Genomic DNA, 144179 nt, shown 5'->3' on the forward strand with positions numbered 1-144179 from the left:
CTAAAAATTTCATTATATAATCTTAGTTAATTGGGCGGCCGACAGCAGTAATGTCTTACTTTGTGTCCCCATGGACACATAACTTACCTGCAAAGTTGGTTTTCATGTTTTTCCTAGGGCTGAATTTTAATGCAACCATAAAGCACAATCCTGAATGTGTCAATGCTGCTTCCTTAGCTTTGTATTTTGTCTTTTCAAAATCTATTGAGTGAGCGGCTCTCTCGACTCGTGTGTCATGTTTTAATTCATATCTTATATGCAGTTATCGTTTTTAAAATTGAACTTTCAATTTTGTGATAAGGCAGTAGTGCATCAATTCACTATTTTATTTTCACCTTAATATTCACCGTACATTTTATAATATTTTTTTTCATCAGTCAATTTTTTTATTTTATTTATACAAGTACCTGCAGCGCCATGAGGGCATTATTGCAAGCGGAACTGCAATAATGCTTTTCTAATCATACATATTCCATTGTCTTCCGGAAATTCATTTCCTAAGTGCAATCATGTGATGTCCTGCTGTGATGCCTAATCATATTTAACTTTGTTAATGATAACTTACAGAAGGCATTCTGAAATATTGAAATGTAAGTCTCGGCATTGGGAGATGAATGGTGGCGACATTTTTTAAACTACACTGTTTTGTCTGCTTGTTTTAGTTGTGTGAAGTATAGTAATAATAAGTGCTTGGATTTAACCACAATATGATTATGAGGGACGTCGCAGTGGAGGGCTCCTGAAATTTCGACCACCTGGGTTCTATAAGGTGCACCTAAATCTAAGTAGATGGGCCTCAAGCATTTCTTCCTCGGTCGAAAATGTGGCCACCACGGCCGGGATTTGATCGCGTGACCTTCGGTTCAGCAGTCAAGGGCGACTTACAGTGTACTACTTTTGTGTGGGCTATAGTTTGCTTTAAATTATGCATGCTAAGTATGGCATTTTGGTGCCAACCACGCATCTCTGGTAGTGCACTGATGTTGTGTTTGCCACATTCCTAATTTATTGCAGTATTTAATTTTAGCATGCATTTATTGTGAGCAGCTCTGGGTAGCGCACTGACGTTTGTCACATTCCTCATTTATTGCAGTATTTTTTATTTGTGTATTTTTTCTGAGTTTGTTGTGAAGTTATGATTGTTCCACTTCTTCCACTCTAGAAGGTTGCATACATTTGTAATTAACCCATGAAGCCCAACAAGTCACTCTGATACACTTAGGTGTGCAAAGCTTATCTAAGAAGCCCATAGTGTTTATAATGCCTTGGGAAGTGCCTCTTGGTCATAAATTGCTGTCATGATGAGTTTCTTAAAACATTTGTTTTTGCGTTTTTCAGAAATGAATGTACTCTTCATTACCAAAAAAGATGCAGAACAAGTTAAACCTTTTAAAATGTTAATGATGTGTTGAGGCGTTATGGGGTTAAGGCTGATCTGTTAATCTTATTTTTCTTCAACCGCCGACATATGTACGTTGCCAGTTTGAATATTGTCTATGAAGTGCTCTAAACTGTACAGTGTAAATGATAATAAATGAGTAATATTGCAGAGTTTTGTATGCGTGTACATCCAAATTATACCAGCCGTAATATGCTGCATCATACAGGCAATGCAATGGCCTAATTTCTGGTCTGCGTAAAAGGTGGCTACTTATAGGACACATACAGGATGGACACTCTGAGGAGACAGAAAGTCAGCGGCCAAATCGCGACATCTGGGAGACATAAAGGACGGTTACATATGGGATACATACAGGACGGTCACAAATGGGACACATACAGGACGGACACTTGGAGGACACAGAAAGTAAGCGGCCAAATCGCGACATCCGGGAGACATACAGGTTGTGTCCTCATGCTGCCTCGGGGAACCATACAGTACACTTCCAGGACATCACCATTTTCATAAGGGATAACGATCTATCGGTTATAACGACCATATTTGTGTGCACTTACGATTTTCCTATGCTAACCACTGAAGCTGCGTCCAGATATAGCGAACATTTTTCAAGGCCTCCTACTTTTACAACGAACACTTCAGACACGGTCGCGGTAAAAGTACGGCGCATACGAAGCGAAAAAAGAAAGTTAAATCATGCCTTCTAAAGCGTGACAGGAGCGCGCGCTCGCGCGTGCCCCGCTGCAGTTTACTCGCGACTGAGATACCCGGATCGGCGAGCACCGCACGCAGATTTCTGCGAGCGAGGTCGCTCACTTTCCAGCCTTTTCTTCAGTGGTAGAATGGCAGGGAGGGAAAAAAAAATAGTAGGCAGCATGAAGCCTTGCGGTCAGCTTTCGCACGGTAACCTTTCCTGACGCCGTTCTCTGCAGCTACGACCGCTTGCGATGAACCAAACAATGCGTTGGAACGCAAGAAGGCATAAATGCAAGAAGTGATAATCGCGATAACTTTCCACCGCAAAAAGTTCACTGCGTCCCTAAACTCGTCGACGCCACAATGTGCCGCAAATAGTCGTCCGTCTTTTCGGTAACGGCAGAGACCGGTCGATCGGTGATTACGACTCCCGTGCGATTGCGGCGATGCCTTCGCGGATAAGCATCAGAAATGAGCGAAGGCGAGGTGGCGGCCGTCGAGGAACGTGCCATTATGCCTTATAGCCGACAACCTTATCACAGTCATCTGTAGATATCTGCTCGGCTGCGCGTGTGGCGTACGCCGTACACTGCGGATTGACGGCGGTACGAGCGCGCCATGCTTAGCCATGCTGCCGTTCGCAAGTTCGCCGCCGCCGCGTCGTGCGAGACCGCTTTAAAGTGCGCGTCGCTTTGTAGAAACGAAAGTACCTCGCTCTTGTTAAGCGGCGCGGGCACCGAGAAACGTCGATGCACTGACAGCGAGCGTATACTGCGTGTTTGACTAGGTGACAACAGAAGTGCGCCGCGCGTCGTCGTGCAGGGCCGCGAGAGCATCGCGGAGACGTAGAGTGCGCGTTGCTTGGAAAATGCTTGTTTTTGCCGCGTTGAGCGAAGAGGCTAGTCGCCGCACCCTTCCGTGCACGGTTCGGAGTGAAGCAAGCACGAAGAACGTACAAACGCGCATACGGCATACAGCAAGCGGCCCGGCAGTGACTCCGCGACCCGAGTAGGCGACGCGCTGCACGCAACTAGTAGCCAGGGATGATCGGCTCCACGTCGCGGTACCGCGCTTCGGTGAAACGGTGTCAGCTCATTGCAAAGCCGGTTAATTCACTCGTGAGCACGCAGCGGGCGTCGCTTGTCACCGAAGGGGTTGTGCACTTTAATAAAAGTGCACAAAGAAAAAAAAACGGCTTGGCCGCTAAGCGCACGTTTTTAAGGGCGATTCCTATACAATGAACAACTGATATAACGACCACTTTTCGCGACACTTTCGAGTTCGTTATAAACGGGTTCGACTGTATATATATATGTGCAGTTTAACGTCCCAAAACCACGATATGACTATGAGAGACGCCGTAGTGGAGGGCTCCGGAAATTTCGACCACCTGGGGTTCTTCATCATCATCATCATCAGCATGTCTACGCCCACTGCAGGGCAAAGGCCTCTCCCATGTTCCGCCAATCAACCCGGTCCTGTGCTTTCTGCTGCCACGTAATACCTGCAAACTTCTTAATCTCATCTACCCACCTAATTTTCTGTCTCCCCCTCACGCGTTTGCCATCTCTTGGAATCCAGTCAGTTACCCTTAATGACCACCGGTTATCCTGCCGACGTGCTACGTGCCCGGCCCATATCCATTTCTTCTTGATTTCAACTATGATGTCCTTAACCCCCGTTTGTTCCCTCACCCACTCTGCTCTCTTCCTGTCCCTTAAGGTTACACCTATCATTTTCCTTTCCATCGCTCGCTGCGTCGTCCTCAATTTAAGTTGAACCCTCTTTGTAAGTCTCCAGGTTTCTGCTCCGTAGGTAAGTACCGGTAAGATGCAGCTGTTATATACCTTCCTCTTGAGGGATAGTGGTAGGGTTCTTCAACGTGCACCTCAATCTAAGTAATATAAGTACATGGGCCTCAGGCATTTTCGCCTCCATCGAAAATTTATATATATATATATAATATATATATATATATTGTGGGTTCTGGGCTTGCTGCGTCCCGTCCGTAGTTAAAGCAAGGGAGACGGAGGCTTCAACTCGTAACAGACAACAATTTATTTAACTCTACGCTGCATACGGCGGGGTCGGTCCAGGCACACGAGACGACGAGGCGACGACCATGATCGGCGGCAGCAGCAATCGGCAAGCGCGGGTGGCAGCATCCGTCCTTCCTGGCGTCCCAGGCACGTCTCTCCTGGGCGGCGCGCAGGCTGCCCCTTTTAAGCCGCGCAGCTGGGCCACGCGCACCGCCTCTGCGCAGCACGTGGCGCTATCTCGCGATAGCCGGTGGGCGTGGTTCCCACACATCCCCCCCCTCAAAATGACGTGGTGGGGACCGGAGGATGGTCCGGAAAGGCCGGCTGCAGGGACCCTAAAGCATAGCGAGGACAATGAAAACCAGTAAACATTTCCTTCTCGCCACCAACAAAATTATGTGCATTCAACGCATAACAAGGCGAACGGGACATTAAAGTACTTTGGGAAGGCCTACGAATGTTTCCTCCTCCCTCCAAAATTCGTGGAAAAACGGAACTGGAAGAAAGTACAAGTAAAGGGAATGAGTCATTTTCGCAAACCCCTTTTGTCCGTCACCGGGGACGCAGGTTGTACCACTTGCTTGGTGGTGTGGGTGACTGGGTGGCCAAGCCCTGGTGAGGCATATCTGGATCATCAGCTGCTGAGTCTTGCCGTGCATCAAATGGTTTCAGATCTGAGACATGAATAGGGCCACACGCTTGATTAGTTAAGCAATCTTTCAGCATGTACGAGAACCTGGATTTCTGGGTGATTCTATACGGTCCGTCCCACCTGTTAGCTAAGGAAGCGGCAAAACCTTTCGAGGCGTCGCTGAGCGGGTGTGTCCGCTTCAACACCAAGTCCCCAACCTCAAAGCTAACGTTTTGTCGACGCTTGTCATACTGTCCTGCCTTTTCCATTCGGGACACATCGAGGTGCTGTCTGGCTTGTTGTACCGCGTCGGTCAGCCGCTGTCTCAGGTCCCCTGCAAACTTTGAATAAGGCCTTGAAGAAGCGGTTGCACATGTCAAAGCACTGTCCTGCGGAAAGCTCAATTCTTTGCCCAGGTTAAGTTGAGCAGGAGTGAAACCTGTTGAGCGATTAACTGTCGTCCTAGTTGCGAACGCTATTTCTGCCAGTTTCAGATCCCAGTCATTATGACGCTCAGTTTGCGCGACAAGCATAGATTTCAGATTTCGGTTTACCCGTTCCGTGATGTTGGCTTGCGGGTGATACACAGACGTGCGCTTGTGACGGATTCCCAAGGCGTCACAGGAATCCGTGAACACCTTGCTGGTGAAGTACGTCGCGTTGTCCGTGATCAGCTGCGCAGGGAATCCGAACCTCGTGAAGGTTTCGAGAAGGCAGTCCCATACTTTCTGCGAAGTGAGCTTGCGCAAAGGAAACAATTCAACCCATTTCGTGAAATGGTCAGTCACAACAAGCAGATATTGGTTTCGCCGCGGACTCATGGGAAACGGGCCCATTACGTCACATGCAACAATCTGCCATGGCGATGTACTCTCAACTGAATGCATTGTTCCTAACGGTAAACCCCCACGTGGTTTCGCCTTTTGACACACTGAACAGGAACGCGCGTAGCGTAATACATCCTGTTTCAACCCTGGCCAGGTTACCGTACGACACAGCTTCTCGTAAGTGTTCTGCCCTGAAGAGTGACCAGCTAAAGCACTGTCATGGTAGTACTTTATGAACAATTTGCGAAGTTTGCGAGGAATGACAACTCGAAACGGTGACTCCACACTACCATCGTCAACCTGAGGAAAGTACCGGAACAAGAGGCCTCCTTCTCCGAGCAGGTAGCAGTCGGTCTCCTCGTCGCTTCCGGTGTCAGTTGGATCACGAGCCGCTAGCTCTTCCGACACCTTACGACAAAGGCCATCGCCCTGCTGTGCTGCAAGGAGCTCCTGTTTACTCACCAAAGTACCCCAACGTGACTGCATTGTCACAGCTGGTGTCGTAACCGCGCACACTGTTTCCGGCTCGACCTGGGGTTCAATAGACAAAGGTGCACGTGAAAGTGCGTCAGCAACTGTGTTAGTGCTACCCTTCTTGTACTCGATGACATAGTCGTAGCGCTGCAAGGTAAGCGCCCATCGGGCCAATCGTCCCGAGGGATTAGGCAATCGTTTCAGCCAAGAGAGCGCTTGGTGATCAGTCTGAATGACAAACTGAGCCCCGTCCAAAAACATGTCAAACTTCTGTAATGCGAAAATGTTAGCCAGGCACTCTTTTTCTGTTACCGAGTAGTTGCGTTCCGCACCGGTTAGAGTGTGGCTTGCGAAAAAAAGTCACAGTTTCGCCGCAAGGGCGAAGCAATGAATGCGATAGCAAGGAACTAATGCTATACGAAGTGAGGCTCGCCAATGAATACTCTCAGTTTGAACAGCGCTTCTGTTGCAAAGGCGGCCGAATCAGCGAAGGAAACTAGCGTGCTTCAAGTGCCGAGCTGTGACACTTGATAGTTCGCGCTCATCTTCTGTTTGTTCGTTTAGCGGCATCCCTGAGCTCGAGTGACATTCGTACGCGCCGTAACATGAGCGCGGACATCAAGGTGAGAGCGTGAAACATTCCTCTACTCCTCGCCACGAGAAAACCGCGCGAGCAGACAGCGGAAGGGCAAGCTTCTCCCACGCGCAAATATAAGAAGAAGCGAGCGAGCTCGCCGACGACTTTTAAATGCGCCCGTCGGGCTCCTAGCGCCACCTCGCTGGTAATGAAGAAACGCCTATTATCGCCCGCTGTCTCTGAGTCCGTCCAGCGCTAAATGGTGTGTATATAACGCTCGCCGTTAGCTACGTGGAGGATCTGCGTTTCGTGGCGTAGTGGATAGCGCCGCTCGCTGCGGAACAAGAGGTCCCTGGTTCGATTCCGCGCTTCGGAAGCATTTTCTGAATTGTTTTTCTTTGGGGCCTTTATATATATATACATACTTATACATATACGGTGCATGACTGCGGCGACGGCGACGGCGACGGCAAAATCCAGCCGAGAGTGTCCATATAATTGCTATCGCAATAAAAGCAACAGGCCTCAAATCACCTGCGCATTCCTGTAAAAGTACTGCGCCAAGTCCGTAATCGCTGGCGTCTGTCTGTAACACAAAAGGTTTGTTAAGATCTGGCAGCTGAAGGGAGGCGTTACTGGTGATTGCTTTCAGAAGCGTGTCGAAAGCTGCTTGTTGCTCACAGCTCCAGAGCCATTTCGCGCCTTTCGTCAGAAACTGAGTTATTGGTCGGGAGATGTCTGCGCATTGCGAAATGAAGTCACGATAAAAAGCAATCGTTCCGAGAAACCTTTGCAAGCTCTTAGTATTCTGGGGCGGGGGGTAATCCGCAATTGCCTTTAGTTTATCTGGGTTCGGTTTTAGTACGCCGTTGTCGACAACAAACCCAAGAAGGTTGATTTTGTTAGTAGCTAGCTGCAGTTTTCCGGGATGAACAGTTAGACCGGCTGCTGACATGCGCTGTAGCACCGTATGCACGTGTTCAAGATGGTCTTCAAACGTGCGCGAAAACACCGTCACATCATCAAGATACCAAAGTGCATAATTAAACTTTGCATCACCCAAGACCATATCCATCATGTGCTGATAGGAACTCGGGCTATTGGAAAGACCAAAGGGCATGCGCACAAACTCAAACAAGCCTCTATGACATGCGAATGCCGTTTTCGGGATATCGTCAGGGTGAACCTCGATTTGCAGATACCCACGAGAACAGTCGATAGTGGTGAAGAACTTTGCGTTTCCCAGCGCGTAAGTTATGCTGGATATTGCTGGCAAAGGGTAAGAATCTCTAACCGTGACTGCGTTGAGCCTGCGGTAGTCCACACAAAGACGTGCCGTACCATCTTTCTTTGGGGCCAATACCACAGGGAAGGCCCACGGACTGTCCGAGGGTCGTACGGCTCCTGTATCGATCATTTCGTCCAGGGCATTATCGAGAACGGCTCGCTTGTGCTGGCTCAGCGGTCTCGGGTTGCAACGCCATGGTCGGGCGTCGCTGGTATTGATGCGATGCACTAGGACGTCGGTCTTCCCAGGACGTTCCGTAAACATTCCCGAGAACGGTGTCAGCACGGCCTCTAGCTGCTTCCGTTGGTGGTTCGTTCCCGGGAAGTCGCTGAGGGACTGCATGACTGCTGACGGCAGGGTGGTGTGCGTGGCTGCTACGCCTTCCGCGTGTCTTGATACAGGCACGAAGTCTTTCTTCTCCGCAAAGGGTGTTGTCTCGGACTGTCCGTGAAGGCGGTAGCCTCTTGCAGGAAAGTCGAGTGTGAGCCCCTCGTCTGCAAGAAAATCTCGACCGAGAGGCATTGACACTGATAGACCAGGCAAACAAACAAACCGCTGGCGCTTCGTTTTTCCATTAAAGCTTATCCGTAAACGAACACAACCTTCAGCGTTTGATACGTGGCTTGATGCCATTCGCAACTGAACATTTGAGTTACGAAACTTCATCTTTTTAGCTTTACAATTCTCAAGCAACACGTCACCGATTAACGAGATTCCTGAACCGGTATCAAGAAGAGCAGGTACGGTAATGCCCAGCGCTTTAACTTTCATCGTTGGTTCTGGAGACTGCGCCTGCGTTACGCGGCAAACAGAGGGAACGATGACTGACTCACCAGCTTGATGTTCGTCCATTACACGCTCCGGACAGCTTTGCACGCTCCTGGCATTTACGGCCGTGGGCTGCGACACACCGCCAGTGGTTAGTGTCGCCGGGCGAAGCAGTTTCCCGAACCTGCATTCGCGCTACGGCGCGCAAAGCATTGCCGCCTCACATGACCAGTTTGACCGCACTGGTAGCATACGACATGCGTATGTCTGCGTTGGCCAGTTAACCTATCACTGCAATCACGCCTTTCGGCGGAGTGGCTCCCGGAATACCCATAACAGGAGCGCCTGTCGCAGTCGGCTCGCGCAGGACTTGTGAACCCGGCGTATCGGGACTGGGGGTCCGACCGATTATGCTCTTGTATGGCTCGAGTAAGGAGCGAGCGCTCTTGACTATGACGCTGCTCCGCGGACACTTGCTCCCAGGGACAGCTTACCCCTGATACGGTATGCAAAGGGGCCCCGCGCCGCCCTTGCTCACGTGCGAAGGGGTCCAGGGCGCGGGAGGAGATAGCCGTGAATGCGCCTGGGCTCGTCAGGTCGCATGAGGGACTGGCTACGGGGGCGCGCCAAGCTAGTGACGGCTCAAGAGCAGATTGCGGCGCTGGCGGTGGCACGTAAGTGCTCTCAGCTAACAGGGCGTCTTGTACACCGCGGGCCTCCCGTGCGAGGTGCTCAAGGGTTTCGAATGTGCGCCCATAAAGAAATGGCCTGAATCTGGGATGACTCTGTCGAATGACCCGAGCTACTTGGTCCCTTTCCGAGGCAGTCGGTGCTGCTCGGCGATGCAGTTCCTGCATCGTCCGGACGTACTCGAGCAAACTTTCGTCCGGATGCTGGGTTCTTAGTTCGAGCTCACGCTGGACTCGCAGCTCGTACCCAGGGGGCAGAAATTCCTCTCGGAAGCGCTGTTCAAATTCTGCCCTTGTGGTGAAAGGCGTTTGTAGCCTCCACCACCGTCCTGCGGCAGCCCGTAAAGCCAACGGCCGGATTCGAGCCATCACGTGCGCTTCCGAGGCACCGGTCGCTCTGACATACCTGTCTATTTCCTCTAGGAAGTCCGCCACAGATTTCGGTTCGTCGTAACCCGTGTACGTGGGTAGCGTGGCCGGAGGTAGGAGCTGTGCTTCGCCGGCCCGAGTGCCCATGCGGTCCATGACCGTGTTGCACAACTCAGCGACACGCTGAAATGTGTTCAGCTGCTGTGCCAGCAGCTGGTCAGCCTGCTCGTGCGAAGAATCCTGCTCGCCACCGGTAGGCACGATCGTCCCGGACCGGAGGTGCTTTCCGTCGGCCTGCGCCATAAAGAGAAAAAAAAAAAAAAAAAACCCGCGCCACAAAACCACACGCATGAGAGTGCGCTACCCAGAGACTCAAGGAACAAGACGAGGGACTGGACCTACGTCCACCGTGCTATTCCTACGGGCGGGAGCAAAGACCACGTTGGGCGCCAACTGTGGGTTCTGGGCTTGCTGCATCCCGTCCGTAGTTAAAGCAAGGGAGACGGAGGCTTCAACTCGTAACAAACAACAATTTATTTAACTCTACGCTGCATACGGCGGGGTCGGTCCAGGCACACGAGACGACGAGGCGACGACCATAATCGGCGGCAGCAGCAATCGGCAAGCGCGGGTGGCAGCATCCGTCCTTCCTGGCGTCCCAGGCACGTCTCTCCTGGGCGGCGCGCAGGCTGCCCCTTTTAAGCCGCGCAGCTGGGCCACGCGCACCGCCTCTGCGCAGCACGTGGCGCTATCTCGCGATAGCCGGTGGGCGTGGTTCCCACAATATATATATATATATATATATATATATATATATATATATATATATATATATATATATATATATATATATATATATATATATATATATATATATAAGCGCACATCTACTCAAAGATCGCTACGGCAACCAGCCCTTTAATATGATTACTAAGAAAAAACCCTACTTTTGGGTGATAACGACATATCGCTCCAGTAAATTAACCGGAACAAACGTGAACAGTAATACTTAACAAGGAGACAAGCGTCAATGTTATTGCAACATGTTCAAAATGGAAAGGAAATGTGCGAATTAAAATGTCTAGGAAACATACAAAGAGATGACGTACTTATAACACACACACAAACAAAGAAAACAAAATGAAACCACGTTATTTAGAATGGCAGAATAGTCAGAACACGTCAACAAGAGACACTTTGTCGGTGAGGACGAAATATACAAACGCATTGACACACACACACAAAAAAGGGAAGTAAATGCACATATAACATCACCAGTAAACTAACACACACGCATAAATACGGGCAGGAAGCAATATACAGCGTGTGTCAGCGTCACTACAATGTGGCATTACTTATAAGCATTGGATTGCGGTCAACTTGTGCTACGAGAGAGAGAGAGAGAAAACGTTATTCCTGTCCTTGCTGGGGTCAAGGGAGGCGGGGGCCGGGAGACTAGCCCTGCCGGAGCGCCTCTTCCTCAGGCGGCGGCCAGAAAATTAGTGGAACACGCGGGTGATTGACAGCCTCAATCTCAGATGGGTTCAAGCAACGATGCTTGACAGGATTCTGATGAGAGGCTTCAAGATTCTTTACAAAGACAGTGCATGTAGTTTAGAGAATGGCTATTTTATTCTATCAAAGCTAAAGTGGCATATGGTTGTGTACTTATGCCACTTCACACACACGCACACAACGAAAGAAAGAAAGAAAGAAAGAAAGAAAGAAAGAAAGAAAGAAAGAAAGAAAGAAAGGAAGAAGCGGATTTAGGCCATTTAGTACAAAGCAGAATACAGTCAGGACACGCATACAAACAGAACACCCAACGGTACAGACGAAGTATGCAAATGCGGGTTGAATTACAGAAAATGAAATACACATATAACGTCACCAGAGCACACTTAGTAATGTTGCGCATGCTCGCGTGTGCGCTTCTATATTCACACTCGCCCTTAGGTAACCAGGTCAGTTTTATTTATTCTTAACCTAAGGACTTACTACTACTATGTTTTCAACAGACGGGTCGTTGTGTGCACGGTAAAACAGAACAAGGACATAAAAAAATCTTTGTTCGGGCGCTGTTTCCTGTGATGTCCTTCATGTTGTGTTATGTCCTATATGACACGTCTAAGAAGCTGTGTTTATGATGGGTGATTTCAAGGGTGATCTGGCTCTTTGCCATTATCAGTGACATGACTGAAAAAAAAAAGCTCTGCACGTAAACGAGTTTTTAATTAAATTTGGTCGTGTAGACCTTTCTGAATTTTTCTTCTTCTTCCTCACTTTTCTCCTAATCGAAGAAGGTTCCATTCTCCGTGAAAACTAGTTCACGTGCTCCCGTACAACATTTTGTTCATGCAATATATCAGATAACTCATTAAAGATAGCCATGTAAGTTGCAAGCATGCCAGTTTTTCTGACTGCTCAGCTTATGTTTAGAATTTTTTTTAAGTGTGACGTGACTGAAGCCCAGAGCGGATCACCGGGTGTAATCTCACGTCTTCATTCGGGACAATACTTGAAACAGACATTATACTAGCACGATAAATCTCAATGTGCAATTTCCCCGCAGGGGCGTCTGCGCGAGCAGGTGTTTGGTGTGTAGCGACACCACGGACCCGAGCTAATGGGGGGTTTCGACCCCTCCCACGCCTAGCCGTGCGTGGCTTTGCCGTGTCCGGGGAAAAGGGGATCCTGGGGGTTGAGTCGGCGCCGGGTGTTTGGACCTTTGAGGCCCCCCGGCAGAGGCAACACACCCCTTTGGCCCCGGCTTCACGTAGACGGCACCCCTGGGCTGACCCACCCAGGGGAAATCGGCGGTCGCCTTTTCCTATCCCCTTCTCTCATCTTTCACTTTCCTATCCTCTTTCCTTGCTGTCCTGTCTCCTATTCGCTTCAGTTACTTCCCAGTTTTCGTAGGCGGCCTGGGTTAACCTTGTGTACTATATCCAGCCTTGGATATATTATATTGGGTTATAGCAGCTATGTATAGCTGGCGTCTGCATGTGTTGACCAAGCATTGTAGCGTCCCCTTGTTGGGCTCGATGGTGGGTGGCTACCATAGCTGCTGAATAATGAAGCATTTAATGGGTACTCATTTCCCCCCACTTTCTGATCGCCCTCTCAAAAGAGGGCGCACCGAAGTGACAGCAAGTTTCCTGACGAACCACAAAGACAACTTTCCTCGGTATCACGTGATACACAGTGAGCAAACCGACATGCCAGCGAGAGGTGTTTCACCTTTTCTTGTCGCTAAATACCTTGAACAAAGGCTAGGACCAGGATATAAGATCACTAAAATGTCAAGTGGAGATCTACTTCTTGAGAATTCTTGCAAAGCCCAATATGAGAAACTCCCCAGCCTTGAGAGATTCGGAGACATTCCTATAACTGTGACTGCACACAAATCAATGAATACGGTCCGTGGTGTAGTGACAGATGATGACTTAATTACACTAAGTGAGGCCGAACTACTGGACGGATGGAAAGAACAAAATGTGCTTGATGTTAAAAGGATCAAGATACGTAGAGATGACAGAGAAATACCAACCAAGCACCTGATCCTCACATTTGACTCAAGTAAGCTGCCAGAACACATTGAAACAGGGTACATGAAAATCCGTGTCAGGGCATACATACCTAATCCGAGACGGTGTTTCCGGTGCCAGAGATATGGCCACGGATCTCTGAGCTGCCGAGGACGACCAACGTGTGCAAAGTGTGCTGAGCACGATCACTCCTCTGACGACTGCAACAACACGCCTCACTGTGCGAACTGCGATGGTGAGCACCCTTCTTACTCTCGATCATGCCCTGCATAGAAAAAGTAAAAGGATATAATAACGTTCAAAGTCAAAGAAAATGTATCGTTCAAGGAAGCACGGAAACGGTTTTCAATAGTTCACTACACTACATACGCCGATGTGACACGCGAGGGGGCAGTGTCACAACGGACAGTGGCTCCCGCCCAGGCCTCACGCAGGGTTGCAGCGGCGAAGCAGCCCCCCACGTGGATGCAGCAGCTGCCGCTCTGCCACCAACAAAGGGCCAGCAGCCTAGCGGCTCGGTGGCCTCAACGGCCTCCTCTCGCGAGTCGAGGCCTAAACCACAACAGTCTGCGCGCATAATGCGCTCATCCAGCGCCTCCAGGGAGGCGATGGATACAACACCAGTCACCTCGACGCCTTTGGTGTCGAACGAGCGGCACCGCTCCCTTGAGCGTGCCGCAACAAGCAAACAACGCATAACCGCTCCTCCAAAAGAAAGTCTTACATAAGATAAATCCTAGTATGCAGAGTACTTTCCCCTCTAGCTCATAATGGCTACACAGATACTGCAGTGGAATGCTAGAGGCCTTCTACGCAACCTAGATGATGTTAGAGAACTAATGAGCAAGTTTAATCCTAAAGTACTCTGTATACAGGAGACACATCTCAAGCCTGAAAACACAAACTTTTTAAATCAACATATCATTTTTCGTAAGGACCGCACTGACAGCCTTGCCTCGTCAGGTGGGGTAGCTATTATCGCAGTAAAGTCAGTTGCAAGCCAGAAGTTACAACTTCAAACTTCTCTAGAGGCAGTGGCCATTCGCGCCATCTTGCTTAATAGGATCACAACTATCTGCTCTCTATATATCCCTCCTGATCAAATGGTACACAAGGCAGATTTTGAAGGCCTAATTAATCAGCTCCCGGAGCCGTTTATGTTGACAGGCGATTTTAATGCACACAACTGGCTCTTGGGAGACTGTCGGTGTGATGCGAGGGGCCGCCTGATAGAGCGGTATCTCTTGAACTCTGGTACATGCCTTCTAAATAAAAAACAACCGTCATACTACAGCACAACACACAATACCTACTGTTCTATAGATCTAGCGATCTGCTCAGCCACTCTTTTACCCTGCTTAGATTGGGAGGTGATTCAGAACCCCTACGGTAGCGATCACTTCCCTATCTGCCTCAAAACCACGGACCAAGACTCCATACCACATAACCCTCAATGGAAAGTAGCATGTGCAGATTGGGAAAAGTTTTTTCGTATAACTCACCTGCGTAGAAATGCTTTTAATGATTCTAACATAAACAATGATATTGCTCATTTTACCGCTTTTATAGTTGATGCTGCATTAGAGTGTATTCCCCTTACAAATGGTGGCACAAGAAAAAAGCGCGTGCCATGGTGGAATGACGAGTGCAGAAATGCGCGCAAAAAGCAAACTAAGGCGTGGAGCTTGCTCCGTGACCATCCAACGGCGGAAAATCTTGAAAACTTTAAACAAGTAAAATCCCAGGGTAGGCGCACTCGCCGTAATGCTAAAAGAGAGAGCTGGGTAAAATATATCTCGAGTATAAACTCATACACACAAGAAGTGAAAGTGTGGAATAGACTGAGAAAATTATCAGATAAGCAGTTCCGCGCTTTGCCCTTTGTTGACGCCGAAGGCAACAGCCTTGAAGACCAGGCAAATGCGCTCGGTGAACCTTTCGAGCGCGTGTCTAGCTCATCAAACTACTCAGCAAGTTTCCGTAAACACAAAGAAATAGCAGAAAAGAAAGCACTGAACCGTAAGCCTAGTAGAGACGAACCGTACAATCGTCCCTTTGGCATGGCTGAGTTTAGAGCTTCCTTGAACAGTTGTCACAAGTCTTCGCCGGGAGCTGACAGAGTCATGTACGTAATGATACAACATCTCCATCCCGACGCGCAGATGGTGCTCTTGAGTATCTATAACAAGATCTGGACCGCAGGATATATTCCTTTAGCATGTAAAGAGGCTATCGTAATCCCCGTCCTGAAAGAAGGTAAAGATCCATCTTGTGCAGCAAGCTATCGGTCAATAGCTCTGACAAGTTGCCTTTGCAAGCTATTTGAAAAGATGATAAATCGCCGGTTGTTGTACTTTCTTGAAACTAATATGCTGCTCGATATGTATCAGTGCGGTTTTAGGGAAGGTCGTTCAACAACGGATCATCTCGTGCGTATTGAGGCCTACATTCGGGATGCCTTTATCCACAAACAGTTTTTCCTCTCCGTGTTCCTTGATATGGAGAAGGCGTATGACACTACCTGGCGATTCGGAATCTTGAAAGACCTCTCCGAAATTGGTATTCGAGGTAACATGCTAAACGTGATAGAAAGTTACCTAAGTGACCGTACCTTCCGCGTCAGAGTAGGAAATGCTCTGTCCTGGCCATTTATCCAAGAGACTGGTGTACCGCAGGGTGGTGTGCTAAGCTGTACCCTTTTCATAGTAAAAATGACCTCTCTGCGGTCATTCATTCCGCGAAACATGTTTTATTCAGTCTACGTAGATGATGTTCAGATTGGGCTTAAGTCCTGTAATCTTGCAATATGTGAGCGGCAGGTACAGTTAGGCCTCAATAAAGTGTCAGCCTGGGCAAATGAGAATGGGTTCAAATTAAACCCCCAGAAAAGCTCCTGCGTTCTTTTTTTCAAGAAAGAGAGGCCCAACCCCTCAGCCCGATATACATCTACAAGGGCACCGCATACCTTTGAGCGCAGAACATAAATTTTTAGGTGTGATGCTAGACTCAAAACTGACCTTTGTATCTCACATTAAAAACCTGAAAAATAAATGTCTTAAAACCATGAACATACTAAAAATTCTCTCACACACAGCATGGGGTAGTGATAGAGAATGTCTCATGAAACTTTACAAAAGCCTCATACGCACACGCTTGGACTATGGTTCTGTAATTTATCATTCTGCTGCCCCGAGTGCATTGACGATGCTAGATCCTGTGCATCATCTGGGCATCCGGCTGGCTACTGGTGCATTCAGAACAAGTCCAGTGGAGAGCCTTTATGTGGAATCTAATGAATGGTCGCTCCATCTGCAAAGGTCATATTTAAGCTTTACGTATTTCCTTAATGTACACTTGGACCAACGGCATCCCACTTACACAACTATAAATGATATGACCACAGCCACATTGTATAATAACCGACCTGAGCGAGACGTCCCTTCTCGCTGCGGGTGAGGAACCTAAGTGATGAAATGGATGTCCCTTTTGAGCATGTGTTAATGCGCCCTGCAAGGTCGGCGCCACCGTGGCAGTGGCAGGTATTAGAGTGTGACATATCTTTTGTGGAGGTAACTAAGCACGCTCCAGAAATACACATTCAAATGCACTACCTAAAGTTACAGTCAAAATACTCGTGTCCTGCATTTTTTACGGACGCATCAAAATCTAAGGTAGGCGTGTCCTACGCTGCTGTGGGTCCATCATTCTCTGAATGCGAGAGGCTGCAACCAGAGACGAGTATTTTTACAGCTGAGGCTTACGCACTCCTTTCTGCTGTTAAATACATCCATAGTACAAGACTCCAAAAGGCGGTTATCTATACATACTCGCTAAGTGTTGTTAAAGCCCTGAAGTCACTAAAAACAAATAAAAATCCAGTTCTTGTCGAACTGTTTTCAATCCTGTGCAAAGCATATTTGTCAGAACAACGTGTGATAATATGGTGGGTCCCCGGGCACAGGGGCATTGAAGGCAATGTACTCGCTGACAGCATGGCGACTTCCATAGGAACGAAACCTGTGAATCCCTCTATAGGTCTTCCTGCCTTAGATCTTAAACCATTCGTGCGTAGGAAGGTGAGGGACTACTGGCAGCGATTATGGGATACCAGGACTTCTAACAAGCTCCACCTAATTAAACCACAGATAGGAAAATGGCCTCCTCGTAGTAAAGTACGACGCACTGAGGTCACTCTCTGCCGACTAAGAATAGGCCATACATATGGTACGCACGCTTACCTGCTCCTTGGAAATGATCCCCCCGTCTGTGGTGAATGTGGTGAGACACTAACGGTCCTCCACGCATTACTGGAATGCCGCAAACTTGACGTACTAAGAAAAAAGCATTTTCCCCTGGCATTTAGACAAAGGATACCACTACACCCAGCTTTATTCCTCGGCACAGATCCTTTATTCAGCACAGGTCCTGTTTTAAGTTTTTTAAGAGAATGCCAAGCATTGCATGTTATTGCTCCATTTGTACCGTAGAGCAGCCTCTCAGGAGAGGCTGCTGCTGCGGCAGTTTTAAGAGGCACGTGTCTCCACGCCCTTGTTGGTTAAGGGTCTTGTTGAGCCATTAGTGCCGCGTTTACAAAATGCCAGTGAAACTTATAATCTATTGCGATATACGTTTAATCTACTTTAATCTTTCACCTCTACCAACTGTAGCCCATAGCCCACCGCACTACATTCATCATGTCTGCGTTGATTGTATATATCTCTTTTAGGCCGTTTTACAGCCATGACATCACACACACATCATAAATCATGGCTCATCTACATCCCAGCATAAATTGACATGGCGCTCTTTGGCCTGATTTGGCCCTTGCGCCACAAAACACCAATACATCGATCTCAATATGCAATTTGTCACCTATAGCGGAAAATTAACCTGCTCGAATTATTCACGGTGTAACAGCGTAACTATACGAAACAGAAGCTTGCCAGTGCTCAGTGCGCGTCCAATTCGTGGAATACAAGAGGGTAGATACCAGTCGTGCGGTAGTCCCCTAACCGCACGGCAGTTAACACACCGGCTGCTTTTTTTTCTGTAAAACTGTACGCGTATCCTGGGACGTGGAATGCCAATAAATTTTTTAGTTCAATTTGAGTACGCATGTTTTTATGACGTGGTGTTGGATCGCGGCACGTGCCCTAATAAATTTAGGCATTATCAGTTCAAAGCAGCCGATTGTTCCTTTACAACTCTTAATATATTGAACGGAATGAGGCAAACCCCTACAGGGAAAAATGTAGCTCGGGCTTTTCAAGTTTCACGACAGAACCGCGGGGCCGTTGACGTCCGCACGGCATCGTTTTCACTAATACATGTATAATAACCTTTTTTTCCTTGTATTTTGATTTGTGTATTCCGGCTGATTTTGTACCCGCAGAAAAAGTTCGCAAAAGTGGACAGGTTGAATGCTTACGCACTTTCTAACATGATAGAATTCTTTATTGACACACAATTAATTAGAAACCACCAGACGATGCCAAAATCCAATGACCCCATAGGATCTGGTACAGAAATTGAAAGCGGCAACATCGAAATCATATTCTTGTTTGTTGATTGCCAAGCCTCTGTTTGTGGCTTTACTGATTATTTCAGTGGTGTAATCCGTCAGTGCACGTGAATTTCTCATTAGTGTCCATTTAATTGTAAGCTAGCGAAATCTTAATGATAGCCGACCGCACGTAGTACTATGTAACGCGAGTAATGTCTGCCTCTTCAGGTTATTGAGTTGAAGTGACAAGATTGCTCTATCTTCGAAGTATTTCCGTGACAGCATGAGAAACAAGTGGCACTTTCGTTCGTATGCATATTACACAATACCTATGCACAAATAGAGAAAAAAACAGCGCGAAAACCACGGGACACACAGGAAGGGAACGCACGCAGCGCTGATCAGCGCTGTGCGTTATCTTCCTGTGTGTCCTGGGTTTTTTGCGCTGTTTTTTAATCATGCACAACCAACAAGCCCAGCTCTCCGCACTTACGCATAATTTATAATCAAACGTATGAAAAGATGTGGCCGCGAATTCACAAGGCTTTTCTTTCGCAAGTGCTGTTTTCCATTGGCCGGCTGCCTTCGCTAATACAACTATGTCCGCCACTGCAATTGGCTCGCCTTTGATTGTGACATTTTTTAGCGTAAGAACTTTTCTGTGTGTGTATGTGAGTGCGCACCCTGATTTGTTTTTTCATCGCAACCTTGAACCTTACGCTGAAAGGTAAAGCTGAGGAACAGAGGAGTTGATAGCTAGTAAACAATTCAATTTGAGTGAAGAGAAAGGACATCTTACTTGTACTATTTGTTAAGCGAAATACAACACAAAAAGCATAAGTTAAAACAACGCTGATGGCTTTTATAAGCGTAAAAGATCACCTTCATGGATGAATTGAAAATCCGTATTAGCCACATCAGCATATCATGCAATGCGTTCTACAAATGACAAATATTACAATTTTTTTAGCAGGAGGAAAAATATTTTTAATAGTATACAGCGTCACATAAATGAGTCAGTATCACGGTAAATTCACGCTGTTTCAGGCTGTCTTAAAAACGTTCTGCTTAAGATTTACGAATTTCCTCTTCGTGTTGCAAATATTTCCTATACGAAAATAAATGCGTGCCTTTTTACGCCCGTTGATTTCTTTGCAAGTCGTTTAAGCGTCCGTTATAAGCCATATGCTGCCGCGATCTTGGGTCCGTATTCACAGAAAAGTTATTACCTTAAACTTTTTCGTAAGATAAGCTTTATTCCAGCCAATCGTGGTGGTAGAGATATATTAGCGAAAGCGACCAGCCAATGGCAAACATCATACATGAACGAAAGGCTTTGTGAATCCGGCCCTCTTTTTTCCTCTCTTACTGTCTCTCTTTGTTATGGAAATGTCGCACTACCGCGCATACATGCCACGCGAGTCCATACCAAGCAGAAGGCCCATGGTACGATGCTACAGTACACAATTTCACTACGAGACACCAAGAGGCTCCGCGCGTCAAAAAGCTGACAGCTCCAACATTCGGTTATTTGTTGACAGCCTTGGGTACAGCAAGTCGTGCATTACATCACACGCGGAATCGTACCGTGTGAAGCCGTCTAGTTGCATTACCGGCTGTCTTCCGTAGAACCTCATAGCTAAACGGCAAAGGCACGTTCTAATCGCAACCAGACGAAGACGGCATTGCGGGCGCGCACCGTGGCACGGGCAAGAAGAGCGTCCACGGATTCTGCAGGAGAAGCGTGCTCCATAGTGGCGCTTCCACAGCCTAGGATGCACGAGAAGCACACGTGGTTCAGTGGCACAAATACTTCGTCGCGTTGCCGTAACAAATTTCACACTTGACGGTGCAGCACCAGTGGAATTGGCAGTTGCACTTGTGCGGGGTGATCAACGTAACCTTCCGGACGTTATGACCGCAGCTGTGGCAAAAGTTGTAGCAGCTGTCGCGTTCCGTCCGGGACACACCCCTACCGGTCCTCCTGCGAGAGATAAATTGGTGATAAATTAACGCGAGTAACGAACGCGTTAGCGGCCATGCAAAGCTTTGTTACGCCCACTTCGAGCTGTTTCCGTCACATGAGCATCTGCGAAGCGCGCAGCATCACGCGACAGATTTTGATCCGCCTTCTCTGATATGGTGAGCCCAAGGGCCGTGCTATTTTATTGGGATAGCAATTATATGGACAGTGTCGACGGGTTTTTGCCGTCGCCGTCATGTCCCGTATGAAGACCAAATTGATCTTACTCAATGCCCTTCAATGGGCCTGTAAGGCATTTTGAATAAATAAATAAATAAAGATCCCCCGCGCATCGTATGTTCTAAAGCCCCTCCATGCGTTTTCCGCCGGCTAGGTTAAGAGCGCCAACTCGTCCTCCTCCTCGCCCTTTACGCAGGCTCCCCACCTAGCGGAAGCCGAAGTGCCGCCATGATGTTTCTACTGCTTTTCCGGTTGATGCACCCGCCCCATGCCCGCTCATGCCCTCGCGACGCAGAAACACTGAACGAAAACACGCTCGGCGGCAGGCAGTTTACGACGAACCTCAAAACAACAACACTTGCGAAACGGAGAATGAAATACCTGCTTTCTCGCGTGTGCACATGCGTGCGCAGAACCAAGATGGAAGGAAAAAGCGGAAGGAAGTGGCTCAAGAACTTCCTTCCGGAAGCTCCGGAACCGGAAGTGGGCGTAGTCGTCGAAACAATAGATGGCGGTACTTAAGAAAGCGGCAGCAGACGCGATGGAGGGGCTTTAGTATGTTCTACCGCGGGTAAACGCGCGTGAGCGGGGGCGACGAATGTGGCCGAAGCAGAGATCAAACGAGCCGGCCCGTTTCCGTCGCTAGGAGGGTGCATGCGATAACATCACCCTCGGGAGGACTGCCGTCAAAGCAGACAGGAAAGGCCCCGCCCGTCTTTAACGAGCATGAAAAGACGAGGGGGGGGGGGTCGCGCGAGCAGCAACTTTGAACTTTGAATCTAGGGGTGCGGTCGCGATCGCTGGCGCGCGCGCTACTTCGACAGCCATCACAGCGGGCGGCTCGTATACCCTTCTACGTGCTGCGCTCTCAACCTGAAGTGACTATGCGGAGAGCGTCTCTCCCTGGAGAGGTCGTATTCTCTTACACCAGCGTTTTGTAGTTACGCGAGATCAGATACAAAACAGTTAGCTGCCAGCCTCATTTGTATAACACTACAATTTGTTGCTATCGCATTCATTGCTTCGCCCTTGCGGTGAAACTGTGACTTTTTTCACTACCGCGGCAACGGTGACTTGTGTTGCGTCAGTCGTTCAGTCCTCAGGTGTGCGGGCTCTTTAGGGCTGTAAAAAAATGGGCGAAGCTCGCACTAAGCACTAAGCCGCGCAAGCCTTGAAACAGCGAAGCTGCACGATTCTGAAGACTAATCTGGTTGCTTCTAGGTTGTTTCTAGGCCTTAGCTAGGTGATGAGGGTTGTTTCTATGTTGCTTCTAGGTCGTTGCTAGGCTTTAGCTAGGTGATGCTAGGTTGTTGCTATGTTGATTCTCAGCTCAGAGAGGTTCGAGTTAAACCACACACAGTCACTGTGGGGAGACGTCTGTTCGGTGTCCAACGATACGGCATTACTATAGTCGGATACAACTTAAGAAGACAGGAGAGGCCCCGCCCAGACGACCGAAGCGCGGCAACCGATCGCCTCCGCAACTAAAGAAATAGTCCCGCTCATGCACGCGCCGATGTTCTCCGAAGGCGGAGCCACCGGCCGTCCCGCTCATGACGTCAGTCCCGAGTGCGCGCCCATTGGTGCTGGCTCGTGTTCGTCCGCCTTTGAGGAGGAAATGCCGCTGCCTTCTAAAGTTGTATTCGACTATAGCATCTAACGGCTTTGGGCATGCATGGAGCAAAACGATGCGAGTGAAGCCAGGGCGCTATAGATGGGAACAGCAAGCTCGGGGAAGTGCATAGCTCTCCCCGCGAGCAAGTATGCGGCGAGACAGCGCTCACAGCTCGGTTCATATGTTTATTCACCTTTGTGACAGCAAAGCTTCAGAAGATGCATTGATCCATCATCAGCTTAATTTAACGAACTAATGTTTTCAATGGCAACTGGTATAGTCCACGCACAGGCAGAAAATGCTCGAGTGTGCATGCAGCCGCGCGTAAGTGCACTACCATCGCGTCGGTCTTGGATGCACAAGTGTTATGGCCTATAACACGTATGCAGCCGCTGACCGCATCTGGCAGGCACTGAATTCGGCGTGTCACGCACACAGTACGTATACGACGGGACTACAGTGAGACAGCATGCTATCTACGTCGTCCACGTAGATAGCAACGAGCGCAGAGAAGCGCATGTTCGCGGTGACGCGTAGAGGCGAGCCAACCTAATTTGAGCAGCAACGAGCTCCATACATATCTCTGCAGAACACTGCCGGACACTGGTCGGCGCAAGCTGAGGATTTTCCCGACACGCACACGCGAGGTTCTTTCAGAAAAAAAACACAAAAAAACGCATATGCTGCACGCACCTGCGTATAGGGAGTCGGCCCACCTGTGTGTGAGCATACTGACCCCTGGAACAGCCCTCTCACTCCGCCCCGTGTTAGAAACTAAGACAATGCACCAAGTTTTGATCTATATAACAATATAGCAAGAAACAAACGTGACGGCACAATACATGGGAAAAATATTGCCCAGAAACAGCCCAAGGACAACTGCGAATAAAGAATATTCATTCGTTGTGAATGTCAACGGAAACCTAGAAAATATGATCAGATGTCTAATAAGGTTAAGTGCTGATTTGGCAGCCACGCAAGGTTTTCACGGTTTGCTGCGAAGTGTCCACGACAAATCAGAAGTCTGTAACAGGGCAAGACGCATCGCATAAAAAAATATCGAAGAGTGCAAAGGCATGCAGTGATGCACACATGTCCTCGCTTGCTGGCTTTTTCTTTTCTTTTTCTTACCGTTTCATCTTAATTTACACGACAATACAGCAGACCTAGATATCGTGTGTCTGCCACCTTGTCTGAAATGCAAAGCACAAGAAACTTGGTTACTGCTGCGGAGACACTTTCGAAGGGGAATATACAGGGTCATTGAATAAAGGGGACAAATATGGGGCAATGGGCGGCCGTTGGATGGAGCTCACAGAAAATGGAAGCCTGCCTTATAAGTGTTTGAGGACTGCTTTATGTCTGCGCGCCTCTAACTAGGTTCACTAGATCGTGTAAACATATTAACCAGCTTCCTCTGTTTTAGTTCTCCGTGTTTATTCAGCAGCTACAGCGTTCCGAATATGCCTAGACCCACTGTACGACACTGGAAGTAATGCATAAATCAAGCGACCTATCACCAAACCGGTGCCTACCGTGAGCACTCTCGGCCGTAGGTGCCACCGACGTCGAGGCTGCGATTGGGCCGGCAGTAGTCGCTTGAAGGCACGGCGTAAACCAGCACTTTCTTCACCTCGGGCCATTTAGGTGCGCCGCGGTTAGAGTGGACAAGGTGGGCCCGGTCGTACGCTTTCCGTAGCCTCCGTCCGACGGCCGACATTTCGCCCAGCTTCATCCAGCAAGTCTTCATGGTGCACGTGCCCGAGGGGCCGTGGCATTTGCATGTGCGCTGCGTCGTCTTGCGCACAGCCTGAAAAGATAAGCGCATCTGTCAGGTGCGGGTGTCGCGTTCTGCGGCAACGCCGGCAAGGTATATTTTGCATAAGGCTTTCAGTTCTGTGAACTTAGAAGACATTTTGCGAAACATCAAAAAAAAAAAAACAAACAATGTGGCTGGCCTTTGCGTTCTTAACGCCCAAAAATTTGTTGACCCCCACCCCCCGAGAAAATCTTTCGGTCAACTTTCTTTTCTGTTCTCGTGGTAGTGCGATGCACTACCATTTGAGACGCCATGTTTTCATGAGCCATGCACCAATGAAATGTGGCGTATATTATATTCTTTTTCCGCATGGCAAATCGACTGAAAGTGTAATAAGCGTAATCATGGACCTCCTCCATTTGGTGAAGCCCTATGTTCGGTCTCTGTATTCACTCGTTTGTTTATTTATTTTTTACATTTATTTTTTTACAGCAATTTTTATTGTCTGATAAGAGCTTTTTATGCTTCACACCTAGAAGCGGGCTTCTCCTCACAAGGACTCTTATTGTAGAGAAGCCCGCCGTTGGACGCCGTTCGGTACGTTGGACGGGCTGTGTTGGACTTGCAAATATATACTCACTGAATACATGTGTTGCGGGAAGACTAAGCGAACCTAATCGCACTGGCGGTTGTGATAAGAATAGGGGAGGTTGTTCTCATTAGAGCGCGCGAATAAAATTTAAAATTCACTTTGCGTCACTCGTGTAATCCGATCAGTGCTAAACGCATGTCTACTTGATGGGTATAGCTTGAATACTAACAGCTTCGAGGCATTCTATAAAGCATGCTGGTGCATCAAGTAGTTCTTTTCCCGCAATAGCATGGGAAAGTCTTTGTGGGAAGATAATATGAGTAGCGCACGTACAATTTGTCGACACGTTTGCGTACTCAGCATGTTCATACATACTTGATGCATTGACTGTCTTTAGCTACGCTGTTGCAATCAGCTAGCGCAAGTGATCTCAGCTCCTAACCGCAGCTGCGCAAGTATGACTAACTCATCACACCAACGCAAGCCCACTGCGTAAGATATGCGACTAGTTTTCATTCTTTACACTTTACCTTGTTTGAAGAACTGGTTTATGTTTTCTACCTTAACTTGACAAGAGAGTGGCACGGATTAAATTTAGGCTCTCAATGAAACATACACCACAAAGAAGTTTCCTGAACACGAGCAATAATTATCGATAAGGTGCATAGCATGGTTAATTCTTATCAGACAGCGCGCTACTATGCAGCGTCGGTTCTGTCGACTGCCGTCACTTTCGTCGTCTCGCTGGCATCTCGCGTGTAAGGCGCGCCTCACATCTTCGACTCGGTCGACAGAGAATCGCCAATAGACAGTTGCGGAGGCTTCTCCTTGACCCTTTCATATTAGAGTAATTTCAAAACAGCTTGCTTTCTCGTAAATAAGCTTTCTCGTCTTAGTGTGACCTCGGGCGCCTTGTGTATCCTTCGCACCAATCATCGGCCACCTTCGTTGTGCCTGCTGGATAGCAACTCCAAATACCATGACTTGTGTCTACTCGAACGTTTGCGTGTACCTTGACTAAAGAAAACGGAGCGAACGATCCCGGAAGAGGGAAATAACTCAGCAGTGATGCCGTGCCTTGAGGGTGCTACTTGAGGGTCCATTTGGGGGTGCTATTAAAGCTTTCCGGCACCGTCCAACAGCGAGGCCACCGGAAAGCCATGATATATTAACGATACCAAACGTGCACTTTTATAGCGTGTCCAACGCAGCTCTGTCCGTCACCATGCCGCGTTGCAAGTAGCGTATGCCCTTCTACACTGTAGCACGCCTCTGCCCGGTCAGGCATAGAACAGGACACATATACCTTAATACGAGCTGTCAGTTTACTGATGTGAAATCGGAGCATTCATCTGATCGCTAATCTGTACGTTGCGATATTGCTGTATGACATGCCAAGTTTCAGCAGTGGTGCCAGTACAATAGTGCGATATGCAACCAACGAATTATTCTGTGCTAAGTCGAATAACAAAAAACTCGGCTCTTATATTTCTTCGTGCACTGATCAGTCGGTACAGTAACATAGTGAAAATACGCGTGCCCCGGAACTGACGCGTGCCTCAATATACAAATAAAACTGCATGGTGTTGATGTTTAATAATTAAGGCCAAAACAATGCAAAACAAATCAGCTGCTTTGACATCAATGCATAACCACGTAGTGCAAGTTGCGTCCAAGTCGCGACCGTGTCTCATTCAGGGTCGAGCACTTACCGCTGTGCCAACTTTGTTGTTGTGCGTATGCATTGCGTCGTTTAGGTCTTTGTTGGCTCCAAACTTCTCGAGAAGGACGTGGCGCGAAAAATTTCCTGCGTGTTTGATATCCACGCTGCAGCCACCCCAGGACCATGCTGCACCTGCACAGAAGGCATGGAAACGCTACGATCACTTTAAGTCACTCAGTAAACCTCACAGTGTCTTTCTATAGGGCTGACGCGCTGGAGTTTTGAGTACTGTGGCGGAGCCTGGTGGCGTGCGCCGAAGTTGCTTGGGTAGTCAAAAATGGACGCCGATCGGTGAGTTACACAGTTCTCACTTGCTTTGAGCGTTTTACTTAATTTTGTGCGTAGTTTTCAGACTCAAAAAGTGCTAAAACGTACGCAGGAACTTGTCCGCTATGCCTGCGAAGCCTGACATGTTGGACGAGCGATCTCTACTTCAAGAAACCGTGCCGAAAGCAGGCGGACCGGGCGAGGGCTCTGAGCAGCGGGCGGTCCCGAAGTGCGGTCGCCGCCGTTATTGTTGCGTTGTTAATTGCCATGAACATGAGGGCAAGGATTCTAATGTGCGGTTCTACCGGTTCCCTGGAAAGCCGTACGAAGTGGAGCGACGGAACCGCTGGATACGTGCCGTGCGACGCGTGAAGTGAGTACGCGAGAAAAACGCGGTCTGCTACGTAACGTGCTGATTACTTTTCGATATATTCCCTGTGTGCAGTCCTGACGGCACGCCGTGGCTGCCGACGGCGAACACGAGGATATGCAGCCGGCACTTCGTGGGAAACGAGAAAAACGATGCCATGAGTCACCCTGCATACGTGCCTACGATGTTTCCGGCAGCTTACAACCGGCCGCTTCCAGCTGACCCCTCAACTGGGCTTGAGAGGTTTGGTAGGTGAGTGCCGTGTTTCCGAAGCACAGTTTTCAGCTGCCTTAAGGCTGCTGTCAGATATATCGTTACAACAGTGCGCATGTTCTCGTACACTGCTTGTTTTCTTCTGCTATGCCTGGCTTTCTAATGTGCTGTCTGTAATACTTAGATGGAAGAAAAGGGGACAAGAGACCTCATCACACCATCAGCAACAAATTAGCGAGGCGCCAAGCTTTGGCACTGCAGCTGGCATTGCTTCACAAGTGTCTGGGCAGAATGTGGAAGCACAAGCTGAAGATGTAGGTTGCACATTCCTTTTACAGTGAAACCTCGGTGATACGATCACAGCTCATACGAATTTCGGGGTGATACGAATTTTTCGTTGGTCCCGGCCAAGGCCCATTGGCCTGCAGTGTAATGGAGTACGGTTGTTGCGAACCGATTTTATCCAGCGACGTTTGATACGAACGTACGCTACCGCCCAGGCACGAATAGCCCAGGTCCGCGCTGTCGCGGAAGACGCGCCAAGCACATGCGAGCGCGGGAACGCAAGCGCAGGCATGCGCGCCGCACCGCCAAATCGTCAGAATAACGTAGTAAGAAAAACACTTTTCTTACGGTCAGAATAAACCTTCAGAGGCGCGTCACGGCCTCCGAGATTGTGTGCGCGAATCTTTGAGGCTCTTATGTGCCTCCGTGTGCCTTCGCGCTTTGCTTATAGAGGACATTAGCGCCATGCTTTTTTTTTTCTAACGCGTCGACGCGGGCTGCTGTCGTTGTACTGTGTTTACACGTGCCTGCCTCGCGCATCAGACATCCTATGAAACGTGGACGAGGACCTAAAGAAGGCGAGGACGGTCTTGGCGAAGAAGTCAGGCCGTCAACGTCAACATGCGCGACTGTTGAGGTCGCACTTGTGCGGGCACAGCCGTAAATCTCCCAAAAAACATCCCGAACACCTCTGCCATAACAAAATGATTACACAGGACCATGGTTTTGTAATTTTGTGGCCTTGATCCATAACGTCAAAGCGCTTCTTTTGTTACTTTCGGTGCAGTACTCCGGTGTCGTGCAAAAAAGCATACTAAAATTTGAAAGGTGCTACTGCTGTCGCGGGTCACAACTCACCTGGTTCATTAATTAAATACGCGCGTACGTGCCGTATATTTCGGGTGCTGGTATGATTGCCGACATCTAAAAACATAATTGACAATCGTTCAGGGTTCTTCCTGACGTTGCTGCGGCCCTGAAAAATAATAAATGAAAATGCACGCCAGCTTTCTTTTGTCGCATGCTAATTTTCCATGCTTTCTGGTGATACGAATTTCGGATGATGCGAATGTTTTTGGTGGTCCCGTGAGATTCGTATCACCGAGGTTTCACTGTATATTGTGATATATTACTCAAGATATTGCAGCTAGATGCTCAAATTTTTCTATGCGTTGAAATACTCATCACCAAAGGAGTTATATTTTGCGACCTCGATATTTTTTCAGCCTGTAGACCCGGAAGAAAGCGACTTACCTGTAGATGACCAAGGGTGCCTCAATCCTTGTTCTGAATCAAGCAGAGACATTTCGGCAGACACTCGCATGCATGAATCATCTGTACAAACTGATCAGCAACTTGTACGGACAGCTGCTGTTGGACCATCCTCAAGAACATGCTTCTTTATGGGCTACAGCAGTATAACAGGCAACGCAGGTGCACTTCGTAGTTTGTGTCGTGTGGAAGAAAATGTTTTTGCATTATTGCTCAGCATGCTTCCGACAGTTAGGGACAGAACCACAGACATAACGATTGAGAATAAGTTGCTGATGTTTCTCATGAAGATGAAACTTGGTATTTCATTCAGTGCTCTATCTGTCATTTTTGGTACACATACGAGCACTGCAAGTCGCGCATTTTTTTCTGTTTTGTACACCTTGGCTGAAGCAACCGGAGATTGGATCTATAAGCCACCCATTGACGACATAAAGATTGCACAGCCAGCTTGCTTCAGGAAAAATTATCCTGAATGCACATTAATAATTGATTGCACCGAGATGAAGACTGAGGCACCTTCTGAGGTTAGGCAGCAGCATATGCTTTTTTCTCAATACAAAGGGTGCTACACGCTTAAATTTTTGGTAGGTATCATACCTAATGGCATGGTTGTGTTTGCATCAAAGCCGTACAGTGGACGCTGTTCCGACACTCGTATCACATTGGAGTCTGGCTTCTTAAACATTGTTGAGGAAGGCAACATGATTTTGGTGGACAAACGATTTCCTGGCATACGCATACATCTTGCCAGCAAAGGAGTTGTTATGATCATGCCTCCTTTCTCAGTTGGAGGCAATGTTCCATTCACTCCTCAAGAAATGGAGCAAACTTACACAATTGCTTCTGTACGTATCCATGTAGAGAGAGCGATTCGGAGAATTAAGTTGTACAACATACTAAAACATGTACCCATTAAGCTCATTCCATCAATGAAGGAAATTTTTCACATGTACTGTGTCTTGGCGAACCTTCAACCCCCTATAATCAGTTCGTGAAGTGTGAGCTTGCTTAGAATATTGGCAGACTTGAATATATTTGACATCTACTTAATGTGATGCATTGCACAAACTAGTCTTTTGCACCTCAAGACACATATGAAGTGTCAAATCAGCAGGGCTCGTGCACTTGTTGCGAAATGAAAGTGCGTTGTGGATCTCAGCAATTAAGAAAATTCAGATTAGGTACACGCATGCATGTCCTAGTGCCTTCTATACTGAAGGTCCTGTGCTCGAATCTTAGAGAATATCACATATTTTGTTGCTTGCTTCTCCCTTGTATTTTTTCATTTATGCTTTGGTGGGGAGTGTTTTGAGTTATCACCCAGGGCTCACTGCATTCACTAGATACATTACACTATGTCCTCCATTAAACCTATGTGTTATTTTGCAAATTAAGTGTAACTGTCGTTATTATTAACTGTAATAGTCATCCCATGTGCATTTTGCGTGGCACCTTTAAGAAATTTTCATTCAATTGTTTATATACCTACATTACTAATTTACTAAATAGTAATAAAAGGATATTAGGCAAATGGCAAGGTAATCTCAAAGGTACTTTTTGTATTCACTAAAATTGTGAAGGCCAGCAGAGCTTTTTAACATTTCATAGTGATTACAAGTGGTGAAATTAAAGAACGCTCAAGTAATAGTGATGCTAGATGCTGTACTTTTATGTAAGGACTCCAACTGTAATTCATACACCACTTATCTACAGAGAAAAAGGCTGGCAAGCAAAGCAGCGGGCATGCATGTGTTTTCAAACACATTAACTGTGAAAATGTTTGCGCGTTATTTTTGAATCAAGCTGTTTGCATTTACTAGCTATGTCATGACAATTCTCAGATGCACTAAACCACTGGTGTTGTGAACAACACTGCTGCTGGAAGAAAAAGGAACATCTGTCTAAGCAATAAACTTTATTTACATGTGTACAAAATTGGTACCTGAAGCCATAACTACACAAGGTGCTTAAGGTAATAGTTGAAGTAGAAATACTCCATCTTTGGAACAGCCTCGGAGAGGAACCCATCGTCCCTGGGAACTACTGTGGTTACACTGTGCTTATTTGTGTATACAAAAAAGAAGCACTCGTGCGTGTTTGTCACATACATAGAAAGCTGTATCTGTGTGTAATACGGGTGCCGCTTCCTCAGCTTGAGCTGACCTCCTTCGTACACAATGTACTTCACAAAACTGATTTCCCTTTCTGCGTCGATGATTATGTCATCCTTTCTTGAATATGGGCACTTTATTTCTAGCAGTGCCGTGTTGTCACCAACTTTGAAAAGGCCATCTGGGCTGGCGCAGAGCCACGGTTGTGTCAGGTGCACGATGAGTCCAACCTGCATATCAAAGTGGACAGTTATGTGATTTAGTAAAACAATGCGATGACACTACACGCCTGTACTTAGGCAAGATCCGTCATGCACCATTTCAGAGCTGTAGTGAATCATGCATTGCATAAATACATCAGGACAATTCGCTTGCAATTGCAAGGCAACCTTTTTTCACTTATGGGGACACACACATGTTGCAGCCTTAGTTTTAAATGCGAAGCATTTCTCTGCGAACCTAGCGCACTTTGAGCGTTTCTATCTACCTAGCCGCCTACGTCTGGGCGCTCTCGTGATCGCCTCCTTAACTTAGTGTAGACCAAAATTGGTATGGGGAGGGTAAGAGGGTTTGACGAATACGACTGTCTGGTCATGACATGAATAACGTGAAAATCCTGTCGCATACATCATCAAACCCTTTCCTCCAGACACGTGTGGCACATACAGAGATTCCACGGGCCGTGGTATACAGGTATGAGCCACAGGTGATAGTTTATATCTGCCCAGCAACGGCGAGAAAAGGCATTGGTAATTTAAATGCGACAGCGGTAAGAAAAACTGACACCGGCAGCGTTGACTAAACGAATGCAAAGAATAAAAATTAGGATCCCAGCAGGAATAGAACCCAATACTTCTGCAAGGTAGCCAGGTATTCTACCACATAGCCACGCCACATCTACAAACTGCTTTGGAAGAAGACCATCTGAAAGCATAATGTTGGTTGTAGTGCTGGCTATCTAATTTTATTACAAAGCAATAAGCACTACTTATGTACTGATATGATGCAGGTGTCATGTTGGGAAAACGTCAATTGTGGTTCCAGTGTTGGCTTCGCTTTTATAGCAGTCTAATAAACAAACATTACATTTGTATTCCTATGGTTCAGAAAGCTATGTTCAAGCGTTGCTCGACCTCGGAGGAATACGCTAACGAAAGTTACGTATCGTTATCGCACCATAGCGTAATATCGTGGCTAACACCATGTATGATATCGCGGTTAGTACCGTAGCGCGCACTCCGTTTTGGTAACACAGACGTCTGTGCTCTAAAGTTAATGCTTACGTTACGTGAGACCATAAGTTACCATTTAAACGTCAGTGTAGTCGGCATGCCTGTAAGCCCACGATGTGCACATAACTCCTCCATTAAAAAAAAAAAAAAACGTCGATCCACCTCATAACACTTGGCTCAAAGCCAAATAATGCAGCATAGAACAACTGGCTGCCTGCTTCGCATGAAACAGATTCCCACAAGGCATGGGATTGGCCGAATTTTTCTCTCTTCATTTTTATGCGGTGACTGTCTGCATGTATGTATACTAATTTGCAGTTATAGCGATTTGCTGTTTATAATAGACAGCAGCGTTGCACTGCTGATGAGTTATTAAATTTTTCATAGCAGAAGTGGCACTCAATCCTGAGCTTTCAGTGAGGATTATCACTCACCTGTAAAACTGACTGTCCAATCTTTTGCTCGAAGGATGCCCGGGCTATGGCCTCTGTCTTCCGTCCTGAAAGGAAAAAATTGTTTTTTTTTTACTGATCCAAACTTGTGTCATCATAACTTCAACCTAAAATAGATATTTTTCTGCCTATCCATGGCTTAAACTTTTGAATTGAGCAGGCTTCTTAGAAAAATAATTTTGAAGAAAAACTTATTTTTTCCAGGAAGTGTCATACTGTAGGTTTCAAGCATTCACTACTTGAACGCAATAACTCAGCTCACAGTGTGCTCAGCTTACCATGCATGACAGCCTTGCCAAAAAACTGCCTTCGTTGAAGAAGTTGCTGACTGAGCGTGTCCAATGGCAGCCTTCGGGCTACCACGGCATGGGCAGTGGAAGTTGGCGGCCGCACTCTTCGCTCATTGTGCCACCTGGATATTGATTGACACTTGAGATATTGGAGATTATGCACTGTACTTATTTATCACATACCAGGAATTTCAATGGATGTAACATGGGCCAAAGCACATGCAACTTCATGAAATTAGACATGTACCTTTGACAGCCTGCTTGCAAAACTGTGTTCAGTGCGATTGAGTGTGCCTCCTCCTCAGAGCACACTATTTTTGACGAGAAGAATTCCTTTTCTGCTTCCGTCATCCCCGCAGAAAAGTCCCATCGGGATAACCTCAGCTTCATTGCTGAATGTTCTGCAGCAGTTATTACATTGTATACTGGCATAGTGGGGCTCCGTATTCTCATTTTCTGCAGGTAACTGAGTTGCATTTCATGAGATGCCTTTTTTTTCAGTTTCAATCATTTCTTGTTTTTCTGCGTTTTGCACAGAATTCAGTGCAGTAATTTTTTGAATTTCATTGTGTGGGCAGTCAATTTCACTGAAATTCAATGAGTGTGATGGTGGGATCCGATCAGGTTTTCTGCCTCCGATGAAAACCTCTGTGCTGCCTGCAGTATACGAGCAGTTGAGGTCATACAGTTGCTGGAAGCGGGCCGGCAGACCTTAATGGTGTAGCCGAACATGAAAAAGTGAAGCCGATCATAATGGGAAAAAAAGCTGAAACTTACGTCCAAACAGTTCTTCAATGGATTCCTTCGCATCAATGTTCGGTTTCTGGGCTGGGTGACCCCAGGCCTGTGGAAGGTCTGTACATGATGACCTTTCTTCATTCAGCCACAGAACAACAGCTGCAGCATGCTTGCATTTACCAAGGCATCCTGCCTTACAGGAGCACTTGCTGGACACAATAGTTCGGTCAGGTGCGAGCTGTAGGATGAAAAGCCAACATTAAAGCACGTATTAGTTACAGATTGAGGCCCATGTACTTAGATTTAGGTGCACGTTAAAGAACCACAGGTGGTCGAAATTTCCAGAGCCCCCCACTACGGTGTCTCATAATCATATCATGGTTTTGGGACGTTACAACCCAGATGATATTATTATTATTATTATTGTTGTACTGGTTACAGAATGAAAGGTGCGCGCCCTTTGAGATTAAACCACCAGCTTAGCAGTGTGTAGTTCAGGCACCGCAAACTGCAGTAGTATCAAAGAATTTGTAAACAATTCGTCATTGTATTGAGCATCAATGAAAGCGAAGTTTCATTAATTTTTTTATGAAATATCGGCTGCTGCGCATTGTACTACCTGCACTTAAATTTTCATTGTATTACTTCACTTTGTTTTTACTGCGATAGCAATTATATGGACAGTCTCGGCTGGATATTGCCGTCGCCGTCGTCATGCACCGTATATGTATAAGTATGTATATATATATATATATATATATATATATATATACACCAAAGTCCCAAAGAAAAATTATTCAGAAAAATGCTTCCGAAGCGCGGAATCGAGCCAGGGACCTCTCGTTCCGCAGCGCGTGGCGCTAACCACTACGCCAGAAAGCGCAGATCCTTCAGGCAGCTAACGGCGAGCGTTATATACACACCCTTTACCGCTGGCAGGACTCAGAGACGGCAGGCGCTTATAAGAGAGAGAGAGATGAAAAAAGGAAGGCCGGGAGGTTAACCAGATATTAGCATCTGGGTTGCTACGCAGCACTGGGGAGGGGAAACAGGGGCAGCGTTTCTTCATTACCAGCGAGGGGCGCGACGGGCAGATTTAAACTCTCCAGGGTTTTCGCCGTACGGCAGAAGCTTCCTGGTACCAAAGGGTTTTCGTCGTACATGTACGGCATAGCGTTTATTTTTAAAACGCGCGCCTTGTTCGATAATTTTTCTTACTTGGCCTGTGCTGCCAGACTTCGGGAATACGTGGAATTTTTTTCATGCGCCGATGTCTCTCGGTTGTATTTTTTTTTTGCTTCCCAAAACGGCGCGCCGCCTATCGCTTGCACATCCGAGCGCGTTCGCGGTGCAGCTGGTTTAAAGTGCGCGCCTTTTTCGATCATTTCTCTTGCTTGGCTTGTGCTGCCACGCTTCGGGAATACGTGGAATGTTTTTCATGCGACGATGTCTCTCCGTTATTGCTTTCTTTATGCTTCGCAAAATGGCGCGCCGCGCGCCGGCTATCGCTTGCGCAACCGAGAGCGCCCGCGGCGCGGTTTGTTTCAAATGCGCGCCTTCTCCCATTTCTCTTGCTTGGAATGTGCTGCCACGCTTCGGGAATACGTGTATTTTTTTTAATGCGCCAATGTCTCTCCGTCTTTTTTTTTTTTTTTGCTTTCCAAAGAGGCGCGGCCGCTTGTAGTCTCCCATCAGAACACGCGCACGCGGTCTGGCTAGTTTCGGTTTCGTCCTTCGGGTGCTTTTCGCTTCTTGCGCCCGCAAAGCTGATGGCTGTTTGGTTTCTAATCTCTCAAAGGGTGACCGCTTGTTACTCTCGTTTATTACTCCCCGGCGCGCGATTACATCTGTTTCCGTGCGGCGCTAAATTACACAAACGACGCCGCCTTGATTGCGTTTCCTGTTTTGGGGTCTCGGAAAAACTAACTACGTCTTGTTGGCGATAAGACGAAGGATTACTGTAACTTTTTCACTCTTTTTGCTTTCCGGACGGGCGTACAACCATGGAGTTTTCTTCCGTGCGCTCGCTGACGCAGTTCGCTTCCGCTATGGAAGCGCGCGGCGGTTTGCTCTGCTGTCGGTGAGTCGAGCAGCGATTCTTCCGATGCGGACTATTCCCCAAGTGCCGAATCAGAATCTGATTCATTGGATTTCAGTTCGTTAGACGAGGATTTTTTGACGACTTCAGACTCCGATGACGATCAAGGAGCGACATCTGAAACGCGTGCGCGGCTAGCCATGCTTCAAAGACAATCACACGCTGAAAAGTTTTTAGTGTTAGAGCACGAACCTTTTTAACCGGAAACGTACTCTGGTGCGCTTAGTTTTGTATGTCTGTGAGCTGTGTTTAATACAATGCATAATTTTTATTCATAAAAAATTGTGAAGTTTTTTTGGGGATTCTGCTTGATTTTGCTACGAATAATCCATATGTATGTAACAACAAAACTGATTTTTTTGTCACTTTACGGTCACGAAAAAAAATGTTAGACAATTTTTTTCTGAAATAGAATCGTCTGAAGAATTTATTTCACCAATAAAAAACGCATTTTTGGACTGGATTTCGCGAAAAAATTCGACCCTCAAAGGGTTAAAAGTCGTCGGCGAGCTCGCTCGCTTCTTCTTGTATTTGCGCTGCTTCTCCGTAATGTTCTTTGTCAGGTGTTATATTTGCGCGCTGTGAACCTTGCCCTTCCACTGTCTGCTCGCGCGGTTTTCTCGTGGTGAGGGGAAGAGGGATGTTTCGAGGTTTCACCGTGATGTCCGCGCTCATGTTACGGAGCGTACGAAAGCCACTCGAGCTCAAGGGACGCCGCTAAACGAACAAACAGAAGATGAGCGCGAACTATCAAGTGTCACAGCTCGACACTTGAAGCACGCTAGTTTCCTTCGCTGCTTCGGCCGCCTTTGCAACAGGAGCGCTGTTCAAACTGAGAGTATCCATTGGCGAGCCTAACTTCGTATGGCATTAGTTTCTTGCTATCGCATTGATTGCTTCGCCCTTCTGGCGAAACTGTGACTTTTTCATTACATCACTTCTTGCTTCCTTTTGTTTTCATTGTTTACTTCAATTGCCCTTTCTTGCTGTTTGTTTCGGTCAGAAATATTTACCGTGTAGTTGGTCGAACCATGGCAAACGTTTTGAAACATAAAAAAGAACACGACTAGCGTTATCTTTAAATTTGGCAAGGTTAACACGCCACGGTAAGTAAAATGAGGCGGAGGGGGCATTTCCGCTAAAAAAAGCCGGCGGATCCCACGAATTGTGGGAATCGATGTAATGCGAAGCAGCCAGCAAAGAGCTGCATACATCGTCTTGTATGTCATTCAGGAAAATGCGTGTCATGGTTTTCATGTTAACTACTATTATTTATGTTCGTCACACAGTAACGTCGCGCAATACCAACTTCGGGGTCGATAAAGCTAGATGCGGCTGCCAGCGCCCCATGAGCGTGGCACGCAAGTCATGCTGTACATGACATACGTGTCATGACTTTCATGTTAACTCGTGTTATTTATGTTCCTCACACGGAGATGTCGCAAGATACCAATTTTGGTGTATATCAAGCTAGCGAAACGGCCGCCAGTACCCCATGAGCGTGGCACGTAAGTCATGCTGTACATGACATGCGTGTCATGATTTTCATGTTATCTCGTGTTATTTATGTTCGTTACACGGTCACGTCGCAAGATACCGATTTTGGTGTATATAAAGCTAGCGAAACGGCCGCCAGCGCACCATGATCGTGGCACGTAAGTCGTGCTGTACATGACATGCGTGTCATTATTTCCATGTTAACTCGTGTTATTATGTTCGTCACATAGCGACGTCGCGCAATACAAATTTCGGGGTAGATCAAGCTAGCGAAACGGCCGCCAGCGCCCCATGAGCGTGGCACGTAAGTGATGCTGTACGTGACATGCGTGTCATGATTTTCATGTTAACTCGTGTTTTTATGTTCGCCACACAGTCACGTCGCGCAATACCAATTTCGGGGTAGAGCAAGCTAGAGAAATGGCCGCCAGCGCTCCATGAGCGTGGCACGTAAGTCATGCTGTACATGACATGCGTGTCATGATTTTCATGTTAACTCGTGTTATTTATGTTCATTACACAGTCACATCACAAGATACTAATTTTGGTGTATATCTAGCTAGCGAAACTGCCGCCAGCGCTCCGTGAGCGTGGCAAGTAAGTCATGCTGTACATGACATGCGTGTCATGATTTTCATGTTAACTCGAGTTTTTATGTTCGTCATACAGTCACGTCGCGCAATACCAATTTCGGGGTAGATCAAGCTAGCGAAACTGCCGCCAGCGCCCCATGAGCGTGCCACGTAAGTCATGCTGTACATGGCATGCGTGTCATGATTTTCATGTTATCTCGTGTTATTTATGTTCGTTACACGGTCACGTCGCAAGATACCGATTTTGGTGTATATAAAGCTAGCGAAACGGCCGCCAGCGCACCATGAGCGTGGCACGTAAGTCATGCTGTACATGACATGCGTGTCATGATTTTCATGTTAACTCGTGTTATCTAGGTTCGTCACACAGTCACGTCGCAAGATACCAATTTTGGTGTATATCAAACTAGCGAAACGGCCGCCAGCGCACCATGAGCGTAGCATGCAAATCATGCTGTACATGACATGCGTGTCATGATTTTCATGTTATGACTTGTCATTTATGTTCGTCATACAGTCATGTTACGCGACCAGGAGACCCCGCAGGGGCGTCTGCGCAAGCAGGCGTTTGGTGTGTAGCGACACCACGGACCCGAGCTAACGGGGGGGTTTCGACCCCCTCCCACGCCTAGCCGTGCGTGGCATTAACGTGTCCGGGAAAAAGGAGATCCTGGGGGTTGAGCCGACGCCGGGTGATTGGACCTTTAAGGCCCCCCGGCAGAGGCAACACACCCCTTTGGCCCCGGCTTCACGTAGACGGCACCCCTGGGCTGACCCACCCAGGGGAATTCGGCAGTCGCCTTTTCCTGTCTCTCTCTCCCTTCATCTTCGTCTTTCTCTCTCACTTTTAAACTTTCCTGTCTACTTCTCCCTTCTCGTTACTTCCGATTTTTCCTGGCGGCAAGGGTTAACCGTGTGTGGCCCCCAACCTTGGGTAGACCATATTAGGTTATAGTGACGGCGTACTGCTGGCGTTGCGCAGACTTTTACATGTTCTGCCACGTCCCCCTGTTGGGCTCCGTGGTGGGTGGTAGGCGCCGTTGCCGAACAAGCGACTTTTTCCATGGGACCCTCGAACCCCTCTTCCACAGATCGTGCCCCAAAAAGGGTACGCACCGATGCATCTGAATTCTTTTGGCCCAAAAACAACGACACTTTTCCGAAAATACCACGTGGTTCACTGTGAACAATCATCTGAAAAAGCCAGAGCCATTTCTCCTTTTCTTGTTGCTAAGTGCTTGAAAGACACCATAGGAACGGGATATAAGGCCACAAGGATGGCAAGCGGGGACCTACTCCTCGAATTAAAAGACAAGGAACAGTACCTTAATTTGTCACATCTAGTCGCGTTTGGAAACATCCCCGTCTCTGTGAGCGCGCACAGGACCATGAACACTGTCAAAGGCGTAGTGTCCGATGAGGACCTGATTGGCCTCAGCGAGGAAGAACTTCTAGATGGATGGAAAGATTCAAATGTCACTCATGTCCAAAGGATCACGATAAGGCGCGACAACACAGAAATACTGACCAAGCATTTGATACTTACTTTTGCCTCCAGCACACTACCCGAGACCATAGAAACCGGCTACGTCAAGCTTGCTATACGACCTTTCATACCAAACCCGCGGCGATGCTTTAAATGTCAAAGATTTGGTCACGCGTCTCAAAGTTGCCGAGGGCAGCTCACTTGTGCAAAATGCGGAACGACGGGTCATTCTGTTGATGACTGCGCTGGCGATGGGACTCACTGCGCGAACTGTGAAGGTGATCACCCTGCGTACTCCAGGGCCTGCCCGGCCTGGAAGAAAGAGAAAGAAATACTCACGATAAAAGTAAAAGAAAACATAACGTTCCGCGAAGCACGACAGCGAGTTTCATCGTCATTTCCAGCAAGAACATCTTTTGCCGAAGTGGTGCGACGGGGGGCAGCACCACAACGGCCTATCGCGGTTGCCCGGACCACTCGCAGTGGGCCGAGGCAAACGCCACCCGCCCCCATGGTGGGAGCAGCGAAGGCTGCCCCGCCTACTCTGAATCTGACCACACCGGCGGCCACTACAAGCTCCGGCACCGTAGAGGCCAAGGAGAGCACATCGCCCTCCGGCTCGGTGGCGTCCAAGACTTCGTCACACCAGGCGAAGTCCCCACCTGCCAAGCCAGAGATCCCGGCGACTCCAGGGTCGTTGGGTCTCACGACCACGCCTCGCCAGGCGAGGTCGGACAAACAAGCCAGCAGCTCGCATACGCGGGCGTCCAGTGCCTCAAACGAGGCAATGGACACAACTCCGGTGCCTCTGGTACCGAAAGAGCGGCGTAGCTCCCTTGAGCGCGCCAAGAAAACCAAAAAGCCGATAATGGGGCCCGACGACGGCCCTGCTACTTGAGCTCAAAATTTCGACCTAAACAACACCCACTTCCTTTTCGTACACACAGCACTACCTGACATCCAATATGGAAGCACAAATTATACAATGGAACGTGAGAGGACTGCTTAGAAATCTCGACGATGTCCAAGAACTCTTACACAAACATACACCAAAGGTGCTGTGTGTACAAGAAACACACTTAAAATCCAAACACACGAACTTTCTACGCAGCTACATTATTTTCCGTAAGGACCGGGATGATGCCATCGCGCCATCCGGAGGTGTAGCGGTTATAGTTAATCAAGGAGTAGCATGCACACATTTACCACTTCGAACTTCCCTTGAGGCAGTGGCTGTTCGAGCGGTTCTTTTGAACAAACTCGTCACCATTTGCTCTCTCTATATACCTCCACATTACCAACTGCAAAAACATGAATTTCAGTCTTTAATAGATGAGCTCCCTGAACCTTACCTTGTACTCGGGGATTTTAATGCGCATAGCTGTCTATGGGGTGACTCCCGGTGCGACGCGCGAGGTCGTCTAATTGAACAGTTCCTTTTCTCTTCCGGCACGTGTCTCTTGAATAAAAAAGAGCCAACATACTATAGCCTTGCGAACAATACCTACTCGTCCATAGACCTCAGCATCACATCTCCATCACTTCTGCCCCTTCTAACATGGAAAGTCATTAATAATCCCTATGGAAGTGACCATTTTCCTATAGTTCTGAGCACCCCAATAGTTAATGAATGTCCTCCGCAGGTTCCCAAATGGCAAATTGACAAAGCCGATTGGGAACAGTTTCGTAAAATGGCTCTCTTAAGTTGGACCAACATGCGTGCTTTAAGCATAGATGAAGCTGTAGACTACTTTACAGCTTTTTTGATTGATGCCGCAATGAAGTGTATCCCACAAACTGCTGGACTGCCCGGCAAACGACGTGTGCCATGGTGGAACACCGAGTGTCGAAACGCGCGCAAAAAACAAAATAAAGCATGGAGGCTGCTTCGAGACTCGCCGACAGCCGAGAATCTGGACAGTTTTAAAAACATAAAGTCACAAGGCAGGAGAACTCGCCGACAGGCAAGAAGACAAAGTTGGCAGAAATTTTTATCGGGAATTAACTCATATACACAGGAGGCTAAAGTCTGGAACATGGTTAGTAGGGTAGCAGGCCGACAAGCACATTCACTTCCCCTAGTAAACACACAAGGTGACAGCTTGGAAGACCAGGCGAACTTCCTAGGTGCACACTTCGAACAGGTGTCGAGCTCGTCACACTACACGGAAGCTTTCCAACGATACAAAACAAGAATCGAAAAAGAGAAACTAGAGCGTAAATCCGCAAAACACGAAGCATACAATGAACCTTTCTGCATAGCTGAGCTACAAGCATCGCTTAATTGCTGCAATAATTCCGCCCCAGGCTCCGACCGTGTTGTATATGAAATGTTGAAACACCTGCCATCCGAAACACAAAAAACCCTCCTTTCCCTATATAATGCTGTTTGGTTTTCCGGTGAGATCCCCTCGGCCTGGAAAGAAGCCATTATTATTCCTATTTTAAAGCAGGGCAAGGACCCATCCTCCGTTGCGAGCTACAGGCCCATTGCACTGACAAGCTGCCTGTGTAAACTTTTTGAAAAGATGATAAACCGCCGACTGATACATTTCCTCGAAGCAAACAAATCACTTGACCCATACCAGTGCGGTTTTCGAGAGGGTAGATCTACCTCTGACCACCTTATCCGTATCGAGGCACAAATTCGCGACGCTTTTGTTCACAAGCAATTCTTCCTTTCGATGTTCCTCGATATGGAAAAGGCCTACGACACCACATGGCGCTTTGGAATATTAAGAGACCTATCCCACTTAGGTGTCCGAGGAAAGATGTTGACCATAATCGAAAGCTATTTGTCCAATCGCACGTTCCGTGTTCGAGTGGGTAATGTCTTGTCCCGAATATTTGTCCAGGAAACTGGAGTGCCGCAAGGTGGTGTCCTGAGTTGCACACTGTTTATTATAAAAATGAATTCCCTACGTCTGTGTATTCCACGGAATATGTTTTATTGCACTTATGTGGACGATGTGCAGATTGGTTTTAAATCTTGCAACCTTTCAATGTGCGAGCGGCAGGTGCAACTTGGTTTGAACAAGGTAACCAAATGGGCAGACGAGAACGGGTTCAGCCTTAACCCGCAAAAAAGTACTTGCGTATTATTCTCAAGAAAGAGAGGCCTCCATCCCGATCCGGACATTGAGCTGCATGGTCAGCGGCTACCTGTGAAAACGGAGTATAAATTCCTCGGCGTAATTCTAGACACGAAACTAAACTTCATATCACACATAAAGTATATAAAGAACAAGTGCTTAAAAACCATGAATATTTTAAAGGTATTGTCACGCACTACGTGGGGTAGTGACAAGAAGTGTCTGATGAATCTTTATAAAAGCCTCATACGCACGCGCTAGATTATGGGGCGATAATATATCAGTCTGCGACACCAAGCGCGCTGAAGATGCTTGACCCTGTCCACCACTCGGGTATTCGTCTTTCTACAGGTGCTTTTCGCACCAGCCCCGTGGAAAGCCTCTACGTCGAATCGAACGAGTGGTCGCTCCACCTGCAGCGATCCTACATGTCGTTTCTATACTATCTCAAAGTGAACGCAGACAAGGAACACCCCTCACACCCTACAATAAATGATTTATCCAGTTCTGCCCTTTTCGACCACCGTCCCTCGGTGCGACAGCCCTACTCACTTCGTGTGAGGGGCTTAGCTGAGGAAACGGGTGTGCCACTTTTCGAACACTGTCTATTGGCTCCCGCTGCACAACTACCGCCGTGGCGGTGGCAGCTTATAGACTGCGATCTTTCCTTCATGGAAGTAACGAAACACGCGCCTATTGCACATATCCGTACATACTTCCTTGAACTACAACACAAATACACTTGTGCAGAATTCTTTACAGACGCCTCAAAGTCCGATACTTCTGTGTCTTACGCAGCCGTTGGGCCATCCTTTATGGATTCCGGTATTCTACACCCTGAATCAAGTATCTTCACGGCAGAAGCTTACGCGATACTTGCGGCCGTTAAACACATTCATCAAATAAAACTACAAAAGGCAGTTATTTACACAGATTCTCTAAGCGTGGTAAAAGCTTTAAAAACTCTGAAAAGACACAAAAACCCCATCTTTGTCTCGCTGTATTCTCTTTTAAGCACGATCTACGCACTTGAACAACATGTCGTAGTGTGCTGGGTGCCAGGGCACCGCGAGATTCAAGGCAACGTGTTAGTGGACCAGCTAGCAGCATCTGCCCACGAAAACAGTCACAATACATCCTTAGCTATTCCCCCATTAGACCTAAAACACTTCCTGAAAAGAAAGCTCAGAGCCTTTTGGCAGACCACATGGGATACGCATACACGAAATAAGCTACACGTTGTCAAACCGCATCTGGGTAATTGGCCGCCAGTATCGAAATCACGCCACACAGAAGTTACACTCTGCAGACTTAGGATTGGTCACACATACAGTACACACACACACCTTCTGTCCGGTGGCGAGCCACCTTTGTGTGATAGATGTGGCCAGCCACTCACTGTCCTTCACATCCTTATCCAGTGCAAGGAACTCGACGCTATCAGAAAAAAACACTTTTCATTTCCCTACCAACAGCAATTTCCACTTCATCCTTCAATGTTCATAGGTAGGGACCCGCTTTTTACATACCAGTCATTGTCTGCATTTTTAAACGATGTACAGAGTTTTCATGTCATATATCAAGGTGATCCGTAGCACGGCCTCTAAACAGAGGTCGCTGCTGCGGTGAATACGTTAAAGATAGCACTTGCCTCGCGGCCCTTGGACTCAAGGGCATTGACGAGGCAGTGGTGCTGATGTCATATCTTCATAGTTTTATTCTTGCGACCACTTGTCATTAATTCCACTGCACATATTTCACGTCACTCTCATGATTTTAATATATATATATGTTTTACCCGCCTTTAGCGCGAGGAATTTTAAGGCCCCTTTACAGCTACTTACCGCAACCATTGCTCACATCCTTTGTCTCATGAACTGGCGCTCTTTGGCCATCAATTGGCCCTTGCGCCATTAAACACCACATATCATCATCATCATCATCAAGCGACCAGGAGAGCACAAAGTCGTAGGCGGCTAGATAGATAGATAGATAGATAGATAGATAGATAGATAGATAGATAGATAGATAGATAGATAGATAGATAGATAGATAGATAGATAGATAGATAGATAGACAGATACGCTCAATGTCGCAGAAGTTCGCTAAGAAATGCTTCGCATTAAAAAAAAATCACCTTTGTACAGCAATCAAAATAGCTCATACCATGATTTGATGCACTGACCACAGGAGAAAGCAGTGTGGGCTCGTCTAGGTGCGGCGAAAATGTGGAAGGAAGCTCGTTATTTGTAGTGCGCCTCTTAACCCGCTAGCTCCTCGTTTTGTTCATGTACTGTGAGCCGTGCTCACTGTGGGGCGCAGAAAAGAGCGCCACTTTTAATTTCCGGACAATAACCCCGCTTCGCCGAACAACAAACATTGCGCGCCGTCGCTCCTCGACCGCCACCGCACGCTGACAGAATTTGACGAATTCCCTGGAAGCAAATGTTGAAAATTACGACCGGGCATGGGGGTGCAAATGTGTGTTTGCGACTGAATGCGGCAGAAAGCGGCACACGCCGCGAATGCGCTCATTCGGGCCGCCGACGGCTAGCCTGCGTCACTGGACCTTCCTTGATTCCGTTTCGTCGTGTAATGCAAACCATTCCGCAACGGCTTTCTTAACAACAATCTCTTAGTTTATGCACTGTCGCTAATCGCGCGAGCATGCCTCGTAGAACTTACGTCGAGTTCAACGTCGTATGAGATTCGTTGCACTTGCGAGTTGCAGCGCGCCGAAACGGTCTCTTCAATCTCCTGCACGTCGTAAACATACTTGGCGTTGACGAGCTTCTTGCCTTTACGCAGATTGCTTGGCCTGAAGAACTCAGCCACGCCAGATATTGGCCGAAATCCAAAGCGCAGCACAACCGACAGCGGCGGCTCCATTGCGCATCTGAGCTTAGTGCTGCATGCGGCCGCCAGTCTGACTACTCGAAACCAACGAACTTACCGTAGGGGGCGCTTTTTAGCACCGTTTTCGCAGCGCCGCCTGGGCAGCCCGTCAGGCCTATAGGCACATACGTCGTCTTTCAGGAAAGAGAGCTTTCTCTCTATATTGCCACCAAGTGAATCGGAAGTGACTGAGGAAGGAAGAGAGCACACGCGCACGCGTAAACTATGTTTGTACTTTTATATTTAAACATTTAAAAAAAACACTTGTGCTGCCGATTTTTAACCGATTTTTCAGCTTTGGCACGTGATACTCTAACATACACGACTGCCACTAACTATTGCTGTGTGCAGTGTTAATGCTTGAAACGCGCATCAACACGGGGGAATTTGTCGCTTGAATGCGTGACAAATTTTGCTGGACGTTGTGTGAGAGGGGGGGGGGGGGGCATGTCTCGCGGTATAGACCCGCCCAGCCTCGTGCAGGAACTTACACCCGTATAAACCGAGCCAGCCAGAGAATTCGTGCGCTGACCCCGGAACGTTGGGATGCTCCCTGGAGAGACAGATAGCTGCGAAAGGTATCACTACGAAGTGCCGGCTTCTGCCCTTCAAACCCTTGTTTGGCTTCGGTATGACCGCACATTGTAAACTGACTTTATAACAATGAAGTTGTTGTTGCTTGTCGTCGTCGTCGTCATCGTTGTTGTAGTTGTTGTTGTGTCTCGGTCCTTTGGGCCCTTCTCTGCAGCACGTACACTGGAAGCCCTTTGAAGCACTATGCCAGCACGCTGCATTGGCCATGCGCGTGCGACGTGTGAGCGTTGGCCTAACACCCGCACGGGCGCTGCCCAGGCGGATACGCTGCCCGATAAGAAGGCAGCAGAGACGAGGCCGAGGGCTTTTCGGCACTGATGCAGAGCGGGGAGAAACACGGGGTTCGCAGCGTCCGCTAAGCTAGTTGTTTGATTGTTTTCCATTTGAGAGTGAATTTGTTCGCATACCGCATTTTATTCATTCGCGTTGCATGTTTTGTTGTTGACCGCAAGAGTGAGATGATTGTCTGTCGTGGTAACTTCTGTCCTTTGCTTGTACGTCTTTGTGCCTTGCAATTGCGGCGTTTGCATGGCTACTTCTGTTATTGAGTGCCGTAACGAAGGTATTCTGAGATTGTCCTGCGTTGTGAATTAAAGCGGACCTCGTTTCTAGCGTTGCTGGCTCTTCGTCGTGCGGACCGCGACTCATGTACCCCCCTGAGCGAAGGCAGATGCTTCTATCTGGCGTCCAACGTTGTTTTTGTAGCGTTAGCTACACTTGCCTAGCCGATTTCGCGTGGGTCATCATGAGCCGTGCTGCGCATGCGCGAGGATGAGAGCGGAGCCGGCATCTCACGCGCTCTACGCCACCGCCGCGCGCGGCCGCCGCTGCTGGTGGCGGAGTGCGGGAGGAGTGGCGTCGTAGCCGGGCAGACAGACTGGCGCCGGCGCGCGCGACTCGCCGCTGCTGCGGCTGCTGCTCTGCGCATTCGAGAGGGGTGACGTCGTAGCCATGGCGGCGCGCAGCTATTCGCCTTCGCTGTGCAGTCGCCGTCTGACAATGCGCTGGTGCCGCTTGATAGCGCCTCTGACTGGCGTTTGCAGGTGGGTTACGCCATGGTGAAGGAGAGCGCAAATGCTGCTCAACGGCGCAAAAGTGCCGAGAAGCTTATGTCATCGGATCCCGAAGTAGTTGCCTGGCAATTAGCAGTTGAGCGTACGAAGAATGAACAGAGGAAGGCTAAACGTGCTGCGGAGACACTGGAGGAAAGGAAGGACGTCTAGCAAAGCGGCGTCGCCAGGATGCTGAGCGACGTGCCCGACCACCTCTGCAACAGCAACAACAAGACGCCGTCGATGACGTCAAGGCTCGCCGATCGACTGCCTATACTGTGAAACTTAGCGAAAGCGCCAGTGCGACTCGGACCTTCGAGACGGACTTCGTAAACAATCCGTTTGGGTACGTCTGCGACGTGTTTGAAAGACTATGGCACATGAAAGACTTGACGCCGCGAAGTAGTGCCATGCGTGAAACGTTGAGTTTAGTGGCGGCGCCTGAGTGGGGTGAAACCGTGGCGCGGGTTTGTACAACGTGCAAGAACTTTCTCGAACATTCCGCTCTTTAGCATTACCAATGGGTATCGTTACCCGGCCATGCCGCCAGGTCTACCGGTTCTGAACGATGTGGCCGAATGTGTGTCATTGGAGCAGCAGTAAGCATGACAATCAAGCTAATCCTAGTCAATCTGGAAAGCTCAGAATAATCAGCTGAACCTTTGCTAACGCTACGTATGTCCTGGCATAGCCGAGCCAAGCCACTGCAAATTTTTTTCCCTTTATGCTTTCACTGTTCTGGAATATGCTTCCATACCGCTGATACCAGGCGCACAAAGAAACTGCTTCCATCTCTGCCAATGACAACGAATGGCCTCTGCCTCTGCCTTCGCTTATTATTGTTATTATTGTCGTGTACGCGCACATCAACCGACACGCGGCCACTCCAGAGGTTGTGCCTCGCTTGCCGGTGCTGCCCGACGCGCTCACGCGCATGGCGCCTTCCTCAGACTCTCGTCCCCAGCTCCTGCATATCGTGTTACGTCTTCTGCCCTCGCTGTAACTTCCTCTGCCTCCGCTCGTCCTCTTCTAAAAGAGAGCAATAAAACAGTCTCCTGCCAGCCGCTGTCTCGTGTGGTTCCTATGCTGCGGGGCTCCGAGCCCCCAACATAACAATTATTATTATTATTATTATTATTATTATTATTATTATTATTATTATTATTATTATTATTATTATTATTATTTAGGTAAGGCCTAACACCGACACCCTGGTCAGGCCTGTGATTGACCGTCAGCCTTTTCATGACGCCCTATTCGATGACGTGGAGGAATAGCGGACCGCATCAACTTCTTAGCAGCGTATACAACCAATGTGACGACAAATGCAAAGTTATGTAAGGGTATTTCGGCCTCGAAAATGGTGCTCGCACCTGTTTAGAGAGCCTCACGCAGGGCTTCCGACTTCGCATAACGTGAGCTCTGTCGCCATCTCACAGAGACTTACTCCAGCCTCGTATCAACGACAACGAGTGGGGTGTATCCGTTGTCGATTACACGCAAATAGTTGTCTTCGTCCCAGTGTATCGCCTTCTATCCTTTTTCCTCGTTCCTTCGGTTTTCTCCCCGCCTCAATCTCCACGACCGCCGTTCAAATGTCAGCAGAGCAAAGTGGACAGTCACATGTCACTGTCCATGGTGAAGCAGAAGTTCCCTCGCTTCTATATTCTTCATTTTATTTTAGAAAATACACAGCCAATCACTATTACTATCCAGTTTTCCCAGTATGAAAGTATGAATGCCGAGCGTAGTATGACAGCAATAGTACAACTTATAAAAAAAAATGATTGAATTATGAGGTTATTCCATAGACAGTTCTAGTCACCGTATGAAATCGCTCGAGGCCGCTTGTCGCATCTGCAGTTTTGTAGGCCTCGACTGCAGTTCCTGGCGAACATGTGTGTGATGGCTGCATTAACCATGGCAACGACGAACGCCGACTCACGGGTTGCTGCATAGAGAGCAGCGCATTTCAGTACGATGCTGCAGTCAGTCACTCTTTCAACACTAAATACATTCCACGAGTCGTGTCTGTAGCACATATGCTAGATATAGTATGCACCTACAAAAATGCAACACAGGGAAGGGAGGGGAAAGGCGGGCAGGCAGTAGTAGATATTTCCATAATGTACGCGTCATTTCTCCATTGAATGTTTACACATTAGCTTAGAGTCGGCGATATTTTCAGCATCCATGACGTATACCCCGTATATACAGGGTGTTTCACGCAACAAGAACCAATTAAGGATTAAAAAAAAAGCGGTTAATTGCACCTAAATGAAACCAACGACATATGGTTTGCGGTCGTCTAACGCTCATTATGGTATTTTTATATTTCGCTCAGTTAGGTGATTAACAAAGATGAATTATGCAAAATTTTTAATATTCAATTTAGGGCCTAGTGTGTTTCGTTACGTTGTAGCGGGCATTGCAAAGCGAAGCAACGTATACATGCTGCGTGGCGATTTTTTCCCACGTTTAAAGAAAGCCCGCGAAATATGATACAAAACCACGTGACTGCGCAAATGCGCTGCAGTGTAGTGCAGCGCTCTCAACCGCACATAGAGCGAAACAACCGTGCGCGCGAACCATCAACTCGTCACTTATTATAAGGGACGACGACGCTTCCTTGTCGTGTGCAGCCGTGAAAAATGCGGACGCGCTGTTTGAGCCGATGCCTAGAGCCGCGGCCTCATTTCGCCACGGTCCGCGCACACAGCTCTTTCGCTCGAAGCATGTTTGATAGCACTGCAATACGGGGCGCATCAGCCCAATCCCTTAGTTTTGTTTCACATTTCGCGGGCTTCCTTTGAACGCCGGAACATATTACCACGCAGCACGTAGTCAGCCACAAGAAATTGGATCGTTCGTTTTGGAATGCCCTTTACGACGTAACGATGTGCACTTGGCCCTAAAGTGAATGCTAAAAGTTGTTCTTGGTTAATTAACAAATTACGTGCAATATAAAGTGCCCTAACCAACGCCAGATGACGGCAAACCATGTGTCCTTGGTTTTATTTAGTTGCGGTTAACCACGTCTTTTTTTTAATCATTCCTTCGCTCTCGTTACATTGAAACACCCTGTGCAAATAAAAATGCCCTTCGATAGCAAGCTTTCCGACAACTGTTAACGTTAAAAAGAATCAGGTTTTACTTTATCATAGATGAAGCATCGTGTAACCTAATGAGATCAAGAAAGCCAGACTTGCAAGCGTTGTTGGGCGCAATAATTTATTATGCGCTTTGTTTAAATTCCCACACAGAGAGTAGCCTGTGACGTTATAGATGCCTTGGCAGCGCGTATACAAGCTCACATATATAGGAGACACTGCCACCGATGGCGCCATATTGTGTCAACCGAGCCGTATGGCGCCCTGCTTTGTATACCACAAAGTATATTCATACATAGAAGAACACCGCGCACACAAATATGAACTTTAAAATCTCAAAACCAAGCAGATGCTAATTGGTGTTGAAATTTCAAATTTGACCTTTCAGCAGCACTTGAGCGGTCTGTTTCAAGCACATGAGCGCCACCAACTGGCGCGCAATCTCTCATGGGAAAAGTGTGTACGCCGCAGCAGCCGCGAGAGCGCGGGCCTCGCGCTCTAGCTTTCCGCCTGTGCCGTGCCAGCACTTCTCAAATCAAGTGGATCTGGCAAGAAGCAACGTATTACAGCGCAATCAAATCCCGAACTTCTGTGTTTAGTTGCGACGGCCTCTCTGTGATTTTCATCTGTGATTTTCATTTTTTGGCGCCGGTATGCCCTACGGCATAAGTTAAATTAAAGAAAAAAAAGTTATGACAGCTTCGCACTAGTGGTGCCAAGCCTGAAGGAAGAGCGCAGCTGGGTGGCCATCCTTGTTCTTCTTTACTTTTTCCTCTCTTTGTTTCTCCTTCTCGCTCTTTCTATCTTTATTTCTCTTTCTTCTATCTCCTTCTCTCTCTCTCTCTCTCTTGTTTCTCTTTATTTATCTTTCTGTCTTGCTCTCTGTTTTATTTCTATCTCTTTTTCGTGTCTGATTCTTTCTAACTCTTTCTGTCTCTTTCTATGTCTTTCTATCTTTCTATCTCTCTTGCTCTACTTCTTTCTCTGTCTTTCTTTGTTTCTCTTTATTTCTCTCTATTTTTCTCTTCCTCTTTCTTTCTATCACTTTCTTTCTCTCTTTTTTCACGTGTTCATTTTCGTTTGACACTCGCACCTGCTGTACACGGTTCACGATGATGATAGTTTTTTACGACGGAGTATAAGTTACCGACAGCTTAAACAGCTTCGGTATTAAAGGTGCACTTCCAATTCTTTTATGCTCACTTAAGGTATTTAAATGATGAGCACATAATAATATGCTGCAGTTCTCAAACCTAACAACACGCGCTAAAATGTGCCGAGTATCGCCATTTCTGAAACCATAGGAAGCCGCGCCTTGAGCGATGAGCACTCGCTGTCGGCGTACGAACTGAAAATGAGTGCAGCTCTGGTTTTGGAGTTAAGAATCACATTCGCTGTACGCATTTGTAGCACACGTTTACAATTACACCATGCTGTTTAAGTTTGGTTGGGTGCAGGACATGCGAGCAGCAAGTGAAACCGTATAGAGACAACCTGGAAGTTTTCCATGATTGGCGATGGCGTCGAACGCACTTTCCGGGCAGGTCCAACGGTCCCACTGGAACTGGGACTGACATTCATCTAGCGCTTCCCGCATGCCGTTGTCAATGGTTCCCAGCAACGCGCGCCCGACCTGTAAAACAGATGAACATTGTAATCTTCGTCCATGGAAAAGAAGGAAAGAAGAAAAAATAGAGTAAAACAATGCTTTCTTTTCCTTTCTTTTCTTTTCAGAATTAGCCAGGAACGACGTATAGGGGAAAATCACGTAAGAACGTTTTCGTAACAATCCCCTCGTGCGGGAGGGTAATGAACAGCAGAAAATCATGGTCAACTGCGGCGAAAAGGAGGAGGAGGGGAAGTCAGGGAGGCCAACCAGGCGCCCGTCTGGTTTGCTACCCTACCCTGGCCGAAGCGGATTAAGGGAGGAAAAGAAAGGAAGCAGGGGAAAGAAGGCCGCTATCAGGGTAGAATATGCGTGTCTGTTCATCACACGCCTACAATCGATCACAAAGCCCGGTCAATTATAAAAACAGTAGCAATGGCCGCATCGCTTTGCTGGCCTGCGACGCGTAAGGCCATAATCCGAAGATATCCTCTGAAAATGGTCTGTGGTCTAGTTGGTTAAACGCAGTGCGAAGGATATCGCGTTGGGTGACAAAGCGATCACAAAAACACGATACGTGTTCCATCGCCTCGTCACAGTTACAGGGGTCACATCTGGAGGCGTCCGACATTCTATTGCGAAACAAGTACGCTTTCGTGCAGGCCACTCCTACTCAGAGCCGGCACAGTAAAGTTGCGTCACGGCGGGAGATGTGCGATGGATTTTGCAGCTTCCTCGATTTTAGGTAGACGAGAGTTGCAGACAGGTTGCTCCACAAGGTTTGCGACATTGTGTCAGGAAGTGAATGAAGGCCCTTCGCAGCGTCTGTTCTCGACAAGGAAAAAAAAGAAGCTAGAGTTTCCGTCCGTGAAGAAGTATATATAATCCCTAAATTATGGTCTCAAGTGAACAATATTCTCAGGGGGATACCACGTTTGGGTCGAACTAAAAGGCTTCCAAGCGGTTTTCAAGGGCTAATCCGGTCGGTTTTGTCCCGCACACCACAAAGGTGACAACGTTTTACGCCCAAGGTGGCCGTGCAACAATCTGCATTGAAGGTCCGCGCTTGTGTCCGTGGATGACACACTCGTTGGTGTTGTCTGTCTGGGTTCGAATGCTCCGGTTATGTCGCCTCCCGCATCCTCTCTTTTCTATCTAGCATGTGGCGTTGTGTGCAAGATAGCAAGCATGTTGCTTTTGTGGGGCATATGCTCCTCGGCGTTTCAGTACGTCTACTTAAAACACGTTGACAGACAACCGGTGTACATTACAGATCACACGCCACAAAGCCAAACTTCCTGCTTTGAAGTAAAAGTGTGCGAGGCGTAATTGCAGGCTTTGGAATTAATTCACAAAGCTTTACGTGCACCTTAGAGTTGAGCGTGTGTACAAAAATGCAAAGCGAGACGAACACACTCTTTCTGGAGTTCAAAAGCATTGTGATATCTGCGTGCAACGTACCCTTGATCCAGGGAGCACATGGTTCTTTACGGACCTGCGAGCGAATAAAATACCGGATATTAATTACGCACAATTCCTTGCGCATCCACTTCTCATGTGACACTTCTTCTTCTTTTAGTCTTTACCATTTCTCTCGAGCTACATCAGCAAGTTATAGAAACATTGAGTTCGGTTGCAGCAACAGCATATCATATATGACATAAGTTTACCTCATATGTATAGGACAGCTGGGCAACCTGCTGGATAGAAGAGAAAAATGAGAGCCTACCAACTCATACGGCAACATGATGACACGTCTGAAGTTATTGCAATCAGCGGAAACAAGCTTGTAATACACAAACAAATTGACCGCTCCATGAGTCCCCTCGAGGCTTTTGCTTGTGTCATTAGCTCGCCGTTTATGAGTTCGTTTTGTCACCTTCAATTAACGCTGTATGAGCGTGATTCGGAAACTTAGTACTATTCGCACAGTAAATAAAATATCATGAAATAACACGTACAACAACTTTTCTCTCGTCCCCGCAGGGGCGTCTGCGCAAGCAGGCGTTTGGTGTGTAGCGACACCTCGGACCCGAGCTAACGGGGGGGTTTGGGCCCCCTCCCACGCCTCGCCGTGCGTGGCTTTGCCGTGTCCGGGGAAAAGGGGATCCTGGGGGTTGAGCCGACGCCGGGTGTTTGGACCGTTAAAGGCCAACTCCGGCGATTTTTCGAGGTCGATGGATCTCAATGAAATTTGCTGGGTACGTTCCTTTGCACGTTTCCGTCATTTATGCCAAATTACAGGCTTGACACATGCGCAGATTGTTTGCAAATGAATTTTAAAGATTGTCTGCAAACGCCCTCTTGGCTTCCCACAATTATTGGCAACATTGCGTCTGTGACGTCAGTATTGGTAAGGCGGCGGAAGTGACGCAGCCGAGGGCACCGCTAACTTCGGCCGCTACAGCGAGCGTCTGCTGTGCTGGCCGAGACACTGTCATTATCAGACGCGGCACTGTCAGTCGCAGACATTACAGCTGATGCGCGGCGTGCTCACCTCTCCACTGTGCGCCTACTCGTCCCGGCTGTCGCAGTTTTCATACTCCGCGGCGGCATGACCGGCATGCATTGCACGACTTCCGGTTCGTTCGTAACATCGTCTACGTCATACGTAGACAGTACACTCGGTTGGGTTTCGGTTTCGGTGTTGCGCTTTTTTGCTTATTTAAAATTATTCTCCGATTTGCCGAGCATTTCTCCTATCGGGCCCGTAACAGGAGCGTCTCAGGAACATAAAAGCACCATCACTTTTACGTGGCCAAAATATCGCCGGAGTTGGCCTTTAAGGCCCCCCGGCAGAGGCAACACACCCCTTTGGCCCCGGCTTCACGCAGACGGCACCCCTGGGCTGACCCACCCAGGGGAAATCGGCAGTCGCCTCTTCCTGTCTATCTCTCCCCTCATCTTCGTCTTTCTCTTTCACTTTAAATTTGTCCTGTCCTCTCCTCTTTTCCATTTACTTCCAATTTCTAGGCGGCAAGGGTTAACCTTGTGTGGGTACCCAGTCTTGGTTGCTCCATATTCGGTTATAGCAGCGTTGTACGGTTGGCGATGGCAGGATTTGCCCAGCATCTCCTGCCACGTCCCCTTGTTGGGCTCGGTGGTGGGCGGCCCTCACCGCTGCCGAAATTAAGATAACTGTTATGTTAAATGCACACTCCTCCAAACCTGATCGTAACCTGAAAAGGTTACGCACCGAAGCAACCACCATTTTTTTCCCAAATGCCAATGAACATTTCCCGAAATACCATGTAATACACAGTGAACAGTCGGATGGAAAAGCCAGAACAATCTCGCCATTCTTGGTAGCAAGAAACCTAACAGAGCAACTGGGACCTGGCTACAAGGCCTCGAAAATGGCTAGTGGCGACCTATTACTAGAACTGAGAGACAAGAAGCAGTATGAAATGCTCCCAAACCTGACATCTTTTGGAAACATCCCTGTCAAAGTCACCCCACATAGGTCTATGAATACCACTCGCGGCGTCGTCTCTGACGATGACCTGCTGAACCTAAGTGACGCTGAGCTTCTCGACGGATGGAAAGACCAAAACGTAGTAAACGTGCAACGAATAAAGATAAGAAGGGACAACACAGAAAAACCGACAAAGCACATTATACTCACATTTGGATCAAGCGAACTGCCAGAGCACATAGAAACAAGCTACACTAAACTACGAGTTCGGCCGTACGTACCGAACCCGCGAAGGTGTTTTAAATGTCAAAAGTACGGCCATGGATCCCTTGTGTGCAAAGGGCAATCCACATGTGCGAAATGTGCCTCGAAAGACCACACTTCTGATAACTGTAATTCTCCATGTCATTGTGCCAACTGCGGTGGTGACCACCCAGCGTACTCACGAGCTTGGGCTGCGTGGAAAAAAGAAAAAGATATCATCTCATTGAAAGTAAGAGAGAATATCTCCGTCAGGGAAGCCAGGAGGAGATGTTCACCATTTCATGGTACAACCTATGCCGATGTGGCGCGTCAGGGGCCAGCGTCGCACCGGCCTCCGCCACTTGCCGGGCCCGCGCAGAGCGAGCCGCAGGCTGTGGCGCCTGCCCCCAAGGCGGCAGTAGTTCAACCTACTCCGCCAACTAGCGTAGAGAGCCCCGCGACTCCAGGGTCGTCGGGTCTGAGGGCCTCACCTCACCAGGCGAGGTCCGAAACTCGAACCAACAGCTCGCAAGTGCGGGCATCCAGTGCCTCCCAGGAGGCAATGGAAACCACATCGGTACCTCTGGTACCGAAATACCGGCGCAGGTCTCTCGACCGCGCCAAGAAAACAAAAAAGCAAATAACGGGGCCTGTCGACGGTCCTGCTTCTTGAAGCAAATTATCTCACATCAACGCCCTACACTTCCCTAGTGCTGAACGCAGAACACCTACATTTTCCTCAATATGTCCACACAAATAATGCAATGGAATGCCAGAGGCCTTTTTCATAACCTAGATTATGTCAAAGACTTACTAAATGATTATCAGCCAAGAGTGTTCTGTGTTCAAGAAACACACTTAAAGTCGAGCCACCAGAACTTCCTAAATCAATACGTGGTTTTTCGGAAAGATCGGAATAGTGGCAATTCCTCGTCAGGAGGCGTGGCAATCATTGTGCAAAAGTCAGTTGCATGCCAGAACATTGCGCTACAAAGCTCATTCGAGGTTGTGGCTGTTCGAGCTATTTTATTCGATCACCTGGTAACTGTTTGCTCTATGTATATATCCCCCGACGAAAGGTTCGACAAAATAGAGTTTGAAAAGGTGGTTGATCAGCTAACGGAACCTTATGTGATAATAGGAGATTTTAATGCTGATAGTACGTTAAGGGGTGATTCGAGATGCGATGCGAGAGGTTGCGCAATAGAAAATTTTCTGCTTTTATCTGGAGCCCGTCTGTTCAACAAGGCAGTACCAACGTACTACAGCACCACTCACAATACATATTCATGCATAGATTTAGCTATTGGATCACCGTCACTTTTACCTTACCTAGAATGGAAAGTTATTAATAACCCATATGGGAGTGACCATTTTCCTACTCTTCTAGAAACTAGACAATGGCATGAGAGACCAGCTTACCCCAAAAAATGGAACTTGCGCGGTGCAAACTGGGTGAAATTTAGAGAGCTATGTACACTGCGCCTCGAAGAGGTGGACCACCTAAGTGTAGAAGAGCTGGCTAGCTATATCACCGAATACATCCTCAACTCTGCTAACAAGTGCATACCTCAGTCTAGCGCAAATAAAAATAATGCGAAACCATGGTGGAATGAGGACTGTGAAAATGCAAAGAAATGCCAGAACAAAGCATGGAGCATTTTCTCTCGGTACCCAACAGTAGAAAACTTGATAAACTTCAAAAGCTGCAAAGCTAACGGCAGGCGCATCCGCCGTATAGCCAAAAGGGAAAGCTGGACACGCTATATCTCTTCAATAAACTCTTACACAGATGCCCGCAAGGTGCATAATAGGGTCCATAAACTCAAAGGACAACACCCAAATCCCTTCCCTATGGTCAATGACTCCGGTAACACAATAGAAGAACAAGCAAACACTCTTGGCGAACACTTTGAGAAAGCATCAAGCTCAGAAAGTTATACCGAGAAGTTCATGCACCATAAACGCATAGCTGAAAGTGTACCTCTGCGTCCGAACAGGCCTCTATCAGATGGATATAACCAACCACTAACACTCCATGAACTCAAGCTCGCTCTAGATTCTTGTGGAAGTTCAGCGCCTGGTTCTGACACAATTACCTATGAAATGATCGAAAATCTCCCCAACGAAACCCTAAACTGCCTTTTAGGCCTTTACAACAAAATTTTCGATACTGGCAACATACCCTCTGCTTGGAAAGAGGCAATTGTCCTTCCAATCCTAAAGCACGGCAAAGATCCTTCCTCTGTGAATAGTTACAGGCCTATTGCACTGACAAGCTGCCTACTCAAAGTATTTGAAAAAATGATCAACCGCCGTTTAATCCATTATCTGGAATATAACGGTATATTGGATCCTTGCCAATCTGGCTTCCGAAGAGCTAGGTCCACAACTGATAATCTTGTCCTGCTTGAGTCATATGTACGTGATGCCTTTGTACACAAACAATACTGCCTTTCTGTTTTCTTTGATCTCGAGAAGGTGTATGACGCTGCCTGGCGATACGGAATCCTGCAAGACTTATCGTCCTTCGGAATATGTGGTAGGTTGATTAACATCCTAAGAGACTACCTATCTGAAAGGAAGTTTCGTGTAAGAATAGGATGTGTATTATCGCGCACATTTCTTCAAGAAAATGGAGTACCGCAAGGAGGAGTACCGAGCTGCACACTTTTTATAGTCAAAATGAACTCTCTTCGTCATGTAATTCCGTCTGCGATATGATATTCAGTCTATGTGGACGACATTCAAATCAGTTTCAAATCCTCCAACTTGACCATATGCGAGCGCCAGATACAGCTAGGTGTTAACCGACTTTCGAAATGGGCTGATGAAAATGGGTTTAAGTTTAACGCCGGTAAGACTACCGCTGTATTGTTCTCCAGGCGAAGAGGGATACATCCTGACCCTAGCATAATAATGAATGGACAAAGCCTAAACATTGCTAAAGAACAAAAATTCCTCGGTGTAATCTTCGATGCTAAGCTCACCTTCATTCAGCATATAAAACAACTGAAACTAAAATGCCTTAAGACTATGAACCTTTTAAAGATTTTATCCCATCAATCGTGGGGGACAGACAGATATTGTCTCATAGCTCTGTTTAGAAGCCTGGTTGTGTCACGCATAGATTATGGATGCATAGTATACCAGTCAGCATCAAAGACCGCACTCAAGCTATTGGACGCTGTATACCACTTAGGCATCCGCATGGCCCTTGGTGCCTTCCGTACCAGCCCTGTACAAAGCCTTTATGCAGAGTCGGATCAGTGGCCTCTGGACTATCAGCGCACATATCTAGGTGTCACCTATGCAATCCGAACCATGTCCCTGAAGCAGCACCCATGCAAAGCGCTTATAAATGATGTGTCTACAAAACAGCTATATGTAAACCGGCCCTCAATCGCCCCGCCGTTTCCTTTCGCAATAAAACCTGTTGCAGAAAAACTTGAAATTAATTTCGCGGATTTGCAGAAAATTGACCATGCTGAAGTCGTTGCCCCTTGGAAGGAGCGTCCGGTCACTTGTGACTGGTCCTTTAAAGACTTAAAAAAGAAAACTTGTCCAAATGCGCTAATAGAGCAACATTTTTTGGCCCTTGAGCACAAATATCGTTCAACCGCCTTCTTCTCTGATGGATCAAAGTCTTCAACATCTGTATCCTGTGCAGCCTATGGCCAAAACTTCTCCAGCACCAAGACTTTACATACACATACCAGCATTTTTACGGCTGAAGCGTTTGGAATACTGCTAATTATTGAGCACATTATACAACACAAGATACAAAGGTCTATAGTGTACACAGATTTCTTAAGCGCAGTTACAGCCTTGTCCTGTGGCAAGTACAGCAAAAACACTGTTTTCAACAAGCTTCTTAATACTATCAATGCAGCCTATAACTTAAACCTTTCTATAGTTCTATGCTGGGTGCCAGGTCACTCTGGGATCGCAGGCAATGAAATAGTGGACAAGAATGCCCGAGAAGCAGCTAGTCGGCACACTATAGATGTAAATTCTGTTCCTGGTGTGGACCTAAAACCTGTTGTACGGAAAGCGCTACGTAGACACTGGCAAGCTGAATGGGACAAACAAATCGACAACAAGCTCCATCTAGTAAAACCGCAAATAACAAAACCTATCCCACAAAAACTGAACAGATTCACCGAAGTCACCCTAGCACGGCTCAGGATAGGCCACACCTTTGCCACACATAAACACCTCCTGACAGGCAGTGATCCACCGACTTGCATACACTGTGCAGAGAATCTAACCATTCTGCATGTCCTAATTGAATGTCCCGCGCTTCACCAAGAGCGACTGACCCATTTTAGGGAACTTTACCGCTATCATATTCCACCTCATCCCGCGCTATTCTTATCACTCGACCCAATGTTTAACCATAAGCGACTTCTTAAATACCTAGAGAAAATCAAGTTTTTAGAAACGGTATCACTCCATCCTAGTCACCAGGCTGGGCCTCACATGTGAGGTACAGCCTGTTGCCGTGCGTGTCGAAATACGTCCGAGCCCTCGCAGTTCTTGCGCAGGCAAGAATTCGGCAGTGAGGTACTTGGACCTTGCTGACTCATTTATCGTGAGAACCTGCAGCCAACGATATCAAGGCCTGGTAATGGAATAGATATTCATTTTAGGACACCGTAGTTATATATGTTTTATAGATATGCCCTTGTACAGCAATTATAATAACCAGTGATTTTAAATAACTAAACTGAAACTATGACACTTGTACTGGCGCTCTTTGGCCTTAGATGCCCTTGCGCCAATAAAACGTAATAATAATAACTTTTCTCTCGTCTTCGTGATTCGTTCACAGCTCTCCGCTCTCCTGCTGGAGACAGACACCCATTTCGCTTCGGAAGTGCCAAATGCACGAGTTCGGTGGCAACACGAGCGCACCCGTACCTTAACCAGTCTTATGTGTCCCTTCGGCCTCCATAAAAATTCCTCTGAATCGAATTATTTATTACTGTACCCAAAAAAACCTCTTGGATTCTAATTTGGTGCACGATGAGAAAAACAGAGTACACAATAAAAAGAAGAAGAAATATACACTTAACTCAGATAAGTGGGTGTGTACTTTTTTTTTAATAGTTGCATCAGATATGAAAATGTTAGCATTGTGTCATGTCAGCACGCTCTACATGCTGACATAATATAATGCTAACACTTTCACGCTAGCATGTGGGGCATTTCAGTCATTAATGTCTTTGTCAGGAGCGAACCCCGTTCTAAAACCTCAATTGCTGTCCGTATCGTTCTACATTCACATTTTATATATACGCTAACAGAAGGTCGCACGGACAGTTCTTACTTTGGGGCCTAAGCCTGTATAACATTTATTCTGTAATGAATAATTGAAACCAGTGAATAAACTTCAACCTGAACTGTCCGCATGCATAGGACGTTGGCATTTAATAAGGAATACGTAGTTACAGTGACTTATAAATACATTAAAAAGCATAGACCCTCAAACTGGGTGCACCGTGGCTCGCAATGATACGGTTCAGCTAAACACCCCGATACACGAATAGAATTTTTACGTTGACATAGGTAGTCCTAAAGAATGAAACAAAGAGCGGCTCTAATGTTGTATATTTATTTATCTATGCACCAGGAATAAAGGAATCACCGTATGAAAGCTTTAAAAAATATCGATGTAAATACAATCTGAACACTGTCCAGCAATAACCGGTACAACATTATTACACGATGTTGGTTCGTGTAACTTGTCCTCGCATAAAGCCATGCTAGTGCGGTTAAATTATGCAGTCGACATTATAGAATCGAATGCTTGCTTTACACAACTTGAAAATTTTTGGCCATTGGCAAATGCGGTGACACCGATGAGCTGTTCCGAACTGCCCCACTGTCACCACACATGCACTGGAACGACAACGGCAGTTTTCCACATTTCCGGAAACAAGGGTTGTTTTAACGATAAGCTCACAAACAAACGCGCACACCCTTTTTTGACGAGAGCTAAATAAGCTTTCTGCTTTAGGAGCCGCGTAACTGTCATCACCTATGGTAAAACCACCCTCCTTATAGTATATTGGAAATGCGTTTTCGGCAATAAAAATATACCATCGCACATGTCAATCGCGACTGGCGCAAATAATAAATGAACAGGGTGAAAACAATAGAGTTCGAAGAGAGGCGAACCGATCACCAAAGCTTGTCACGTCAACGATGCGCGCAATAAATTATTTATATTAATTCGCGTACTTCCCGAATTGATCCGGTCACCTCGAAAAGCTGTGAGGCAAGTAATACACATTACATTCATGTTATTTTTAAAGTTTATTAGCACGTAATAAAAGAGGTTGGCGACTTTAGGTGGTCTCATCGCCGGCAAGAAAAATGCTATCACGGAGTTTGTCACAAAGTGTACGTTTCACAAATGAATAACAAAATACAGACAGTTCGCATAAACGTGAAACATGAGAATAGGACCCCACAAAAAATAAACATGTATCTTTATCCTATATACATAAAAATCTTAGGTAAAGGCCCTACGCTATACGTTCCCTAGGTTGGCGTCCCTCATAATGAAATAGTGGTTGTGGGACGTAAAACCACCAGCAACTAATAATATTAAGTTCTCTGGGTACATATTAGCAAAAATTTCTTGCGATGGAACTGTTCGTAAAAGAAAGTTCCAGCCGATCCGGATGCCTTACATATAATTAGGAATGCCTCCTGGACAATGGCAAAGGGTGCTTACGAGCGAAAGGTTTAACCACAATTGTAGCGCACGCAAAAAAAAAAATAAAAAAAAACATGGGCCGAATTCACAAAACGTCTCTTTCGTTAGAGCGTTTTCTCATCGGTCACTCGGTCAGTGATATGTCCCGCAGCGTGATTGGCTAGAATATTCTCTTACGAAAATTTTTAGCGTAAGAATTTGTTGCGAATACGGGCCCGTGAGTTCAGTTGGGCTACCAAGTATAACTAAACGCAATCGGTATTTCGGTAATCCTGGAACGCGTGCACCAAGTAATATAGGCGTAGAAAGCTTATTATACTTGATGCACGCGTATATGGCAATTTGACGTTCCTTTACGACGAAAACTGAGCGAAAAAAAGGGCACAGGGGCAGGTGCCTCCCTGGTACCCGTTTTTCTCGCGCAGTTTCCTTCGTAACGGAACACTAACTCGCCCAGCGCTCAGTTCTTCTGAATTGACGTTCCTGTTGGCTTTGAGGTAAAATTGCGGGATCGGTATATACTTACTGCACAGTCAAAAGGGCTCGGTGCACTCTTTGCTACTCTTGATATAAACATGTAAATAGTGGCGTGGTTTCTGGTCATCAAGTGCACAAGTGAACTGGCGCGATCCAAATAAAACGGTACATCGCTCTAGATAGCCATATATACATGTTCAACTTTTAACGAAAAATCACATCTACGACACAGAATTCTGTTTCCGAAAGGGAATCACTCGGCCATATTTACTTCATCCATAAGGCTAAAACCGAAAGGCCAATATCTAGAGTGTTTCAACATGGAGAGAAACACGTTATCACAATCTGCTCCGGCTAGGCCCCGCCTGATCCTCACAAGAGCACATGGCCTGATATGCACCAGGCCACGTGCTCATGCAAGTTCGGTGCACAGCAGGATGACAAAAACTAAAACAACCGGGTCTGTGTTTACAGGGAAGTTCATATGCTGTTGATTGCTTCGCCAAAATATGGGCATCAGTAAAACGTGATAGCTCGCTGACAATCGAAGGAAACAAGCGGCAAGGACTGTTTCCCATTGGCCAGCCTCCCTCTATAATAATATGTCCGACGTACCGACTGGCTAGCATCTGCTCGTACGAACAATTTTAGCGTACGAGCGTTCTTGTGAATGCGGGCCGAGAAGTTTAGTAGAACTCAGCCCACAATCTGCTACACGAGATGCCGCACGCGCATGCTCCGAGAAGAATGCGCGCGCGCACCTGAAACTTTGGTCAGCACGCTTCGTTGTAGTGGATCGCCGTGGCGCGTAAAGTACTCCCACAGAGCTCAACAGAAGGGAAATCTGGGCTAGTTTGTCTACGCTAAGCATGGTCTTAAGTAGCGGCCCTAATAAATAAAACACAATAACTAAGAAGGGCGACAGAGCAACAAACAACACTCGACAAGTTCCCATGTGAGTTTGCCGAGTCTTGTTCGAGTTAATCATACGAAACAAACTCTGAGGGGAACCTGAGGCAGCCGTATGCTCTGAAACTAGGGGTAATTTCGGCTCCGGCTAAACCACTTTTAGCACTTTTAGAACATTTATTTTATTTATTTTTTATTATTCCAAGGTATTTTGTCAAACCCATGTGCAACTTTTGTCGTAGCCGCACTTTTTTTTAGTAAATGTATGTAGGAGAGGCTGGTGTCTATGTGTTGCACCGGCTACACCTCATACATGATAGTTCCCGTAAAATTTTCAACAATCGCAAAACTAGACAAATAAACACATTAAAGGGACACTAAAAAGAAAAACGATTTTTTTCATATCTGTAAATTACTCTTTCACGATTTCAAAATCACCAGGCTTGCCGCGAGAAGACGCTTGGTAAGTGAGACAACGCGCAAAAAGAAAATGAGGGTGGCGACGCTACCTTGAACTTCGCGCACTATACGCCGTGACGTCATATATTTTGACTACATCTACTCAGTCCTACGTAGTGCCTAATCAGTAAAAATGAAGTGCCGCATACCCAGAAATTCGGGACATCGCTTCTAGTTCACCGTTTTTCACACCACGTGGCGTACGGACCTTCAACGTTCAAAATTCGCGCGATGATGCTTGCCGTAATCGCGCGGATTGAGAAAACCACAATACATAAAAAAAGCAGGACGACGATATCCGCTACAACCAGCGTACGCGAACCTCAGTCGCTGACAGATAACCGCAACGCATGCGACGAGCGGCCGGGTGAGTCAGCAGTTCTGTTGCACTGAAAGGGTGCACACATACAAGTCGCTTGGCTGTGTGTGATGATGGGTTCGTGGGCCCTCAGACACAGACAGAGTCAAGGACAAGAAAACATTTATACACAACACTCATCAAAAGACAAATACATACACATACACTTACTGGGCACTAATATACAAAATTACTTCCCCCTAAGCCTCAATCCTTACAGTCCTATACGTCTACGCGAGTATCCGCGCGTCCTGCCTAGTACGGAGTCTATCGTTCCGTAGACGCCACTCACGGTACCGAAGACCGCGTAGCTGACGCACGCTCGCAGCAGGAGAGGCACGATGAGCCGTCGACGTGGCAGACCCAGATCCCGAGCTGCTCGCTCAGGACCGCACCGGACCACGATGCACCCGGAGTAGCCCCGAGTCCACTCAGCATTCGGTAGTGCCGGACCGGAATACGTGGCGCCAGCACCACGCCCTCAGAAGTCGGTAGTGCCAGACCCCAGCAGCCTCAGCACCATGGGCCGACTCGGTAGCTAGCTGGCCTCGGACACACCATCTGGCACACCATCAGTAACTTGGTCTGGCCCGCTCGCACGTCCACCGCAGGAACACGCCGCAGGGCCTCGCCTGGCACACCCGTTCGCCACAGGAAACGCCAGGCTCGTCCCGGCTGGTCTGATGGCCCCCAGCTCGCGGATCGAACGAGCTGCTTCTTGCTCGATCGCTGGCCACGCACGCTCTGTCCGTCGCCGTTCTGACACTCACGCGCTTCACGTTGGCTTCTCTCACGCGCACTCCGTCGTCTTCTTCAGTTTCGTTTTCGCTTCTTAATACACCTTCTTACTACATTCCCCCCAACTTTCAGTACGTTGTACACACGTAACACACAAGTTGAATATAACACGCAAGTTCAAGCACAATGAAATGTCAACAAATGCAAGAACTACAGCATTATGATCACAATACGTGATGAAAAGTGTGTACAACGGCAATCACCGGCAATCAAATAGTCCCAACGGCAATCACATAGTCAGCATCCGCATCATCCACCACGAGTGTTTCTACGTGAAAGTCATATTGCATCAGAAGCAAACTGCACCGTAGACTCATTTAGGTGTTTCACATACTGACTTCACGTCAGTGTTTACCGGTCGCAGCGCAGAGCGCACGGGCGGTCATACAGAAACATGATGCTTGTGGATTGAAGCCACTATCGTGAAGCCTTCTCTCTGTGTTGTAGTATACTCTGCTTCGCGCGGTAGCCCGTGCGCTCATTTGTTGGTTTAATGGTTGACGCTCTTCATATTTCTTCAACATGTTTAGATGGAAGAGCGTAACTTTATCTCCAAGGTTGACAAGGTATTTACGTCTGCTGCACCTTTCGATAACTGGGAAGGGACCTTTCCAGGAGAGCGCCAGCTTATTAGTATCGGCTGGCACTAGCACCTGGTCACCAGGGACAAGCTTGCGCTTTCTCATTTTTTTGCCGTAGTAGCCTTTCTGCGGCTTCTTCGCCTTCTCCAGTTCTTTGTCAGGTTCGGCACTCTCTTCCAATGCGTTGCCGTGTAGGAACTCACTCGATTTCTTCCCCTTGGAACTTGTTTGGAATGCGGCCAAATCACCGGGTACTTTCTGCGTACCGCTGATGAAATTCCCTTTGCCGGAGTCCGTGCACTGCTCGGTTTTCACATGGGCATGGTCATACTCTGGTGTTGATGCATCTGAAGGTAACGTATCCGGCAATGCCGCACCCTTTATGTTCCCCAAAATTACGTCGTATAATGGGTCAGTCATACACTTAACGAGTACCTCTCCAGTAAACAATGCACATTGCAAAAAGACTTTTGCCTCTGGGAGGTATCGCACAGTGCGGTCCAGTAAGTACACTGGGCTCGTTGTTCCCGTGAACTTCTCCTTCGGAACCAAGGATTGCCGCACGACGACCGTGTTGCAACCAGTGCCTCGAAGTACATGCACTGGCCTGTTCTCTAGGAACCCCTTCACAACAGGCATGTCAGTGACTCCAACGGTCTCAGATCGTCGACTTAATGTGGCATTGACGATGGGCATGGTTTCACCGTCTTGGGGAACAACGTAGCCACTCCTCTGCTGTTCAGGTGTCAAAGCTTCACGTTTCTCCGACAGCATACGTGATGCCTGGTCTTTGCCAAATTTCCTACTGGGGTATCTGTCACTCTGTGACCACGTTTCTGATATACTTCCCATCGGCTGGAAGTATTCCGTTTCGTGCGGGACCAGCAGTCAGCTGCGCGATGGCCTGCCTTGTTACGCAGGTAACAGCGACTTGCTGGCCACTCCATCTTTTAGGGGCGAAGCTCCTTAAGGCGGCACCCGTTCGTCCCTCGTAGTCGTCGTGGTCGTAGTAGTGAGTAACAAGTCTTACGCTTTGACCTCCAAGGTGGTGCCGGTGGGAGATTTCTCCTGTGCGTTGTTGAACAATAAAAAATTCGCAGCGTGCGCGTTAACTAAAAGCCGAATTCTTCTGTCTCTCATTCCCCATTAGCAGCCATTGGCATGTTCCAGTAGGAAACGTTAGTAGAAGTAGAAGTGTAAGTGTTAGCTAAAAGCCGACTTCTTCTGCCTCTCATTGCCATTAGCAGCCATTGTTTACCTCCAAGGTAGTGCCTGGTGAGATTTCTCCTGTGCGTGATTAAACAATAAAAATTTTGTTCAAAACGCCGTTGATTGATGAAATGAACCAACGAAAGACGCCAGATGTTTTATAAAAGCAGAACGAAAGAACGGCAGATGTTTTTCTTAAAGTGTAGTAGTAGTAGTTGCATGTAGCCACCTCGCCCGATCGTCAACGGGCGAGGTGGACTGGCAACGGCGCGAGGACCCTGCCGTACGAGAGTTAAATCACACTAAAAGACATACTTTGCGGGCGATACACTCTAGTGAGCTTTCAACTTTTCGTCTTAATGTACATGATAAAGAAATTATTTCTACGAAAAACGCAAGGCACACCTTGAGCAATATGTTTGGTTTTGGGACGCTAAATGGAACCATGAGGCGATGCGAAGCCGGAGCACTTGCACGATCGCGTTCCGTTGGCTTTCGTTGGGCATGCTACCGACCTCGCGTCGTGGAACGCGCGTCCTGTCTTCCCTCTAGCCTTGCCTTTAATTCGCACAGGGCGAGCGGGGAATGCGGTCGCTCTTGGCGCTCTTTCGCTCGGGAGCGGACTTCTTCCTTGCATTTCACCGATCACAAGTGATAATGAAGGGACCACGTAAACCAACAGTACAATAAAAGTTTGATGTTTAATATATACACGATGTTTCACACACTTTATATTATGTACTGGGCGCATTTCACGGAAGAGTTTCACGGTTTACAGATGATTCCCTCCGTAGCTTCGCCCCACTCATCATCATTCACCCCGTGAATATGCTGTGATTTTTTTCGCAGGCTCCGACTTCGAAACCGACGGTCCTCGTTCCTTGGGAATACGTTCTTTTCCTAAGTTTGTGAGCGCCTGTGCTTCCATGAAGTTATCCGCAGTCTCGCACAGCGAACTCAGTGTCTTGCAAATTCTTTCCTTGAGAAAGATCCTGAGTGCTGGAGAACAACGCTTCATGAACTGCTCACAAATTATTAATGCTCTCAAGCTAACAAAACATGTCTCCGTTTTGCCCATCTCCAGCCAACGGTCAAAGTAGCCGGAGAGTCTTGCAGCATACTGCAGACCAGTCTCGTTCTCTTCGGGCTTGGCTTTACGGAACTTTTCACGGTAACCTTCCGCAGTATAGCGGAACCTCTGGAGAAGCGCTGCTCTTAGCTGATCATAATTCAGCGCGGCTGTTGTGTCTAACCGGCCTATGACGGTTAGTGCTTCTCCCGTCATACACGGGCTAAGCGAAAGAGCCCACTTCTCACGCGGCCACCCTTGACACGTTGCGACCCGTTCAAACCGCTGCAGGTACGCGTCGAGGTCGTCCCGTGTTTCATTGAAGGGCGGTATCAGCTTATGAGGAGTGCAGACCTCCGTTATCCCTCTGGTGCTCGTGCTAGATCCTCCTTGCTCATCAGTCCCAGTTGACTGTAGCCTCCCTGTACTCTCCTGAAGTCGAAGCTTCAGCTCTAGGATCTTCAGCTCCTGTTCTTGCACTTTCTGCTGCTGCTCTAGTAGCTTTTGTTGTCTCTCTGCATTTTCTTTTGCGACCTCGCGTTCTTTAGCGCGTTCATCGCGAGCTTGAGCGCACTCTCGTTCTACCCATTCTCTCAGCTCAGCATTCTCCAACCCTAGCTCTCGGCCAAGTGCAATAAACCTTTTTCTCCATGACACAGACTGTATCTGAGTAATGGCTTCAGATTTTAGTAAGCCATCCTGGCATAGGCTCGCCAATTTGGATGATGGGTTCGTGGGCCCTCAGACACAGACAGAGTCAAGGACAAGAAAACATTTATACACAACACTCATCAAAAGACAAATACATACACATACACTTGCTGGGCACTAATATACAAAATTACTTCTCCCTAAGCCTCAATCCTTACAGTCCTATACGTCTACGCGAGTATCCGCGCGTCCTGCCTAGTACGGAGTCTATCGTTCCGTAGACGTCACTCACGGTACCGAAGACCGCGTAGCTGACGCACGCTCGCAGCAGGAGAGGCACGATGAGCCGTCGACGTGTCAGACCCAGATCCCGAGCTGCTCGCTCAGGACCACACCGGACCACGATGCACCCGGAGTAGCCCCGAGTCCACTCAGCATTCGGTAGTGCCGGACCGGAATACGTGGCGCCAGCACCACGCCCTCAGAAGTCGGTAGTGCCGGACCCCAGCAGCCTCAGCACCATGGGCCGACTCGGTAGCTAGCTGGCCTCGGACACACCATCTGGCACACCATCAGTAACTTGGTCTGGCCCGCTCGCACGTCCACCGCAGGAACACGACGCAAGGCCTCGCCTGGCACACCCGTTCGCCACAGGAAACGCCAGGCTCGTCCCGGCTGGTCTGATGGCCCCCAGCTCGCGGATCGAACGAGCTGCTTCTTGCTCGATCGCTGGCCACGCACGCTCTGTCCGTCGCCGTTCTGACACTCACGCGCTTCACGTTGGCTTCTCTCACGCGCACTCCGTCGTGTTCTTCAGTTTCGTTTTCGCTTCTTAATACACCTTCTTACTACACTGTGCTTGATAACTACGAACTCTGGAAAGAGCGTGCTGCCCTTCTTCTCATCCCCTGCCTCTTCAATATATTTCGTCCGATGATATTGTAGTTGGCTCCGACGGGTTTCTTAAAAGAAAGCAACGCGTCCTTTAGCGCTTCTGTTTTTGTAATGTGAATAAACTAACTTCCAGAAAATATTGCAAACTTGGGAGGGGGTGGTGACGATTTCGGGTTTCCGAATGTGCAGACTCTTGACGTCCCTAATTTTTGTTGGCCTCAATTTATAAAGTCAATATTTCGCGCTATTATGTAAAGACGGCTGGCCGTGTTCGCTACCACAGACATTTTTCTTGAAAGCTCAATAAGCAGCAGAAGTAAAGGAAGAATGAATACCTTTGCATGCAGAATATTGTTCGATGATCTTAAAAGGAATGGTTTTTACAAAGTCGCTTTAGCTTTAACTGCGCCTTTTATTGCGATAGCAATTATATGGACAGTCTCGGCTGGGTTTCGCCGTCGCCGCCGTCATGCACCGTATATGTATAAGTATGTGTATATATATATATATATATATATATATATATATATATATATAAGCCCCAAAGAAAAATAATTCAGAAAAATGCTTCCGAAGCGCGGAATCGAATCGAACCAGGGACCTCTTCCTCCGCAGCGAGTGGCGCTAGCTACTACGCCACGAAACGCAGATCCTCCACGTAGGTAACGGCGAGCTTTATATACACACCATTTACCGCTGGACGGACTCAGAGACGGCTGCGCTTATAAGCGTTTCTTCATTACCAGCGAGATGGCGTTAGGAGCGCGACAGGCGCGCATTTAAAAGTCGTCGGCGAGCTAGCTCCCTTCCTATACTTGCGCAGGGAGAACCTTGCCCTTCCGCTGTCTGCTCGCGCGGTTTTCTTGTGCTGAGGGGAAGAGGGATGTTTCACGCTTTCACCGTAATGTCCGCGCTCATGTTACGGAGCGTGCGAACGCCACTCGAGCTCAAGGGACGCCGCTAAACGAACAAACAGAAGATGAGCGCGAACTATCAAGTGTCACAGCTCGACACTTGAAGAACGCTAGTTTCCTTCGCTGCTTCGGCCGTCTTTGCAACAGGAGCGCTGTTCAAACTGAGAGTATCCATTGGCGAGCCTCACTTCATATAGCATTAGTTTTTTGCTATCGCATTCATTGCTTCGGCCTTGCGGCGAAACTGTGACTTTTTTGTTTCTAAATAACAAACCTATAGGTCGGAAAGTGCATTGACTTACGCATTGCATGCTACACAGGCCGCGTTTCCCTGTCTGCTTAGTGTTGGTGAAAGAGTAATGAAACAGGTTAGATTCATATAAAGTATCGAGAAACCCGCCTTCTTGTTTGACTGCCTATGCTAGTCTGCAGAAATGTAGGAGGTTGCTTGCTTGAAACCCGGCTCTTGCGGCCAGCTTTATTCGGGACAGAATAGCGCGTTTCTACTTTTACATGGTAAAGTTCGCTAAAAGGCCTCTCGTCAGGACCCGTTTAATATATTAATTACGAGCTGAAATATTGCATTTATTTGAGCAAGGGACGTGGAAAGGTCTCGAAAAGCCGTTTTATATTTATTCTCTGCGTCGTGTGTTTGTTTACCGTAAGACAACGTAGCACTTCACTAGGCGATGTTTGGAGCAAGCTGAGCAAACTTTCACGAATGTCCTTTTTTTTGTCATTAGGTTGGCTGTTCACTATTGCAAGAGTAGGAAGTCATTGAACTGCCCTGTTACCGTGCCGCCAGAAGGTAAGCATTGTTGTCAACGCAGGCCTTGTCCGCCGCGGTGGAGCAGTGCTTATGGTGCTCGGCCGCTGACCCGAAGCTCGCGGGTTCGATCCCGGCCGCGGCCGTCGCATTTCGATGGAGGCGAAATGCTAGAGGCTCGTGTATTGTGCGATATCAGTGCCCGTTAAAGAACACTAGATGGTCGAAATTTCCGGAGCCTTTCACTACGGCGTCTCTGATAATCATATCTGGGTTTTGGGACGTTAAACCCCAGATGTTATTATTAACGCTGGCCTTATACCTTCGCCAAGGCGATGCAGGAAAAGAACTATGCAAGTGGAGTTCTTTCCCTGCCTTCCCTTACGTATTGTAGGCTATGTGCCCTGTTTTGATTACATGACGAGCCCCACTTTCTTTCTGTTTTTCTTCGCGGCGCCTTTAGAGTGACCGCATTGAGCGTCTCGCAATGGGAGGTTAACTGAAGTCACGTGCTGTAATCAATGACGCTAAAAGCAGTGTGCTGTAGTGCGCGACTCACATCTCGCAGCAAGTGTGGCCCCCTCTGAGATGCACGGACTACCTTTTATTATTTTCATACCTGGTAGACAGGATGTTCACCTGCTAATCTACTGACCGAATTGGTCAGAAATTTTAGATGATGAAATTCTTTGGTTTCCTCGCATCCCTAATTGTCATTGTCTCAATCATACAATAATGTCAATAAACACTTCGCACCGTCAGAGGGTGTTAAGTAGCTATCATTCATTAAGGCGAGAGCGTTGTATGGCTCGTGATTTTAAAAATCCGGCTTGCGGTTGAACACCATTGGTACCAAAACTCGAGTGGGTCGATACCCGGAGGCTGTGCAACAACGGGCGAGGTTGAAAATGCTTCAGGCTGAGGGTGGGACGACCAATGCAATTGACTAAGGACGTTAAAGTAGCTTAATTAATTACTGTTCCTCCAGAGCATAGGCTACTGTGGTCTCCTTAGCGTCAGCTGAAGCGGTTAAATTTTATTACAGCGCCACCGACGTAATGTGTATCCGCCGTGGGAGCGATTGGCAGATAAAGTGTGGCGCTGTTAAGCGCGAGGTAGCGGGTACGATTGCCTGCCATGGCGGCCGTATTGCTTTGATGTAGGACACCCGCTTGCTTTGATGTAGGTGCACGTTGAAGAACCCCAGGTGTTTAAATCTATTACAGAATTCCCCACTGCGGCTTGCCTCATAATGACAATGCGGTTATGGCACGTAAAATCCTTTAAATTATTATTATTTACATAGGCCGCTAGGGGACAAGAGAAATAATACGTGAAAAACAACCCCGTGCACACGTTTCATCATTAACGCGATAGTATCAATACCGAGTTTTGCCTAAATTAATGTTGTGCGTGTTCTATCATCTGCTTATTTTAATAATCCATAAGTAGCCACGTGAATGCGCACGTGGATACTTCGGAATTACAGAAGCTCTTGTCGCAGGATAAAAAAAAAACATATATAAAGGGAGAAGATTATGATATTCTTCTAGTTTTGCTTGCTTTGCTCGCTAGGCCGTCTTCTGGCGCTGTTGTCGCATGCTAAAAGCTACACCGCAGTGTGTATTTTCGCGGGGTACAAGTCAAGAAATGGCTTTTCCCGGTCTTTGCATTTTTTTTCGGTCATATTGCAAGATGAGAAATCCAAAACACGACTTGACGCCTAAGACGAGTGCGGTTTAAACCAATGCACTACGGAGAAAACATTCAACCAAGTTGAATATAAAGGCTTCGAGCCTTCATTTTTGGTAATTCAATTTACATAAACCAACACTCTGCCAGTACCATGTGTTAATAATAATAATAATAATAATAATAATAATAATAATGATAATAATAATAATAATAATAATCAATCAATCAATCATTTATTTAACGTGCCCAGGAACAACCGTACGGTCTTTGTGCTGGCGCACGCAAAAAAGAAACAATAAAAATAAACAATACAATACAGACAGTTTTCAGAAATAAAAAGAGCAAAAACACGTAGACAAAGAGAAATGAACACAAAGGGGAGGAGTAAAATAAGACAACACGAGAAATATTGACGGGGAATAAAAAATTAGATTGCATATATACAACTATGTGGAAAGACTGAGAAGGGAAGACTTTGTACATTGTGCCACACTATGTCAAAACAGTGCAAAGCTCAGATAAAAACAATGATTGTGGGCTATGAAAAACGTCAAGATCTACAAAATTAACATTATAGAGACTTTGTATTCTGTGAACGGTAGAGTGTTGGAAGAAGCAGGCGGGCACATGAAACGGTCTGTTCTCTCTGGTTAACTTACGCGGAATAATAATAATAATATTAATAATAATAATAATAATAATAATAATAATAATAATAATAATAATAATAATAATAATAGTAATCTTTATTGTCATCTTGAGCTGTACAAAACAGATAACAGGCCTGTCAAAGCCAGATGGTGGCTTGGAGGACTAGGCCCGGCACATCGGCAAACGACAGATGACATACATATTGAAGAGCTTGTCACGTAAAATAATCAGAAAGAAGACATGTAACTCATTTACGCTACATTGAAACACAATAACAAACAAGAATCAAATTAGCGGAAGCATTATTACCTAAACACCAGAAATGGGAAGATAAGGATTAAACAACTCTAAACAGATTATACCCGGCATGCAAGAAAATAGAAACAATAGTAATGTGATAAATGATATAAATGATGCAGCATTAAAGCGACTTTAGGCTGTTTCGTAGACTGCGTTTCGTCGTTGCAGAAACAACACTGTCGGGGAGGTCATTAAAGACAGTAGGGACATAGACCTTTCTAATAGCTTTGCCATATCGTGTTTTAACGAATGGTACCGAAAAGCGGGAAGTTTTTCTTAATATACGAGGGGCAATGCATTCTTTTTTGAATTGAGAGCCCCAGAAATGCCGTAATACAACTGTTTGATTGAAGGATGCTTGGAAAGACGGCAGGCGAAGTAGAGAAAATAAATTTGCATTGTCTGTTGAGGAACGATTGTATACAATGGATTTCAACATGCTTTTTAAGATATTGTCAACCCGACACTGCCATCGCGAAGAACAGAAAGCAAATAATGTGATGCCATATCGCAGGATACTGTACGCAAGAGCAAGCATGATGGTCACTTTAATATTGGTGGGTGCAATTGATCTCATATTAAAAAGTAACCATGAGATTTTTCGTAGTCTGCCACAAATGTAAGCTAAATGATCATTCCAGGACAGGTCGCTATCGAAGAACACACCAAGATATTTTATAGAATTTACATATTCAATGGGAGTACACTTACAGGAGGCGCAATCGCGGGCATGAAGAAGTAGGGGTGCATTTGTCACCAATGCTTTCAATGGATTTTTAACGCACATTAACTTCGTTTTTTTCTGATTAATCACCAAGCAATTATTTGTAAACCATGGCACAGCCTCATAAACACTGTCTTGTAGTAGTGACATCGCTTTAAGGTAACACACATGTTTCGTTAACAGAACAGTGTCGTCTGCATACTGAAATACAAGACATTTTGGAACAGCAGCCGTAAAATCATTTATGAATAAATTGAATAAAAGAGGAGATAAAATGGATCCCTGTGGTACACCAGCTTTCAAGGGAAGTCTATTACTGAAAGGTAACTGATTGTCTAAGCGCACTACCTGGGAACGATCAGAAAGGTAATTTTTAAGAAAGTTGTAGAACGGGCCCCTGAAGCCAAGAAGGTATATTTTTGCAAGCACTATAGAGTGGTTTACGGTGTCAAATGCTTTCGAGATATCAAGAAATAAGGCACAGGCAAACATGTTATGTTCCAAAGCATGATGCAGTTCATCGGAAAATTCTTCAAGTAGACCAGTAGTGCCACGACCTGCGACAAAACCAAACTGGCGACTTGAAATGAGAGAAAATTTATCTAGAAAAGAAGTCATGCATTGTAATAAAAATTTCTCAATTATTTGGGATAGGATAGGTAAAACTGAAATAGGTCGATAACTGTCAACGCTGTCTTTTGGTCCACCTTTAAATAGGGGCTTCACAATTGCTGTTTTTAAGTCTGATGGCAGAGAAGCTGTCTCCAGGAATCCATTAAGCATGAAGAGCAGAATCTCTGATAGTGCTTCCAGATTCCGCTGCAGTAAAGATACAGAGATACCATCAATACCTGCTGGTTTTTGCCTTTTGAAGCCGGAAACTATTCTAGCGAGTTCGTCTATTGTTAAAGTCGGAAGGAAGGCGGAGGCAGGTGTTGAATTATTTAAACGAGAACGGCCTTTCGGCGCCGAAGAAAGTCCACCAGACACATTTGCGAAGTGGCGATTGAAAAGATCAGCTGTATGCGCAGGGTCACCAGTAAACGCATCAGTAGGTTTAGCATCGCTATTTTCTTTAGCTCGAAAGTGGTTTATCAGTGACCACATCCGCACCGGGTTTCTGGCAGATAACTGAAACTGATGATGGAAGTATCGTCGTTTTGCGGATCGGATAAGGGCAACCACTTTATTCCTTGCGATTCTGTAGTTGATACCAAATTCTGAATTACCAGGGGAGCGTTTAAACCGTTTCCAAAGCACGTCTCTGTCAGCGATTGCTTCCAAAATGTCTGGCGACAGCCAATTGTGACTACGTCTTTGCTTAGCCCTAGTAATACGAGTACAAGAATGTTGCAGACTACGCATTTTCGAGAAAAACCTATCATATACTTCCCCAGGAGAACCAGAAACAATAAGAGAAGACCAATCGAACTCTTTAATTAACGAGTCCAATTTGCGCTGATCAATAACTGACACACGCATTTCTTTACGGGAGCTGTCCGTTTTCAAATAGCAAGACGCAGAAGGCAGTATTTTCGAAGAAAAACGGCTGGAAGTAAAATAATGATCTGCTAGGCGTTGCGTTATGACACAGGAGCTCAGAGTGTGATTCGGCGCTCGTACTGCTATATGGTTCAAACAAGAGCGTTTTATTTGACCGCTTACAACTTCTTCTCGTCTAAAAGCTGTAATTGTGTTTTCCAGTCCGAAAGCTGACAGAGATGAAAGATAATCAGACACTTGGATTTTTCCTGGACATAAAATATCAATGTTCAAGTCACCCGTGATGCAAAATGTTTCTTCACAGCTAAAACGCTTCATGACAGCTTCTAGTTCGAGAATAAAGTGACTGACACTATTACTAGGGGGGCGGTAGATTGCTAACAAAGTAAGACATATATGGAGGGAACACAACTTCAAAGTAAAAACTTCAGCATGGGTGAAACTAATGTTAACTTCAGAAACAGTATACTTATCATTCACAAAAACAGCAATACCACCACCTCTACGGAGCTCTCGAGTCAAGAATTTAGCGGTGAAACCTTTCAGCACAAATAAATGCAGGATTGCATCTGGAACGTTAATTTCAGTGAGTACAAAAACATCCACGTATGTGTTTGCGTCTTCTGCCAACCTTTTAAACTCCTTCCAGTATTTGCGCAGGCTGCGAGTATTTACGTTAACCAAAGTAAAATCTGAATCGGAATTAGGACCGAAGCTGCTCTTAAAGGTATCAAAGTTGGAAAATACAAGTGGAGCAGATGGAACCATATTCATTTTATCTTTTCAATATCAGCTTCACTGATTATTTGAATGAGTGAAGCGTCCTCATCTTTCTTGGCAAATATTTTGCCCGCTCTCACCCAAACAAATTTGTAGTTGTTTTCCTTGCCCGCCGACCTAGCAAGCCAGAACAGATGTCGGTTGATCTTTGTTAAGTTGTCATTGAAAAAAAGTTTCGGCAGCCCTTTAGAGAGGTACAACTCTCCCAGTTTACCACGCCTGTTAAACCATTTTTCTCTCATAGCTACATTACAAAAGCGCACCAGGACTGTTGGAGAAGAATCCTGCTTGCCAGGAAGGCGGTGCACGGCAACCACATCATTATCAGAAAAATCGTGCAGTTCAAGTTTCACAGCAAGATCTTTGAGCATTTCTTTCAAATTTTCATTTTGGGTGACTGGTAAGCCATGAATTTCCAAGTTGGACAGTTTACTGTATTGGTCGGATTCGTTTTGCTCCTGTTGTAAACGATGTAAAATTTTAGCCTGAGCCTCGACAGTTTCGTTCAGTTTTCTAATTTCTCTGTCTCTGTTTACTGCAGCGCCCTCTGATGACTTGAGCTGTTCGCATGTGGTATCATATTGCTTTGAAAGAAAAGAAACTGACTCATCAAGATCAGCGACCGACCTTGAGAGCTGCAAAAATTCTGTCTTTAGAAGCAAGAGGGAATCAACCTTCTGACTTAGTGCAGGCAGAACTTCTAAACTTCTTTTCATATCTCTAATTTCTTCGACCAAAGCTAAAATAGAATCGCTGCTGCTTGGCGTTGGCGGTGCATCGGAAGACATAGCAGAAGCACTTTGCTTTTTGTTGGCTCTACAGGCTTTGCATACCCAACCATCTCTTTTCGACTGCCCCATAGTAGTAAATGTACTGGGAGCTATGCCTGAGCAGCTAGATCCAAGATGATAGGAATATTTGCATTCGAGACATTTCATAAATCGACCGTCACAAGGCACAGTCTTTTGACATGAAATGCACAAGTCTTCTTCACTCATAGCAACTGGCAACGAAAAAAGCAAACAAACTCGGCAGTCAGCAGCAAAATAATAATAATAATAATAAATAATTATTGGGGTTTAGCGTCCCAAAACCACGATATGATTATGAGGGACGCCGTCGTGGAGGGCTCCGGAATTATTGACCACCTGAGGTTCTTTAAGGTGCACCTAAACCTAAGAATTATTCCAGCATTTTTAGATATGGTTCATCGACGTCCTGATTCCGTAGCGCCTGCGTAACTGCTTATGCTCGACCGAATCAAAGCCTTCCCGCAGTCTATGAAGGCTACATATTGGGTTTCGTTACATTCCGCGCATTTCTCTAGCGTCTCATTGACAGTGTCAGTATGTTTGACATTTTGACCGCACAAAAAAGACGAGGACAGAGGGAGGTACCGTGTCGTCGTACCTCCCTCTGTCCTCGTCTTTTTTGTGCGGTCAAAATGTCAAACAGTAAGCACCAACTAGGCCAAACGCAAGTTCTCCTATAGTGTCAGTATGGTCTATTGTCGAGTAGCCTGTACGGAATTCTGCTTGGTACTTTGGTTGACTGAATTCTAATGTTGTCCTAATTGTATTAGCTACTATCTTTGTAAGCAGCTTGTAGACAACGGACAGTAAGCTGATCGGTCTGCAATTTTTCACGTCCTTGACGTCCCCTTTTTTATGGATTAAGATGATCTTAGTATTCTTCCAAGATTCTGATAACCTCACCGTTAAGAGACATTTCGTATACAGGGTGGCCAGTTTTTATAACACAGTCTGTCTACTCTTTGAACACATCTGATGTTACGTGATCCTCACCAGGGGCTTCGCCTCTTTTTCCCTCCAAGGCTTTCTTTATTTCCCCTGTCGTTACCGCTGGGATGTCCGATTCCTGTGGGCTACTACTACTTCTTACATTATCTTCCTGGTTGCCCCGGCTACTGTACAGACCTCCGTAACACTCCTCAGCTGTTTAAGCTATTCTACCCATACATATTCTGGAGGATACCAGAATCTTGGAAGAATGCCAACATCATCTTGATTCATAAGAAAGGGGACGTCAAGAACCTGAAAAATTACAGGCCCATAAGCTTACTGTCCGTTGTCTACAAGCTATTTACAAAAGTAATTGCTAACAGAATTAATACGACACTAGAGTTAAATCAACCAAGGGACCAGGCAGGATTTCGTACAGGATTCTCAACAATAGACCATATTCATACTATCAATCAGGTGATAGAGAAATGCGCGGAATACAACCAACCCCTATACATAGCCTTCATAGATTACGAGAAGGCATTTGATTCGGTGGAGACATCAGCAGTCATGCAGGCACTGCGGAATCAAGGCATCGACGAAGCCTATATAAACATAATGGAAGAAATCTACAGCGGATCCACAGCCATTATAGTCCTCCATAAAGAAAGCGACAGAATCCCAGTAAAGAAGGGCGTACGGCAGGGAGACACGATCTCTCTAATGTTATTCACCGCGTGTTTACAAGAGGTTTTCAGGGCCATAGATTGGGAAGAATTAGGGATAAGAGTTAATGGAGAGTATCTTAGTAACCTGCGATTCGCTGATGACATTGCATTGATGAGTAACGCGGGAGACGAATTGCAGCTCACGATTAATGAACTGGATACGGAAAGTAGAAGAGTAGGTCTGAAAATTAATATGCACAAAACTAAAGTAATCTTGGCAGAGAACAGCGCTTTGCGATAGGTGGCGATACACTGGAAGTTGTAAAGGAGTACGTCTACTTAGGACAGGTAGTAACCGCAGAGCCGAACTATGAGAGTGAAATAACTAGAAGAATAAGGATGGGTTGGGGCTCAATCGGCAAGCATTATCAAATCATGAATGGCAATCTACCACTATCCCTCAAGAGGAAGGTATATAACAGCTGCATCTTACCGGTACTTACCTACGGAGCAGAAACCTGGAGACTTACAAACAGGGTTCAACTTAAATTCAGGACGACGCAACGAGCCGAGCGATGGAAAGGAAAATGATAGGTGTAACCTTAAGAGAAAGGAAGAGAGCAGAGTGGGTCAGGGAACAAACGGGGGTTAAGGACATCTTAGTTGAAATCAAGAAGAAGAAATGTATATGGGCCGGGCACGTAGCACGTAGCAGGATAACCGGTGGTCATTAAGGGTAACAGTCAGTCTGAGGCATGCAGAGTCGGCGTGTTGTTGTGTGGTTCAGTGTACAAACTCTGCGCAGCGCAGAGAGATTCCCGCGTGTCGGCGGCGCAAAGAGCAGACGCGGAAGGCCCCGCTCTGGGAAAGAAAGGCGACTCTGTGGTGACGCCGTCAAAGCGCAGGGCCGCCAAAGCCGCCTCCTTGCTTGTAACAAAAGGGAGGAGATACAAGCTGAACGGGAAGACCCGTCGCGCCGGTGGGACGACGCGAGACACGGCCGCCTGGTTTCAGTTATTGTTCGGCATCCGCATGCACCCCTATGAGCGTTTACCTGCGCTGCTGTTCGGGGAGCCTGCCGCTAACAAGAAACACGTGTCGGCGCCGCAAAAGGGAACGCGAGGAATTGGTCTTGGGACCGCTTGGCCGGATGCGACCGGGGGATGTCTTTGTGTACAATCGCCGTCTGGTCGTAATTACGGCACTCGGAGCGTTCAGGTGAACCGGCCCCCAGCTGCATGTAATGACCGAGTGTCATTAGACTGGCAGAGCAACGCACTATCGTGTACACATTTCGCCAGTGGCCAGGACCTGAGAAGATTCGCGCTGCTTTGTGGCGGCTTCTTGAAAGAGACGTTGGTACGCGGGCCGGTTGAGCCCGAGCCGAGCTTTCGGCGCTGGCGGACGTCAGGGGCATGCTCAGGCTATAACGTAGGGGAGAGTGAGATGACACATGTTGCGCAGTGAACCTATCCCCTCGCGTGTTGTAGATTGTGTCGTACGTTAGACCAATGCCGTGTTTGTCATGAAAGTGTTTGTGCCATTGGTTGCGGTGATGCCAACCCCCAAGTGTGATTGGTTTGTTGAGGGACTCTTTGTCTAACTGAACGTTGAAAAGAGGTTGTTTTGGATGTGAGAGGGGAGCGGAGGTTCGGGCTTGGACCCGGGCAGACGCCTGAGCGTGGCAGTAAAGCGTCTCTTCACTGGACAACGGCTCTTCCTTCGCGCTGCCACCGTGCACTCGAGTCATCGAGGGGCGCCGATTCGAACCTCAAACACCTTCCCTCCTTAGCTAGCGTTGAAGCTAGCAGAGGATAGTAGGGAAAGGAAATTAACTGGCGCAGTCGACAGGATCGGAGAGCCCGCAGCGAGGAAGGTGCTGAAGCCCGGCGAAGCTGTCAAGACGCTCGCTGCTATTGGGACCTGCTGGTGAGCTGCCTGAAGCAGTATTGACATTCCGAGCCTGCCGGTCAGCTTTGGAGCCAGGAGTTGAGCGACACGTGAGCGCTGGGTGTCAGCGAACAAGGGCGAAGCCGAACGACTTCGTTGAGCGACTGACGAGGCGCTGTGGTGTCCTGCATCGGGAGGAGAGCGGCAAGAGACGTCGACGTGAGGGACTGACGCAACGGCGAGGGTGGTCCGGTGGAGCACCGTGAGCATCGAGCGACTTCGTAACGACAAGCGTCAGAGACGGGACTGACGCAGCTGCAACTGACAACGACGGCGGGCGACGCATCACGGCAAGGTGAGGCTCACTTTGTGTTCTCTCGGGGCCCTTTTTACTGAATGCACTTGCGTTCAGGCACACTCTGGGAAATGGCGGATCCAGAGGGAAATGTTATGGAAGGTGACAGTGTAAATGGATCGGTTCGCACGCGTGAGTTGATGCTTGAGATAGAAGCATTAAAGCTCAAGCTTGAGCTGGAGAAGACGAGGTCGTCGCGTGCCTCTTCAGAGGAGCCGGAAATCCGGAACCGGCATAGCGGTATTGGATGGTACGCGAAAGAGCTGAAAGCAGTCCTTGCGCCCATGCCCACTAATGAGCCAATGATCCCCGCCTGGTTCAAGAATGTGAAGATGAGTCTTGGAGCCAAGTGACAGCACGCCTGGAGACAATGTTCACATACTACCTCAGAAGTAGAGAGGTGCAGTCATTTGAGAGCCTTCAGGAATTGCTGATAGCTGATAGGCTGAAGCAGTTAATGTCAAGTGATCTCCGCTCACTGGTCACTCAGCAGGAAGTAAAGGGCTGGTTGAAGCCCAAGGATATAGCGGAGTTAGCCGCAAATTTTGAAGAAAGCCTCGACGGCAGCAGGCAGAGCAATTACCGCGGCACTGCAGTAAGAAATCAGAATTATAGGCCGCACCCCAAACAATCCACTGCTCCAAACTTCAGCCCTAACTCAGGAGTATGTTTTGGATGCGGACAAAGGGGCCACTTTCAAAGGGATTGCGAGTCTTCACGAGACATTGCCGCTAAGAAAGCAGAGGTTGCGTGCGTAGCTCCCCAGAAGGAAAGGTCATTTGAGAGCCCCGCCACACCGCCGCGGTACCCTGCCTTTATGAACAATTCACTGATGGGAGATCCGAGGATCGAAATCTTCGTCGGAGACAAGCCCTGTTTCCCGCGCATTGACTCAGGTGCGGATATAACAGTGATACGGGCGAAGGAGGTAACTGCCGAGATTTTGGGTCAGAGTAGTGGCATAAAGCTAACTGGTGCTTTCGGTCAAGGCGTTACAGCGCGCCTAATGTATGTACCTCTCGGCCTTCCACACTCGTCAGGGAGCGCTACTCAGCATGTGACTTTACTTTGCGCCGTAACTGATCAGTTGAGTACCAGTGCGTCCGTACTACTTACTCCAGAAGATTACGAATGCCTTCGTCTTTGCCGTCAAGAGTTAATGAGTGACCTGAAGGAGTATGATATGGGAATCAGCTGCACTACACAGGAGATGGCACCGGAGCAGCATTTACCATTGAGAGACCAAGAGCAGGTGTCTCAAGGCTCTAACCCTAGTGCTAACGCCGTGCAGCGCACATTAGAGGAACCACCAAGCAGTGAGCAACAGGTACCTAACACCGAGGGTGAGGCAAACACCTCGTTAGAAGATAAAGGAGAGGAGGAGCAGGACGCACAGGTGTTGGAACCGCAGGCGTCTAATTCCACGTCATGTTTGGAGCAGGGTCAGTTAGAAAGTCAGAATTCTGTAGGAGAAGATATTATTGAGAACAGCGAGCGGCTTGGGCCGGTCACTGAGAGTTCTTTCGCAGAGGAGCAAAAACGAGATGAGTCACTGGCCGATGCTTGGCGCCAGGCAAAAGACGGGTCGCACGGCATGGTAATTGACGGTCAGTTGCTCTATCATAGGGAGCAGTTAGACGGGAAACAGTGCCTCCAGTTAGTAGTACCAAAGTCGCGCCGAGCCGAAGTGCTGGAGTTGGCACACGACAGCCCTTGCGGTGGTCACTTCTCAGAAAAGAAAACAAAAAAGCGCATTAAAGCCTCCTTTTATTGGCCATCATTGGGATCGGATGTAAAGCGCCATTGTCAGAGCTGTCATGGGTGTCAGGTTCACGCGCGTCGGCTTAAGACCGATCGGGTGCCTATAACGCCTTTGAACAGACCGCAGACACCTTTTGAGGTAATTTATCTTGACTGCATAGGCCCCCTTGAGCCAGCTTCCTCGCGGGGTCATAAGTATGCTTTAAGTGTTATTGACCTGTGTACACGGTGGGCAGAAGTGATTCCACTGCGGGCACTGACAGCCAAGGCAGCGTGTCAAGCTCTAATAGATGTGTTTAGTCGCTGCGGAACGCCTGAGCTGATATGTAGCGACCAAAGGACAAATTTCACGGCTAAACTAACGGTGGAGCTCATGGATAGGTTAGGTGTAAAAATGAGGTTCGCGACGCCCGATCACCCGCAGAGTAACGGCATCGTGGAACGCTGGAATGGGACGTTCAAAGGTATGCTGCGCCACGTAATCGGCACGCACGGGAGAGATTGGGACCGCTACGTGCCTTGCTTGCTGTGGGCGTATCGCGAAGTGGCGCATGACATTACGGGGAAGTCACCGTTCGAACTTATGTATGGTCGCGCACCACATGGGCCCCTCAGCATTCTCCGTAAATCGTGGACTGGTGAGTGGACCCCTCCGATTGGGCTAAGCAAACCAGCGGCAGTCTATTTGAAAGAGCTGAGACAACAAATGAGTGAAGTCGCAAAAGTTGTGGATGAGCGCAGCAGCGAAATCCAGAAGCTTTATACACAGAAGTATAACCTTCACTCCACCCGGAAGGAGTTTTCAGTGGGGGATCAAGTCCTCGTCATGCAAAGTGAGGGCGGCAGCAAATTGCAACCGAAGTGGCAAGGACCAGTGGCTGTAAAAGAGAGAACGCGGGCCGACAGTTACGTTGTAGTGGACGCAACGGGTGCTGAGAGGCTAGTTCATGCTAATAAGCTCCGACCGTATCACGCGCGAGCTAACAATGTAGGGGTGGTATTCGAGGCCGACGCAGAGTTCGGGAACATCGAGATGGCACCGCATGCTATAAAGTCGTGCGGCCAAGTTTCTGTGGCTGCCCAAGCTAGTGATTTAAGTTCTAGCCAAAGGGAGGAACTCAGTGCGGTTCTTCATGAGTATAGAGAGGTGATGTCGGACCGGCCTGGCCGAAGTAAGTTTCGTGAGCACAAAATCACATTGTCACCCGGTGCTAAGCAGACACGACCACATATGTATAGAGTACCAATGGCCTTAAGGGCAGAAGTTGAACGGCCAGTTGCATTCCTTAGTAAGAAATTGAGCCCGTCGCAACAAAAGTGGTCCACAATTGAACGGGAGGCGTTTGCAATTGTGTGGGCGCTAGAGTCTTTGGGTACGTGGCTATTTGGTACAAAGGTCAAAATAATGACTGACCATGACCCGCTGACTTTCCTGACTCGCGCGGCCCCCTCAAGTGCTAGGCTAACGCGGTGGGCATTGGCGATCCAAAAATATGACATAGAAATTGTTCATATCAAAGGCGCGCTGAACAAGGCTGCTGATGCTCTTTCGCGTCTCGGATGATCATTTGGGTTGTGTTCATATAACCGTTATGTCAGTAGACTGTTATAAATGTTATGTAAGTAGCCTGTTGTGTTTGACGCAGACTGTTTATTACTTTATCGGTAGCCATTGAACTAGTTATTCTGGATCGAATGAATGAGCAAGTTTTCTTTTTGCATTTCGGATATAAATGTCAAGTGTTTTGTAACGTAGCTCAGAGAGACGAACCTTTGTGTATATATGAAAATGTCTTGTTATCGTAGGCATTCCTTTTGTTATTGTAGTATAGATTTACCCTTAAGTCATAAAACTGTGTGTATAGTTGTATCAGATTTGTTTTGTAGGGCCAGTGTTGCTATGTAATGAAGCGATGTTTTCGGGAATGTGTTGATTCTTTTTCGAACCGGGTGCGATCCTTTGAGCCTAAGATATAGCTGACGCGGAGTCCGTCGCCTCCTTTGAGTGTGTTCTGCGGGGCCTGAGGGGCGCACAGAGTGGGTCTCATGTGTTGGGACAATGATGGTGCGGTGAATGTGAGAGACACTATGCAACATGACTCCGAAAAGTTTGCGTGCCTTGTGTCAAGCTACCATGAGCTCATTAAGACTGTTGATTTATTTCAGAGTGTGTCATAATTGTTGTTCGTCGCACGGATTTTGTTTGTTTCTTCTCCGCAGTATGTCGAGAAAGTTGTTATTTTGAGTGTGAAATGGAAATTGGTCCAGCACTTGCGTGCGTGAAGAGTTTCCTATGTATTTCGTGCGGTGTTTTTTTTTGTTTTTTTTATCGTGTTACGTGGACATCGAGTGTCCAGTAACACTCTTGAGGGGGGAGGAGTCAGTCTGAGGCATGCAGAGTCGGCGTGTTGTTGTGTGGTTCAGTGTACAAACTCTGCGCAGCGCAGAGAGATTCCCGCGTGTCGGCGCCGCAAAGAGCAGACGCGGAAGGCCCCGCTCTGGGAAAGAAAGGCGACTCTGTGGTGACGCCGTCAAAGCGCAGGGCCGCCAAAGCCGCCTCCTTGCTTGTAACAAAAGGGAGGAGATACAAGCTGAACGGGAAGACCCGTCGCGCCGGTGGGACGACGCGAGACACGGCCGCCTGGTTTCAGTTATTGTTCGGCATCCGCATGCACCCCTATGAGCGTTTACCTGCGCTGCTGTTCGGGGAGCCTGCCGCTAACAAGAAACACGTGTCGGCGCCGCAAAAGGGAACGCGAGGAATTGGTCTTGGGACCGCTTGGCCGGATGCGACCGGGGGATGTCTTTGTGTACAATCGCCGTCTGGTCGTAATTACGGCACTCGGAGCGTTCAGGTGAACCGGCCCCCAGCTGCATGTAATGACCGAGTGTCATTAGACTGGCAGAGCAACGCACTATCGTGTACACATTTCGCCAGTGGCCAGGACCTGAGAAGATTCGCGCTGCTTTGTGGCGGCTTCTTGAAAGAGACGTTGGTACGCGGGCCGGTTGAGCCCGAGCCGAGCTTTCGGCGCTGGCGGACGTCAGGGGCATGCTCAGGCTATGACGTAGGGGACAGTGAGATGACACATGTTGCGCAGTGAACCTATCCCCTCGCGTGTTGTAGATTGTGTCGTACGTTAGACCAATGCCGTGTTTGTCATGAAAGTGTTTGTGCCATTGGTTGCGGTGATGCCAACCCCCAAGTGTGATTGGTTTGCTGAGGGACTCTTTGTCTAACTGAACGTTGAAAAGAGGTTGTTTTGGATGTGAGAGGGGAGCGGAGGTTCGGGCTTGGACCCGGGCAGACGCCTGAGCGTGGCAGTAAAGCGTCTCTTCACTGGACAACGGCTCTTCCTTCGCGCTGCCACCGTGCACTCGAGTCATCGAGGGGCGCCGATTCGAACCTCAAACACCTTCCCTCCTTAGCTAGCGTTGAAGCTAGCAGAGGATAGTAGGGAAAGGAAATTAACTGTAACTGACTGGATTCCAAGAGATGGCAAACGCGTGAGGGGGAGACAGAAAATTAGGTGGGTAGATGAGATTAAGAAGTTTGCAGGTACAACGTGGCAGCAGAAAGCACAGGACCGGGTTGATTGGCGGAACATGGGAGAGGCCTTTGCCCTGCAGTGGGCGTAGACAGGCTGATGATGATGATGTTGATGATGATGATGACCCATACATAGTGTTAGTACCTTTGTCTTCCTTGTCTCTAAGTGCAGACATCTGATTTTTGCCAGTACACAGTTTTGCTCTTCACCGCTTTGAGGCTTCGTCCGTTCTAGAGATGACTAATAGAAACATAGGACGAAGTTAGTCACGTGCGAGCCGGGCCGTGTCCCCTGCCCCTACAGCATAAATTAAATAAAACAATACAATTCGGCTTCCTAGATGAAGTTCAGGAGCGGTCTATGCAATTTGCGGATCCATTTGGAATCAGCGTCCGTCGACACTGTCGACGAGCTGAAGGTGAGGTTGTGATATTCAAAGAGTACTCGAGAGAGTATAGTTGGCGTTTACTAAAAAAAAGTATACATTCAAGTATAAAGTGTACTGAAATAAAGTATAGATAAACCGCGTGCGCATCGTTCGCACCATATATGCATCAAATGATAAGCTTTTACGACACTTCGTTAATACTTACTGCAGTTGTTGCATTTTAAAAACGCTGGTTGTGCTTTCGCGTGATGGCTAGCAGGTGAATGTATGCTGCAGATATGTATAGTCGTGAGCAAGATGACCTGCAACGCTGAAATTACCTTTTAAATAGGCCATGGCGGCTAAACGCAGCGAGCAAGCGCAAAAGTGTTCACTACACCAAATGCTCAAACGGAAATGTGTTTATGGCGATTCAGTACGTCCCGTTTACATTAGTGCATTACAAGTATTCGTACACTAAACATTAATTCGGTGTTCGGCTCGTATTGATGACGACAGAACGTCTTCACGGCATCGGCACGCGGTAACACACGTGCCGTTTAAATGCTACGTCCGATATACATACATACGCTCGGCAATACCTACAATGACTGCGTTATTCCTTTCACATTTCATGCGTAGAGATACATTCAGATGCGTTCGAATATGTGAATTGTTTTATGATGTAAGAATATTCAACGTGTTCTTTTCGTTTCGTGCTCCCACGGCGCCAACGAGCCGCGGGCTAACGAACGGCTGGCTCGCTCGATGTACACATTTTTCCTATAGTGCTTCACACTCCCGCGGGGCGTTCTGGGATTACTTGAAAAAGGTTTATTAGCAAGAATCTAACAATGGGGGGGGGGGGGGGGGCATTCACCCTCTCTCTTTAGCCAGCAGTCATCTGATGCTTTGCAATCATACCCCTCAATTAATTTTTACTATATCTCTACACTTAATTATTATTTGCCTGTAACTATCACTTCAATTAATTACTCCTTTAAATTGCAAAAGGGTCTCTTGAAGGGCCAGTTGGTATACCTGTTACTGCGTTGAAAACAGCGCGAAAACGGGACGAAGGGTAACAAACAACACAAGCGCTGTTCTTATGTTTTCTTAGCATTCGGGTCGTTTTCACGCAGTTTTCAACGCAGTAACATGCAGCAACTGGCCCTTCAACATAGCCTTCTGCAATTTGTTTCTCTTGCGTCAGGCTCTTTCGCACCCAAGAGCCGCGCCAGGTCTATAAACTGCTATGGAAAAACAGCCTATGCAGGCGTAATGTTGGTGCAACGTCAGTAGTGGTTCTGGTGCTGGCTACCTAATTTTACAAGAAAGCAATAAACACTACATATGTACTCCTGCGATACAGACGTCATATCAGATTAACGTCTGTGGTTGCAGTGATGGCTCCGCTTTTATAGCAGTCTAATAAGCATTACATTTGTATTCCTATGATTCAGCAAGCTACATTGAAGTGGAAGCATTGCTCGACCCCTACATTAACGAAAGTTACGTATGATATTCACATGATTGCACCATAAAGTGATCTTAGTTTGTATAATACTGACGTATGTGCTCTAACGTGAGGGCTGACGTTACGTCGCACCATAAGTTACCCTTTAAACGCCAGTATTGTCGACGTGCCTGGTAAGCCCACGATTTGCACACAGCTACTACACTTACAAAAGCGCGTCGATCCACCTCGCAACGCTTGGCTCAAAGCCATAAAATACAGCATAAAGGTACTCGATGACTGCTTCGCACGAAACCGATTCCCACAACGCATGAGATCTGCCGAATTTTTTCCGTTAGCCTTCGTCCAGTTTTTGCGCTGTTTTCAACGCAGTATTTCTTTAAATCGTGATCTCTCGTAAATGTTTCTTGTGGCACATGTCAGTGATAAATGGCATCTATAATAAACGAATAATTATAATTGATTACAAATTAATTATATTTATTGCTGCTAATAATTAACGACATTCTATTATTTCCCGCCATCTTACTATAACTGCAGATTGATATACTAGCTATCTATCTTAATTATGTCCTACACTGACAGCTTTCACACCTATACATTTAAAATGTTGAATTCTTCGTCGCCATTCATTAGTAATGCGCTTCATGCCATGGTGCGAATGTAGATCAACATATAATAAGTCATTCTTAATGTGAATTCTGGGTTAACCTAATTTAAAAAAATCGCGCAGCTTGCACTGAGCCGCGCAAAGCTGGGCTAGAGGGAAGCTGGTCGGCACTTGGCTGGTCCTGGCTTTACCAGCCAAGTGTCTACACGTGCATTCACACGCCGATGCACGAAGTGTTCAAGGGATCACATTGTAAATCACGAGTATATAGACTAGGTGCTGATAGGGTTCCATTGGGTATCGCTTGGTAATCACAACACCAAGTAGGTCACAACACCAGTAAATCACAACACGAAATTAATCACAAATACCAATCACAAATAAATCACAACACCAAATGAATCTGCTTAGGCAGGATAATTAGAATAATTAGCTTAATAGCACTGTAACGGAAAAACAGAAGGGGCACACACAAAACGCTCGTGTGTGTACCCCTTCCCTCCCTATATTCATGTGCCGTTTTTTCGTTACAATGCTACCAAACCAACGAGCCCACCGACATGCAATAGCTTAATAGGTCTTAGTGGCACATTGGAGATTGGTCCCGATTAGCTTGCATCCCAAGTCAGACTAGCCTTAATTATAAATTAATTAGCTTAATTAGCCTAACTCGCACATTCGAGGCTCGGCCTCGACTAGCTTGCATTCGAAGTCAATCTAAGCCTAATGAACTCTTTAGCCTAATTAACGCTAATTAACTCAGTATTACTTAGTCTTAATTAGCATTTGCTGGGCACATCTCGCTGAGCGCAGCGCGACTATGCAACAAGAATCTCAACTCAGCTTAATAATCGCTAATTAGCCTTCGAGTTAATTATGCCTGGCAAATTAGGCTTTGCCCTGCTCAACTAGGCTTAATTAGGATCGGCTATGATTCACTTGGCTTAACTAGGCACAGTTATGCTCAACATGCCGACATGATGATCATTATCTACAGCGCGAGTCAGACAACGTGTGGACATAACAGCTCTGCTGTAAAAAAAATATTGTAAGTGTGCTGCAGAGCCCTTAATTGCCAATTAGCAAAACACTCTAAATGTATTCAGCCTCTCCCTGTATACTTTCATTTGATGCATTACAATGATATCGTCCTATTAATTTATTGACCATCTACCCACACTTGATAACAGCCTACAACGATCACTAATAAACTATAAAATATGTTTCTCTTGCATAAAGTTTCATTTGCCACCTTTAATCATTCGGTTCCATAGATTTTCCCCCAATATCATCCCTGACTACTAACCATCGATCACTACCACTAAAGGTAATTCCGTGTTATTATCTATCTCTGATCTTAATTTCATACATTGAATACCGTATACATTTCATGTACGTATGCTTCTATACTGAAAGCCTTCTATTATGAGCCTAAAATTTGTGATTTCATCGTTACAAGCGATGACATATCGTCAGGGTGCAAATGTGCAGAATCTTGATTAGTAAACCTCAGTCAGTGTGAACACTTGCGGGTACGTCATTGCCAATTTTGTTAAAAGACCCCTAATAATGAATTACCAACTTGAGATTCTTACATTAATTAGGCTAAAATACCCTAATCACTAACTAGCAACTTAAGATTCTGATATCTTTCATCGTGTTTGTCTCCATTCCATGTGATGCATTACAACGCGATCCTCCGATTAATTTATTCTTATTTACCCCTTTCCTAATTAACACTAAGTGTAAGTATTCATAATTCCAGAGTACGATTACCATATCTTTTATACCTTTTATTAGTAATTAGCTATAACAGTAGCTAATGCAGTTACATGCGACAGCCATCTAGTATCAATGGTGTACGGTGCATTACTACCTATATATATATATATATATATATATATATATATATATATATATATATATTGCCACGCCCACTTCTTGTCTTGTTTTGATGTATTCGGGTTTGACCGGCAGGGACGGTTATCAACGCTTGACGCTGTCCGCGAAGTAGTGTTCTAGAAGCGTCGCGATTGTAGTAGATCGGTTGGTTAAGATTGCGCCCCGCACGTGAATGTTCCAGTTTTGTCTAGAGATAACGCCGCCACCAGCGATATTGCTTGAAAGTTCGATAGCGCCTGTATAAAAGCCGACGCGCTTGATCGCTTGTCAGTTGATCGACGGACGACGCCCTGTTCGCCGCTATCATTGTACAGCGTGTATTGCTGTAGTTCTAGTTCTCAGTTGTTAAATGTTGCGACCCTTTCGAACGCCTCCAGCCAGGTTTCGGGGTCTTCACATGGCGAACCACGAAATGTCGGCGGCTCCCTGGGCGGCTGCATCACTATCGCGGCAGGGTTCGCTGCGGCTGTCATCGTGCCTGTTGTTCTTGTCGCCGTGGCTTTTGGCTTATCCGGTAGGTGTCCGTATTGGGGGGGTAGTCCTTTCTGCCGGCGGCTGGTTCGAGGATCCGGGTTGTCCTTAGAGTCGTCGTCTTCGCGGTTTGGGCTTGGGTCAGCGCTCCGCGGTGGCGTGCGGATCATGAAGCAGCACCTCCACCAGATGTCACGTGGTCGTGACGTCGACGAAGACAACAGTCAGCACGTCCGAGATGAAACTGTTTATTTGGCCGAACTTGTGGCCGAGGAACTGAGAACTAGAACTACAGCAATATACGCTTTACAACGATAGCGGCGAACAGGGCGTCGTCCGTCGATCAACTGACAAGCGATCAAGCGCGTCGGCTTTTATACAGGCGCTATCGAACTTTCCAGCAATATCGCTGGTGGCGGCGTTATCTCTAGACAAAACTGGAACATTCGCGTGCGGGGCGCAATCTTAACCAACCGATCTACTACAATCGCGACGCTTCTAGAACACTACTTCGCGGACAGCGTCGAGCGTTGATAACCGTCCCTGCCGGTCAAACCCGAATACATCAAAACAAGACAAGAACGCCGACGACAAGCTGCGCCACGTGTACTTCTACCTGGAAGAAGCAGCAAGGACATGGCTCGAGAACCGGGAGTCCACGCTTCGAACCTGGGATCTCTTCCGCAGTGCTTTTTTGGAGACGTTCACGAGCGTCGTTCGAAAGGAAAGGGCCGCAACCTTGCTGGAGACACGGGTTCAGCTCCCGAACGAAAACGTGACAATCTTCGCGGAAGAAATGACCCGGCTGTTCCGCCACGCTGACCCCAACATGTCTGAAGAAAAGAAGGTTCGTTTCCTCATGCGAGGAGTAAAGGAACAGCTCTTCGCTGGCCTTATGAGGAATCCGCCGAATACCGTCCAAGAATTTGTCTCCGAAGCAACAACGATCGAGAGAACGCTTGAGATGCGAACACGGCAATACAACCGCAGCTTCTCGACCACAAGCTACGCCGACGTTCAAGCGCTAGGATCCGCCGACCTGCGTGAGACGATTCGAGCAATCGTGCAAGAGGAGAAGTAGATTCCATCGCCGACGTCGTGCGCCAGGAGATCCAGCATTCACTCGGTGCGCCTCAGCTAGTAGAGCCGCAGCCGCAAGCTATGAGCTATGCTGCTGCAGCCCGCCGTCATGCTCCTCCTCCACGCCCACGCCAAGACGACTGACAGCCGCCGCTACAACCTTCGACGACGCCACATGGAATACCAACCCGGTGACCGTGTATGGGTATGGACGCCAATACGCCGACGAGGACTTAGTGAGAAGCTTCTTCGACGATACTTCGGACCGTACAGGGTACTTCGACGCCTCGGCGCACTCGACTATGAGGTTGCCCCTGACGGCATTACGAATTCTCAGCGGCGCCGTGCGCGACCTGAAGTCGTCCATGTCGTGCGCCTTAAGCCGTTTTTTGCGCGTTAGCGAGCCTGGGGACCCTATTTTTTCCTTCGTTATTGTAATTTATTTGTGTATGCACTTGTTTTCTTTTGTTTTTTTTTCTCTTCTATGTTCTTTCATAAGCATCGGGACGATGCTTTTTCAGAGGGGGGCAATGCCACGCCCACTTCTTGTCTTGTTTTGATGTATTCGGGTTTGACCGGCAGGGACGGTTATCAACGCTCGACGCTGTCCGCGAAGTAGTGTTCTAGAAGCGTCGCGATTGTAGTAGATCGGTTGGTTAAGATTGCGCCCCGCACGCAAATGTTCCAGTTTTGTCTAGAGATAACGCCGCCACCAGCGATATTGCTGGAAAGTTCGATAGCGCCCGTATAAAAGCCGACGCGCTTGATCGCTTGTCAGTTGATCGACGGACGACGCCCTGTTCGCCGCTATCATTGTACAGCGTGTATTGCTGTAGTTCTAGTTCTCAGTTTCTCGGCCACAAGTTCGGCCAAATAAACAGTTTCATCTCGGACGTGCTGACTGTTGTCTTCGTCGACGTCACGACCACGTGACAATATATATATATATATATATATATATATATATATGATACATGTCCTTCTGTACTGACCGCTTTCACCAATAAGCTTTAAATAAATGGTTAAATTCATTAGTACCTTTCATTACATATATTCAATAGAGGAAGATTCGTATGCGTATCAATGTCTCTTGTTAATTCTTACTTGCTTGGAATTACGAGAAACTATTCTCCTTTTTGATCATCTGCTCTAATTAACCTACGATTTCTCATTGCTAATTATCAACTGAAGAACTCCACAGTATTCATACAATCCATATCTTGAGCAGCTTCAAGGAAAAAAAAATCTTGTATAAAAACACTGAAATTTTCACGTGTTTTGGGGCCACCGAAAACACTATGAAGCGCATGCACCCCTATAAGATGGTTTTGCTGCAATGCACCGTTTTACAAAAGTTGAATATCGTGGGTACAGCGCAACATCAGAAGGAAAAGAAAACGACACGCAGGAAAGAGCGCTGACTTTCAACTAGACTTTATTGAAGGTGCTTCGGCCGCTTTTATACATGGTGCAGGTACCGTGCGCATGCTCGATAACACGTGTGATAGTATGTATAAAAGCGGCCGAAGCACCTTCAATAAAGTCTAGTTGAAAGTCAGCGCTCTTTCCTGTGTGTCGTTTTCTTTTCCTCATGATGTTGCGCTGTACCCACGATATTCAGCATGAACCAACTCGCCCAAATCAAGCTCTTGTTGTTACAGAAGTTCCCGTCGAACCTCAGAAACTTCGCCAACATCAGCCAAACTTCACAGGTACGAAGATTGAATCATCGAGGTTGAATGACTTCAGTTATTTAAGTAGGTGAGGGCGCATTGTTTTTATATAAATTTTTAAGTTCTCTCCTATGGAGTTTCACATTGCACATAAAAGTGGTTCTCGAACCTAGGAAGTTTGTGGGAATAAAGCAGAACTTCTCGCACTGTGAGATGATGACTCCCAGATTATATGGACGAAGTGATTTAAGCGTATAATGAGGCGTTGCACTACAATAAATGTTTAAAGGTCGTTTCCCATTCAGTGACGCTGCCACTCAGCAGCCAACGCAACAGATGGCGCTAGTTGTCGACGTCCCGAATTCCTGGACATGACTGACGCTCATGCTCGCGTGTTCCTCTGTTAGCAGATGCGCGCACTTGCCTCCAACTTCATTGCAGGCCTGTGCACAACCCGGGCGCAGCACCGCAGCCGCCACCGCCAACGAGCTATGGCGGTCGCTGCTCGAATACGTGGACGACCCCAAGGCTCCAGCCATTGGCACCAGGCTCCGTCTCGGGCGTGACAGCCAGAACGTCAACTCGCAAGACGCTCATTGAGAGCGCTTTTTCTTGTACCCCCCACATTTTTTTTTGATCCCGCCTCTCCCCTTACATTCACCGCAGCCCTCTAAGGGCACAAATGTGAATAAAGACGTGTCAACAACAACAACGCTTTTCGCGTTTTCACCTCGGACGCTGAGGAAGGGCACCCGGAGAGAGAGAGAGAATTAACTTTATTAAAGATCCTGAAGGGGCCTGGGCACCCCTTACGGGGGTGGGCCCGGTGGCTGCGTCCATGTGGGCACCACTGATATCCACCAGGAGGAGCTGGATGGCGCATCCAGCATGCGGGCGTGAAGCCACCGGAAGCCGCCGTTTTTGTCCCGGAAGCCACCGCCGTCACCAGTCAATTGCTGCCAGCGCGAGAGCTTTTCTCTTCTTTTTTAAAGATGTGCCTTCCTGTAGCGCAGTAAACTGTACGAATTGACCGGAAAAGTTTATGATTATGGAATAGAATCGCGAGCTTAAAGAGCAGATAGCGGTGATGAGTAAGCAAATAGAGGAGCTTAAAATAGCGATTAAGTCGTCTAACACGGCACTGGTTTCCCAACCGCAAATGCCACAGAAGCCAAATGTAGAAGGGTTGGAGGAGGAGAGCGCTGCTCCGCCCCCAGCTAAGAAGAGGGCGAAAGGGGTGGAAAAGCCCGTGATAGACAAGAACATAGAAACAGTGATAGACATGAAAATAGCAAAACTGGAGGCAAACTTTGAGGTCAAATCTACCCAGGACGACGAATGGCGTAAGGCCTTCGAGAAACGGATGTTGGGTATGTTCGAAAATCTCACACAGCAGTTGCATCAGCGAGATAACAATCTCACGGAGCGGCTGCATCAGCGCGATGATAAACTCACTGAAGTACTTAGAACGGAATTTGCGAAGAGGGACCGTGCGTATGAACAGCTCAACCAACAAGTATTAGACAGGCCGATGAATAACGATAATGACAATCATGGCTGACAGATCCAGTAAAAACACCGTTTGGCAATGGAACTGTAGAGGCTTCACGCGCAAGTGTGCGGTACTGCAGGAATTCCTGAGGAAAGGGGATCGACCGGAGGTAATAGCATTACAGGAATGCTGAAGAAAGGCGACATTGCCGGGCTATAAATCCTACGTAAGCGAAGGCGCAAGCACGCAGGTGGCCACCCTGGTCAGGCGAAATGTTACGGCGGTGCAGCATGACATCGGAAATGCACACATCGATCACGTTCTCATAGAACTGATACCACGAAAAAAGAAAGACGGTAGCTCGTTCATATTAAATATTTACAGCTTTCCCAGAAAAAGGCGATGCGACTTTTGGGATCTCTTCGCGACAACGCGACGTAAAATTAGGAACAACCCGTTGCTGATCGTCGGGGACTTTAACGCTCACCATACGGCATGGGGATATAAGCAGGCTTCAATTAAGGGAAGGAAATTGTGGGACGACATAAAAACTCATAATCTGGATCTAATAACCGACCCGATGCAGCCCACGAGGAAGGGAAATAGTGTCGCGGTTGACACATCTCCCGACCTCACTTTGACAGGTAGCGGCACTAGTGCCACATGGTGCAACACGAACGGGGACCTAGGCAGCGATCACAAGATCATAGAAGTGGTGGTAGAGGGAGGCTCGGCAACACCTCAGAAACGGAGGGTAGAGGCCGTAAATTGGGAGTCTTTCAGGGACCTCAGGGACGACCCGGCTCCCGTCTCTGACATTGCCGAGTGGTGCGATGGGGTGAGACGGACTGTTAAGGCAGCCACCGAAGTGGTGGAAACCGAAGGGGACAAGGAAGTGGTAGACAGGAGATTAGTAAATCTCCGGAGGAAAAAGAAAGTGTTAGAGAACCGACTTCAACGGAAGAGATGGGATCGGAATATCCGGAAACAAACAGCGGCTTTAAACAGGCAAATTGAAGAGCACGCCATCACACTCACGAAGCAAAATTGGGGAAACGTCTGTCAGGAGATGGATAGGAATATAAGCATCGCCGGGACGTGGCGGCTTCTTCGCCACCTCTTAGATCCGGATAGCACAAAGGCGGCGTCTTAACAGCAATTGGAAAGGATGGCGCACCAATTTGACGGCACTAAGAAGGAACTCTTAGAAGAAGTTCGGAAGCGGAACCCCACCGGATCTGAACCACTCCCGGATTACGGAGGGAGAGAAAACTCCGCCCTAGACGCCCCTATCTCCCAGGCTGAGGTGAGAGCGGAGGTTAATCGGCTCAGGACTAAATCAGTGGCAGGGCCGGACAGAGTGACCAACAAAATGCTCCGTAATTTAGACGATAGGTCCATCGCTAACCTCGCAACGTACATGCAGGAGTGTTGGGAAAAGGGGACAATACCGCAGGAGTGGAAACTCGCAAACGTCATTTTCATTCCGAAGCCGGGTAAAAAACTGAGTTTCGAGAACCTCAGACCGATATCGCTAACGTCTTGCGTGGGTAAGCTTATGGAGCATGCCGTTCAGACGCGGCTCAATAGGTACATGGAAGAAAATGGTTTGTATCCTGACACCATGATCGGTTTTCGACCAAAACTATCGGCATGTGACGTCATGCTACAGCTCAAGGACCGAATTACAGAGAAGCCAATGCGACACACAAAAGTGATCGTGGGGTTAGATGTGGCAAAGGCATTTGACAACGTGAGGCACGTATCGATCTTAGAGAATCTGACCTCACTAAACGTAGGGAAGAGAGTTTACCACTACATCAAGGACTTCCTTTCGAACAGGAAAGCCACCCCAAAGATAGGGGAAGAATCCATCGAGGACATTAAATTAGGCAACAGGGGGACGCCGCAGGGCTCGGTGTTATCGCCAACCCTTTTCAACATTGTGATGTTGAAACTGCCTGAACAGTTAAGAGATATTGAGAATCTAAATCACACCATTTATGCGGACGACTTAACGTTATGGATTAACAAGGGCAGTGACGGGCAAATTGAAAGTTCCCTGCAAAACGCCATTGATAAAATCGTAGAGTACCTGAAACCACAGGACTTAAATTTTCGGCCGAAAAGTCAACAGCACTGTTCCTCATGCCCCCCGGACAACGGTGGCTCCACATGCAGCCTGAAATGGACATACACTTGTATATTAATGGCGCAGAGATCCCCGCGGTCGACAGTATCCGTGTCCTCGGTCTGAGGATTCAGGCGAACCGGAAGAATGATGAAATGCTTTCCAGGTTAGAAGCCAGTTCAAATCAGACATGTCGTCTCATCAGACAAATAGCGAACAGGCACGCTGGGATGAAGCAGGCGAACCTTCTTAGACTCGTGCAAACCTTCATAATAAGTAGGATAGTGTACGTGGCACCTTACCTCAAATTAAACCAAGTGGAACGGAACAAGCTCGATACCATTATACTAAAAAGTGTGAAAGTCGCGCTCGGACTTCCCCCGAACACGTCCACCGACAGACTCATGAAATTAGGCGTATCGAACACACTCGATGAGCTGATTGAGGCTACTGTTACCGCACAGCATCAAAAGCTACTCGGATCTAAAACGGGGAGAGCACAATATTAGAGAGATTGGGTTACGAGCCTAAGCGTGAGCAAGGGCACACATAAGACATACCGGGACAGATCAGAATAAAGATACCTCCGCTACCCAGAAACATGAGCCCTGCCTTTCACGAAGGCAGACGTAAAGCCAGGGCAGAGGCATTACAAGCCAAGTACACCGGTCGACAGGACGTCCTGTATACAGACGCAGCGGAATATGAGAACAAAGCGGCTCACACGGCAGTGGCAGTCAGGGATAACGGCGCCCTGATGGCGTGCTGCACAGTCAGTGGTGTCGAGACTGTAGAGGCCGAGGAAGTGGCCATAGCCTTGGCCATCAGCCAAAAGGGGGTCGGGGTGGTCATCAGCGACTCCAAAAACGCCCTGAGGAATTATGAATCGGAAGGGTGACGGAGACTGCCGTCCGTATATTAAACACGTTAGGAGGACCCAGAGAGAATATTCTGCTCGTCTGGGCACCAGCTCACCAGGGACTTAGAGGGAACGAGGAGGCTCATTCGGTCGCCCGAGGTCTCACTTACCGGTCGACTCCCGGAACCTCACAAGTTACCGAACTTAGAAAAAGAAGTGAGGATATGCTCTCATATCATGAAATCGTAACACACTACAGGCTGAATCCGCAAGTATACCCAGGTGCGGACAGATCGCTCATTAAGAAAGACGAGGTTATGTGGCGAAAGTTGCAGACGGGGGTTTTTCCAAACCCTGTATTTTACAGCAAGTGGCACCCAGAAGTGTACAGGCTGAGAAAAACAATAATTTGTAGCGGCGCGATAATTCTGAGGACCCCACCCACTTGCCCAGAAACGTTATAGAGCCAATAAATGTTTTTACTACTACATACCACGATGCGAGGAGGCGAGCTGCAAACCCTTGCCGCTCGCCCCGCGCAGCCTTCGCAAGCCAAATCCCTTCCCTGCCCTCTTCGGCACGCGAGCAGGAGGATCACATAACGCATACGTTTGAAGATGTCATGCGCACACAATGTCACGAGCGCATGACGTGCACGAACCAGCCCGAGCCCCCGAGACGCGAGCGGTGTTGTGGCGGCGTTCTTCGCGCTTCATCTCTGCAGTAGTAGTAGTACAACTTTATTTATAAGGGTTGGGATAAGGGGTCATGAGCTCGATGGGTGGGGCCCCAAGTCCAGGGCTCCACTGGCTACTGCTGCCTGCCTGACGTGACCCAGAAGCGCAAGCTGTACCTCTGGGTCAGAGCTGGCGAGCTGGGCCTCCCATTGCTCGAAAGTATTAGATAGGTTGTACTGGCCTAAAAAGGCATCTAAAGTTGGTGGTCGGTTTAGGCATCCCCACGAGATGTGATATAGAGATGGCGAGCCGCCACACCACGGACAGGCGTGCCCATACAGCGTTGGGAAAATTTTGTTCAATCTTTGTAGATTGGGAAAGACCCCCGTTTGAATCCTACGGAGGTCAATCGCGTCCTCCCCTTCTAATGATTTGTGGGGGGCGCTGTATTTTTGTCGAGTGCCTCGCTGGTGAGCCAGAATTTCGCGAGGGGGCATTCTGGATGGGTCGTTGTCCTCCTCGTTAGTATTCTCCTGAAGTGTTTGAGGGGATTGAAAGTGCGGTCGAGGCTCTGCTCGGTTCGTGAGCCCTCGAGCAAGAGCGTCTGCACTCTCGTTTCCCTCCAGGCCTGTGTGTCCTGGACACCAGATCAGCCTGTAGTTGTTTTTCAATCTCCCGCCTAGGAATTTACTTAGCTTTATCGGGAGGCGGCCTTTTAAAAATAAACGGCACGCTTCCTGTGAGTCGGAGATGATAATGGTCTGTGGTTCCTCCCTTCGTTCTTGCTCTTTGATCGCAAGGGTAATTGCAAAGCATTCCGCCTTGGCGATCGAGGACGTGTACAGGGATGCACATGTCATAATTCTGTTGTCGCTGCTGAGGACTGTTGCAACGGACCGTTTGAAGTTATATGCGGAAGCGTCCACATACAAAACATTTGTTTTGTTTTTTAATGTTTTACGGAGCCATCGCACTCTCTCCTCTCTGCGCTTTTTGTTTGTATTTACGTCCATGTTCTTGGGCAGGGGAGCGATCGAGATCTTGCCGCGGACGGGTTCCGGGATGTCTACAAGAACCTCATCCAGGTTCTGGGGGTACGGTGGGAAGCCCACCCTAGCGAGTATCTCTCGCCCGGCTTTCGTCTGACTTAGACGATTTCTCTGCGCGGTCAGTACCGCTGTCTTTAGCTCAGGATATGTGTTATATATTCCGAGTTCTAATAACTTTTGAGTTGGTGTGCTTACCGGTAGTCCTAGGGCTACTTTGTAGGCACTCCTGATTATAGACTCGACGTTTTCTTCTTCAGATTTGTTTAGCTTGTGGAAAGGTAGACTGTACGTTATCTTACTCAGTACGAGTGCCTGTACTAATCTAATTGTGTCTCCTTCCTTCATTCCCTTTTTGTGGTATGTTATTCTCTGTATCATACGCGCGACTTGTTTCGTAGCTGATTTTAATAGGTTTATTGTGTGGTTTGCTCTTCCATTACTCTGAACCCAGTAACCCAGAATTCGTGCGACAGTTACCTCGTGAATTTTTACGCCTTCAATGTGTATATCTATGTTTCCATTGCTTCTGTATCTTTTTCCATGTACCCTGATGATTTCAGACTTCTCTGGGGCGCAACTGAGCCCGCTGGTCCTGGCGAAATTTTTAACTGCTGTTGCAGCCTCTTGAAGTGTCTGCTCTTTGCTAGCCAGGGATCCACGCGTTGCCCATAGGGTGATATCATCCGCGTATAGGGTGTATTTCAACTGCGGTACGTCATCCAGGACTCGCGCGAGTCCTATCATGGCGATATTGAAGAGCAGGGGAGAGATGATGGCTCCTTGAGGGGTGCCTTTATTTGGCATCTGAAAAGGTTCCGACGTCACTTGCGCCACGCTTATTGTAGCTCGCCTCGCTGTGAGGAAAGCCTTTATGTAATTGAACGTGTTTTCCCCACATCCGATGTTGTTTAATTCGGATAGGATGACCTTATGCGAGATATTGTCAAAAGCTCCTTTTAGATCAAGGGCTAGTATTAGATGTTCGCCTCCCTTGGGTATGGAGCTCAGAACTTCCTCTTGTAATAGGAGGAACGCGTCCTGAGTGGAGAGGCCGCTGCGGAAACCCAGCATAGTGGCTGGAAAAAGGCCGTTGTCCTCTATGAAGTTTTGGAGCCGAGTGTGAATAACCCGTTCAAAAAGCTTCCCCATGCATGACGTCAAAGATATGGGTCTGAGAGCCTGCAGGGATGGCTTCTTCCCGGGTTTCGGTATCGTGATAATTTTGGCTGCTTTCCATTCATCGGGTATCTTCCCTTTGAGCCAATAGTTGTCATTAAAATGGTTCGTCAGTGCCTCTATGACCTTATCGCTGAGGTTCCTGATCATTGCATTTGTAACTTGATCTGCACCAGGGGCACTATTTCTCTTGGCTGCCTGAGCTGCCGCAAAGACCTCTTCTTTGGTTATTGGGGCGTCGAGCCTCTCGTTTATTGCACCCGTGTAGTTCATTTGAATCCTGCAATTATCGGCATGGTCTCCTATGTATCTGTCCCTAATTGCTTGTATTAATTCCTCATCCGTACCCGGAAACTCGTGCGTGATTCTTTGTAATGTTCTGCTCGTCGCCGATTTTGAATTTTCCGGGTTGAGCATGTTCCTCAAGATGGTCCAAGTTTTCGCAGTGCTCAGAGTGTCCTGTAGCGAGCTGCAGAACTGGATCCATCCCTCTGTTGCAATTTTGCTAGCATATTGATTCGCCTCCTCTGCTAAAGCAGCAATTCTGCGGAGAATGTTTCTATTAAGCCGCTGGTTTTTCCACCTTTTCAGCAAACGGCGCCTGCTCTCCCACAGGTGAAGCAGGTGCCTGTCGACTGCAGGCGTCTCTGCTGTTCTTGTGATGCGTTTAGATGTTTGTTTGTGTGCTGATATTATGTATTCTGACCACTGCCCAATCGATTCCGGTACGGAGTCGGGTGGGGGATCGCGTCGTCGGAACCTTTCCCAGTCAGTGATCACCACATCACCTATGATCCTGCGTAGTTTTGGAGTCGAGAGGGAAATGCTGATTCTGTAGTGGTCACTGCCTAGGTTCTCTTCGAGGTTTGTCCAGTTAGTGTCCTTAATATTACGTGTGAACGTGAGATCTGGGAATGTGTCTCGACTTACGCTGTTACCCAGCCTGGTAGGTGTGGTGGGGAGAGTAATTAGGCTCAACCCTAGTTTGGATACGGCGTGTTCGAGACGCGTTCCCTTGGGAGAATCCCTCGGATAACCCCAAGTGGTGCTGGGTGCGTTAAAGTTGCCCAACACCACAAGTCTGTCTTTCGCCCCTGCAATTCTGACTACCTCTGTAAGGAGTTCAGCAAAGTCCTGGTTTTTATCTCTAGGAGGACTGTATAAATTTAATATAATGGTTTTTGCCCTGCCTCTTTTCAGAGGAAGGAGGCTAATTATTTGATGATTTATCTGTACACTTTCTATATGTTCCACCTTTGCTGCAATACTTTTGCTAACCAGCGAGGCTACGCGGGGATAATTTTCATCTTGTAACCAATAATACCCCTGCAGTTTGACCATCTTGGGCCCAACTTCCTGCAGGCATATTACGTCTGGCTGAATCGGTGCCGAGTTCATGTAATTTTGGAGTGCTGCAGCGCGCTTGTGAAAAGTGCGACAGTTCCACTGCCAAATCTCTAGTTGTTCTGCCCTTTTCATACTATTTTTGGCCATGCTGCATGGTCGTGTCCGCGCTGTCGCGGCCCGTTTTGGATGGTTTGTCACTAACTGGGGTGGAGAGGGGGCGTTTGTTGAGAGATGAATCCATATAGAAAGAGCCAGGATTCATCTCTGCAAGTTATGCCGAATGCGCCCTCCGCGATCACTTGGCTTTCAACCTATTACTGAGCACGAAAGCTGCGACAGTTGTACGGACGCGAGACTAGCGGTGTGCCGCATGAACCTCTAGTTAGACGCGGGAGGATAAATGAGCGGAGACAACTTTCTGTGGCAATGAAGGAAAAGCTACATAGCCACAATGCACGTATCCTACCGCTAATGAATGTAGTCCCACAATCGCGTCCGTATTTTCTGCGTCAGATATATAAAATACTCCTTTATTTTATACATTCATGGTTTCCTTGTGCTGCAGATGACGAGACGAGGACGTTAGGTCGATACAGGGACACAGGACACGTGATGCACAATTGTGCATCACCTGTCCTGTGTCCCTGTATCGACCTACCGTCCTCGTCTCGTCATCTGCAGCACAACAAGGAAACCATGAACGACCACCAACTAGCCCAATTCATCGCTCTACTAAATTTTATACATGTAGCTTTTTGAGACGGGACGCAGTGCACACAAGCGACATATTTGTATTTCTTTTACTTTATATGTTGTCACTTTGCGTTTTTGCGTGCTTGAAAAAGTCGCGCCTTTTACCAATACCTTAGACGCTAAGCAGCGTTTGCGTCGAAATGCAACGCTAGCCATCACTTTCCACGGCGTTACGAGACGCGCGCCAAACCGGACTACTTCACGTAGCAGTACATGTGCAGACCCTCCGCCCCAGTAGCTTTCCCTTCATTAGGCAGATTTAGAATAGCGTACGCTAAGTTAGCGTTTGCGGCCCGCTATTTCCGTCACTTAACGGGAGTCCGCAAGCGGTTAGCGTACGACGCATGCGCAGTTGCGCGAAAAGCCAACGCAAAGCTTTGCGTACGCTATTCTAAAACTGCCTATTATCACAGAAAGTTCTCCCCGAGTATAATGAGCGCTGCAACGCGGTAGAAAATTAGTTTCGTTGTAAAGGGTAGCGTCTTCACGATGCGCAGAGCGCGAGAACACGAACGCATGCGAAACGGAGGTAGATAGGTCTCGAATCTCGCTGCGATTCGCAGTAAATATTAAAAAAAGAAAACGCACACATTCCGTTTATGTGTTTTGTTATTGCTCTCAAGATTTATTCATCCACTGAAGCAACAAATTACACAAACTACACGTCGTGTCAAGTAACTATTGCAGTGACACGTGCTACTGTTGGCGACGTCAGAGCACAGTCGTCTACGTAGAGGAGCGACGTGACAGCACTACCATCTACGTAGGGCCATTCCACCATGTACGTCATCCCCTCTTCTCTGGGCGCGCGGCCGCGAGAAGGGCAAGCAGCGTTCAGCTTGAAATTTGACCCATTTACGCGGCGCGTACCGTTGCAAATTTTGGCAGACGTAATCGTGGACGCCCAGTGCATGCATTGCGCTCGTCAGCTCAAAATTGTCAAACCTGTTAGTGGTGGGCATTCGTAGAAGTAAGACAGACCAGTCGACGAACGCGTTCGCTGTAGGCTCGTGCACAACTGCAACGCCACAACTAAATTTCGCGCGGCTTGTCACGGGGTATCCGTCAAGGCCACGCGAAGACGCACAGCCAAAACTCGCTCGACAAGGCCAGTAATCTTTCGCAAAAAAAAAAAAAATCACAGCATATCCACGGAGTGAATGATGATGGGTGGGCGAACCTGCGGAGGTTCATCGGTAAACCGTGAATCTTCCGTGAATTCTGCCCAGTACATCATCACCGACGTGAGATCGGGCGCGTTTATACTAAAGGTTCGATGAGAGTTATGACGACTTGCAGCTCACTTTAATTTTACATGCACGCTGTGAATTTTCATTGTTTAATCACGCACAGGAGAAATCGCACACACGCACTACATTGGACGTCAAAATCCAGTGCCTATATATACGGGGTGGTCAGTGAACGGTTGTGCAGCGCGAGCGGTCGGTTGTTTCAATCAAGACGCTGCCGCGACGCTGCCTCGCACGCTGCCTGCGTCGGCGCCGCTGTGCCGCGAGGCAAGATAGGGGGGGGGGGGGGGGGACCGTAGGAGAGGAGAAAGAGGGGGAAGCGTAGGAGAGGGCGATACATATCACGTACTGTCGCAGCGCATTGTCTTTAGGGAGCCTTCATGTGTGCACGCCCCCTCCGTTTCTAAGACTGGTTATACACTACTAGGACGTGGACGAACGGGTGCCGCTATAAGGAGCTTCGCCCCTAAAAAGGAAGAAATAGAACAAGCCACGTAAGTCAAGCTGACGGAGCAGGGATCTCGAGCAGAGAAGACGCGTTGGGCTGGGCGGACGTGAACTTTCGGGAGGCCAACATCTGTCGCAGGTATTTGTTGGCGCTAACGCCCGAGGGACGGCGTTATCCCTCGCATGCTCGTTGATGGGACGCGGTAGACGAGTTCTCTTCGGTTCGGTTTTTCTACGTCTAGTCTGCTGGGCGCCAGTAACGGGAGACAGCACCACGGCACCTTCGTCCAACAGCAAACTGTGAGCGTTGAACTCTTATATAGGGTAAGGAGGGGCAAAATGAGACACAGGGCAAAACGCGACATTTTGACTTTGACGCCCTCTATAGGTAATACAAAAAGTACCTTTCCTTTGTTTCTCTATTTCAGCGATAGGTGCCGGTAGTTTTCGATATTTTATGTGTCAAAGTTCATTGCTCACAGCGTTCGCGCGGGAAAAATTGCGCGGCTGGTGTCAGTGTGTTCGTGGCCCGCCACAAAGGGGCGAAATTCTGCTGGGCCAAATTTTCGGATCCGTGCCTGAAGCTACTCCGGCATCAGTACAACAATGTAATTATTTATGTTGTTACTTTATACTACTAGCTACATGCCACCAAAAGTTTAGTTCATTTGGTGCCGTGGGCCAAAGGAGAAATTTTTTTAGGGGCGAAGCTCCTCTTAGTCTAACCTTGTCACGTCTCCGTTGTCCGGCGTAACCACCTTTGCAAACTGCCCACTACTTCGTCTTTGCAAATATCCCACTACGACCCATCACCGATCCTTTGCAAACTGCCCACTGCTTCGTCTTTGCAAACATCCCACTACGACCCATCACCGATCCATCACTTCACCGACCATAAAGCCGTTATAATGAAGGGGGAACGGAAGCCTTGTCTAGCTACCACTTACGATTAATAAAATTTCTTGTATAAATATATACAGTGTTTGTCACGTCTTTGTTGATGTACTGGGCTATCGCTTTGATTACTGCTGAAGGTTTCACGGTGTAACCATGATTGCTTCAGGAGTTTCGCCCAAGCTCTTCATCATTCACCCGTGCATATGCTGAGATTTCTTTAATTCGAGCATGTGAGAAGGGCAAAACGCGACAAAAAGGCATTGAGTTGCCTTAGAGAGTGTCTTATTAGGTGAACTATTTATTTACACTTAATATATATGATATTTTTATTAATGATGGTGCGGACGAACAAGAGAATATCATCTAGAGTTTCCTGGGAGGAAAACAACATGAAAAAAGCACTGAATGCTTTTCAGGAGTTTCGGAGCAGCACAGCGCCGGGTTCTGTGTGGATTCAATGCGTGCAGTGCAAAGACTGGGCGCATGAAGACTGCGTGGCGCCCCACGGAATGAATTTGAACTGCTTCTGCTTCAAGAACTGAAAGCATAAAATTTTTCACGCTGTCTCCTGTTGCCTCACGCAGCGTCTCGTTCTGCCCCGCAGGTTAGGGCAAAATGAGACATGTGGTGCATTTTTTGTTTCTTTTTAAAATAATATTTTGAACCGTCACAGCATGGCCATATTTATGTAGACATACCTTCTACCCGAAAGAAAGTTCCTGTGTTGACATTTTATGGTAACGAGTGAAATAAAAAAAAATATTCACTATTTTAAAAATTTTGTCGCGTTTTGCCCCGCCTTACCCTATATCATATGCAGTTGTACTCTGTATCATTGTCATTTTTGCGTTTTGTGATCTAATATATGTTTGTGTGCAGTGTCACGGTGTCCTCTTGGTTACCCTTATAGGCGTCTCTTGACGCAAGTAACTAAGCCTGCTCCCCGAGCCTACTTTGTTACAATGGCTTCCGCGACGGAGACTTTCTTCTTTGTTTATTAAGTTAAACATAAGAAGGTCAGAGCAGTGCAGTCTGAGAGCGTAGCTGGGGGCTGCACGGAAGATGGACAGGAAAAAATTGGGGGACACTTAAGCTTCGCCTTTAAGAGTTGAACGCGATAGCGATATCCTGCCCCTAGTGCGCACTTCGAACACTACAAGTGTTTAAGAGAATGGGCGCACTAAGGTGCGTGCCTTATGTAATGGGTAGCATGCTTTAAACCAGGAGCAATTATGCGCGAGAAACATTTTCGAAGTTTCGATGCACCCACTACGTGGTCTTAAGGGAATACGCGCAGTAATGTGTGTGCCTTTTGTAATGGGTGGCTTTCTTTAAACCACCAAGTCGTTATGATATTGACATGGTGTGACGCCCGATGGCAATGTACGCTTGTACCACGCAAAATTACTGCGATATTACATCTCGTACTGCGACACCTGTATACAGGACGCGTATTTTTTGGAAGCATGAAAGTTACTTTCAGTGCAGCTCCAAGCAGAGGCGTGGCTGTGTGGTTGAACACCTGCTTGCCACGCAGACAGCGTGGGTTCGATTCTCACTTGAACCCAATATTTTTATTTTATTTTGCAGTTTTTTTGATTTTTTGGTCACGGACAAGATAATGATTTTTCGCTCACAACCAACGGCGCCGACACCGACGCCGACGGCGGAATTTCTGCGATACGAGCTCTTTTACGCTATCGCGTTAATAAATTAATTCTGGCGGGTGCGAAGCTTGGCTTAGAAGGCGATGAGCTTAGAGCCTGGGCAGATCAACTCTCCAACAAAACACGTGACGAAAGAGCCGAAGCACGGGAGGCTGAAAGCCGTAAGCTTGAGTTAGAGTGCAATATTTTAGATAAGGAGTTGCGTCTTGAAGGGTTTCGTGCTCAGAGAACTGTGACTAATACAGCCGATGAGGCTGAAGACAGTGTGGCAACGCCGAGCGAAAAAATGATCAGCACTCATAAACTTATCCCCCTCTTCAAAAAGCACAAGGACGAACCTAGATGCTTAAATTCAGAGGTTCGAACGTGTTGCTGTCGGCCAAGAATTGCCGAAAGGAAACTGGACTTCTGCTTTTACCCTTTGGCCTCTCAGGGAAAGCCTTAACAGTAATAGGCAAAATATCATCGGTGGATTCTTTACATTACGAGACAATAAAGTTAACACACCTGCAAGAGTTTCTTTACATTAGTGAGGGCTACCGTGAGCGGTTCAGAAGTCAGAGGAGTAATGCCTGAAAATTTAGAGACAGGCCGCCGGATCGCAGCAAGACTTGCAGGATACCTTGACCGGTGGATTGAAACCGCTAGAGTAGAGAAGTCGTTCGAGGCTCTAAGAGAAAATTATTGTAGAACAGTGCATGAACCGCTGCCACAAGGGCTTTGCCGTCTGCCTCAACGAAGAGAAATGTTCATCGCTTAAGGAAGTGACTACCGCAACAGATAATTACATAGAAGCACAGGGCAAGCAACCCAATCGGAAAACCCAGTGGCACTGTCTCAGTGCCATACATGATTACTGGACCAGTGTGGCGCTGGGTACTGGGACGTTGGCACGCTGCACACTGGCACAACCGTTACAGGCCGAAATCGGGATTTTAAATTGTTTCAAAAACTGTGGTCATCCCCAGATTGTTGTTAGAGCTGAAATACGAGCACTGCGTCAAAAAAAAAAAGCCCTCGAAAGAAGAAAAAACGAGTGACCTAGTGGGAGTTGAACCCACCCACCTAGACGCACCGTACATCCTGAGTCCGACATGTTACCGCTACACCACACCTAAGTTTTTTGTTTTTTTTTTTCTTTCATGGTATTTATTACAAATGTGTGTAATTAGCACACATAGCGAACAAAATACTCAAGGCGGCCTCTACCAGCGTACAAGCGTTACACAGAAGTCCTAAAAGGGTATTAAAGCTATACATTTCATGAAGAGTGGATACCAGTCCGGTTGAAACTCTAATTGTTCGTAAAAGTCTTTTAGCTGAAGAGCCATTTGAATGAAACGTAACCGCGATGATACCATGGGTTCCGCATGCCTGTCTAACATGCGAGGTTTCCATAAACTGTGCATACCCATTAGTAATAGCATGTCAACAGGCACAGAATGGCTTTTCGGTGGCATGAGATAACGCATGCTATATGAATTTAAATCGAGTTGTTTTTTAAAAGCCCTTTGTAGAACGTCCCAGAAGAATATGGCGTCTTTACAGCTGATGAAGCAATGTTCTATAGTTTCCGGAACTTCACAGAGGCGACAGTTAACTGAAGATACAAAGATGCCTTTGCTGCTTAACCAGGTCTTCACAGGAAACGTCTGTGTATGCACGTTGTAGAAGAATGTCTTGGATGTTGGTGGAATAGGCATTTTCTTCACACGCACAAGCACGTCGTGTCCAGGCGATCCAACATATAGTGAGCGGTACAAAGGTGCAGGAAACAACATATCTAATATGGCATTATATAGATCTTTTCGTGAACTAGAGAATAAATAGTCGTTAGAGAATCTTACTGTCAAAAACCGCACTGATTCATACACTTCACGCATGAATCCTTGCAAATAGGGAGGCGAGGCACAATTAGCAGATGGGCTTATAAAGCAACGAATTTCGAGGGCATTGCATGGTCTTGTGTGCCACCGAAATACCTTGGCGTTCCATTGGATGCATATAAGTCAAGCGCACATTATTGGAAAGAACGTGTATCCAGCCTAAAGCGTTACGCCCAGACGTTTATTCCCCATAACCTCTCAATTTTTGGCAGAGCTAAAGCATGCAATCTACTCCTGGCAACAAAATTATTCTACGTACTGCGAATACTACATTGTTCCAGGGTTTACATTCAGAAGTTTCACCGAATCTTTGCTACCTTTATTTGGTCATCAAGTTACGAGCCGATGAGGCGTGACAATGTTTTTAGACCAGTTTGTGCAGGTGCTCTTGGGTCGGTGCATCTCTTTATTAGACAATTGGTATCCCGTTTTTTCTACTTTCGGGACTGCGATCATCCGCTGCTTCGAACATTTTTACAAGTGAATCTCGTCGATGTTTTACCAAGTTTAGTGGTATCTACACCACACCTAGGTTTTTTTCTGTATTGCAATGTTAATACATTATATACATATACACGTGCGCCACACATCACCCACCAGCATGCGTAAGGCTGGCTGGATCTACTCATCCACTTTTAGTTAACTGATCGCGCTTCGGGCTCAGCATTTCTTATATCCATACGTGACCACCACATGCTATAAAGACCTAGAAGCGCGAAGAGGTCATACGGGACACTGTTTCCTCGAACAGGCAGAAAACGAATTCCGTAGGCATCAACTGGTAGTTCCTTCTTCAATCGTCTCTGCAGAACATCCCAATAAAACACAGCGTCCCAACAGTCAATAAAAACATGTTCTACAGTTTCTGGTTTGTTACACAAAAGACAATTCACTCCCCAAGGCACAAACATGCCTCGTTGTTCGAGCCATGTTTTCACAGGTAGTGTGCCCGTGTGAAGTAAAAAAAAACGTTTTAACCCCAGGTGGAACTAACATCTTTTTGACGCGTTTCAGGTCATCCCTCCCCATAAATGGTTCTGTAGAGCGGGGCTGGCCAAACAATGTCTACCAGGCCTTTCGGTAGGCGCTTCCTGGGAACGTTGCTTAAGTATGCAATAGAAAATCTACTTATAAGAAACCTATAGGAAGAGACCACCTCGCATAAGTAGCGGGATATTTTATACGGACCGTTGTCCATGATGGAGACAACAAATTCTGGTATAGCTTCCGGTAACATGACCTGAATAAGTGTACGGATGAAAGGGTTTTGCTGATCTCCTAAGAATAAGAATCTACTAATCACCTATTTTAAGAACAGATGATTTAACCGCAATCCACCTTCTCTGACCTTCCGGAAAATATTTGTCCGAGATCTTCGCTCGCATTTAGAATTCCAGGCAAATGTTGCAAATATCCCATGAAAACGCTGAATATTACTTCTTGTGCAGCAGAGAACCTGGAGAACGTACTATATTTTAGCTGACAAAAAGAAACGTTACATACCGTGGATCTTGCAAATATTGGCAAATCCCGCCCACCCCAGCTTAAAGTCTTTGTGCTCATTTCATCCGCTTCGTCTCTCCAAAACTGCGTATTTTCTCTATATCTATCTGGTGGTACCCCTAGGTATTTGTTGGGTACAGTGCTTCACTGCAGTTTCTCATAGACAGTGGGTGTCTGCTGCCACAAACCATGCCATAATCCAAAACTTTTGTCTGTGTTCAATAAACTACCAATTTGGTCGCAAAACCTTTGCGTGATCTGCAGTGCTATTTTCACACTTTCCTTGTCAGTACATATAAATACAACATCATCCGCATATGCAAGCGCTCGTACCTCACAGGATTACAGCGGGAAACCTCTTCATTGATCACTGGTAATGATTTTCCTACACAGGGGCTCTAAAAACAAAGCAAACAGTAATGGTGACATGGGGCATCCCTGTCTTACAGACGAACGAACATCAACGCGTCCTGTCAGATTTACGCTGTGCTTCACCAGTACACTTCGGAATCAGCAACGTGTGTGCCCGCGCGAAAGAAGGTGGTAAGCGCCTTCTTTGAAAAGCATCAACAAATACTTGCTGAAGAATTAAGGCAAAGTGCGGCTTAAATGCCTCATAAAAGGCAGCTGTTAAGCTCTCTGGACCGGGAGACTTTCCGGGTTTCAGTTGATCAATAGCTTGCTCCACTTCTTTCACGGTAATTTCTATTTCTAATAAATCCGTTTCTTCGCTTTCCAATTGTGGTATTTCAGGTAAAAAATCCTGCCGAAAGTTTGGATTGCGGGGTTTTCGCCAAGCAAACAGTTTTCTATAGTGATCTACGAACGCTAGTTTAATCGCGTTTCATTCCCTCGTTACAGCGCCAGCATACTCTATTTCACCCATTTCATTGCAACATGCATAGGTCTTCTCGTCTGAGAGGGCACGCTTGGTTGTCACCTCTCCTATAAGAAGTTTCTCAGATCGAGCCCGAACCATTGCACCTTTGTATTTTTGGTGTTCTATAGACTGCAAGTTTGTTTTGGTTTCTCTTATTTCGCTTAAGAACAAGCCAGGAGTATTTGTTTCTTCTAGTATTAAAGTTTCTAGATGGGATCGCAAGCATCTTTCTTCCCTACGTATCAAAAACTCTATTTGGCACCCTCTTTCTATTGCTTTAAATTTAAGGCATTGTTTGAAGCTTTCGCATTATTCGAACTTGTCCTGCTCCCTTTGATCAACCAAAGTTTTGATTTTATTCTTCAAATGGTCGAGAAATTCAATAGCTTTTCATTAAACTTCCAAAGCTCCTATTCAACCTTCTTTTTAGTCTTGTACCCTATCTCGAGCATAACCAAACTGTGATCGCTGAACGTTACTTGTTTCACCACGTAGTTCCTGCAATTGGATTCTATTTCCGAGGCCACGTAAGCTCGGTCGAGCCAAGCATGACTGCTATCTTGAAAATGAGTAAAGTGTCGGCATTTTCCACCGACAACTGTATAAGCCACATCAACCATATGAAGGTTGCCTGTTAGTTCCCATGAAGGGCCCCTGACCAGGTTTAACAATTTTGAGCTAACGAGCGAAATGCATACACTGGGTATTCACGATCACGTCTGCCAAAATTTGGAACGCTACGCGCCGCGCAAATGGGTCAAATTTCAAGGTGAACGCTGCTTGCCCTTCCTCTCGCGGGCGCGCTCCCAGAGAATGAGGGGATGACGTACATGAGAAAATGGCTCTACGTAGACGGTAGTGCTGTGACGTCGCTCCTCTACGTAGACGACTGTGCTCTGACGTCGCCAACAGTAGCACGTGACACTGCGATAATTATTTCATACGACATGTGTAGTTTGTGTAATTTGTTGCTTGAATAGATTAATAAAACTTGAGAGAAATAATGAGACACACAAAGGGAATGTGTGCGTCTTTTTCATTTTTTTTTTCGTGAATTGCAGCGAGATACGGGGCTAATGTGCCTCCGTTTCCCATGCGTTCGTGTCCCCGTGGATAGCGCATCGAGCAGACGCCAGCCCTCGAAACGAAAGTAATGTTCTGGCGCGTTCGAGCACTCATTATGATCATTTATTCTACCGCGTCCAAGTAAACGTTAATGCGGCACTGGCTCATGATACCGCCACTCTCGTGCCCGTACAAATGTCGCAACTTTCATGCCCGTCCCACAGAAACAGGCAGTGCAGCACAGAGAACGCCGACACAACTCCTACGGCCGCTACATAAAAAGTCACAGCATATCCACGGAGTGAATGATGATGAGTGGGCGAAGCTGCGGAGGTTCATCGGTAAACCGTGAATCTTCCGTGAATTCTGGCCAGTACATCATCACCGACGTGAGATCGGGCGCGTTTATACTAAAGGTTAGATGAGTTATGACGACTTGCAGCTCACTTTAATTTTACATGTACGCTGTGAATATTCATTGTTTAGAAAACCATTGCTTTCGAAAAATCTGGCGTCTTTCGTTAAGCAGCTGGCGTCTTTTCGTTTTTCTTTAGAAACATCTGGCGTTCTTTCGTTTTGCTTTTACAAAACATCTGGCGTCTTTCGTTGGTTTATTTCATCAATCAACGGCGTTTTGAACAAATTTTTTATTGTTTAATCAGGTACAGGAGAAATCTCACCAGGCACTACCTTGGAGGTAAACAATGGCTGCTAATGGGAATGAGAGACAGAAGAAGTCGGCTTTTAGCTAACACTTACACTTCTACTTCTACTAACGTTTCCTACTGGAACATGCCAATGGCTGCTAATGGGGAATGAGAGACAGAAGAATTCGGCTTTTAGTTAACGCGCACGCTGCGAATTTTTTATTGTTCAACAACGCACAGGAAAAATGTCCCACCGGCACCACCTTGGAGGTCAAAGCGTAAGACTTGTTACGGACTACGACTACTACTACTGCTACTACTACGACGACGACGACTACGAGGGACGAACGGGTGCCGCCTTAAGGAGCTTCGCCCCTAAAAAAGGTAGCGGCCGTGCAACGCCGCTCGCGTGCTCAGGCTGGCTCGGGCACGTCATGCGCACGTGACCATGCGTGCGCATGACGTGTTCATGCGTAGGGTTTCACTGTTTACTAACACAGGCCCTGAACCGCTTCCGGTTTCGTGCGCTGGCGTAGGCTAGCAGAATTAGCGGGGAACAAAAGCCTTGACGAGTAGCCTGTAGAGTTTCAACACTTTTCTTCCTGTGTCTAGCAAAATATTTGAATTAAATATTCTTCTAAGCTACACACAACACTAAAAGAGTTAGTCCTTAACTTTAGGCACCTTTCTCTTATGTGAAAGTGGAAAAAGAATGTTCCCTTACTCTGACAAAACTTAAAAAAACGCTTTACGCTTTGGTGTTGCACAATAACAAATGAGGTGACCGGAAGTTTCTTGGGGTACACCACGTGCTCCTGCTATCGCAATCTTGAAACCGTCTATAGGGCAGGGAAGGGATTCGGCTTACGAAGGCTACACGGGGCGAGTGGCAAGGGTTTGAAACTCGCCTCTTCGCATCATGGTTTCGCGCCGCTACAAATTATTGTTTTAGGGGCGAAGCTCGCTTTCCCCTCTTTCTCCTCTCCTACGCCCCCCCCCCCCTATCTTGCCTCGCGGCGCAGCGGCTGTGCGTGATTAAACAATGAAAATTCACAGCGTACATGTAAAATTAAAGTGAGCTGCAAGTCGTCATAACTCTCATCGAACCATTAGTATAAACGCGCCCGATCTCACGTCGGTGATGATGTACTGGGCAGAATTCACGGAAGATTCACGGTTTACCGATGAACCTCCGCAGCTTCGCCCACTCATCATCATTCACTACGTGGATATGCTGTGATTTTTTTCTCAGCTCGTAATGAACCGATTTGAAAAATTCTTGCGGCATACTGCTCTTCATTCGGCACACAACAACTTTCAGCGTCTACTCAATTTTGCTATGTGGCCTGGTGAGGGGCCCTTTAAGTACACTGAACTGGCATCACTGACACGCGATTCTGTAGAACGGTCATCAGCTTCGAAATCACAATTAAAGTCACCAAGCAGTATGATTGCTCTATCACAGTCGAACATATGAGAGATATCTTGAAAGAACTGCACACGTTCCTTGCGCAACGTAGGTGCATAAACACACACCACACGAAAAGCACACCCAGCAAAATTGAACCCCGCAGGGGCGTCTGCGCAAGCAGGCGTTTGGTGTGTAGCGACACCACGGACCCGAGCTAACGGGGGGGTTTCGACCCCCTCCCACGCCTAGCCGTGCGTGGCATTGCCGTGTCCGGGGAAAAGGGGATCCTGGGGGTTGAGCCGACGGCGGGTGATTGGACCTTTAAGGCCCCCCGGCAGAGGCAACACACCCCTTTGGCCCCGGCTTCACGTAGACGGCACCCCTAGGCTGGCCCACCCAGGGGAAATCGGCAGTCGCCTTTTCCTGTCTCCCTCTTCCATGATCTTCGTCTTTTTCTCTCATTTTACATCTCTCCTGTCTTCCCCTCTCTTCTAGTTACTTCCCTTTTTCGTGGCGGCAAGGGCTAACAGTGTGTGGCTCCCCAACCTTGGGTAGACCATATTAGGTTATAGTGACGGCGTACTACTGGCGTGATGCAGACTTTTTAACATGTCCTGCCACGCCCCCTTGTTGGGCTCCGTGGTGGGTGGTAGGCGCCGTTGCCGAACAAATGACTTTCTTCATGGGACCCTCGAACCCCTCACCCAGCGATCGTGCCCCGAAAAGGACACGCACCGAAGCAACCTCGACATTCTATTTCAAGAAACAAGACACCTTCCCGAAATACCATGTCATCAACTGTGACAGTAACAAGAAAGCAACAAATATTTCACCATTTCTAGTTTCTAGATGCCTCACTGAAACCATTGGCGCCGGCTACAAAGCCACCAAAATGGCCAGTGGGGACATTCTAATTGAACTAAAGGATAACACCCAATATCAGAAACTGAACAACCTCGTAGCATTTGGAGATAAACCCATTACAGTTACCGCGCACAGAACAATGAACACAGTTAAAGGCGTTGTTTCAGATGATGACCTTGTGGACCTCACAGATGAACTCTTGGATGGGTGGAAAGATGAAAATGTTATACATGTACAACGAATCAAAATAAGGCGGGATGACACGGAAATTGCTACAAAACACATTATAGTCACCTTTGGCTCCAGCACACTCCCTGAAACAATCACAACAGGCTATCTTATGCTACGCGTCCGACCGTACATACCCAATCCGCGGCGCTGTTTCAAGTGCCAGAGGTTCGGCCACGCATCGCAGAGCTGCCGTGGGCAACTTACCTGTGCGAAGTGCGCCACAACTGGGCACTCCACCGATGACTGCAGGGCTGAGGATGAAACCCGTCGTTGCGCGAACTGCGACGGCGCCCACCCCGCATACTCTCGCTCGTGCATAGCCTGGAAAAGAGAGAAAGAAGTTCTTACAATCAAATTCCAACAAAACATCAGTTTTCGAGAAGCCCGACAGCGTGCAACACTAACTTTTCCCCAGAAACCATCGTTTGCTTCTGCAGTGCAACAGGGGGCAGCACTGCAGCGGCCACAAGCGGTCGCCCATGCCACACGAAGTGTGCAGAGGCGAACGCTACCCGCCCCCATGGCGGAAGCAGCCAAGGCTGCTCCGCCTACGAACGACACGGCCACACCAGCGGCTGCTGCAAGCCTTGGTTGCAGCCAGGGCCGGCCGGCAGCAGTAGAGGTCCCCTCGACCTCCGGCCTCGTGGGGCCAAAGGCTTCGTCTGTTGAGGCGAAGCCAACACAACGAAAACACAACCCACTGGAGCGTGTGCCCGTTGCCTTGCCAGAGGCAATGGACACAACTTCTAGTGGGAAGGCGCAGACAGCGCCAAAGGAGCGGCGAGAACTCCTCGACCGCTCCAAAAAAGACAAATCCCTAATTACAGGGCCCGGTAAAGGCTCTGTAAGATAGACCAGCTTCCTTTAATGTCACCTACCGTTTTTAAATAGCTGAAAACTCCACATATATATATTTGCTTACTTTTATTCCTGCTACTTTATTATGGCTTTCATGGTTCAATGGAACTGCAGAGGGCTCATACATAATTTAGGTGACGCGAAGGACATCATAAATAAGTATTCACCAACAGCTTTCTGCCTTCAAGAAACAAATCTAGGTGCGAAACATACCCAAGTCCTTAAGGGCTTTACAGTAGTACGAAAAGATCGCGAACGCTGCGGCCGACTGTCGGGAGGAGTGGCCGTCGCTGTCCAGGGTGGCATCCCTACCCGAGATGTCGAACTGTGCACATTCTTTGAGGCAGTAGCCGTCACCATTTTATCCTACAAAACCATTACCATATGTTCGCTTTACGTTCCACCCCATGTGAATTTGAGCTGTAAAAACTTAGACAATCTAGTAGAAAAGCTGCCGAAGCCATTTATTTTAGTAGGAGATTTTAATGCTCACTCCACGCTTTGGGGTAGTGAGAAAACCGACCAAAGAGGGCAGCTCATTGAAGATTTCATTCTATCGAATGACGTTTGCCTTTTAAACTCTGGTGCTTTCACTTACTTTTCATCAACTTCGTGGACTTTTAGCTGTTTAGACCTTGCCCTCTGTTCACCATGCCTTTTTAACGATCTTAAATGGGAAGTCCTTAACACGTCTTATGGTAGTGATCACCTACCCGCCATCATAAAACTTACACCATCATACCCAACCTTAGCGGAACGGCCTCGTCGGTGGATTTTACACCGTGCGGACTGGCCAACCTTTACAAAAAACGCAAATCTCGAAAAGGCCTTCGCACCAGAATTATCCATAAACGAGCCTAACAAAAAGTTTGTAGAAGTCATAGTTTCAGCGGCAGAGAAAGCAATACCGCGAACTTCCGGGACTCTGCGTAAACGGATGAATCCATGGTGGACAGACGAATGCACAAAAGCAAAAAAACAGCAAAACAAAGCCTGGGGACTTCTCCGAAGGTACCCTACATACGAGAACCTCATCCACTTCAAACAGGTGAAAGCCAAAGCGCGTTACATTAGAAGGCAGGCGGAAAAGTGTTCCTGGCAAAAATACATTACATCCATTAATAGCTCCATCCCATCTCAATGTCTTTGGGACAAAGTCACGAAATTCAGAGGAGACTATTCGTCATACACTATACCGACACTTACAAGTCCACACGCACAAACAACAGTACAAGAACAGGCAAATATTTTAGGCGAACACTTCTACAACATTTCAAGCTCAGAAAATTACACAGATCGATTTATCAGGTACAAAGAATCCGCAGAAAACCAGAGACTGCCCTTTACGACCACTTCAAACGAAGCTTATAACAATCCTCTGACATTACAGGAATTAAACCGAGTACTCTCCGCCGGCAAAAAAACGGCACCGGGTCCGGACTGTGTTCACTACACAATGCTTGCACACTTATCTGAAGCCTCTACAGTAGCACTCCTTCAGTTTTTTAACAAAATATGGGAAACTGGTATAATGCCAGAAGATTGGAAAAATGCCATAGTGGTGCCATTCCTAAAACCTGGCAAGCCTCCAACCTCCACTAGTAGCTACAGGCCCATTGCGTTAACGAGCTGTCTGGGCAAAACATATGAGAGTATTATAAACTTCAGACTCACGTTCATCCTTTATTCGAAACGCCTAGTAGACCCACACCAATGTGGCTACAAAAAGGGTTGTGCTACCACAGACCATCTCGTCAGGCTAGAGCAGGAAATACGCGACGCCTTTCTGTACAAACAATACTGTCTCGCTGTGTTCTTTGACTTGGAAAAGGCGTATGACACGACGTGGCGATTTGGCATCCTCCGAGACCTAGCTGATTTAGGAATTCGTGGCAGAATGTTGAACTGTTTGAGCGATTTTCTATCGAATAGAACATTCCAGGTACGTCTGGGCACCGTATTGTCCCGCGTTTTTGTGCAGGAAAACGGAGTTCCTCAAGGTTGTGTACTCAGCACAACTCTTTTCATTATCAAAATGAACTCGATTAACAAGGTCATACCACACAGTCATGTACTTCATCTACGTTGATGATTTACAAATTGCCTGTCGCGCCTCGAACTTATCAACAAGTGAAAGGCAACTCCAACTTACAATTAATAAGCTGACGAAATGGGCCGACCTAAATGGGTTTCGGTTCTCCACGCAAAAAACTGTAGCTGTTCTGTTTACCCAAAAGAGAGGCCTACACCCAGACCCAGTCTTGAATCTAAACAACGTCACATTGCCGATAAAACCACAGCATAAATTTTTAGGAATTACATTCGACCAAAAGCTAAATTTTCTTCCGCACATAGCTAATCTAAAAACTAAGGCAAACAAGGCTCTCAACTTTCTGAAAGTATTATCGCACAAATATTGGGGTTCCGACCGACTATGTATGCTGCGAATCTACCGCTCTGTCGTGCGCAGCACTTTAGACTATGGTTGTGTTGTTTACGGCTCAGCACGAGAATCCTACATCAAACGTCTTGATCCTGTACACCATCTTGGCCTACGTCTGTCCAGCGGTGCTTACAGGACATCACCGGTACCGAGTCTGTATGTATATTGTAACGAACCTCCTCTATGTCAACGAAGAGCACTACTAACTCTGTTATACGTTCTCAGAATCAAGTCATCACCTGAACACATATGTCACGATATTCTTTCCAAATGTACCTCACGCACACATTACCTGAACAAACCACACTTAATCGAGCCACTCATCTTACGTTTTGAAGAATACCTCCAATCCAATTTCGTCCCTAAAGAGGTATTGAACGTTGCTCAAAAATCACCCAGACTGCCCCCATGGTTTGACTTCACGCAACTCTGTGATTTGTCACTCACCCACCTGAAGAAAAGAAACACGCCACCAGAACACATAATACAAGATTTCCGTGCACTACAACTTAAGTACAGCGATTACACGGAATATTATACAGACAGCTCCAAAACGAAAAACCATGTGGGCGTTGGGATCGTGACAGGGGAAAGTGCAATTGGTATCAGGCTACCTGAATGCATGTCCATTTTTACAGCTGAAGTCTATGCCCTGAGAGAGGCAGTGCGAGACCTAATCTCAAAGAAACACAAGAAGGCAGTCCTTTACACAGACTCGCTAAGCGCATTAAAAGCTCTTGACTTCAAGATCTGAGTGTGAACCACTAATAGGCGACATTCTAAATATGATAATACGTAACAACGAAGCTGAGATTCGGTTCTGCTGGGTACCAAGCCACGTTGGCATACCTGTCAATGAGAAGGCTGATAAATGTGCTTCTCTGGCAGCTCACAGAACAGTCACGAAAGCAAAAGTTCCCCTCAAAGATAGCCGGCGAGTAATAAAACTGGCCCTCTTAACAAAGTGGCAGCAACATTGGGACACATGCAAAAGTAATAAGCTCGATCTGGTAAAACCAGCGCTAGGAGAATGGAAAACCTGTCGTCACCAAGAACGGTTTATAGAAGTCGTGGTATGCAGACTGCGAATCGGACATACTCACCTGACACACAACTTCTTACTTGCAAACGAGCCCCAACCAACTTGTGAATATTGTCAAAAGCCGTTAACAGTTATACACATACTAATCTCATGCCTTCACACTGAGACACAAAGACAAAAACACTTCAGTGCACTGTACAAAAAACACGTACCGTTACATCCATCCCTTCTTCTAGGAGATGACTCACTTGTGCCGTTTTCTGACGTGCTCAATTTTCTGAAAGAATGTGGTTTTTTAAGTAATTTGTAGCACCATATTCCTGTCATAGTCATATAGTTCTATAATCACGACCACATTGTCACTCATTGTCAAGAGACACATTTCACATCACACTCATGATTTTATTATTCATATACGTTTTACCCGCCTTTTGCGCGTGGAATTTTAGGCCCCTCTACAGCCACCTCACATAACCATCGCTCACACTCGCTGTAATGTTATCATGAACATCTAGCTCAAGATCACTGTTAAGAGTCATCTCTCAAAACCTTGTGGCTGGCGCATCATAGCCTGAGTTGCTTTTGCGCCAAAAAACCCGACATAACAACAACAACAACAACAGCAAAATTGAAATCACAGGTCACAAATCTACCGCGGTCACAAGACACCACTTTCTCTACTGCAATGCCGATTGAGTTATTCAGTAGGACACAACATCCTGCGGAGGAGCCAACCGCATGACTCATGCACATGGAGTAATAGGTGCGAAAAGGTGCAAGCATGCTGTCAGTATGACTCTCACTCTCCACCTTAGTGTCTTGAACCGCGAGCATATCCAGGTCCAGGTCGTGCGCCAGACGCTTCAGCTGATACTGCCTGCGTCTCGCGCCCAAACCCCGAACATTCTGAGTGGCCACGCAAAGGGGTACATTAGGCGCCGCCAGTTGCGTTTTCAAAGGACGCCGGGAGCTAGCGCTACCCGGCGGGGCCGACAGCCTGCATTTTTCACTCGTCAGAGCAGCTGCCGCGGGTCAGCGACGCTGCTCGGGTGCGGGGAACGTACTGCTCCTTCTTTCCGGTTGTCTCTTCCATTCGCATTCAAGCTGCCGCTGTTCGCGTTCGGGATCCGCGTCGTCCTCCTCATGGCGTCTCTTTACTAGTGCTGGGTCCACATCCAATGGAGAGTTTGAGAATTGGGGACCCAAGACTGTGGGTCCCCAAGCTACGTTGGTCAGCCTGCGCTTCCGTTGGGATGATCAGCAGGGTTTGATAACTGGGCCAACGCAGGCTGCGGTTTGGGTCAAGCGCACAGAGCGCCACACGAGACAAAATTAAAATCATGCGAGACGCGGGCCATACTAGGCTGTGGCCCGCGCTCCGTCTGTGTCTTCTCGCTGGTGCCTTCCACCTTTGCGTTATCGCCTTCTCTGACTGATGCGTCTAGACGCGTTGCTCGCGAACTCACCATCGAACGCGCCGCAGGCAGCTCCTCCGAAGGCTCAGTGGCCACAGGTGTAGTACTCTCTTTTTCTGACCGTCAGTTCGCGGCCTCCTGCGGCGCCGCTAGCGTTCCCGGCGCACAACTGCTTCCCTGGCTTGTTTCGATAATTTCTTTGGTTGTTGGCGAAGCTGCCTCTCTTCTACTTCATCCATTAGGTCATGGATATCCTGCCGTTTTGGCGTGGCGCCTATCACTGTGGCATAAGTGTGCACACAATCCTGCCGTGCGTGACCGAAAGCGCGGCATGTGGTGCATCTCGGCGTTCGGCAATCACGGCGGATATGCCCTTTCATTCGACAGCGCAGACAGTTGGGTGCTCTGCCGGCCACCACTACCAGAACTGTTCCTCCTTGAAACTTAAAGAGATCCGGCAGCTCGTCCGCAGTGATGCCCTTACGAAGGCTCATACGAGCGACGCGAGTTGCCGACTCGGCCTGTTCAAAGCCTGGTACGCTCCACTCCTCTAGCTTGACTTCTTTCACGTCACCGTACTCGGTCAACACTTTTCGAACGGCCTCGTTAGGCACGTCGAAAGCTACCCAGTGTACCTTCACTGTAAGCTCCTGCTTCACAGGTCCAATAACCGCACAGTATCGCCCTTTCACTTGAATTCCGCCACTGCTGAAAAGCATGTTTTTTGCTTCTGAAGAACGTAGCTTAAGCAGCCAAACGTGCCCCGCAGGGGCGTCTGTGGAAGCAGGCGTTTGGTGTGTAGCGACACCACGGACCCGAGCTAACGGGGGGGTCTCGACCCCCTCCCACGCCCCGCCGTGCGTGGCTTTGCCGTGTCCGGGGAAAAGGGGATCCTGGGGGTTGAGCCGACGCCGGGTGCTTGGACCTTTAAGGCCCCCCGGCAGAGGCAACACACCCCTTTGGCCCCTGCTTCACGTAGACGGCACCCCTGGGCTGACCCACCCAGGGGAAATCGGCGGTCGCCTTTTCCTGTCCCCCTCTCTGATCTTTCACTTTCCTATCTTCTTTCCTTGCTGTCCTGTCTCCTATTACCTTCAGTTACTTCCCAATTTTCGTAGGCGGCCTGGGTTAACCTTGTGCAAATAGCCAACCTTGGCCTATGTGCATTGGGTTATAGTAGCGGTACACGGCTGGCGTCTGCATCTTTTCCATATCGTGAATCGTGTAGCGTCCCCTTGTTGGGCTCCATGGTGGGTGGCCGCCATCGCTGCTGAATCAAATTCCGCTATCATGCATAGAGCTTTTCCATTGATAACAGATCGTACCGCTTCAAAGCGCGTACGCACCGATGAACTGAACTTCCTCACTCGACCTAAAGAAATATTCCCCCACTATCACGTAGTGCACTGTGATAAGACTGAGAAAACAGCTAGAACCGTGTCGCCTTTTGTAGTATCTAGAACACTCACAGCCACCTTAGGTGCTGGCTATAAAGTAACCAAAATGTCCAGTGGAGATTTGCTTCTCGAACTTCATGACAAAGTGCAGTTTGATAAAGTAAGAACCTCGCAACTTTCGGCGATATCCCCATCACTGTAACACCCCATAGATCAATGAACTCCGCACGTGGAGTGGTATCGGACACTGACCTCCTGGACCTATCTGAAAGTGAACTTCTTGAAGGCTGGAAAGAACAAAACGTGACAAATGTGAAGCGAATCGTTATCAGAAGAAACAATCAGGAAATCCCCACTAAACACCTAATACTGACATTTGCCACAAGCGAACTACCACAGACCATAGAAACTGGGTACACAAAGACAACCATCAGACCCTACATCCCCAACCCGCGCCGATGCTTTCAGTGTCAAAGATTTGGCCACGGCTCTCAGAGCTGCCGTGGTCGACCTACCTGTGCCAAATGCGGTGTCCAGGGCCATGCCTCGGACACCTGCAATGAATCTCCGCACTGCGTGAACTGCGACGGCAACCACGCTGCATATTCACGTTCTTGCCCAAACTGGAAGAAGGAAAAAGACATAATTTCATTGAAGGTCCGGGAGAACATTTCCTTCAAAGAAGCACGCAGAAGGTGTTCGCCATTTTACGGTCCAACTTATGCTGATGCGGCGCGTCAGGGGGCAGCGTCGCATCGGCCACCGCCACAGCCCCGGCTCACACAAGGTGAGCCACCGGCCGTGGCGGCTGCCCCCGTGGTGGCAGCAGTTAAGTCTGCTCCACCTGCCCAGCCAGAGATCCCGGCCACTCCAGGGCCGTCGGGTCTCACGACCACGCCTCGCCAGGCGAGGTCGGAAAAACAAGCCAACAGCTCGCGTACGCGGGCGTCCAGTGCCTCACACGAGGCAATGGACACAACGCCGGTACCCTTGGTACCGAAAGAGCGGCGTAGCTCCTTGGAGCGCGCAAAGAAAACTAAAAAGCCGATAACGGGGCCCGATGATGGCCCCGTTACTTGAGCTCCAACTAAGCGCTAAAACAACAGCCACTTCCTTTCGTACACACAGCACTACTTTACTTCAATATGGAAACACAAGTTATACAATGGAACGTCAGAGGACTGCTTAGAAATCTCGACGATGTCCAAGAACTTTTACACAAACACTCACCAAAAGTGCTGTGTGTACAAGAAACACACCTAAAACCAAAACACACCAACTTTTTACGCAATTACATTATCTTCCGAAAGGACCGGGACGATGCCATGGCGTCATCCGGTGGTGTAGCAGTTGTAGTTAATCAAGGAATTGCATGTAGACACTTACCACTCCAAACGTCCCTTGAGGCAGTGGCTGTTCGAGCAGTTCTTTTGAACAAACTCGTCACCATCTGCTCTCTCTATATACCTCCGCATTACTCATTGAATAAGCATGAATTCCAGTCCTTGATAGATGAACTTCCCGAACCGTATTTGGTCCTTGGGGACTTTAATGCACATAGTAGTCTATGGGGTGATTCTCGCTGCGATGCACGAGGTCGTCTGATTGAACAGTTCCTCTTCTCTTCCGGTGCGTGTCTGTTAAATCAGAAAGAGCCAACATATTAATGCCACGCCCACTTCTTGTCTTGTTTTGATGTATTCGGGTTTGACCGGCAGGGACGGTTATCAACGCTCGACGCTGTCCGCGAAGTAGTGTTCTAGAAGCGTCGCGATTGTAGTAGATCGGTTTGTTAAGATTGCGCCCCGCACGCGAATGTTCCAGCTTTGTCTAGAGATAACGCCGCCACCAGCGATATTGCTGGAAATTTCGATAGCGCCTGTATAAAAGCCGACGCGCGTGACCGCTTGTCAGTTGATCGACGGACGACGCCCTGTTCGCCGCTATCATTGTACAGCGTGTATTGCTGTAGTTCTAGTTCTCATTTTCCCGGCCACAAGTTCGGCCCAAATAAACAGTTTCATTCTGCAAACGCCGACTGCTGTCTTCGTCGACGTCACGACCACGTGACATCTGGTGGAGGTGCGGGGTATATGATCCGGACGCCACCGCGGAGCGCTGACCCAAGCCCAAGCCGCGAAGAAGACGACTCTAAGGTCAACCCGGATCCTCGAACCAGCCGCCGGCAGAAGGGACTACAACCAGAGTACGGGCTCCTTCCCGAAAACGCCAGGCAGCCGAAGACCGTCACATCTACCGCCGAGACGATGACAGACCAACTGCCACCTACAACGGTAGTAATGCAACAGCCAAGGGAGCCACCAACTTTCCGTGGATCGTCTTTTGAAGACCCGGAGAGCTGGCTGGAGACGTACGAGCGAGTCGCCGCCTTCAACCACTGGGACACTGAAGAGAAGCTGCGCCACGTCTACTTCTACTTAGAAGACGCCGCGAAGACGTGGTTCGAGAACCATGAATCGAGCCTTCAATCCTGGGACCTCTTTCGGACGACGTTCCTCATACCTTCGCGAGCATCGTCCGCAAGGAAAAGGCCGCTGCTTTACTGGAGACCCGGGTGCAGTTGCCAAACGAAAACGTCACCATCTTCACGGAAGAGATGACTCGACTTTTCCGTCAGGCCGACGCTGCGATGGCGGAAGACAAAAAGTTCGCCTGCTCATGCGGGGTGTCAAACAAGAACTTTTCGCGGGACTTGTCCGCAACCCGCCCACGACCGGTCGCCGAATCCTCACCGAGGCTACGACTATTGAAAAGACATTGGACATGCGGACGAAACAGTACAACCGCTCTCCGCTGTCTGCAACCTATTCCGAAGTGCACTCACTAGCCACCGACGACTTGCGCGAAACCATCCGAGCGATCGTGCGGGAGGAGTTGCGCAAGCTGTTACCTTCGCCGCAGCCTCAAGTGGATTCCATCGCAGACATTGTCCGCGAGGAAATCAAAGAGTCACTGGGTGTACCTCAGCCGGCACCGCCGCAGCTTCAAGCAATGAGTTATGCTGCTGCAGCCCGACGCAACGCCCCCCTCCTCGCCCGCGTCATGACGCCGCGCCGCCCCAGCAGTTCCGCCGCCAGGCACCACCGCCGCCACCACCGACGCCATACCGCCCGCCAACCGGCCAGCGATACACGCCGAGGAAGACCGACGTTTGGCGCGCCCCCGACCATCGTCCACTCTGCTACCACTGCGGAGAAGCTGGCCACACCTACCGCCGCTGCCAGTATCGACGGATGGGACTGCGTGGGGTTCGCCATCGACGCGCCGCGTCCACAGCAGGGTGAACGACCACGTGACATCGCCGACTATCTGGCAGGAGCGCATTGGACCCCCCGAGGACCTTCCCGATCGCCGTCGCCAGGCCGCTACGCCTCTCCCCAACGCCGCCAGTACACTGGCCCGTTCCGGGGCCGGTCGCCTAGCCCGTATCCGGAAAACTAAGGGCAGCAACCGATGGAGGTGCGGTTGCTGTACGACGAAACATCGAAGATCCTCCGCCGCCGACGACGACGCCACGACGAAACCTTGAAGACCCGACGCGAACCAGACAGAGCCCTGACGACGAAGCCTCGCGGACCGAAGTGGACCTGACAACGCAACGGGGAAGCAGCGGAACAAACCGGCGTAGCCGTGACCCGACGCCACGACCTAACTGCAATGCAAGACGACGAACTAGCGACCTCGACGTCCTTATCGACTGCCACAATGTCACAGCTCTCGTCGACACCGGAGCCGACTATTCTGTCATCAGTGGACCGTTCGCCGCGAAGCTGAAGAAGGTTAAGACCGCTTGGGAAGGTCCCGAAATCCGCACCGCTGGAGGCCATCTGATAACGCCGATTGGTGTCTGCACGGCGAGAGTCACCATCAATAACCGGACTTATCCTGCGAGCTTTGTAATCCTACAAAACTGCTCCAGGCATGCAATACTTGGAATGGACTTCCTAAGTGAACACGGCGCCGTCATCGACCTGAGGTCCGAGTCGATAACACTAACCTCAGATAAAGCGCTCCCGCCCGCGTGACGCCAGGGGAACCATGCATTGAATGTGATAGAAGAGCAGGTGACCATTCCGCCGCGTTCCAGCGTCATTATTTCCGTCGGCACCGAAAAGGCTGAAGACATAGAAGGTGTCATCGAGAGCGATCAGCGTTTGCTGCTAGATCGTGACATTTGCGTCGCAAGGGGCATTGCTCGGTTGCATGAAGGAAAAGGAAGCGTGATGCTAACGAACTTCAGCCAGGAATACAGACACCTGAGCAGGGGCACGACGATTGAATACATCGATGAAATCTCGGCCGTCAGCGATGCGTTTGCATTTTCGGATTCTGACGAAGCTACGACGACGATCCCTGAGCCACCCTTCGACGTAAACCCAAGTCTTCCCGCTCGCCAACAGCAACAGCTTCGACGCCTTCTGCAGGAATACAGGGACTGTTTCTCGTCGTCATCGCGGGTCCGACAAACGCCCCTTGCTAAGCACCGCATCATAACAGAAGAAAATGCTCGACCACTCCGTCAGAGTCCCTACCGGGTTTCGACGCGGGAACGGGAGGCCGTTAAGAAACAAGTCGATGAAATGCTACACGACGACATCATCCAGCCGTCCAACAGCCCGTGGGCGTCTCCCGTGGTGTTAGTGAAGAAGAAGGATGGGACCCTACGTTTCTGCGTCGATTATCGTCGCCTGAACAAAATCACAAAGAAGGACGTGTACCCTCTCCCACGGATAGACGACACCCTGGATCGACTCCACAACGCGAATTACTTTTCGTCGATGGACCTCAAGACCGGCTACTGGCAAATTGAAGTCGACGAGAGAGACCGAGAAAAGACCGCCTTTATAACACCGGACGGCCTCTTCGAGTTCAAGGTCATGCCTTTCGGTCTTTGCTCGGCGCCTGCGACTTTCCAACGAGTCATGGATACTGTATTAGCTGGCTTGAAGTGGCAGACTTGCCTTGTTTACTTGGACGACGTCGTTGTGTATTCCTCGAACTTCGACGAACACCTCCAGCGACTTCAATCCGTACTTCAAGCAATCAAGAACTCCGGGCTCACCCTGAAGCCAGAAAAGTGCCGCTTCGCGTACGAGGAGCTCTTGTTTTTGGGTCACGTGATCAGCAAGACTGGAGTGCTCCCAGACCCGCAGAAAACAGCTGCCATCGCCGCTTTCCCGCCACCCACCGACAAAAAGGCCGTGCGCCGATTTCTCGGCTTGTGCGCCTATTACAGACGCTTTGTCAAAGACTTTTCACGGATCGCCAAGCCACTAACGCAGCTCACGAAGACCGACGTCGAATTCAGGTGGCAAACAGCGCAAGTCGAAGCATTTCATGAACTGAAACGACGCCTGGAGACACCTCCGATACTTGCGCATTTCGACGAATACGCCGATACGGAGATTCACACCGATGCAAGCAGCATAGGACTCGGCGCCGTCCTTGTGCAGCGGGCGGGCGGACTGGAAAGGGTTATCAGTTATGCTAGCCGGTCGCTGTCTAAAGCAGAGGTCAACTATTCCACAACAGAAAAGGAATGCCTCGCCATCATCTGGGCTACGTCAAAGTTTCGCCCCTATCTCTACGGCAGGCCCTTCAAAGTTGTGAGCGACCATCACGCCTTGTGTTGGCTGGCTAACTTGAAGGACCCTTCAGGTCGCCTCGCACGGTGGAGCCTAAGACTTCAAGAATTTGACGTTACTGTCGTGTACAAGTCCGGAAGGAAACACTCCGACGCCGACTGCTTGTCTCGCGCCCCCGTCGACCCACCAACGCCCGACGACCAGGATGATGACAGCTTCTTGGGAGCCATAAGTACCGAAGACTTCGCCGAACGACAGCGAGCCGACCCGGAACTGAAGGTCTAGTGGAATACCTGGAGGGCAGGACCATCGTTGTCCCAAAAGTATTCAGGCGAGGATTGGCATCATTTTCCATGAAAACAACGTCCTCGTAAAGAAGAACTTCACTCCGGCACGAGCCAGCTACCTTATCGTTGTACCTTCGGGACTGCGACCAGAAATTTTGCATGCCCTGCACGACGACCCAACGGCTGGACAACCTCGGACTTTCCCGAACGCTCGCACGAGTACAAGAAAAGTACTACTGGCCGCGCCTTGCCGCCGACGTCACTCGCTACGTAAGGACGTGCCGAGACTGTCAGCGACGGAAGACACCGCCCACAAGACCAGCAGGCTTCCTTCAGCCGATCGAGCCTCCTCGGCGACCATTCCAGCAGATCGGGATGGACCTCCTGGGGCCGTTCCCAACGTCGACTTGCGGAAATAAATGGATCGTCGTGGCTACAGACTACCTCACCCGCTACGCCGAAACAAAAGCCCTGCCCAAAGGCAGTGCCGCTGAGGTTGCCAAGTTCTTCGTTGAGAACATCGTCCTTCGACACGGCGCCCCAGAGGTTCTCATCACCGACGAGGTACGGCGTTCACGGCTGACCTGACTCAGGCGATCTTGGAATACAGCCACACAAGCCACCGCCGCACCACCGCGTACCACCCACAGACCAACGGCCTCACCGAGCGTCTAAATAAGACCATCGCCGACATGCTGGCCATGTACGTCGACGTCGAACACAAGACGTGGGACGCCATCCTTCCGTACGTGACCTTCGCGTACAACACGGCCGTACAGGAAACGACGCAGATGACGCCATACAAGTTGGTCTACGGACGGAGCCCGGCAACGACGCTCGACGCCATGCTACCAAACGTGACCGACGAGGAAAACATCGACGTGACCACCTACCTACAGCGCGCCGAAGAAGCACGACAGCTCGCCCGCTTACGGATCAAGAACCAGCAGACGACTGACAGCCGCCGCTACAACCTTCGCCGACGCCACATGGAATACCAACCCGGTGAACGTGTATGGGTATGGACGCCAATACGCCGACGAGGACTTAGTGAGAAGCTTCTTCGACGATACTTCGGACCGTACAGGGTACTTCGACGCCTCGGCGCACTCGACTATGAGGTTGTCCCTGACGGCATTACGAACTCTCAGCGGCGCCGTGCGCGACCTGAAGTCGTCCCATGTCGTGCGCCTTAAGCCGTTTTTTGCGCGTTAGCGAGCCTGGGGACTCTATTTTTTTTCCTTTGTTATTGTAATTTACTTGTGTATGCACTTGTTTTTTTTTTCTTTCTCTTCTATGTTCTTTCACAAGCATCGGGACGATGCTTTTCAGAGGGGGGCAATGCCACGCCCACTTCTTGTCTTGTTTTGATGTATTCGGGTTTGACCGGCAGGGACGGTTATCAACGCTCGACGCTGTCCGCGAAGTAGTGTTCTAGAAGCGTCGCGATTGTAGTAGATCGGTTTGTTAAGATTGCGCCCCGCACGCGAATGTTCCAGCTTTGTCTAGAGATAACGCCGCCACCAGCGATATTGCTGGAAATTTCGATAGCGCCTGTATAAAAGCCGACGCGCGTGACCGCTTGTCAGTTGATCGACGGACGACGCCCTGTTCGCCGCTATCATTGTACAGCGTGTATTGCTGTAGTTCTAGTTCTCATTTTCCCGGCCACAAGTTCGGCCCAAATAAACAGTTTCATTCTGCAAACGCCGACTGCTGTCTTCGTCGACGTCACGACCACGTGACATTATAATCTCCCTAACAATACCTACTCCTCCATAGATCTCAGCATTATATCCCCATCGCTTCTACCCTTACTCAATTGGAAAGTCATTATTAATCCTTACGGAAGTGACCACTTTCCAATAGTTCTAAGTGCACCAACAAATAATGAGTCTCCTCCACAAGTTCCCAAATGGAACATTGACAAAGCCGATTGGGATGAGTTTCGTAAAGTTACTTGCTTAAGTTGGACTGATATGTATGGTTTAAGTATAGATGCAGCAGTAGATTATTTGACAGCTTTTCTCATCGATGCTGCAACTAAGTGCATTCCACAAACAACTGGACTGCCCGGCAAAAGACGTGTACCGTGGTGGAACAAAGATTGTCGAAATGCGCGCCAAAAACAAAACAAAGCATGGCGGTTGCTTAGAGACTCTCCGACAGCCGAAAATCTTGACAATTTTAAAAACATAAAGTCTCAAGGCAGGAGAACGCGCCGACAGGCAAGAAAGGAAAGTTGGCAGAGATTTTTGTCGGGCATCAATTCATATACACAGGAGGCGAAAGTCTGGAACATGGTTGGTAAGGTAGCAGGTCGACAAGCACATTCACTTCCTTTAGTTAACACACAAGGCAACAGCTTGGAAGACCAGGCGAACTTTTTAGGCGCACACTTCGAACAGGTGTCGAGCTCTTCGCACTATTCTGAAGCTTTCCAGCAATACAGAACAAGAATTGAAAAACAGAAACTAGAGCGTAAATCTACAAAACACGACGAAGCATACAATGAACCTTTCCGATTAGCTGAGCTACAGACATCGCTGAACTGCTGCAATAAATCCGCTCCAGGCTCCGACCGTGTTGTATATGAAATGTTGAAACACCTCCCGTCTGAAACCTTTCCAAAGAACACTCCTTTCCCTGTACAATGCGGTTTGGTTTTCCGGCGAGATCCCCTCGGCCTGGAAGGAAGCCATTATTATTCCGATCCTAAAACAGGGCAAAGACCCGTCCTCTGTTGCGAGCTACAGGCCCATTGCACTAACAAGCTGCCTCTGTAAACTTTTCGAAAAGATGATAAACCGCCGACTTATACATTTCCTCGAAGTAAACAAATCACTTGACCCATACCAGTGCGGTTTTCGAGAGGGTAGATCTACCTCTGACCACCTTATCCGTATCGAGGCACAAATTCGCGACGCTTTTGTGCACAAGCAATTCTTCCTTTCGGTGTTCCTCGATATGGAAAAGGCCTACGACACCACATGGCGCTTTGGCATACTGCGAGACCTCTCACACTTAGGTGTCCGAGGAAAGATGCTAACCATAATCGAAAGCTATTTGTCCAATCGCACGTTCCGTGTTCGAGTGGGTAATGTCTTGTCCAGAATATTTGTCCAGGAAACTGGAGTGCCGCAAGGTGGTGTCCTGAGTTGCACACTTTTTATTATAAAAATGAATTCGCTACGTCTGTGCATCCCACGGAACATGTTTTATTGCACATATGTGGACGATGTGCAGATCGGTTATAAGTCGTGCAACCTTTCAATGTGTGAGCGGCAGGTCCAGCTGGGCTTGAACAAGGTCTCTAAATGGGCAGACGAGAATGGGTTTACGCTGAATGCACAAAAAAGCACTTGCGTCCTATTCTCCAGAAAAAGAGACTTTCATCCCGATCCAGACATTGACCTACATGGTCAGCGTCTGTTGGTAAAAACAGAGCACAAGTTCCTAGGGCTAATTCTAGACACAAAACTTACGTTCATACCCCACATTAAGTACATAAAAAACAAGTGCATTAAAACCATGAATATTCTAAAAGTGTTGTCACGCACCACGTGGGGTAGTGACAGGAAGTGCCTGATGAACCTTTATAAAAGCCTTGTACGCACGCGCCTAGATTACGGGGCGATAATCTATCACTCTGCAACACCAAGTGCCTTGAAGATGCTTGACCCAGTCCACAATTTGGGCATTCGTCTTTCTACGGGCGTTTTTCGCACCAGCCCCGTGGAAAGCCTCTACGTCGAATCGGACGAATGGTCGCTACACCTTCAGAGATCTTACCTATCTTTTGTATACTTCCTCAAAGTGAACGCAAACAACGAACACCCCTCTCACACTACAATCAATGAGTTGTCTGCTTCTGAACTTTTTCACAACCGTCCTTCGATGAGACAGCCGTACTCACTTCGTGTGAGGGGCCTAGCTGAAGAAATAGGTGTGCCACTTCTCGAACACTGTCTAATGGCTCCCGCTGCCTATCTCCGGCCGTGGCAGTGGCAGCTTATAGAATGCGATGTTTCTTTCGTCGAGGTTACCAAGCATGCGCCACTTGCACATATCCGTACACACTTTCTCGAATTACAATACAAGTACCCACACCCTGAATTCTTTACAGATGCCTCAAAGTCTAACACTTCTGTGTCGTACGCAGCCGTTGGTCCATCCTTTTCTGATTCCGGTATTCTGCACCCTGATTCCAGTATCTTCACGGCAGAAGCTTACGCGATACTTGTGGCAGTTAAACACATAAAACAATTAAAACTACAAAAGGCAGTGATATACACGGATTCATTAAGCGTAGTGAAAGCTTTAAAAACTATGACAAAACACACAAATCCGGTCCTTGTCTCGCTCTACTCTATTTTATGCACGATCTACTCTCTTAAACAACATGTCATAGTGTGCTGGGTGCCAGGGCACCGCGAGATACAAGGCAACGTGTTGGCAGATCAGCTAGCAGCATCCGCCCACGAAAACAGTCCCAATACGTCTGTAGCTATCCCTCCATTAGACTTAAAACCCTTCCTCAAAAGAAAGATCAGGGCCTTTTGGCAGAGGACATGGGATAGGAACACACAAAATAAACTGCATCTTATCAAGCCGCAACTAGGTAATTGGCCGCCGGTATCGAAGTCACGCTACACAGAAGCTACACTTTGCAGACTGAGGATAGGCCACACACATAGTACACATTCATATCTTTTGTCCGGAGGCGATCCACCTGTGTGTGACCATTGTGGCGACCCCCTCACTGTACTCCACACCTTACTGCAATGCAGGGAACTAGACGCTCTCAGAAAAAAGCATTTTTCATCTGTATACCTGCAGTACCCTCTTCATCCTGCTATGTTCATTGGCAGAGAACCCCTTTTTAAATATCAGTCCCTCTTTGAATTTTTAAAAAGTGTACATAATTTCAACGTTATTTTTCCAGGCGCTCCGTAGCGCGGCCTCATGATTGAGGCTGCTGCTACGGTTTCCATCAAAGGAAGCACCTGCCTCCCGGCCTTTGGGATCAAAGGCCTTGAGGAAGCACTCGTGCTCTTATCCCGTTTTTCACTTGTAAATACCATGATCACTCGCCATTTATCCCACAACCATAGATCACACACCACTTGTCACTGCCATAATTTTAGACTGTATACACATTTTTTACGCTTCTTTATAGCGCGTGATTTTAGGCCTCTTTACAGCCACAATACACCCTATCATCGTATCACTGGTCATCGCTAACACCACATAAAAGACATGGCGCTCTTTGGCCACCCATGGCCCTTGCGCCAAAAAAAAAACCCCACTAATCAAAATCAGCCAAACGTGACTCATTTGATAGGGCCCAATGCCACTCACCGCTTTGATGAAACCCAGTTCTTCCAGTGGTGCTCGGAAATCCTCAATCATGCAGGGTCTTCCGCCGACATCACAATGCAGAAAAACACACGGGTTAATTGTTTCATCCTTCAGCAAAGCTGGCAGAACAAACTTGTAGCCAGTGTTGTACACGTTCCTCTAAAACAGGAACGAAAGCTCGTTCCTCGTTCCTTCCCTATATTGGAATGAGTTCCCGTTACAAGTTCCTCTAATGAGAAAGGAACTCGTTCCAGTTACGTTTCCGAAATTGGAACGTGTCGTTACATTAACGTTACATTCGAATTTTTATTCGAAATATAGTGCCCGTCACTACCGGATAATCCTGAGGCGAAATAAAGTGAGCAATATAAAGCTCACATCGAGCTACATAAATTTTACAAATTTGATATAGCCAGCAGCAGGTTATACGCAGATAAAAGGAATCTAAAGAAACCTCCTAGACGAACTTTTTATAGACCACCGGCCATACTACAGACATGTCTAACTGCAACATTCGTGCTCGTCTATTACAGGTGCAACACATGTGGCACTTTCCACGTCACTCTTCGAATGCACGGTCAGAGTACTGCGCTTCAGATATTCTAATAGAAATTCCCATAGGTTTTCTTGCACAGGAAACCGCATCGAAAGGAACAATACATAGGCAATTAACGAGTGCTGATTCAATATTGAAGTGTGAGTAGAAAATAATGTACAGGATACGTATTCGCAACTTCGTAAAATGCCGTGTTGGCACTCCACAAGAGTAGCATCTCGATGTTCGTATCCGACAGGCGAAGCTGTTTTTCTCGCCAGCACTTCGTTGCCAATGTTGAAGAGCCGTTCCACCAAGCGCTTGAGGGTACTGCCTTGTTGTACACAAATAGTAACAAAGTCAACCGAGGTCGTAGGGCCGAGGGCAGGCTCATCGGGTGCAACAAGAATGTAGCTCTGGATGTAGTACGCATATCGTTTATTGCATGACAGACGTTATCGGTGCGGCGACTGTCGAACTGAACTATAATAAAAATTATAGACCAATAGCTGCCGAGATAACTCGCATGTTGGAGGTATTCCTGCCCGTGCGCAACCATCGAAGGCACCGACAGGCGCCATTGCGGCACCCTTTCCGTACGCCGACAAGGCCACGTGGACGCGTAGCTGAAACGCACGAATACGCAGCCATACGCACGCACGCGCACACAAGCACACACGCACGCACGCACACACAAAACTACTTCGAGGTGGCCGAACAAAAAAGTCACCGAGGTAAAAAAATATGACGCGTCGTTTCCTGGCAGCGGCCTTACAATGGGGTTCGATGATTCTCGAATATTAAGTAAATGTTCTGCAAGGTGTGTCTACACTGCGGAGCGACCCTTGATTGCTGTCACACTGGGTTAGACAAAAAGAAAAAAGTCTAGGAATCTAGGAACGGTAGTTCCAAAAAGGAACTAGTTCCAAGGAACGTCGTTCCTTGGAACGCTGTTCCGAAGAACACTGCTTGTAGCCCGCAGATGGGCCCAAACATCGACCATCGAACACGGGCACTGCGACAAAAAAAACTTCAAAAAGAAAAGAAAAATTTGGCCGCGTATCTGCGTGCTTCGCTGCAAATGTCGTCTAAAGACGATAGAAGAGGCGCTGCGTGAGATATGGACGCCATCTGGCAATACGTCGGGAAACACGAGTGCTGTGTTGCGGGCTGGTAGTCCCGGCGCAGCGGCAGGCGAAGACCGGCGGAGACCAACGCGACCGGTGGGGACGCCGACCAGCCCGAACACGCTGTTTGGCGCGATGCGCCGAAGGAGAAGAAACGTCCGCACTCAACGAGTACTCTCCACAAACTCTCTTACTTACACGTCGCCTGGGTAAAACAGGAATGCCAGAGCGGCGCCCCCTGTCATTCGTACAATGCAATACTGAACTGAAACCGAAACACAACATGAGCTTGTGCAGAGGGCACGGAGGAAGACAAGTTTCAGCGCAGTCGCATTTTCAGCGCACCTTAAGAAACTAGGGTTGTAACATTGTAGGGCGAGTAGGGCCAGAAGGACCGTCACGACGAAAACCTGCCTCCTCAGTCGTATTCGCCTGTAACGTTGGTGTGGCTTCGCGTTCCCTCCTCCGCTCCTGGCCTTTCCACAAAGCTACTGCTTAAGTACGAAGGCCCCTACCGCGCCCTACGTCAAGCATCCCCAGTTAACTATATGATTGAGCCTGTTCAATCATCTACGGACCGCTGTCGTCGCGGCCGCGAGACTGTTCACGTCGATCGACTGAAGCCGCATTATGACCCACCATTTGTACCTGTTCCTTAGGTGATTTGTAACATGGCTAGGGCGCAGACAAGAACGCCTGCGAAAGAAGACGACGAAGACGGTTGTTGTTGGCGCTCGCGCTTGCTCGGCTTGGACCGCTGATCGCTTCAGCTGTGGCAATCTTTTAATAAACGCGTTACTGTCTCAACGTTAAACGCATACCATCAAGGTCTTTAAAATTGCGTATCTATGTATTTTCTGTTAAAGGAACACACCGCCTAATACTTACCTAGTGATGTTGCGCCTCAGATATGCGTAATGTTTGCTTTTTGATCAACAATGTACACAAGTATGAACCTATTCAGCCGTTCACGATGGCTGGCCCTTGGGCAAGTGGTTCAACTTTGGCCGAGTGACTGAATCGAGGGACGTGCCGACAAACAGAAAGACAGACAGAAGGACAGACCAAAATTTCTGCGTTTAAGTTCCCCAAGAAAGACTATCGTCTTTAAAACGAGTGACCGAGTGAGAGTTGAACCCACCACCTAGACGCACCGTACATCCTGAGTGCGACACGATACCGCTACACCCACCTGAAAGACGAGATGCAATCTCTATTTTCTTCATGTTCTAACTGCCTCCCGTAGCCAGTATTTTCATTTTAACATGAGTGTTTTATGCCGGGGTCCACCACGGCTTCACTGACGTATATCCGTCACGAATATGACATTGTAAAACATAGGGACTAACAGTTGGCAAAGAAAAAAAACCAGGAGAAAAAAAATCACAGCATATCCACGTGGTTAATGATGATGAGTGGGGCGAAGCGAACTCGCGCTGCAGCACGGCGATGGCATCGGCGCGAGCATGGTCCTTCTTGATGGAAGATATTGTGACTAGATTGTTTGAGAACCACAATCTGTTGCACACACCGCAACTATGGCTGAAACTGTTATCAAAGAAGTACCGCTGGAGGCGCGCGTCGGCGCCTTCGGGCAAAGCCCGCCTGATGCGTTTTCCAGCCACTTTACGTGCTCGCACAGCCTCGGGCTCTGCCTGCCGGTACGCGCGCTTTCTCGCCGCTTCACGGTACTTCACATTTTGAAGATCCGATTTGCGCCGCAGCCGTGCAGCTTCGGCCTCGCGGGCTCAAACGGCGGGGTCTTCTCGCCGCAGCCGTGCAGCTTGTCGAGCAGCTTCGGCTTCGCGGGATCGAACGGCGGAATCTGCTTCGCGGCGTCGACGTGCAGCTTCGGCCTCGCGGGCTTTCACCTGAGGATTCTGTCTGCGAGCGCGCGCTGCCGCCGCCTTCCGTGCCCTGCGTTCCGCAGCCTTGTCTTCCATCTGGCGACTCCGAGCTAAAGAGAAAGCGTGCCAAGAAGGAGCCTCATGGCGCGTTACTTCTGAAATGTTGTCTTCGGGTGTCGTTGAAAACACGAGACGTAGTAAAGAAGAAAGAACGCCACACAGGCGAACACGCAAACGAGAGTGTCACTCGTCAACGTCGTCTTCTTCTTCTACTGCATACCAGAACGCGCGCTTCTTACGAGATAAAGGTGGCTACTACAACGCTACAAACAAACGGAGATGGACAGACCCACGGCATAAGGAGCTTCGCCCCTAATAGTTCCGTCACCGGGAGTCGAAGTTCCAACCCCTCGCGCCACAGCGCTGGGCGCGAAACGATTCGACCACAGACGGCACGTTCTTTGCCATGCTGACGGCGAGCTCTTTATATACACCATTTGCCGGTGGCGGTACTCAGAGATCAGTAGATCAACGTGTTTTCGCGATCACTAGCGAGATGGCGCGAAGGGCTCGAAGAGAGCGCTTTAAAGGTCGTCGCCCCACGCTAATGAGCGCGCGCCTCTACAGGGCGTGGTCGCTCGTGCGCGGGCTTATCTCGCGATGACGGTGGTGTGTGCGTCTTGTGCTCTCACCGCAAGTTCGCGCTGAGAGCGCGAAGGTCACTTCGCTCAGTGCAGCGGCCGCGTTTGCGAAAGTAGCGCGCAGCTCACACAGAAATAAGTTAAAACTGTGACAGTTCGCGCTCATCCTGTGTACGTTCGTTCCGTTCGCCCTTTCTGCATGAGCAGCACGTTGCAAGTTTCGAGCTGCTTGCCGTTCTTCGCGTGACATTACAATTTGTTGCTGTAGCATTCATTCCTTCGCGCTTGGGGCGAAAGAATGCAAAAGAAACGCTCAACTACGTCTGTGAAGACACGTTTCACTTTCGTGTTATACCGATTACTATGACAGAGGGATCAGCTATGTTTTCTCTCGTTTAGAAACGCACATTTAAGTCTCTTCGTGCCTACGGCAACCTAACAGAAGATAGTTAAATTGTTTATGTGCTGCCTAGGATCAGAAAGTCTTATCTAGCACGTTTTGCCGCAGAACATGTTAGCTAACCGCAGATGTGTTGCGGCGATCGCACTGACTAACTAAGCAGTTAGTCATACCTATGTAGGAAACAATTTGCGTCTGAACTGCACACTGAACACTTTAGTTTTTGTCACCCGTTTGTCTGTGTTTTTAACACGAAAGTGTTTTATGCCGGGGTCCACCAAGTACATCCGTCACGGATATGACGTTGATAAAATGGACGCCAACGGGTGAGAAAGAAAAAAAACCAAGAAAAAGATACCCCGCTGGGAATCGAACCCACGACGTTGCGGCCGCGACGGCAAGCGCCCGACGCTCTACCGACTAAGCCAACTCGGGAGATGCGAGGCACGGCGCGAACGCGCCTTATATCTTTCACACCTCTTTCGCGGCGGGCGGAGCGGGGCGGTGCCGCCGTCTGTGAGAGGTGAAAAGAAGTAATGCTTCACGATCGACACTTACTAGCGCTTACTCCGAGATTGCACGTGATATCGGAGGTCATGGTTAAAGCGTCTCAATACCAGAGAGGTAGACTGGCCGCGCTGCCGTCGCCGAGGCACCCTTGACGCACTTACGTTCTTTGCCTTTGGATTCGTGTTTTTGCTTACGTTCCGCGTACCATACAGCCGCAGTAGTTCACTCACGGAACCGACCATTAGGCTTAGAGCTGTACGCCGTGCGCCACGATCGCTGTGAATAACGTGGATATTCTATTACGAATAGTATAATAACCGTTCAAATGTAGTTTCGATCATACCTGACTCAAGCGTGGCCATATTTGCACCGTCGACTGCACAAATCAGAAGCTAAAGACGCCGAGGTTGAGCGTTACATTGGCTCACTGTTGCCGGTGACGTGCGGCTTTCAGTGGTGTGAGCATGGAAGGACTGACTGCTAGAGTAGGTTGATGTTGATTATCAGGCGTAACATTATGACTAATGTCATAATGTGCTGCGTATGATAAGTTCTTTCGATGCAGTTATATGAACTACATTCACGACACTCGATCACACACTTCAGAGAAAGCGCAAGCATGCGCTCGACGGATGATTGCTTTAGCGCATACGTACGTCGGTCGCTTAACTAAAACTAAAGCTAGATATGTGTATGACACACAATAGACTATTAGCACTAACAGACAATAATGCCAAGGTAAGTGTAAGGGGTGTTTTTAGTAGTAAATGTAAGGTAAATGTGAAGAAAGAATAGTGGACGAAGAGATAGCTTGCCGCGGGCAGGGACCGAACCTGCGACCTTCGAATAACGCGTCCGTAGTTGGAGCGGTACACCTCAACTGCATCCGGAGCTGGAGCGGTACACCTCAAGCCTCCTGCGTTGTCGATCCCCAATAAAAGGATGAAGCCTTTTTGACGTTAGAAACGGGAGCAAAAATCCCGGTGGTGAAGGCCGCGTTTGGTAAAAATCCACGATACATCTGCAACTTACCCGTGGCGAAGGGACGAATCGGGCCAAGAAACGTTGGTGTGCTTCGAGAGACAGGCTGCAGCACGGTGATAGTACGAAAAGACCTTGTGCCATGTGAAACTTTTACTAGCCCTGTGTTCTTGCTGGTCAGACCTGTGAAGTACCTCCCCGAGGCTGAAATCGATGTCTAGACACCGTTCTTTTCAGGAAGGGTCATCATCAAATGCATAGGCGATCTCTTATGCGATCGCGTCCTTGGAAACATCGAAGGTGCATTTCCAACAGACAAATTGATTAGACTGCAGCCTTTCGTTGAGGAACATTCAAAGGCTTCATTTCAACGATCACTAGCCAGCAAAAAAAGAAAAAATACACCCAAGGCTTTTAAATGCGAAGCATTTCTTAGCGAACTTCTGCGACTTTGAGCGTATCTGTCTATCTATCTAGCCGCCTACGACTTTGTGCTCTCCTGGCCGTTTCGTTAATCGAATGTGTACCAAAATTGGTTTGGTATCATCATCAGCCTGTCTACGCCCACTGCAGGGCAAAGGCATCTCCCATGTTCCGCCAATCAACCCGGCCCTGTACTTTCTGCTGCCACGTTATACCCATAGAGTTTCCTCCTACAATACTTACTAGAGGGAACTCTGGCGCTAGTGTCTATGGGAGCTGCAACGCATGACGCTTCAGCCAGCATGGGAATGATGGGTAGTACACGAATTTGTCTAAACTTCGTTCTTTCGGCTCTGTTTGGCTCCGCGTCGGCTGCATCCGCTTTGTCGCAAAACGAAGTTCAGCAAAAGTCAGCAGTTCCACTTCACCACTTTAACTTTTTTAGGCTCACCAAATCAAAGCTGGTCACGAAGTTCACAACGGTCTATTCTTTTATCCGAAACGAATTCCAAAACACACCAATAAACAAAGCCACAAGTACGTTTGAAGCCGCAAGCACGAAGACTAGGCAAATTTGTGTACTACTCATCATTCCCCTGATAGCTGAACGATCGCAGCGCCTGAGTCCCCTCTAGTTAATTTTAGGAAACTCTATGGTTATACCTACAAACTTCTTAATCTCATCTATCCACCTAATTTTCTGTCTGCCCCTCCCGCGTTTGCCATCTCTTGGAATCCAGTCAGTTACCCTTAATGACCACCGGTTATCCTGCCGACGTGCTACGTGAACGGCCCATATTCATTTCTTCTTCTTGATTTCAACTATGATGTCCTTTACGCCCGTTTGTTCCCTGACCCACTCTGCTCTCTTCCTGTCTCTTAAGGTTACACCGATCATTTTCCTTTCCATCGCTCGCTGCGTCGTCCTCAATTTAAGTTGAACCCTCTTTGTAAGTCTCCAGGTTTCTGCTCCGTAGGTAAGTACCGGTAAGATGCAGCTGTTATATACCTTCCTCTTCAGGGATATACCTTCCTCTTGGTGTGGTATAACCTGACCTTATTACGAACATAAATGACATGTCGTAACACGAAAATCATGACATTCATGTCATCAACAGCATGATTTACATTCCACGGCCTTGGGGCTCTTGCGGCCGTTCTGTTAATTTCATATATACCAAAATCGGTATGGCGTGACAAGAGTTCATGCAGAACATGACAGGTCCTAACGTGCAAATCATGACACGCATGTCATGTGCAGCATGATTTGCATGGCATGGTCTCTGGGCGCTCGCGGCCGTGTAAATGAATGGATATATATGAAAACTGGCATGACGAGACATTTCTGTGACGAACATAACTGACACGTGGTAACATGAAAATCATGACATGCATGTCATGTACGACATGGTTTACATGCCATGCTCATGGCGCACTCTCAGCCGTTTCGCTAAATTGATATATACCAAAATTGGTATTGTGCGACGTGACTCTATGAACAACATGAATAACAGGTGGTAACATGAAAACCATGACATGATTTACATGCCACGCTCATGGTGCCTTCGCGGCCACTTCGCTAGCTTAATATACACCAAAATTGGTATTGCGCGAAGCGACTGTATGACGAACGTAAATGAGAGGTGATAACATAAAAGTCGTAACATGCACGACATGTACGACATGATTTACATGCCACGCTCATGGCGCACTCGAGGCCGTTTCGCTAGATTGATATACACCAAAATTGATATTGCGCGACTCGACTGTATGACGAACGTAAATAAGAGGTAGTAACATGAAAATCATAGCACGCAAGTCATGCGCGACATGATTTACATGCCACGCTCATGGTGCATTCGCGGCCATTTCGCTCGTTTGATATACATCAAAATTGGTATTGCGTGACGCGACTGTATGACGAACGTAAATGAGAGGTGGTAACATGAAAATCATGACATGCAAGTCATGTACGACATGATATACAAATAAGTGACATATTATACACATATTATACACATTTCAGTAGTATGAGATATTACTTGGTTTTATGCTATCATATTCATATTTTTTTTTCATACATATACATTCACAAAGATTTATACATTCAGAACGTGCTTACTTCTGCATACATACACAAAAATGTTTTACAAGAAACAGGCTTCTTTCTACATAATATACATTCGGAATATAATTTTCATAAAGAGAAAACAATATTGGAATCAGACGATTCTGTTTTAATATCATTGTTCACAGCAAAGAAAAAAAAAGGAATCAACTAAGTATACAAGTATTTCTAAATGTAAATGCCTATGGATCCACTATGACGTTAGTCGAAAGAAGAAATGATTTATGATGACATTTAAATTTTTTTGTTTTCAGTGTAAAGTCTATATTCGATTGACGAACGTAAATGAGAGGTGCTAATATGAAAGCTATTACATGCAT

General features: G+C 47.7%; 3 protein-coding genes across 3 annotated transcripts; 1 reads left to right on the forward strand and 2 right to left on the reverse strand.

Moving 5' to 3' along the window:
* Window positions 1–7168: 7168 nt before the first annotated feature.
* On the reverse strand, window positions 7169–10028 carry LOC125758311 (uncharacterized). The gene is made up of 3 exons (XM_049415353.1): window positions 9238–10028; window positions 8284–8425; window positions 7169–7229 (listed from the first exon to the last, which is right to left on the reverse strand). Exons 1-3 carry the CDS (start codon window positions 9911–9913, stop codon window positions 7169–7171), a joined length of 879 nt encoding a protein of 292 aa, XP_049271310.1. The 5' UTR covers window positions 9914–10028.
* Window positions 10029–29151: 19123 nt separating this feature from the next.
* LOC125758312 (uncharacterized) lies at window positions 29152–30105 on the forward strand. The gene has a single exon (XM_049415355.1). The coding sequence runs from the start codon at window positions 29158–29160 to the stop codon at window positions 30103–30105; it is 948 nt and encodes a 315-aa protein (XP_049271312.1). The 5' UTR covers window positions 29152–29157.
* Window positions 30106–31064: 959 nt separating this feature from the next.
* Window positions 31065–68417, reverse strand: LOC125758313 (uncharacterized). Its single transcript, XM_049415356.1, has 6 exons — window positions 68187–68417; window positions 65996–66223; window positions 33969–34171; window positions 33784–33848; window positions 32888–32952; window positions 31065–31451 (listed from the first exon to the last, which is right to left on the reverse strand). Exons 1-6 carry the CDS (start codon window positions 68415–68417, stop codon window positions 31065–31067), a joined length of 1179 nt encoding a protein of 392 aa, XP_049271313.1.
* Window positions 68418–144179: the final 75762 nt, after the last annotated feature.

Source organism: Rhipicephalus sanguineus, chromosome 4 (genome assembly GCF_013339695.2).
Source record: "Rhipicephalus sanguineus isolate Rsan-2018 chromosome 4, BIME_Rsan_1.4, whole genome shotgun sequence".
Classification (NCBI taxonomy): domain Eukaryota; kingdom Metazoa; phylum Arthropoda; class Arachnida; order Ixodida; family Ixodidae; genus Rhipicephalus; species Rhipicephalus sanguineus.

Bases quoted from the DNA above. Each gene is read 5' to 3' on its own strand.
- LOC125758311 (XM_049415353.1), bottom strand. From the start codon at position 9,913: ATGGACCGCATGGGCACTCGGGCCGGCGAAGCACAGCTCCTACCTCCG. The intron at 8,426-9,237 runs GTGAGCAAGGGC...ATTTTCTTGCAG, and splicing joins CGCCCTGGACCCCTTCGCAC to ACGAGGGGCTCACACTCGAC. The intron at 7,230-8,283 runs GTCAGCAGTCAT...TTTGTGTTACAG, and splicing joins GCCACGCACACCACCCTGCC to ACAGACGCCAGCGATTACGG.
- LOC125758312 (XM_049415355.1), top strand. From the start codon at position 29,158: ATGCATGAATCATCTGTACAAACTGATCAGCAACTTGTACGGACAGCT.
- LOC125758313 (XM_049415356.1), bottom strand. From the start codon at position 68,417: ATGACGGGAGAAGCACTAACCGTCATAGGCCGGTTAGACACAACAGCC. The intron at 32,953-33,783 runs GTGAAATTGACT...TTTTCCTTTCAG, and splicing joins ATCACACTCATTGAATTTCA to GACGGAAGACAGAGGCCATA. The intron at 31,452-32,887 runs GTGAGTGATAAT...TTTGATATGCAG, and splicing joins TTGGACAGTCAGTTTTACAG to GTTGGACTCATCGTGCACCT.